At 37.7% G+C, this 144,179-nt stretch overlaps 2 protein-coding genes across 10 annotated transcripts; one reads left to right on the plus strand and one right to left on the minus strand.

The window, feature by feature from the left end:
* Positions 1-283: 283 nt before the first annotated feature.
* On the plus strand, positions 284-102,670 carry TEX9 (testis expressed 9). 9 transcript variants are annotated; one of them, XR_012091496.1, is made up of 15 exons: positions 284-385; positions 487-578; positions 8,371-8,434; positions 17,846-17,925; positions 22,873-22,921; positions 23,714-23,796; positions 25,672-25,847; positions 28,594-28,676; positions 29,086-29,259; positions 53,407-53,541; positions 72,710-72,844; positions 73,500-73,602; positions 73,909-73,984; positions 99,376-99,484; positions 101,744-102,670. XR_012091496.1 is itself a non-coding variant. In XM_008016503.3 (13 exons), exons 1-12 carry the CDS (start codon positions 359-361, stop codon positions 73,575-73,577), a joined length of 1,176 nt encoding a protein of 391 aa, XP_008014694.3. In that variant the 5' UTR covers positions 284-358; the 3' UTR covers positions 73,578-73,602; positions 73,909-74,150. The 9 variants fall into 9 exon arrangements, 6 of the variants coding, with proteins under 6 accessions (XP_008014694.3, XP_037865940.2, XP_037865941.2 ...); XR_012091495.1 differs by lacking the exon at positions 99,376-99,484 and having other exon boundaries at positions 101,744-102,100; XR_005244331.2 differs by lacking the exons at positions 99,376-99,484; positions 101,744-102,670 and adding an exon at positions 74,991-75,359.
* Positions 74,148-107,226, minus strand: MNS1 (meiosis specific nuclear structural 1). Its single transcript, XM_008016508.3, has 10 exons — positions 107,062-107,226; positions 106,120-106,341; positions 98,495-98,622; positions 89,274-89,376; positions 86,881-87,110; positions 86,083-86,299; positions 85,876-85,983; positions 79,355-79,612; positions 76,512-76,637; positions 74,148-74,415 (listed from the first exon to the last, which is right to left on the minus strand). Exons 1-10 carry the CDS (start codon positions 107,062-107,064, stop codon positions 74,323-74,325), a joined length of 1,488 nt encoding a protein of 495 aa, XP_008014699.2. The 5' UTR covers positions 107,065-107,226; the 3' UTR covers positions 74,148-74,322.
* Between the last annotated feature and the right edge of the window lie 36,953 nt (positions 107,227-144,179).

A 144,179-nucleotide genomic window follows, 5' to 3' on the forward strand; every position in this document is an offset into this window, starting at 1 on the left:
GGATTAGCCACTAACGGTTTGAAGAGCACAACAGGGAGGGACTTGCCTCACCAGCTTGCTTTCTACAGAGTAGCAGCAACTGACCTGCCTCTTTGGGCTGAAACTCCTCCAACCCCCAAGTTGAGAATTTACACGGGCTGTAAGTCGAATTTCCAGTTAGGAAGCCTTCCTGGGTTACTGGGGCAGTGCCGAGTGGTGCGAGCAAAGGCCGGGCCCGCTGCCAGAATCTCGCCTGGCTCTTCGCACAGAATTTGGAAGTGGGAACGCGTAGGCGACCGGGCGGGAGGCTGCCCGGGATGTGGAAACTCTCGCGGGAAGATGCGTCGTTGCCTCGGTAACCGCGTCGCAGTCGCCAAAGATGGCGGGGCGAAGTGTGGGTCTTACGGTCAGTTCAACTCCAGGCTACTGGGGAGCGTCTAGGCTCCGGCGACTAGGACGCCTAACCTCCTTTAACTTTGGCTCTGAAAGTCTCTGGCTCTTTTACAGAGAAGCAGCGTTCCTGGGACTCCGCTTCCGCTACCCGTTCAGCAACCCTCTACACCTGGACCCGACCTCCTCGCCTTGGAGGAAGAATATAAGTAAGAAATTCAGCGGTTGAGCTTTTCCTTCTTTCTTTCATCTAAATTAGGCTTTTTTTTCCTGGAGACTGGCTGGATCTTCGGGACCACTCACTCTGCAGCATTCCCTTCTTGTCATCTCGTTCACCTGCCGTTGATCCTTTTATCTCTGATCTGAGTAGTTCGCCTGCGTATTCGAAGATATTTGAAGTGGGCGAAAATTTAGCCCAAGTAAACATGTTGTTTAATTTGAAATGTAGCTCAAGTAAACAGCAAGATACTGTTGAAAGTTATTCGGGTAGCAGGAATTGCCGCAAATAGTTCATATGATAGTTTAGGTTATTTCGCTTAATTTCAAGTTCATAGTGTTTACCTTGGGTAAATTTCCTTTAGGTTGGTTTCTAAATTGAAAGGATGCTTCCCACTGCAATCAGAATTACCGTTCTCGTTCAAATGTTCCTTTTCTTATCTGTTCTTGGTGTAATTACAACTATCTTGACAACGGTGCTTTCATTTTTGGCCCATTACACTCCTCATCCCCAAGTTTTCACACAGCAGTCAGTGTAATCTTTTAATTTGATCATATCATATTCCTTTTCTTAAAATTGTACAATAGTTTACTGTTGCGTTTCAAAAGCTCTGATCACTGTGGCTCCTTCTGCCTCCCGTATTTGATCTTATTCCCTCTTCCCCTTTTCATCCTAAAACTCTCCAGCTTCACTGGCCTTTTAGTTCCGAAAACTCCCAGGTTTTCTTTCTGTCTCTGGAAAGAGGCAGTCCCACACGCCTTCAACCTGTAATGTGAGTGGCCTTCCTTGACCATGCTAAGTATGCTCCCTTGTTGGTCTTTTTCATTGTCTTACTGGTTTTTCTTTCTAATTAGCATAATTTGTTACAATAAATTCATTTGTGAATTTCCTTTTTGTCTGTCTCCTCCATTGGACTGTAAGTTCTAAGGGCAGAGACCGTGCCTGTTTTATTTGCCATCGTACATACCCTTATAAAAAAGTTCCTTTTAATGACTCCCTTTCTTTTTAATTTAATATAAAATAACTAGATTAAAATTTGGAAATAGTTGGCAGTTTGTATCAGAGAGTTAGAGTTACCATATGATCTACATATGATCTATATTTAAAATTAAAGCATATTTGAAATTAAAACTGAAGGGTACTGTGTTTAGATGAACTATACACCGACCAATTTACCACAGCAAGTAGGAAGATAATCATATCTTCTTTCTTATGAAATGGGCAGATTATCCCAGTTCAAAAGTGTACTTAAGCAACTTAATCTATTTTCTATATATAGTTCTTTATCAGCTGTGTCTGAATCAAAACGGTTATTTTCATTATCATTCACCATATAGTATTAAATACCTGGATTAGGTTTATTTGTTCAGTTATTTGAGAGTGTATTTTGTATTTTGCACCTGGTTCTGGTGCATCGTTAGGGATGTAGTCCTGCTTAAAATGAGAAATATACAGGGACCATTATTCTATTCTAGCACGAGTTGTTTTATAAAACGAGATAGCTAAACAGTATTATATGGTGGCCAGCTGTTACTTGTTCTGTCATCTGTACTCTGAGTTGTGCACATCTGAAGCATATGAACAGAGTAACTCCCTACACTACCTGAATCTTCTAGAGTACTTCTGTGTCATGCAGAAGAGTAAAATGTCTGGCCATCCCTGTAAGCAAGAATATGAAATAACAGTATGGTATCTGTTTTGCCACCTGTTGTCTTGGCATTGATCATTAGAATGCTACTTCCCAGGGACCTCAATCCAAAACCTTTGCAATTCTGCTCCTGTTGGAGGAAATAATCACTATCTAAGAGGATAGACTAAGGAAGATGGTAATCGCTCAAGTGGATAAATTTTTCAAGCTTCATTCCTGTATTATAATACAGATAGCTAACAATAAGATAACATGATAACTGGTAGGGCAAGCCCCCTCATAAATCCGAGTTACATTGGATTTACAGATTAATTTGCAGATAACTGAGTTATTTATGCTATTAAATCTTCCATGAATATGATACTTCTCCATTTATGGGTTTTATTTGACCTTTAATAGTGTTTTACCATTTTACTACATACAATTCTTGCATATATAATTTGCTTCAAGGTACTGATTAGTTGCTATATAATAAGTGGAATTTTTTCTATTACATTTTCTAATTGGTTATAAATGTAGAATTTTTAGATGTTGATGCTACATCTGTATTTATATACACACAGATCTTCAGTACTGCTGGGCTCTCTTATTCATTCTGTGAAGTCCCTTGGATTTTTGATGAAGACAATTATATGCGAATGTTGATCATTTTGTCCCTTGATAATTCTCCTGCATTCTCTCTTTTTTTTTCTCTGTTTAGGACTTCCCATGTGATATGGAACAGAAAAAGTGATGGTGAGCTTCCTTGTTTGTGATTTTGAGAAGCCCACTTTTAATAATCACTACATTTGAGATTTTCCCTAGGGTTTTGGTAGATTCTTTTTATTATGTTTAAAATTCTTCCCCTTATTTCCTAATTTGAATGAGTGTTAAATGTATCAAAACTTATTTTTTCTCCAATTAATTCGGGTATTGGTATGTTCTTTTCCCCTCCTTTAATGTTTTAACATACTGAACTACAAAGGCAGGTTTCTTGTTTTGCTTTAAAGACTGCTAGATATGATTGCTATAATTTTATGTAAGTTTTTTGCATCTATGAACAAAAGTGAAATGGGTGTTAAACTTTTTTTTCTAGTTCTTTTCCTTTCTGTTTTTGATATCAATATTATTCTGGCTACATGAAAGAAGCCAAATAGTTTTCCTTTTTTGTTTCTTTTCTTGGAAGCTTTTTATAATTACAGATTTTCTGCCCTTTGATTAAAATTGTGAAACTGTCTGAGTCTAGTGTTCTTTTTTCAAGGGGATTCTTTTTGTCTATGGATTTAGCTTCTTTAATGATTGTTTAGATATACTATTTCTAGAATAGTTTTTGGTTATTTCTAAAATAATTTTTGGTTCTAGAAAAGTGTTCATATCATGTATGTTTTAAAATATATTAGCATAAACTGACTCTATGGTGGTATGTTTGAAATCTTGACTGTATCCGTAACCATGTACACCCCTTCTTTTGGTAGCTTTCCAATATTGTTTAGTTTTGTCTTTTTCTTTTCCTATCAAGCTTCCTGGGAGATTTATCTGTTCATTGGTCTTTCCAGAGAACCAGCTTTGGTTTTCTTGCTAATCTGTGCGATTTTAAAATTTCATTAATCTTTATAGAAATAAAGACAAATGATCTCTTCTAACTGGGGTGGATTGATTTTTTGTTTTTTAATTTCTTTACCTTATTTATTGTTTTTCTTATTTCTAAATAAATATATTTGTGTCTTTAAATTTATCTTCAACTATAGGTTAACTATATTCCAGGACTTGTTTTGATGTATATTTCTTTTATGGTTATTTAGTTCTAAATATTATATGATTTTCATAGTAATTTTTAGAAGTGTTTTTTAGTTTGCAAGCACATAGGGTTGTTTGTTTACTGTTGTCTAGTTTTTATTTTTCTAAGTATGTATGTGACAAGGTCTTGCTCTGATGTCCAGGCTGGAGTGCAGTGGTGTGATTATGGCTCACTGCAGCTTTGACCTCCTGGTCTTAAGAATTCTCCCACCCCAGCCTCCTGAGGAGCTGGGACTACAGGCACATGCCACCATGCCATGGTAATTTTTTTTTTTTTTTTTTTGAGACAGAGTCTCACTCCGTGCCCAGTCTGGAGTGCAATGGTGTGATCTCAGCCCACTGCAACCTTCACCTCCCAGGCTCCTGAGCAGCTGGGACTACAGGCATGTGCTAGCATGCCCAGCTTATTTTTGTATTATATTTTTTGTAGCGACTGGGCTTCACCATGTTGCCCAGGCTGGTCTTTAACTCCTGGACGCAAATGATCCACCTGCCTCGGCCTCCCAAAGTGCTGGGATTACAGGTCCAGCCTAGTTTATTTTAAATTTCATTATGATTAGAGAATTGACATATTAACTTTTTAAATGTATTGAGACTTATTTGTGGCCAAGTGCATGTTCACTTTCTGTAAAAGTTCTACGTGTTCTTTGATAGAAAATGTATTTATTATTTGTTGTCTAATCTGTTCTGTATTTGTTCTTCATGACATCGGTATCCTCGCCTTTTTTTGTTGCAACTTTATTGGTTTCTGTTAGAAGTGTATTAAAAATCATCAATTATAATTATAGTTTTAAAAAATCCTTATGATTGTGGCCATTTTTCTTTGGGAGTATCTTATTTGACTTATTGAAATCTTCTTGATTCCTTTCATTATTATGCAGTGTCTGTTATATCTTTCTTCATCCCTCTATTTTCAAACTTTGTATGTCATTTATCAGTAAGAGCATTCTTTTTATAACCAGTCTGATAATTTCTGCCTGTTAATAAGTGAATTTAATTTATTTACATTATTACATAACCTGAAATTGTCTTAGCCACCTTATTTTTTATGTTTTCTATTATGTCTTGTCTTTGGTTCTTGTCCGTCTTCTGCTGGATTGAATGGGTTTTCATTATGTCTTTATTTTTACTGGTTTGGAAAGATGTTAGAATTCTTTAACTTGGTTTCCTCTGTTAAGTTAGATAATATTTTACTTTGTTGTTTTGAATACACCCACACCCAGTTAATCATCAATGTATTTTTATAGTCTGTACTAATTTAGATTTATCATGTTTTCTGATATCTTCATGATTCTTTTTTTCCAGATTCAGTTTCCTCCTTCCTGAAGTGTAGACCCTTTGTTATTTTCTGTGAAAACCTGAGTCTTAAACTCTCCAGTCTTTTTGAAAATTGTTACTTTGCACTTATTCTTCAATGACAGTTTATCTGAATATAGTTCTAGATGGCCAACTTTTCCTTCTCAGCCCATTAAAGATATCCTTATATTGTCAACAGACAATATAAATGTTACAATGTTGGAAGTGTTAATGAGCCATCTGCTGTCAGCTTTTTAGATAATTATGCTGGTAGACTATTTTTCTCTGTTCTTTTAAAATAATGATTTGGTAGTTTAGGGAGTACTGTCTTTATCTTTAAAATTCTGTACTTTCACTGTGATGTATACACAGGTGGATTTGTTTTCTTTATTCTTCATGAGATCCATGTCTTCAGTTTGGGAAATTCTCAGCATTAGCTCTTGAAATACTGTCATTCACTCCTCTTGGGATTTCTTTTTTTCTTTTTTGGAGACAGAGTCTCACTCTGTTGCCCAGGCTGGAGTGCAGTGGCATGATCTTGGCTCACTGCAGCCTCCGCCTCCCAGGTTCAAGCGATTCTTGTGCCTCAGCCTCCCGAGTAGCTGAGATTACAGGCATGCAGCACCACACCTGGCTAATTTTTGTGTTTTTAGTAGAGTCGGGGTTTCACCACGTTGGCCAGGCTGGTCTCCTGGCCTCAAGTGATCCTCCCTCCTCCACCTCCCAAAGTGCTGGGATTACAGATGTGAGCCACTGCGCCCGGGCCTCTCTGGGATTTCTTTCTAAAACTTCTGTTATAGTAGGTACAGAACATCTGTCTTCAATGGATGTTAACCTGTCTCTTGTGTTTTTGTCCCCTTGTTTTCTGTATCTCCTCGTAGGTGATTTCTTTATATCTGCCTTCTAATTCACTCATTCCTTCTATGTCCATTATATTGTTCAACATATCCGTCAAATTGCCTTGAGTTCTTCTTAATTTCAGTGACTGTGTTTTTCATTTGTGTAATTTATTATTTCTATCTTTTTCAAATTCAACGTTTTTTTTGTGATAAAATTGGCTCTTGCCTAATGTTTTTTTCTGTACGCATTTTTTTACAAATTAATGCTAATTTAAAAATCTTTTTTGAATTGTTATTTTATCTCTTCTTCTTATAGTACAAATTTTCTCTTTCCTCACGTCTGCTGATTCTTTCTTTCCACAGGTTGTTTCTTTATGCAATTTGTTACCTTTTTGAAGTCATCATTAGCAGTTTGCTTTTTGAGAGAGTCCTATATATTCTAGATGAGTAAATGTCCCTATAGGGTGGTTTTCAATTTACCTTTGCTAGTTTCAAGTTTTCATTGATTCCACATCAGCTTTCTTCTATTTTAAAGTTTTGGCATGTATCATCTAGGTAAGATGAATTTGGACTTCCCTCTTGTTTGTTTTAATTACTTGCAAGAGAATCTTTTTCTACCCATGATTCTAGTTTCATTTCTGCTCACCTAAGGTTGTGGGTAGAATTTTTGCAGTCTGTGTTTCACAGGTGTATCCCTTCATGACTCACATGCATCAGCTTCTAGCTTTTAAGCTATTTTGGCTTCTGTTCCTGTTTGTTGCTCTCACTTTGAATTGCTGCTTTATTCTTAGTGCCAGGGCATTTCCCTTGCCTGAGTTTGAGCTTAGCAATATTTCCTCCATTACATTTTATCTGGCATGTCCATGGATTTAGAGTAGAATAGTCTTCTCAGTCATCTTGGTCCACTATATTAATTGGAAACTTCCATTTAAGTCCTTGTGATCTAGTCCTTGTTAGGGAAATTTGAAAAATCAGGTAATGGCACTTTAAAGGCACCTTTAAGTCTTTCTTAGGTATTTTTCTTTTGACCACGTAATCCTAAGATATAAAAATATTTCTTAAAGCTTCAGACTGTTAAAGGATATGGTACTGATCTCCCTCTTTTTTTTTTTCCCTTGGGCTGGAGGTTGTGTTTTGTGTTACTTGTGAATCACATGTCTAAGAAAAACAAGATAACTAATTTTTCAAATCCTTATCATGTCTCCTTCACATAACCTCAGAAGATCCTAGGTGGTCTAGAAATGTGACATTTCAACAGGAGAAAAAAGTTATATGCCTTTGAGTATGTTTATTATGGTGTTAACCTTTAAAAGTGAAAAAGGGGACTTAACAATAGGGACAGAGTTCAGTATATTATGTTCATTGCAATTTATTGAATTGTATAGCCGTTTAACATGCTTATAAAGATTACGTGGAGATAGATATTCCTTTTATATTGCTGTGGGCAAACAGTACAAAATTGTGTATATGCTATAGTTGAAAATTGGAAGGGAATATTAAAAATAAAAATGGATGGTGGTGGTAGGATTATGGGCAGTTTTTCCTTTAAAAACAATTTCTTTCAATAATAATGTCATTCTTGCAGTCTTAATATAGGACCAAGTAAATAGTATTCCTTTTCTTGCTAGATTCCAGGTAGAATGAAAAATCATAATTAAAAAAGGAGTGACAGGTCGAGGTCAAGATAGTCACCTTTATTTCCAAGAAAGCTCGATGTTAAAGTGTGTAGCTGAGGTGTGAGCCACCTCACACCTCAGCTGGTGTGCTGCTCACTAAACCTCACATTTAGCTCCCCAGTTAAAGCAACACCCCAAACCAGAGCAGGTCTCCCCCATACCCTGCCCACTTCTGCCCACAATTAGAACAGGGCCTGTCTCTGGAGAAGCAAGATTAGAACTTGTATTCTTTGCAGGTAGGCTAATAACAACTCTATTGAACTCACCCAGCTTATTCTTCCCAAATACATTAGGTAAGTTGCTTCACTTGAAATTAATAGAGGGCCACAGAAAGGCTAACACTTAGTGTTTGAGGTCGTACCACAAGGAAGGAGGAATCATGGGGAGTTGAGGATAAGTTCTTAATGGCTGTGTTCATTTTAGAGTAAGAATGCCATATGTATATTTTGGCATTTGTTGATTAGGTCACTTGATAACGTGTAACTGCTGAAGTGTAATTTTTATTTTTGTTAGGATCTTCAGTATATCCCAATTATTTTCTGCTTTTAGGCGTTTAAATGCAGAATTACAGGCAAAAACAGCTGATGTGGTTCGACAAGCTAAGGAAATAATAGTAAGTAAATGTACAATTATTAATAATTCCAAATAAATGCTAGTTTTTTATCTTTTTCATTTGGTATATGACGTATATACAAAAAACTAGCCAAAGCGTGTGTGTTCAGTTCAATGAATTATTACAAACTGAATGTGAATGTATATGCACAGGTATAGGAAAGTGTATATGTGTATGTTTTTAGTAAGCACACATTTTCTAAAAGCCACTGAAAAAGTACTTTCCATTTAGATGCTCCAGTCATCTAAATTTTCATTATAAATTCTCATTATTAATTGATAGGATAGAGTGACTCTGCTTAGAGGAGTAGAGTTTACTTTAAAATTTTTACCCGTTCTTACCTAATTTTGATTCTTACTTTCTATCCTCCCTGTCCCCCACAATGGAGTTGATGGAAGCAGGGAAGGAAACCTAGGCAATATTTTATCTTAATGCCTTATGCAAATCTACAATTATTTGTTAGTTTAGGAATAAGAAATGTATGATATATAACATTTCAAGTAATGTGTTTCGATAATGGTTACAGATTTGTATTTTATAATTTATAAGTAGATGTTTCACTAAAAATATTTATAATTAAATTTATAATTACGTTTTACTAATTTATAATTAAATGTTTTACTAAAAATATTTTTATTTCATCTTTTAGTTTTTGCCAGTGTCTGAAGAGCAGGAAAATACTTGTACAAAAGGACCCCATGTTATAGTAGATGACGGATTCCTTACGTTTTCTGCTCAGAGAGCCCCATAAAAAGAATCTCCCCCTGGCTGGGCACAGTGGCTCACGCCTGTAATCCCAGCACTTTGGGAGGCCAAGACGGGCAGATCACGAGGTCAGGAGATCGAGACCATCCTGGCTAACACGGTGAAACCCTGTCTCTACTAAAAAATACAAAAAACTAACCGGGCGTGGTAGCGGGCGCCTGTAGTCCCAGCTACTCGGGAGGCTGAGGCAGGAGAATGGCATAAACCCCGGAGGCGGAGCTTGCAGTGAGGTGAGATCCAGCCACTGCACTCCAGCCTGGGCGACAGAGCAAGACTCTGTCTCAAAAAAAAAAAAAAAAATCTCCCCCTGCAAATAAAAAACAGAATAGAATACGGACAAGCTAGGAAAGGGGTTGGGGAGTGGATTCCTACCCCTGCAGAAGCGAACAATATCAGGTTTCTCATATTTAATTTTTTTAATGTTTGTGATTACATAGTAAGTGTTTATGGGGTAAATGAGATATTTTGATACAGGCATGCATTGTATAATAATCACATCATGGAAAATGGGGTATCCATCCCCTCAACTCTTTATCCTTTGTGTTACAAAAAATCCAATTATACTCTTTTAGTTAATTTAAAATGTACAATTAAATTATTTTGACTATAATAAACATGTTGTGCTATCAAATACTAGGTACTATTCATTCTTTCTAACTATATTTTTTGTACCTATTAGCCATCCTTATCTCCCACCCCTGCATCCCCCACTACCCTTCCCAGTCTCTGATAACCATTCTTCAACTCTCTATCTCCATATGTTAAGTTGTTTGGATTTTCAGATCCCACAAATAAGTGAGAACATGTGAAGTTTGTCTTTCTGTGCCTGGCTTATTTCACTCAGTGACCTCCAGTTACATCCATGTTGTTGCAAGTGACAAGGACTCATTGTTTTTTGTGGCTGAATAGTACTCCATTGTGTATATGTACCACATTTTATTTATCCATTCATCTGTTCATGGACACTTTGGTTGCTTCCAGATCTTGGCTATTGTGAACAGTGCTGCAACAAACATGGAAGTGCAGATATCTCTTTGATATATTGATTTCCCCTCTTTTGGACCTATATGCAGCAGTGGGATTGTTGGATCATATGGTAACTTTAGTTTTTTGAGGAACCTCCAAACTATTTCCTTTGTGGTTGTACTACAAAGTGTACCAGTACTACAGTGTACCAGGGTTCCCTTTCTCTGCATCCTCACCAGCACTTGTTATTGCCTGTCTTTTGGATATAAGCCATTTTATCAGAGTTGAGATGATATTGTAGTTTTGATTTGCATTTCTCTGATGATCAGTGATGTTGAACACCTTTTTAATGCCTGTTTGCCATTTGTATGTTTTTCTTGAGAAATGTCTATTCACATCTTTTGCTCATTTTTAAATTGGATTATTAGTTTTTTTTTCCTATAGTGTTGTTTGATCTCCTTATATTTTCTGCCTTGTATTCCCTTGTCGATGGGTAGTTTGCAAATATTTTCTCCCATTCTGTGGGCTGTCTCTTTATTGTTTCCTTCACTGTGCAGAAGCTTTTTAACTTTATTTGATCCCATTTGTCCATTTTTGCTTTGGTGATCTTTGCTTGTGGGGTATAACTCAAGAAATCTTTGTCTCCAATGTCCTGGAGAGTTTCCTCAGTGTTTTCTTATAGTAATTTCATTGTTTTGAGATCTTAGATTTAAGTATTTAATCCATTTCGATTTGATATTTGTATATGGCAAGAGGTAGGGGTCTAGTCTCATTCTTCTGCATGTGGATATTCCGTTTTCCCTTTGTGTATGTTCTTGGAAACCTTGTCAAAAATGAGTTCACTGTAGGTGTATGGATTTGTTTCTGGATTTTCTCTATTCTGTTCCATTGGTGTGTGTGTCTGTTTTTATGCCAGTACTCTGATGTTTTGGTTACTATAGCACCATAGTATAATTTGAAGCCAGGTAATGTGATTTCTCCAGTTTTGTTCTTTTTGCTTAGGGTAGCATTGGCTATTCAGAGTCTGTTGTGGTTCCACATAAATTTTAGGATTGTTTTTTCTATTTCTGTGAAAATGTGATTGGTATTTTGCAAGGGGTTGCATTGAATCTGTAGATTGCTTTGGGTAGTATGAACATTTTAACAATATTTATTTTTCTAATCCATGAACATGGAGTATCTCTCCATTTTTTTGTGTCCTCTTCAAATTCTTTCATTGATGTTTTATAGTTTTTGTTGTAGAGATCTTTTACTGCTTTGGTTATATTAACTCTTAGGTATTTTATTTGTGGCTGTTGTATATGGGATTACTTTTTAATTTCTTTTTCAGATTGTTGACATACAGAAACACTACTGATTTTTGTATTTTGATCTTGTATCCTGCAACTTTACTTAGTTTATCATTTCTAATAGTTTTTGGTGGAGTCTTTCGGTTTTTCCAAATATAAGAGCATATCATCTGCAAATGAGGATAATTTGACTTCTTCCTTCTGATTTGGATGCCCTTTATTTCTTTATCTTGTCTGATTGCTCTAGTTAGTACTTTCAGTACTATGTTGAATAACAGTGGTGAAAGTAGGCCAGATCTTAAAGGAAAGTCAGTCAGTTTTTCCCATTCGGTATTACACTAGCTGTGGGTCTGTCATATATGGGTTTTATTATATTGAGGTCTGTTCCTTTTATACCCAGTTTTTGAAGTGTGTTTACCATGAAGGGATGTTGAATTTTATCAAATGCTTTTCCAGGATCAGTTGAAATGATCATATGGTTTTTGTCCTTCATTCTATTGATATGATGTATCACATTGATTGATTTGTGTATGCTGAACCGTCCTTACATCCCTGGGGTAAATCCCACATGGTCATGACAAATGATCTTTTTAATATATTACTGAATTCTGTTTGTTAGTATTTTTTGAGGATTTTTGCATCAATATTCATTAGAGGTATTGGCACGTAGTTTTCTTTTTTTGATGTGTCTTTGGTTTTGGTATCAGGGTAATACTAGCCTCGTAAAATGAGTTTGGAAGTAGTCCTTCCTCCTCCAATTTTTGGAATAGTTTGAGTTGGTTTGGTATTAGTTCTTCTTTAAATGTTCGGTAGAATTCACAGTGCAGCCATCAGGTCCTGGGCTTTTCTTTACTGGGAAAATTTTTTTTATTGTGGTTTCAATCTTATTATTGTTCTGTTTAGGTTTTGGATTTCTTCATGGTTCAATCTTGGTAGGTTGTATGTATGTGTCTAGGAATTTATCTGTTTCCTCTAGATTTTCTAATTTATTGACATATAGTTGCTCATAATAGCCACTAATGAGCCTTTGAATTTCTTCATTGTCAGTTGTAATGCCTCCTTTTTAATCTCTAATTTTATTTATTTGGGTCGTGTCCTTTATTTTCTTTGTTAGTCTATTAATTTTGCTTATCTTAAAAAAAATAAACTTTTTGTTTCATCAATCTTTTCTTCATTTCAAATTCTCTATGCTCTAATCTCAAATGCTCTAATCTTCATTTCTTCTACTAATTTTGGGTTTGGTTTGCTTTTGCTTTTCTGGTTCTTTAAGATGCATTGCTGGCTGGATGTGGTGGCTGATGCCTATAATCCCAGCACTTTGGGAGGCCAAGGCATGCAACTCGAACCCGGAAGTTTGAGACCAGCCTGGGCAACATGGTGAAAGTCCATCTCTAGAAAAAAATACAAATTAGTCAGATGTGGTGGTGCACGCATGTAGTTCCAACTACTTGGGGGGCTGAGGAGGGAGGATGGTTGAGCCTAGGAAGGTCCAGTCTGTAGTGAGCCATGATCATGCCACTGCACTACAGCCTGGGCATCAGAGTTTCTCTCTGCCTCAAACTAACAAACAAACCAAAAAAAAAAAAAAAAAAAAAAAAAAAGAAAAGATGCATTGCTAAGTCATTTATTTGAAGTTTTTGTTCTTTTTTGTTGTAGGCACTTACAGCTGCATAAATTTCCCTCTTAGTACTGCTTTCACTATATCCCATAGATCTTGGCATGTTGTGTTTTCATTATCATTTGTTTCAATAAATTTCTCAATTTCCTTCTTATTTTCTTCATTTACCCACTGGTAATTTAGGTGCATGTCATCTAATTTCTGTGTCTTTGTATAGTTTCCAAAGTTCTGGTTATTAATGTCTAGTTTTATTCCATGTGGTCAGAGAAGATGCTTGATATTATTTCAGTTTTTAACATATTTTACAGCTTGTTTTGTGACCTAACATATGGTCTGTCCTTGAGAATGATATTCATGCTGAGGAGAATAATGTGTATCTGTAGCCTTTGGATGAAATGTTCTGTAAATGTCTATTGGGCCCACTTGTTCTGTAGTGCAGATTAAATCTGATGTTTGTTGAGTTTCTTTCTGGGAAATCTGTCCAGTGCCAAAAGTGGGTGCTGAAGTCTCCAGCTATTATTGTATTGCGGTCTAGCTCTCTCTTTAACTCAAATAATATTTGCTTTATGTACCTGGGTGCTCCAGTGTTGTGTGCATATATATACAATCATTATATCCTGTTGCTGGATTGACCTGTTTAGCATTATATAATGACCTTCTTTGTCTCTTCTTACAGTTTTTGTTTTGAAATCTATTTTATCTAAGTATAGGTTCTCCTGCTTTTTTTTTCTTTTTGGTGTAGAATATCTTTTTCTACCCTTTTTATTTTCAGTCTATATATATCTTTATAAGTGAAGTATGTTTCTTGTAAGCAACAGATCATGGGGTCTTGTTTTATCATCCATTAAACCAGTCCGTCTTTTGATTGAAGAGTTTAGTCCGTTTACATTCAATGTTATTACTGATAAGGGCCTTAATCCTGCCATTTCATTATTTGTTTTCCAGTTGTTTTCCAGTTGATTTTCTCTTGTGGTATAATTTAATTTCCTGATTTTTATTTTTTGTGTGGTCATTGTATGTTTTTTGACTTAAGGTTACTGTGAGGCTTGCAAATACTATCTTATAACCCATTGTTTAAAGCTGATGACAACTTGACACTGATTGCATAAACAAACATGCAAAAAGAAAACTAACACAAGCTCTACACTTTTATCTCCCTAGTTTTTAACTTGTTACTGTTTCTGTGTTATTGTACTGTCTGTGTCTTAAAAAGTTGTTGTAGTTATTATTTTTAATTGGTTCATCATTTAGTCTTTCTACTTAAGAGTAGGTCACACTCAATTACAGTGTTATAATATTCTGTGTTTTTCTTTATGTTTACTATTACCAGTGAGTTTTGTACCTTCAGATGATTTCTTCTTGCTCATTAACATCCTTTTCTTTTAGATTAAAGAACTACCTTTAGCATTTCTTGTGGGACAGGTCTAGTGTTGATGGAATGCCTCAGCTTTTGTTTTTCTGGGAAGATGTGTTATTCTCTTTAATGTTTGAAGGATATTTTTGCTGGATATACTATTCTAAGGTAAAAGATTTTTTTTTCTTCGGCCCTTTAAATATGTCATGCCGCTCTTTCCTGGTCTGTATGGTTTCCACTGAGAAGTCTGCTGCTAGATGTATTGGAGCTTCTTTGTATGTTGTTTGTTTCTTTTCTCTTGCTGTTTTTAGGATCCTTTCTTTATCCTTGACCTTTGGGAGTTTGATTATTAAATGCCTTGAGGTAGTCTTTTTTGTGTTAAATCTGCTTGGTGTTCTATAATCTTCTTTTATTTGAACATTGATAACTTTCTCTAGGTTTGGGAAGTTCTCTGATATTATCCCTTCAAATAAACTTTCTACCTCTCTCTCTCTTTCTGCCTCTTCTTTAAGACCAATGACTCTTATATTTGTCCCTTTGAGCCTATTTTCTAGATGTTGTAGGCATGCTTCATTCTTTTTTCTTTTGTCTCCTCTGTATTTTCAAATAGCATGTCTTCAGGATTACTAATTCTTCTGCTTGATTGGTTCTGCTATTAAGAGACTCTGATGCAGTCTTCAGTATGTCAGTTGCATTTTTAACTCCAGAATTTCTGCTTGGTTCTTTTTAATTATTTCAATCTCTTTGTTAAATTTGTCTGATAGAATTTTGAACTCCTTTTCCATTATTTGAGATTCTTTGAGCTTTCTCAAAACAGCTATTTTGAATTCACTGTCTGAAAGGTCACATGTCTCTGTTTTTCCAGGATTGGTCACTGGTATCTTATTTAGTTCATTTGGCAAAGCCATGTTTTCCTGGGTGATCTTGATGCTTGTAGATGTTTGTCAGTGTGTAGGCATTGAAGAGTTAAGTATTGTACTCTTCACAGTCTGAGCTTATTTGTGCCAGTTTTTCTTGAGAAAGCTTTCCAGTTATTTAAAGGGACTTGGGTCCCCTGCCCAATATCACTAGGGTTCTTGCCAACTCGTAGAGGCCTTGGTGGTCTTGGATAAGATCCGGAAGAATTCTCTGGGTTATCAGACAGAGACTCTTTCTCTTCCTTTATTTTCTCCCAGACAAATGGAGTCTCTTTCTCTCTGTGCTGAGCTGTCTGAAACTAGGGGTGTGGTGATGCAAGCACCCCTGTACCCAGCACCACTGGGATTGTGCTGGGTCAAACCTGAAGCCAGAACAGCACTGGATCTTGCCCACAACCTGCTATAAACACTACCTGGCTACCACCTATATTCACTCAAGGCCCTAGAGCTCTACAGTCAGCAGGTGATGAGGCCAGCCAGGTTTGTGTCCTTTTCTTCAGGATGGCAGGTTCCCCCAGGCCCTGGGTGGGTCTAGAGATGCTGTCTAGTAGTCAGAGATTGAAGTTAGAAATCTTAGGAATTTATCTGGTGCTCTAGTGTTCTGTGGCTAAGCTGGCACTCAGACTACAACATAAAGTCCTTCACTCTCTCCCCTCCCCTTTCCACAGGCAGAGGTGCCTCTCCTTGTGGTCACCACCACCACCAGTCCATAGCGGGGTTTTGCCAGGCCACTGCTAGTGTTCACTTAAAGCCCAAGGGCTTTTCAGTCAGGTTGTGGTGAGTATTACCAGGCCTGGGACTCACCCTTCAAGGGAATGGGCTCCCCTCTGGCCCTGGGCAAGTCTAGAAATGCTGTCTAAGAGTCAAATCCTGGAATCAGGGACCCCAAGAGTCCACTTGGTGCTCTGCCCTGCTGTGGCTGTGCTGGTACTTAAGGTGCAAGACAAAGGTCCCTTTACTTTTTCCTCTGTTTCACAAGCAGAAGGAGTCTTTCACTGTAGCCACTATAACTGGGAATGTGCTGGGCCACCCCTGAAGTCAGTGTGTCTCAGAGCCCAAGGGCCATGGCCTACTATTAATACCTTGGTATTGCTGCTGGTTATTTGAGGCCCAAGGTCCCTTTAGTCAGCAGGTGATGAACGCTGTCAGAACTAGGTCCTTCCCTTCAAGGCAGCAGGTTCCCTCTTGGCCCAGGGTGTGTCTAGAAATGTCATTCAGGAGCTAGGGCTTGTAATGGTGGCTGTGTGACTCTGCCTGGCACCCCACTGGATGCCTTCCATGGCCAAGGTGGTATCCAAGATGCAAGATAACGTCCTCTTTACTCTTTCCTCTCCTCTCCTTAAACAGAAGGAAGGAGACACTTTTGTTGTTGCGAATTGCACTGCCTGGTATTGGGGAAGGCATGGCAGAAGCAATCCTTTAGTGCCACGGTTGGTGTTTCCCTAGGTCACAGTTGGTGTCTCCCTATGTGCCACCCTAGTCCTCTGGCTCTGAGCCGAGCCCAGCACTAGGATTTGCCTAGAAATTGGAGTCCTTGTATCCTAGACTGCCTTCAAGTTTACCTAGGACCCCAGAGCACTTTGGTCAGTGGTGGTGACTTGCTGACAAACTGGAGTTCTGACCCATGGGATGGGCGATTTTCCTCTGGATATAGCTAGTCCAAATGCTTCCTCCATGCATGGGTACTGTCTCAGCCCCACACGACTTTGCTCTCCACTCTGACAGGGCAGCACTGAGTTCAGTGTACAGTCCCCCATTCACTGTGCTGTCCCTCCCCCAAGTACACAGACTTCTTCAGGCTGCACAGCCACTGCAGGAGTGAGTCAGGGAGGGGTGGTATCAGCAATTTAAATCTCTCCAGCCTTCCTCAATGACTCTTTCAATGATATGAAGTTAAAACCAGGTACTGTGATTGCTCACCTGATTTTTAGCTCTCATGATGATGTTTTTATGTGCAGGTAGTTGTTAAAATTTGGTGTTCCTGCAGAGGATATGAATAGTGTAGGCTTCTATTCCACCATCTTGCCTCACTTTAATTTCTTGATGTGTCTTTGTCAAAAGCTTTTACTCCTGATACTTCACTTTTAGCATCTTCACAGTCTTCTCAACATTGAAGTTTTTCCTGATTTGAGACAAATTTTTCTACCCATTAAGTGAATTTTTAAAAAAATGTCTTGTGCCTACTTCTAATTTCTCTTGTATGCTGTGTAAGTTGAAAGACTCTAAAGGGATGGGGAAGCCGGAATTAGAAATATTATGTAAAGGCCTTGATATTCTTACATTTTCCCCTTAGGATGGAATTTTGTAACCCATAACAAATGAAAGGTGCAACTAGTGTTATAGACCTTATCTTCATACTATAGCATTTAGAATTCTGTGCCTTTATGTTATGGAAACCCAGGATAGTTCTGAAATGATGAATGTTCAGAGAGGCACTTGAATATATCTTAGTGGTTTGGTTTTTTTTCTGTATGATATATGACCTTTCTTTACTCATTTAAGAGAGATCGGCAAGAAGTACGATCTAGGCCTGTTTCAAAACAAATGAAATCATGTGATGATGAAGATGATTACAGTTTAAGGTAAGTAACTTAAATTCTCAATCACCTTCTTTTAAAATGATGTACATGGATCTTTAACTATATAAGATCTTTTTGCATGCAAACATTGAAAATTCTATAATTTTAAGAATAATGTATATATAGGGGGCTTATACCAATCCGACACAGTGGAAGCCCTTTATCTCATGTAATTTTCAAAATATTATTTTGAAATGTATATTCTTGTCCTCATTTTAAAAACTTTAGAGAGGAAACAGGAAAAAGTATATAACTGATGTGAATAAAACTATGAAATCATATTGTAGCAGACACAATGATGATCACCAAACATTCCAGGTCTCTTACAGTTGTCAGTGGGCTATGAAGGGAAGTTTAGTTAATCTTTTCCAAGCCAAAACAGACAAGAATTGTGTGTGAACCTCCAGCTGACTTTCCAGCCATGAAGATGAGTAAAATTCCAATTGGTAAAATCTCCTAGCCTGGTCTCTGGGTGACCATGTGTGGAACATGTAGAAAAAAGGGTCCTTCTTCCTCACTATGGCTGCATTGAATGGGTTAAGCCGCTGGAATTTTTAGGTTACTAGCCTGCTTATCTTTGCTAAGGTTGAAATTGGTATTGGGAATGGAATGCTGCGTAACAAAAACTCAGAAGTGTGGCATTACCTTAGCAGTTAGGTGGGAACCAGCAAGGAAACTGATATTGGAGGCTGAAAAGATAAAGGATTAATGTTATGTAGTGGCAATGAATTAAGTCAAACTGTCATCTGTGGTAAATTGGGAGGCACAACAGGTGTCTAATGAACTTGTTCTCTGGGGAAAGAGGCTGAAACACAATATTAGCAGTATGTGCTCTTTTTTTTTTTTTTTGAGATGGAGCCTTGCTCTGTCGCCTAGGCTGGAGTGCAGTGGCCCGATCTTGGCTCACTGCAAGCTCCGCCTCCTGGGTTCACGCCATTCTCCTGCCTCAACCTCCCGAGTAGCTGGGACTACAGGCACCCGCCATCACGTCCGGCTAATTTTTTTTGAATTTTTAATAGAGACGGAGTTTCACCGTGTTCGCCAGGATGGTCTCGATCTCCTCACCTCGTGATCCGCCCGCCTCGGCCTCCCAAAGTGTTGGGATTACAGGCGTGAGCCACTGCACCCGGCCTCAGTATGTGCTCTGAAGAGACAAGTTTGGGATAGATTTGGCTGATTTGCAAGCAGAAATAAAAGGGAATACCTGATTATCTAATTCAGATTCACAAAGATTTACAACCATGATTTCTTTGAAGAGCTTTATGGTTTTAATTCTTAGATTCAGGTTCTTTGATCCATTTTGAGTTAATTTTTGTATGTGGTATAAGAGTCAACCTCCATTCTTTTGCACATGGATAGTCATTTGTCTCAGCATTATTTGTTGAGAAGACTATTCTTTCCCCATTGAATGTTCTTAGCACTCCTGTCAAAAATCAGTTGACTGTAGACATATGGTTTTATTTTTGGACTTTCATATCTGTTCCATTGATCTATATAGCTGTCATTATGCCAGTAGCACATAATGTGCTTGATTACCCTTGTTGTAATTGTCAAGTTGTGGAGTAAACTGGTTTTAGACCTCAAGAATTACAAGGTAAAATCGAGAAAATCTGTAAGGAACAAAAGCCTATCAAAATTCAACCTTGAGGCAAATATCAGTCTAAACATGTGGACTTTATGACTATTGATAAAATTTTCCAATGGATTAAGGCTTCTCAGGGCAAGAATCAGATTAAATGGCACATAGTGAAACTTTTCATTTGGGCAAAATGACCCACGGCAAAGACCTAACTAAAGTTATAGTCTCTCCTTAGAAGCTTGACACTGTTTAACCCATTTTTAAATTGAGAAAGAGAGGTCAGGTGAAGAAATAAAGAAAAGAATTAGTCTTGGAAAGAATTGTAGGTGATGTAATGGCATGTAGAACTGACTGAAATTAAATAGGGAAGAAACCTACTAGTTTGGGGGAAAGTTTTATCAGCAAAGAAACTCTAAGAATGGACTAAAATTATTTGTGGCTTTTAAAATATTAAAACAGCTATGGGTACCCCACCTCCCAGTATTCTAAGATCAAGAAGCAGGCTGTAAGAGGTGCACAGCCCTACAGGGTTTAGAGACAAAAGAGAAGTTTATTCCTACATGGCAGTATATTTGGCTCATGTGAAATATTGGGATATTATTCATGTATTCAAAAATAATTATTGCATACAATCCAGTATTTCCTTCCCTAGATATTTACCCAAGAGAAATATAAACATATATCCATGAAAAAACCTGCATGAAATTATGGTATATCCATGCAGTGGAATACTACTTGGCAATAAAAAGCCATGAACTACTAGTAGAATAACAACATATTTGCTAAGTGAAAGAAGCCAGGCTAAAAAACATATATAATCTATGTTTCCACTTATTTGATGCTCTGGAAAAGGCAGAGCTTTAGGGACAGAAATCAAAATGGTTGTCTGGGGCTTGAGTAGGGGTTAGGGGACTACCAAGCAACACAAGGGAACTTTTTGAGATGATGGAAATATTCTCTGTCTTGTGGTTGTGGTGGTTATGTGACAATATACGTTTGCTAAAACATATTGAACTGTATATGTAAAAAGAGTATATTGTATGATATATCAATTATATCTCAAACCTGAAAAAAATAATTTTTGAACACTGTTAGTGCCAGGTCTAGCTACTGGTATTACAGTGGTGAGTAAACAGACCTGATCTTGTTTCCAAGAAGTTAATATGTGTTGCTTTTGAGTATTTTTTAAGTACCTCAAGTACATATTTTTATATTTTGATATACATATGTATGCATACATATAACATGAAACCACTTTATTAGATGTAATACTCTGATATTCTATGAAGATATTTAAATTATCAAAATTCCAAAATTTGGATTATACATAAGATTTAACATGGTGTTTATCCAGTAAACTGAAGAACTGAAATGATACTAACAACAGATGATGTTGTGATGATAACGCTCTGTTTATCTATCAGTTTTTTTAATGCTACTGTTTGAACAGATGGCTTTTACCATGTAAAACATGGCATTTGGTGATCAGTTGGGAATTGCTGAATATGGGAGATAATTCTGTAAAGAAACCATTCATTTCAGGTTGGAACAATGATATTCCACCTAAATAAGGAAGAATATATTTAAATAGGTCTTCAACACCCAGGATGACTCTGTCAAAAACTGTGATGGGAAACCAGAGTTTAATTTCCTAATAATGTAGTATACATATCCTCCAGTCTGCTTGAAGCATGGTTTACCATACAGTCATCTCCATCATATTACAAACATTTCATGGAGTTAAACAAAAGTAAAAATACCATATTATAGCTTATTTTTCATGGAAATATACTAGCAAAGTAATATTGCAAAATCTGATGGAGACAGATAACCCTTAAATGTCTTTTGACTGATATGTATACATGTGTGTTGGGGAATGGAATGAGAGGTACAGAAAATGTACTAAAGAAATGACAAACATTAATTTAAAATGAGGAAGATTAAAGAGGACACTTAAAATTTGTATAATATTTGGAAACATTTTCATGTCATTTGTGAGAGTGATTCTTTAGTTTCTGTAATTTTTAACATATTTTGAAAGCCTTTTTTTTCTTCCCAGAGGTATTTCTAATAGTTAAGAGGTTTATTTATCTAAGTGTATCTTTGTATTTAATACTGAAAAAACTTATGCATGGCTAGCTCAGTGGGAGGCATCTGATGGAAAATAATTTTAGTTGTATGTCCTCTCCAATGGTTAGGACTTCTCAGGGGATATGACGGAGTTTTTTCATAGCAATAATGGATGCTAACATGGTATGTTTTCAGAGATGTAAATACAATGCCAAAGACAATGTGTTAGGCAAACTTTTTCTGTAAAGGGGCAGATAGCAAATATTTTTAGATTTGTGGGCTAGTCTGTGTTGTACCTACTTAACTTTAAGGTTGTAGTGTGAAAACAGCCACAGATAATACATAAATGAATAAGTGGGTGGATTCAGCCTGTGGGCCATAGTTTACAGACTTCCATAAACACTCCTTGTTTTTTTGTTGCTGTCGTTTGAGACGGAGTTTCGCTCTGGAGTGCACTGGTGCAATCTCGGCTCACTGAAAGCTCCACCTCCTGGGTTCATGCCATTCTCCTTCCTCAGCCTCCCAAGTAGCTGGGACTACAGGTGCCCGCCACCACGCCTGGCTAATTTTTTGTGTTTTTAGTAGAGATGGGGTTTCACTGTGTTAGCCAGGATGGTCTCGATCTCCTGACCTTGTGATCCGCCCGCCTTTGCCTCCCAAAGTGGTGGGATTACAGGTGTGAGCCACCGCGCCTTGCCAACACTCCTTGTTTTAAACTACAAATATATTTTGAAAACCTTGTATATAAAAATAAATTGCATTTTAGATGTGTTTATTCATGCACTCAACAAATACTTAAGCCAGTAGTACCTGGCATATAAGCTTTTAAATTGACTAGGCATAGAATATTGAACAAGGCAGACATGATTTCTGCCCTCATAGAGTTCACAGTATAATGAGGAAAACAGGCACTGACCAAGTGTTTTAAGTGGATTAAAAGAACGGTAACATTGAGTGGGCTCATAATAAAAAGCCTTGTGGTGAATCATTTGTAAAATGGGTAATTGCTGTGGATAGCCCACAATTATTCTTGATGATTTGCATTCATTAAAATTTTTGCTAGTTTCCTACTAGGAATATTGGCATTATAGTGTATCTTCTTAAAGGTGAATTATTTAACCAAAGCATTTTTCTTGTTTATGGTACTCATTCAGAATAAATTAACATGTGGATAACTACAGTTATAGCAAAGATTATTTGATAGTTGAATTAGTTTCCCTTTCAAATACAATTGTTGAATATCATTGTCTCAGCTCAGTGTCATCTATTATTAATGTATAATGTTTATTTTTGGTCTGCAGAGGTGTATTACCATCTGAAGGGATAGTTCATCTTCATTCAGAAACTAAGGTATGAAATGAAACTTTCTCTGAATACAATTATATTCTGTAGAACTTAGGTTTTTTTAGACTTTTCTTAGACAAAGCAGAGAAGGGGTATGACTCAACAGAAACAATATAAACCTTGATACTCAGAGGGATGCATTTATGAAATGTCACTCATATAATAAATGGAACCCTTTGTTGTCTCATAATTTCACTGAATAATTTGGAGGTACAGTGGAAAAAATTCTAGGTGAAATGACTTTGTAAACTGAGGCTTATTTTTTTTTTCTGAAGCTTACATCTAGTAGAGCGAAGACCTGAAAAAGAATGATACTCATATGCAAAGAAGGTGATTTGAAAAGTTTGTTCATTCATTTAAATATTTACAGTGTAGAGATCACTCTTCTAGGTGTAGAACATACTGGGATCTATGTTTCCCATCCATGGAGACCTAAGCCAAGGGAACTGTATACCTGAAGGCCACGGAAGGCCTGCCTGGGGAATAATTGGTTCGTGAGGAGAACTAAATTCTGTGAGTCAGAATGTCCAGATTTATTCACGACAGTCCACTGGCTAGCTGAATACCATTGAATCTTTAGGACTCATTTTCCTTATCCTTGAATTTCTTGGTTTTGATATTATCTAGGTCTTTTCCAGCTATACAGTTGTGATATTCTTGAAAACACATTTTTGGTAATTCCATCAAAATAGCAGTTTTTCTGTGTAGCAAAATAGCAATTCTATGTGTTACAGAATTGCTTTCTTTGGCAAATGATTAGACTCTAATTAATCAATACTTTCAATTCTTTTAATGTAGCCAAAGACCAAAAACATTGATCCTGTAAACAAGGTTCAAAACAAATTACACTCTGCAAATAAAGGAAGGAAAACAAATTCAAGGTATAGTATAGTTTTCAAAGTATTTTTTTTTTTAGTTTTATAATTCACAATACCATCATTCTTAATTATTAAGCTCTGTTTGTTTTTCCAGATCTTTTTATACCCTAAACATTAAGTTACCCCGCATATATCTTATCCACATTCAGTAATTTAGAACATTTTCTACTCAGAAATGTTTTGCAGCAGTTAACAAATATTTTATATTGTTCTCAAGAAAAATTCTAAATCTAAAATTTTTATAAATGTTATTTCTAGTGATTTATTCTCTTAGAACTGTGACTGTAACTGAGGTTTGTTTTGTTTTGTTTTGTTTTTTGATCGCTGCCTAGTTCTCTCAAATAGGCTCAATAGTCTAGTTTTTGAGTATTTGACAAAGTGCATACATTATTTTGTCTATTGAGCTACAGAATTATTTGCCATGCTCTAAATAGGACTATAATATAATTATAATTTACATTTTATTGTTTTTGGTGAGAAAGAATTCAAGACAGTTCTTAGTATTATAGGCATAAAAAGGGACCCAAGATGCTCCCTAGGATAGGATGCTTTCTAGAAAAGGTGGAGGATTGAGTTGCACCAACCATCTTCAGTCAGTTATTACATTTAGATGTCTATTACTTACCCAAACTGATCACTGCATTGTAATTTTGGAAAAATCTTTGTTCATTTTTGTGTCTTTTAATTGTTTAAATAACTTTTTTGTTTTTGTTTTTTTTTTAAATAAAAGGGATGGAAAAAATAGAGTAAAGTGATAAGGAACAGAAAATAACTATACAATAGATTGAAGAAAAGAACTTACAGGCCACATACATGCATACATAACTGGAAAGGGTTACCTTTTCAGACTTCACATTTTTTTTTTAAAAAGTTGATTTTTCAAATAGAATTCCGAAGACCAAGACCTACTATTTGATAGCACAATAGGGTGACCATAGCCAATAATAACTTAATTGTATTTTTAAAATAACTTAAAGAGTATATTTAGATTGTTTGTAATTCAAACAATAAATGCTTGAGGGGATGGATACCCCCTTCTTCATAATGTGCTCATTTCACATTGCATTCCTGTATCAAAACATCTCATAAATATGTACACCTACTGTGTACCCACAAAAAATTAAAATGAAAAGAAAAGAATTCTGAAGCATTTGCTTATGTTTTAAAAGTGAATTTGGCTTTCAGAACCATAAATTTGTTGATGTGTCAATGAATTAGGCCTCGCCCATTCCTCAGTGCCTTTAGAAATGAGTTTTATTTTGTCGGTCTTCTCCATTTCATTAAAAAAAAAAAATCAAATCCAACTTTTTGGTTAATATTGATCGTGGTAAGAATGTGTTTCTTTGGGTGGAAAAAAATGTTATTTGATTGAGCTATTAGCTCTTCACTCTGTAATTTTTTTTCAAGAGGTATTTTTCTTTGCTGTTCGCAGAATTATGGCCAGGGTGATGTCAGTTTGTACAGTTTTTCTCCAGAGGCATGTAAATTTCAAAGCCACAGGCTGGATTTGACCTAGGAGGCCAAGTGCAGTACTCTTAGTTTTCGTATTCCCTTATATGGAGGCAAAGTCTAGACCATCTGGCCTCATAAAGCCTTCTCTAGCTCTGTGGTCATGCGATTCATAAAGACCAAAAATCTGCTAAGTCTCTTGTAATATAGTCCTTGAAAGTATCATATGTAGATTTCATCATAAATTTCAAATGTGTAATAGTAGCCTCTTGTAATATAAGCCTTAATATCAATTACAGATTTCATCATAAATTTAAATTTATAATTTTGATCTGCTTATTTGAGTAAAAGGCATATATCCTTTCTACCTTTCTATTTTGTTCACATGTGTGTATATACATACATATGTATTTAATTTTTATTTTTTAGTGTTAAATTGAAATACTCTGATGTCCAAACTGCCGACGATGTTGCCATTCCAGAGGATTTCTCAGACTTTTCCCTTGCAAAAACAATTAGCAAAATTGAAGGGCAACTGGAGGAAGAAGGCTTACCTGAATATACAGATGATATTTTTTCTGGTGTTAGTAATGACATTGGAACAGGTAGATTTTCTTTTGTTTCTTATTTTTATCTTTATAGCACAGTTACTTAGAAGAGGAAGTCTTGGGGAACTATTTCTTACATTAAAAAAAAATGTATTGTGATGTCTTGGTTTGTTTCAGTATAATCTAGTAGGATGTGGTGGAGGGAGGAATGAATGGGATTATAGATGAAATAAAACTGGCCATGAGTCAGTCATTGTTAAAGATAGGCAGTGGGTAAATGGGGTTCATTGAACTTGCCTACTTTTATGTTTCATATTTTCCATTATAAAAAGTAAAAATAAAAAAGACTGTATTTACTGGTTTGATTGAATACATTTCAACTTAAGTTAAAATACCCATCGCTTATTGTTACAATATTTAAAAAGTTTTTCTGAATTTTTTCGTTTACTGTTACTATATTTTATTTATTGCATGTTAAATCAACACATGCAAAAGGACAAATGAATTGACATTGCATCAGGTAAAATAAATGAATTTTCTAATGTATATAATTTTTCTTATTAACTCATTCTTTGCGTATCACTAGAATAATACTAAATTTCAATCAACTAAAAACATTACTAAATTTATGAGGAGCCTCCTATGCTATTGAAGCAAAAAAGTAAGACAATTGAGTATATATGAACTAGTTACTGCCGAACTATAATACAATTAATTGTGACTACAGGCAAGCCACTTAGCACCTCTGTAATAGCAGTTTATTCATTTGAAAATTTAGCAGTTTGTATTAGATGATCATAAAGTTTATGTATTAGTCTGTTCCTGCACTGCTATAAAGAAATACCTAAGACTGTGTAATTTATAAAGAAAAGGTTTAATTGGCTCATGGTACTGCAGGCTGTACAGGAAGCATAGCAGTTTCTGCTTCTGGGGAGGCCACAGGAAACTTCCAATCATGGCGGAAGGCAAACAGGGAGTGAGACACCTCACATGGTAGGATCACGAACAAGAGATAGAGGGGGGAGGTGCCACATGTTTTTAAACAATCAGATTTCATGAGAAGTCACTATCATGAGGATAGTACCAAAAGGGATGATACTAAACCATTTATGAGAAATCGCCCCCATGATCCATTCACCTCCTACCAGGCCCCACCTCCAACACTTGGGGATTACAATTCAACATGAGATTTGGGTGGGGACACAGATCCAAACCATATCAGTTTATCTTTAAAATTATCTGATTCTGTGAGAAATCATAATTTATATGTGTAATAATTATTGTGTTATATACTAGTCATAAGTAGGGAGCAATTTTCTTCTGCACTTACTATATTTACTGACCGAATCAAGCTTTCTAGGGCTAGTTATGGTAAGGAAATGTAAGTGGAGCAGTAAGTTGCCTTTAGGTCTCTCTAAGATGCTTTTGAGGATGTGATACCCAGGCGTTGATTGTTCCTCGGTAGAGGAACATGGTCCCAGGTCCCATGGCCCTGTTAGAACTGCCTCCCTGTGTTCCCTTTTTAGTATCACTGGTCTAGGTGTCTTCTTCTTTGGGACAATTTTCTCTTATTTCAGGTGATTGCTTGGAATGGTTTGGTTATGTGTGGGAGAAAAAAGATCAAGAAGTAGTTTGGGAGCACAGATTACTTTGTAAGATTAAAGCTAGGGTCGAGTGGGGAGCAGAGTTTAGTACTGTGGGCCTCCAGACATGGGAGCACTCTGCTCCTTGAGTTAGAGTTGAGGTAGAGTTACTAAGGTTAGAGTTAGGGAGAAAAAGAAATGGGAAAAGTCATGCTTTTCTATTTTTTCTTCCTTCTTTCCCTCAGAGGCCAACTACTGTCAACTTCACACTTTTTAATTTGTCATTTCCCTCTATTCCATGCTCACCTGGAGTTACATGGTAGGAGAGTTGAGGCCAAAGAGACCTAGGTAGAGTTAGAGCCAACCCATAATTCATCAGCTCGATGATAACACTGAGGGCACTTAAAAAAGCTGGAAGTGTGTATGGAGATGTTTTATGCTGTGCACATCACATGTGTATGGCTTAGTGGATTTGTCCTAATGACTTCTCAGAGCAGTTCCAAGTGTTTCCTCAAGATAAATTTCATGATTGTTTTATAATATTCCTACTATGCCATTTTGAACAAATGACCGAATGACTTATGAGTGAGTTCTTAATTCAGTTTTCACTTTATTTACTTTACGGGCCTATAAACTTCAAAGATTTACTGCTGATATTATTGAATAATGGACTTTTGCTTGCAGTAAAATACCAAAGATAGATCTTGAAGGTTTGTGAGAGAAAGCTTAGACAGTAAGGTATTAGTGTATTTCTTTGCTTCAAAGACACATATACTACATTTTAACTGCTCAGAAATTGGCATCTGCATTACAGTCAGTGGCATTTTGTAATCACAATGACTAGATTGAAGCTGACAGTGGCATTTTGTAATCACAATGACTAGAGAAGATTTATGTTTGTTTCTACCAAACACTCAGGGACATTACTGACCTGAGAACACTTTAAATTCTCTGATGTAGTTTGGACCACCCTGGCGAGTGTGAATTTAGTCTGCAAACTTATGTGAATACTACCTGTGATTTCTTTCTGTTGACTGGATTTATTCGTCATTGACCCTTTCATTAGGACTGTTTAGTACCTATAGTGCCCCCTAACAGATGTCTCCTATTTGACTCCCCATCTTGAGTATTTTCTTCTTTATAAAGTAATGGCCTGTCTTACAATTGATGTCATCTTAGATTCAGCAAAAGACAGTAAATATAATTATTTAAATTCACAGAAGCACAGATCAGATTTCTAAAGGCCAAACTCCGTGTTATGCAGGAGGAATTGGATAATGTTGTATGTGAATGCAATAAAAAGGTAAGCTTTAAAAACCTCTTAAAAGGCTGTAATATTCAAAGACATTTTAGGAGCAATTTCAATTACATTTTGAATAACTTTATTTAGATATAAATCATAGTTAAATTTTGAATTCAAAAATTGTATATAAGTACTGAACTTTATTCTGATATGTTGAATTTTCACAGAGCTGAAATATCTTACATTTTTGTTATAATTAGTATTCTCTATATTAGTCTTACAAGTGTAGTGTAAGCTATTAAATGCAAATGAAACATTTGACTTCCATTTTTGAAGATAAAAATAGACTAATTTGTTTTTCATGAAATTTGTATAAATGTCAAAGAACATATGAAACTTCTTTTTTCTGCTTTGTTTTGATAACAAATCTTACATTTTTTTCACATAATCTATAATTTCATAACTATAGGAGGATGAAATTCAGAATTTAAAGTCTCAAGTAAAAAAATTTGAAGAAGATTTTATGAGACAGCAGCGAACAATTAATATGCAGCAGTCTCAAGTAGAAAAATATAAGACTCTTTTCGAAGAAGCAAACAAAAAGTGTGATGGATTACAGCAGCAGTTGTCTTCAGTAGAAAGGGTAATTATTTTAGTATTTTTCCTAACTTAATGCCAAAAATACAATAAAATTATTAAGGTTACACATTTGTATAGATGCCATTTTGACAGTTCAGTTATTTTATTAGTATTTACTGAAAACTCTTTCCCCTGCCATAGAATATTTTTTAACAACTGTATTGAGATGTAAAGTATAAAGTATACTTTTAAAGTATACAATTCAGTGGCTTTTGGTGTATTCATAGAATTGTGCAACTATCACTACAACCATTTTCATAATCCCTAAAGAACACTTCATACCCTTTAGCTACCACACCCTGACCCTGCTCCCCTCAATCCCTTACAGCCCTAGGCAACCACTAATCTATTTTGTGTCTCAATAAATTTGTCTATTCTGGATATTTCATATACATGGAATCATATAACATGTGGTCTTTGTGACTTTTACTTAAGATGTTTTCAAGGTTCATCCATGTTGCAGCACCTATCAGTACTTTATTTCTTTTTATTGGCAAGTAATATTCTGTTATATATAACACATTTAATTTACCTGTTTATCAGTTGGTAGCTTTGGGTTATTTGGGTTGTTTCTACTGTCTGGCAATTTTAAATACTTTCAATATGCATGTATAAGTTTTTGTGTGCACATATGTTTTCCTTTCTCTTGGTTATATAGCCAGGAATGGAATTGCTGGGTCATATGGAAATCTTGTGTTGACCTTTTGAGGAATTGCTGTTTTCCAAACTGCCTGTACCATTTTACATTCCTACCAGTAGTGCATGAAGGTCCTAATTTCTACACATCCTCACCAACATCTACTAGATTATCTTTTTGATTATAGCCATACTGCAAGTGTAAAAGAGTTACCTCATTGTGGTTTTGATTTGCATTTCCCTAATAACTAATGATGCTGAACATCTTTTCATGTGCTTAATGGCATTTGTCTATTTTATTTGGAGAAATGTCCTTAAGATCTTTGCCCATTTTTTAAATTGGATTTTTAAAAATTAATAATAAGAACTTTTAAGTTATATGTTTAGATACAAGTCCCTTATCAGATATATGATTTGCAAATAGTTTTCCCATACAGTGGGTTGTCTTTCACTTTATGGCACTCTTTGAGGCACAAAAGTTTTAAATTTTTTTTTTTTTTTTTTTTTTTTTTTTTCTTTTTTTTTTTTTGAGACGGAGTCTTGCTCTGTCGCCCAGGCTGGAGTGCAGCGGCCGGATCTCAGCTCACTGCAAGCTCCGCCTCCCGGGTTTACGCCATTCTCCTGCCTCAGCCTCCCAAGTAGCTGGGACTACAGGCGCCCGCCATCTCGCCCGGCTAGTTTTTTTTTGTATTTTTTAGTAGAGACGGGGTTTCACCGTGTTAGCCAGGATGGTCTCGATCTCCTGACCTCGTGATCCGCCCGTCTCGGCCTCCCAAAGTGAAAAGTTTTAAATTTTGATGAAGTCCAGTTTATCTAACATTGATTTGGTTGCCTATGCTTTTGGTGTCATATTTAAGGGGAGAATGTATTTTAAATAAACTATCCTAGCTTAAAACATTTTATATTAGTGTACCATTGTGAAAATAAAAATATACTGTTTGCGATTGCTTTGTAAAATGTGATAAGAATTATGTAATATAGCACATCGTGAGATTTAGTAAGAAAATGTGCCCCCTTTATTAATACCCTTACATTTTTCTTTTGTATGGTCATATTTAAAAACCCTGCTTTTTAAACATTTTGGGCTTGTATAATTAGCATTATCTTGTAATAAATTTTAATATCAGATTCACTTAGATATAATTTGTATGCAGTAAATTCACACTTTTTAGTGTACAATTCTATGAGTTTTGACAAACGTATGCAGTAATGTAACTATCACTATAATTGAGCATAGAACAGTTCCATCAGACCCCCAAAATTCCCTGTGAATTTAGTCAACGCCTTCCCTAATCCCAGCCCCAGGCAACCACTGATGTGTTTGCTTTTTAAATTTTGGCCTTTTCCCAAATGTCACATAAATAGAATCACATAGGATATAGCCTTTTGAATCTGATTTTTTTTTTTCAGTTAGCATAAAAGATTTGATATGGTTTGACTGTGTCCCCACCCAAATTTCATCTTGAATTCCCACGTGTTGTGGGAGGAAGCCGGTGGGAGGTAATTGAATCATGGGGGCAAGTCTTCCCTGTGCTGTTCTTGTGATGATGAAAAAGGCTCAGGAGATCTGATGGTTTTAAAAGGGGGAGTTTCCCAGCACAAATTCTCTTCTCTTGTCTGCTGCCATGTGAGACATGCCTTTCACCTTCCAACATGATTGTGAGACCTCCTCAGCCATGTGGAACTGTGAGTCCAATAAACCTCTTTCTTTTGTAGATTGCCCAGTCTTAGGTATGTCTTTATCAGCAGCATGAAAATGAACTAATACAGTATATTGGTACCAGTAGAGTCGGGTGCTGATGCAAATGTTGAAGTGACCTTGCAACTGGGTAAGAGGCAGAGGTTGGAAAAGTTTGGAGGGCTCAGAAGAATACAGGAAAATGTGGGAAAGTTTGGAACTCCCTAGGGACTTGTTGAGTGGCTTTGACCAATATACTGATAATGATATGGACAATGAAATCCAGTCTGTGGTGGTCTCAGATGGAGATGAGGAACTTGTTGGGAACTAGAGCAAAGGTGACTCTTGTTATGTTTTAGTAGAGAGACTGGTAGCATTTTGCCCCTTTCCTAGAGATCTGTGGGACTTTGAAATTGAGAGATGATTTAGGGTGTCTGGTGGAAGAAATTTCTAAGCAGCAAAGCACTCAAGAGGTGACTTGGTGTTGTTAAAGGCATTCAGTTTTAAAAGGGAAACAGCACAAAAGTTTGGAAAATTGCAGCCTAACAATGCAGTGGAAAAGAAAATCCCATTTTCTGAGGAGAAATTCAAGCCAGCTGCAGAAATTTGCATAAGTCATGAGGAGACGAATGTTAATCCCCAAGATGATGGGGAAAATGTCCCCCAAGGCATGTCAGAGGTCTTCACAGCAGCCCCTCCCATCACAGGCCTGGAGGCCTAGGAGGCATGATTGGTTTTGAAATGTGAGGACATGAGATTTGGGAGGGTCCTGGGGTAGAATATGGTTTGGCTGTGTCCCCACCCAAATTTAATCTTGAATTCCCATGTGTTGCAGGAGGGACCTAGTGGGAGGTAATTGAATCGTGGGGGCAGGTCTTTCCTGTGCTGTCCTCATGATAGTGAATAAGTCTCAGGAGATCTGATGGTTTTAAAAATGGGAGTTTCCCTGCACAAGCTCTCTCTTGTCTGCCACCATGTGAGACGTGCCTTTACCTTCCGCCATCATTGTGAGGTCTCCCCAGACACGTGAAACTGTGAGTGCAATAAATCTCTTTCTTTTGTAAATTGTACAGTCTTGGGTATGTCTTTATCAGCAGCATGAAAACGGACTAATACAACATGCAGTATTTATCCCTATTATAGTCCATTTCTTTTTATTGCTGAGTAGTGTAAACACTGAATGAATATACTTCAGTTTCTTTCCCCAGTCATCCAGTAATAAAACTTAATTATAGTATTTAATAGTCTAAACTTGTGTTTCCAATATGGTAGCCACTTACATTTGTGGCTAAATTGTGATGTGCTGTAAGTGTAAAGTAAAAATCAGATTTTGAAAAATTCATGTAAAACAGAATGAAGAATGTAAAATATATCAAAATCTCTTAATATTTTTTGTATTGGTTATATGTCGAAATAATATTTGAATATATGAGGTTAAGTGAAATACATTACTAAAATTAAGTTTACCAGTTTCTGTTTCACCTTTTAAAGTGGCTACTAGAAATTTTGTAATTACATAAGTATGCTGTATTCTATTTCTGTTGGTTTAAGAAATATATATAATGGGTGTAAAGGGAAAAAGCTGTAGTGTCTAGGGGAACATCCATGTTTTAATTTGTCATGACTTTACCATTTACCATTATGCACCCAAGCTCTGGTCACATCACTGTTCTAGTCTCACATAATCTTGAAACATTGGTTATATCTTTGATTCTTTTCATGTTCTTGGCCATCATCTCCAATCCTGTGCAATTTTTCTTCCAAATGTTTTTCATTCATTGCTTCTTTTCAATTCCCATTTTGTGTCCATTTTCCATTTCTTATCCATTGTATCCTGTACTTTGTCAGTAGGTTAATGTTCCCAGAGGGTGACATTGATTATACTTTTCCCTTTGTAGAGGGATAATTTTTTTCCCTTTGTATGGGGATGATTTTTTGAGTGCCATATGCCAGATAAAATGCATTTTATAGAAAGGGAAACTGAGTGGCCAGGCGTGGTGGCTCATGCCTGTTATCCCAGCACTTTGGGAGGCCAAGGCAGGCAGATCAGGAGGTCAGGAGATTTAGACCATCCTGGCTAACACGGTGAAACCGTGTGTCTACTAAAAATACAAAAAAAATGCCATTCCAAGATGGCCAAATAGGAATAGCTCTGGTCTGCAGCTCCCAGCATGATTAATGCAGAAGACAGGTGATTTCTGCATTTCCAACTGAGGTACCTGGTTCATCTCGTTGGGACTGGTTGGACAGTGGGTGCAGGCATGGAGGGCGAGCCAAAGCAGAGCGGGTGTTGCTTCACCCAGGAAGTGCAAGGGGTTGGGGGATTTCCCTTCCCTAGCCAAGGGAAGTTGTGACACACTGTACGTGGAAAAACAGGACATTTCTGCCCAAATACTGCACTTTTCCCAAGGTCTTAGCAACCGGCAGACAAGGAGATTCTCTCCTGTGCCTGGCTTGGTGGGTCACATGCCCACAGAGCCTTGCTCACTGCTAGTATAGCAGTCTGAGATCGAACTGTGAGGCGGCAGCCTGGCTGGTGGTGGGGCGTCCATCATTGCTGAGGCTTGAGTAGGTAAACAAAGTGGCCAGGAAGCTTGAACTGGGCGGAGACAACCGCAACTCAGCAAGGCATACTGTCTCTATAGACTGCACCTCTGTGGGCAGGGCATAGCTGAACAAAAGGCAGGAGACAACTTCTGCAGACTTAAATGTCCCTGTCTGACAGCTCTGAAGAGAGCAGTTGTTGTCCCAGCACGGCATTTGAGCTCTGAGAATGGACAGACTGCCTCCTCAAGTGGGTCCCTGACCCCAAAGTAGCCTGTGAGACACCTCCCAGTAGGGGCCGATGGACACCTCATGTAGGCGGGTGCCCTTCTGGGATGAAGCTTCCGGAGGAAGCATCAGCCAGAAATAACTGCTGTTCTGCAATATTTGCTGTTCTGTAGCCTCCACTGGTGATACCCAGGCAAACAGGGTCTGGAGTGGACCTCCAGCAAACTCCAACAGACCTGTAGCTGAGGGACCTGTTAGAAGGAAAACTAACAAACAGAAAGGAATAGGATCAACATCAACAAAAAGGACGTCTACACCAAAACCCCATCTGTAGGTCACCAACATCAAACACCAAAGGTAGATAAAACCACAAAGATGGGGAGAAACCAGAGCAGAAAAGCTGAAAATTCTAAAAACCAGAGCGCCTCTTCTCCGAAGAATTGCAGCTCCTTGCCAGCAACAGAACAAAGCTGCATGGAGAATGACTTTGACGAGTTAACAGAAGTAGGCTTCAGAAGGTTGGTAATAACAAACTCCGAGCTAAAGGAGCATTTTCAAACCCATCGCAAGGAAAATAAAAACCTTGAAAAAAGGTTAGACAAATGGCTAACTAGAATAAAAAATGTAGAGAAGACCTTAAATGACCTGATGGAGCTGAAAACCATGGCATGAGAACTTTGTGATGCATGCAGAAACTTCAATAGCCGATTCGATCAAGTGAAAGAAAGGGTATCAGGGATTGAAGATCAAATTAATGAAATAAAGTGAGAAGACAAGTTTAGAGACAAAAGAGTAAAAAGAAATGAACAAAGCCTTCAAGAAATATGGGACTATGTGAAAAGACCAAATCTGCATTTGATTGGTATACCTGAAAGTGATGGGGAGAATGGAACCAAGTTGGAAAACACTTTTCAGGATATTTCCCAGGAGAACTTCCCCAAGCTAGCAAGACAGGACAACATTCAAATTCAGGAAATACACAGAACACCACAAAGATCTTCCTCAAGAAGTGCAACAGCAAGATACATACCTGTCAGGTTCACCAAGTTTGAAATGAAGGAAAAAATGTTAAGGGCAGCTAGAGAGAAAGGTCGGGTTACCCATAAAGGGAAGCCCATCAGACTAACAGTGGATCTCACGGCAAAAACCCTACAAACCAGAAGAGAGTGGAGACCAATATTCAACATTCTTAAAAGAATTTTCAACCCAGAATTTCATACCCAGCCAAACGAAGCTTCATAAGTGAAGGAGAAATAAAATCATTTACAGACAAGCAAATGCTGAGAGATTTTGTCACCACCAGGCCTGCCTTACAAGTGATCCTGAAGGAAGCACTAAACATGGAAAGAAACAACCAATACCAGCCACTGCAAAACAGGCCAAATGGTAAAGATCATCAATGCAATGAAGAAACTGCATCAATTAAAATAACCAGCTAACCTCATGACAGGATCAAATTCACACATAACAATATTAACCTTAGATGTAAATGGGTGAATGCCCCAATTAAAAGACACAGACTGGCAAATTGGATAAAGAGTCAAGATCCTTCAGTGTGGTTTATTCAGGAGACCCAACTCATGTGCAGAGACACACACAGGCTCAAAAGAAAGGGATGGAGGAAGACCTACCAAGCAAACTGAAAGCCAAAAACAGCAGGGGTTGCAATCCTAGTCTCTGATATACAGATTTTAAACCAACAAAGATCAAAAGAGACAAAGAAGGCCATTACATAATGGTAAAGGGATCAATTCAACAAGAAGAGCTAACTATCCTAAATATACATGCACCCAATACAGGAGCAACCAGATTCATAAAGCAAGTCCTTAGAGACCTACAAAGAGACTTAGACTGCCACACAATAATAATGGGAGACTTTTACACCCCACTGTCAATATTAGAAAGATCAACAAGACAGGTTAACAAGGATATCCAGGACTTGAACTGAGCTCTGCACCAAGCAGACCTAATAGACATCTACAGAACTCTCCACCCCAAATCAACAGAATATACATTCTTCTCAGCACCACATCGCACTTATTCTAAAACTGACCACATAATTGTAAATAAAGCACTCCTTAGCAAATGTAAAAGAACAGAAATCACACCAAACTGTCTCTCAGACCACAGTGCAATCAAATTAGAACTCAGGTTTAAGAAACTAACTTAAAACCACACAACTACATGGAAACTGAACAACCTGCCTCTGAATGACTACTGGGTAAATAATGAAATGAAGGCAGAAATAAAGTTGTTCTTTGAAACCAATGAGAACAAAGATACAACATACCAGACTCTCTGGGGCACATGTAAAGCAGTGTGTATAGGGAAATTTATAGCACTAAATGCCCACAAGAGAAAGCAGGAAAGATCTAAAATTGACACCCTAACATCACAATTGAAAGAACTAGAGAAGCAAGAGGAGACAAATTCAAAAGCTAGCAGAAAGCAAGAAATAACCTAAGATCAGAGCAGAATTGAAGGAGATAGAGACACGAAAAACCCTTCAAAAAAATCAATGAATCCAGGAGCTGACTTTTTGGATTTTGTCTATAAACAAAATTGATAGAACACTAGCAAGACTAATAAAGAAGAAAAGAGAGAAGAATCAAATAGACAAAATAAAAAGTGATAAAAGGGATATCACCACGGATCTCACAGAAATATAAACTACCATCAGAGAATACTATAAACACCTCTATGCAAATAAACTAGGAAATCTAGAAGAAATGGATAAATTCCTGGACACATACTCCCACCCAAGACTAAACGAGGAGGAAGTTGAATCTCTGATTAGACCAATAACAGGCTCTGAAATTGAGGAAATAATTAATAGCCTACCAACCAAAAAAAATTCAGGACCAGATGAATTCACAACCAAATTCTACCAGAGGTACAAAGGGAGCTGATACCATTTCTTCTGAAACTATTTCAATCAACAGAAAAAGAGGGAATCCTCCCTAACTCGTTTTATGAGGTCAGCATCATCCTGATATCAAAGCCTGTCAGAGACACAACATGAAAGAATTTTAGACCAATATCCCTGATGAACATCTATGTGAAAATCCTCAATAAAATACTGGCAAACTGAATGCAGCAGCACATCAAAAAGCTTATCCATCACGATCAAGTCAGCTTCATCCCTGGGAGGCAAAGCTGGTACAACATATGCAAATCAATACACGTAATCCATCACATAAACAGAATCAAAGACAAAAACTACATGATTATCTCAGTAGATGTACAAAAGACCTTCGACAAAATTCAACAGCCTTACATGCTAAAAACTCTCAATAAACCAGGTATTGATGGAACGCATCTCAAAATAATAAGAGTTATTCATGACAAATGCACAGCCAATATCATACAGAATGGGCAAAAACTGGAAGCATTCCTTTTGAAAACTGGCGCAAGACAAGGATGCCCTCTCTTAGCACTCCTATTCAACATGGTGTGGTGTTGGAAGTTCGGGCCAGGGCAGTCAGGCAAGAGAAAGCAATAAAGGGTATTCAACTAGGAAAAGAGGAAGTCAAATTGTCCCTATCTGCAGATGACACGATTTTATATGTAGAAAACCCCATCGTCTCAGCCCAAAATCTCCTTAAGCTGATAAGCAGCTTCAGCAAACTCAATGTGCAAAAATCACAAGCATTCCTATACACCAATACCAGACACACAGCCAAATCGTGGGTGAACTCCCATTCACAATTGCTACAAAGAGAATCAAATACCTAGTAATCCAACTTAACAACGGATGTGAAGGACCTCTTCAAGCAGAATTACAAACCACTGCTAAACAAAATAAAAGAGGACACAAACAAAGGAAGAACATTCTGTGCTCATGGATAGGAAGAATCAATATCGTGAAAATGGCCCTACTGCCCAAGGTAATTTATAGATTCAATGCCGTCCCCATCAAGCTGCCAGTGACTTTCTTCACAGAATTGGAAGAAACTACTTTAAAGTTCATATGGAACCAAAAAAAGAGCCCGCATTGCCAGGACAATCCTAAGCAAAAAGAACAAAGCTGGAGGCATCTTGCTACCTGACTTCAAACTATACTACAAGGCTCCAGTAACCAAAACAGCATGGTACTGGTACCACAACAGAGATATAAACCAATGGAACAGAACAGAGGCCTCAGAAATAGCACCACACATCTACAACCATTTGATCTTTGACAGACCTGACAAAAACAAGAAATGGAGAAAGGATTCCCTATTTAATAAATGGTGCTGGGAAAACTGACTAGCCATATGTAGAAAGCTGAAACTGGATCCCTTCCTTATACCTTATATGAAAATTAATTCAAGATGAATTAAAGACTTAAATGTTAGACCTAAAACCGTAAACACCCTAGAAGAAAACCTAGGCAATACCATTGAGGCCATAGGCATGGGCAAGGACTTCATGACTAAAACACCAAAAGCAATGGCCACAAAAGCCAAAATAGACAACTGGGATCTCATTAAACTAAAGAGCTTCTGCACAGCAAAAGAAACTACCATCAGAGTGAACAGGCAACCTACAGAATGGGAGAAAATTTTTGCAATCTACCCATCTGACAAAGGGCTGATAATCAGAATCTACAAAGAGCTCAAACAAATTTACAAGAAAAAAACAACCCCATCAAAAAGTGGGCAAAGGATATGAACAGACATGACTCAAGACATTTATGCAGCCAACAGACACATGAAAAAATGCTCATTGTCACTCGTCATCAGAGAAATGCAAATCAAAACCACAGTGAGATACCATCTCATGCCAGTTAGAATGACCATCATTAAAATGTCAGGAAACAACGGATGCCTGGAGAGGATGTGGAGAAATAGGAGCGCTTTTACACTGTTGGCAGAGTGCTAATTAGTTCAACCATTGTGGAAGACAGCGTGGCGATTCCTCAAGGATCTAGAACTAGAAATGCCATTTGACCCACCAATCCCATTACTGGGTGTATACCCAAAGGATTATAAATCATGCTCCTATAAACACACATGCACACGTATGTTTATTGCAGCACTATTCACAATAGCAGAGACTTGGAACCAATCCAAATCTCCATCAATGATAAATTGGATTAAGAAAATGTGGCACATATACACCATGGAATACTCTGCAGCCATAAAAAAGGATGAGTTCATGTCCTTTGCAGGAACATGGATGAAGCTGGAAACCATCATTCTCAGAAAACTCTCACGAAGACAGAAAACCAAACACCGCATGTTCTCACTCATAGGTGGGAATTGAACAATGACACCACTTGGACACAGGGTAGGAACATCACACATCGGGGCCTACTGGGGGCTGGGGAGCTGGGGGAAGGATAGCATTAGGAGAAATACCTAATGTAAATGACGAGTTGATGGGTGCAGCAAACAACATGACACATGTATACCCATGTATCACACCTGCACATTGTGCACATGTACCCTAGAACTTAAACTATAATAATAAAAAAAATTAAAATACAAAAAAATTAGCCCGGCACGTTGGCGGGTGCCTGTAGTCTCACTACTCGGGAGGCTGAGGCAGGAGAATGGCATGGCGTGAACCTGGGAGTTGGAGCTTGCAGTGAGCCTACATGGCGCCACTGCACTCCAGCCTGGGCAAGAGAGCGAGACTCCATCTCAACAACAACAACAACAACAACAAAAAAAAAAACAAAGGGAAACTGAGTTTGATGGTGAAGCAAATTACCCAAGTTTATATATAGGTAGTGGCAGAATAGTATTCAAACTGTGTCTGACACCACAGTCTGTGTTTTTTCCACAAATCATATCATTCCCGAATCCCCCAAAATTAAATGAACGTAAGTACCAGCTATTTCAAAATCTTATCACTGTTTAAGAGTTTAATACTTTAAACTTTTATTTCACAATGAATGTACTAAGCGGTTATGATATACTGGCTATCTGAAGGCTTTTATAAAAACTTCCATTGGCTCTGAACTTTCCAGCTTGTATCCCTATCTACCCTGCCAGGTAGGCATAATAATTCTCATGGGTTATGTAACCATGAGAACTCAAGATTGAATCATTCTTTGCTAAGTCTCATTTTATATCTTTATACAAACAAACTTCAGTGTACAGTTCACAGAAATGCCAGAGCTTGAGTTTGATGGACTTGCTTTTATAAATCTGCAAAAGCCAACCATTTTAAAAATTATTATATATAACTTAAGCTTCTAATGCTAACAGACGGAGTTTTCTAAAATACAAAAACAGAAACCAATTTGTTTCAGCATTGGATTTTGTTTTTCTGTTAGTGATTTCTTTAAAATCAACTTTATTGAAGAATAACTTAAATACAATAAAATATACTTGTTTTTAGCTTATAATTCAATACGTTTTCACAAATTAATATTCCCTCATAACTACCACCGTAATTCAGATAATGAAAATTTATATTACCCTCCCAGAATATCCTTTGTATTCCTGCCCCATAAATCTCCGACGTCTAACCATGGCCCCAGGCAGCCACTGAGCTATATTTTTTCACTATAAATTAGATTTTCCTTTTCTAAAATTTCATACCAGTGGAATCATGAATATGGACTTTTGTATATCTGGTTATTTTTCTTCATCATAATTTTTGTTTGTTTGTTTGTTTTGAGACGGAGTCTCACTCTGTCGCCTAGGCTGGAATGCAGTGGCGTGATCTTGGCTCACTGCAAGCTCTGCCTCCCGGGTTCACACCATTCTCCTGCCTCAGAGTCCTGAGTAGCTGGGACTACAGGCGCCCGCCACCAAGGCTGGCTAATTTTTCTGTATTTTTAGTAGAGACGGGGTTTCGCTGTGTTAGCCTGGATGGTCTTGATCTCCTGACCTCATGATCCACCCACCTCAGCCTCCCAAAGTGCTGGGATTACAGGCATGAGCCACCGCGCCCGGCCTTCATAATATTTTTAAGGTTCATCAATGTTGTTACATGTTTTGTGGTTAATTTCCTTGTATTGCTCCATATTGTTTATTTATGGAGTGTGGCTATCAAAAATCCACAGTGAATTTCCATGTACAAGTATTCTGTGTGAACACACGTTTTTGTGTATACCGAATACTTAGGAGTGGAATTTGTGAATTTTATGGAAAGTGTATGCTTAACTTTTTAAGCAACTGCTAAACTGTGTTCCATAGTAATTGTACCATTTTACATTCCCACTAGCAATATATGAGAATTAGAGTTACTCTGTATCATCACCAACACTTGGGATTATTATCTTTTTAATTTTAGCCATTCTAGAGGGGAAGAAATAGTATCTTATTGTGGTTTAATTTGTGTTTCCTTTAGTTATCCATAGTTATAATGGATATTGAACGTCTTTTCATGTGTTTATTGGCCATTCATATATACTTTTTGTGATGTATTTGTTCAATTTTTTTGCCCATTCAAAAATACTAAGTTGCAAATTCTTTGTTTCCCTATGTAATTCCTTTATTAGAAGAATATATATTTTGAATATTTTCTCCCAATCTGACTTGGCTTTATTTTCTCAACAGTGTGTTTCAAAAGTTTTAAATTTTGATGAATTAAAAAATATTATTTTCTTTTGGCTTGTGCTTTTTTCCCCAAAATATTATTTTCTTGGGGTTTGTGCTTTTTTTCCCCATTCTATCCAAGAAATCTTTATCCACTCCAAAGTCATGAGAGTTTTCTCCTGATTTCTTCTAGAAGTGTTATTGTGTGTGTGTGTGTGTGTGTGTGTGTACCTCAAAATCATATATGAATTGACTTGTACTCTATTTCAAGTTCATTTTGTGTGCGATAAGGGTCAGGTTCACTTTTTTCCATATGGATAATAATACAGTTCTTTCCCCATTTGCTTACCATGGCACCAGTGAAGGAAATGAATTGGCTGTATTTATGTATGGGTCTTCTTTGAACTATTCTGTTATATTGATATATACATTTGATATAATTCATTAGGAAAGCCACGTGCACTGGAGTTTTCTTTTGGAAGGATTTCAATTACCAATTCAGTTTATTTAATGTATACAAGTCTATTCTGATTTTCTGCTGCTTTTTGAGTCAGCTTTGCTAATTTGTTTTTCATGGTATTTGTCCACTTCATCTAAGTCAGAGTTACTGGCATAAATTTGTCCATAATATTCCTTTATTATATTTATTATATTTATAATACCTGTATGATGTGTAATAATGGCCCCTCTTTCATTTCTGATACTGATAATGTGTCTCTTCTGTCATTTTTTCTTAATTAGTCCTACTTGGAATTTATTTACAAATCTCAAGAATAATGCATTTTCTACCCTCACTTTCTGAAAAGTCGATTCCCTCTCCCATTTTTGGAGATGATTATTAAACAGTTGGTCTTTTTTCCTCAACTTTCTTCTTTTTTATTATTATTATTATACTTTAAGTTCTAGGGTACATGTGCATAACGTGCAGGTTTGTTACATATGTATACTTGTGCCATGTTGGTGTGTTGCACCCATCAACTCGTCATTTACATCAGGTATAACTCCCAGTGCAATCCCTCCCCCCTGCCCCCTCCCCATGATAGGCCCTGGTGTGTGATGTTCCCCTTCCCAAGTCCAAGTGATCTCATTGTTCAGTTCCCACCTATGAGTGAGAACATGCGGTGTTTGGTTTTCTGTTCTTGTGATAGTTTGCTAAGAATGATGGTTTCCAGCTGCATTCATGTCCCTACAAAGGACACAAACTCATCCTTTTTTATGGCTGCATAGTATTCCATGGTGTATATGTGCCACATTTTCTTAATCCAGTCTGTCACTGATGGACATATGGGTTGATTCCAAGTCTTTGCTATTGTGAATAGTGCCACAATAAACATACGTGTGCATGTGTCTTTATAGCAGCATGATTTATAATCCTTTCGGTATATACCCAGTAATGGGATGGCTGGGTCATATGGTACATCTAGTTCTAGATCCTTGAGGAATCGCCATACTGTTTTCCATAATGGTTGAACTAGTTTACAGTCCCACCAACAGTGTAAAAGTGTTCCTATTTCTCCACATCCTCTCCAGCACCTGTTGTTTCCTGGCTTTTTAATGATTGCCATTCTAACTGGTGTGAGATGGTATCTCATTGTGGTTTTGATTTGCATTTCTCTGATGGCCAGTGATGATGAGCATTTTTTCATGTGTCTGTTGGCTGCATAAATGTCTACTTTTGAGAAATGTCTGTTCGTATCCTTTGCCCACTTTTGGATGGGGTTGTTTGTTTTTTTCTTGTAAATTTTGTTTGAGTTCTTTGTAGGTTCTGGATATTAGCCCTTTGTCAGATGGGTAGATTGCAAAAATTTTCTCCCATTCTGTAGGTTGCCTGTTCACTCTGATGGTAGTTTCTTTTGCTGTGCAGAAGCTCTTTAGTTTAATGAGATCCCATTTGTCAATTTTGGCTTTTGCTGCCGTTGCTTTTGGTGTTTTAGACATGAAGTCTTTGCCCATGCCTATGTCCTGAATGGTACTACCTAGGTTTTCTTCTAGGGTTTTTATGGTATTAGGTCTAACATTTAAGTCTCTAATTCATCGTGAATTAATTTTCGTATAAGGAGTAAGGAAAGGATCCAGTTTCAGCTTTCTACTTATGGCTAGCCAATTTTCCCAGCACCATTTATTAAATAGGGAATCCTTTCCCCATTTCTTGTTTCTCTCAGGTTTGTCAAAGATCAGATGGCTGTAGATGTGTGGTATTATTTCTGAGGACTCTGTTCTGTTCCATTGGTCTATATCTCTGTTTTGGTACCAGTACCATGCTGTTTTGGTTACTGTAGCCTTGTAGTATAGTTTGAAGTCAGGTAGCGTGATGCCTCCAGCTTTGTTCTTTTGGCTTAGGATTGTCTTGGCAATGTGCGGTCTTTTTTGGTTCCATATGAACTTTAAAGCAGTTTTTTCCAATTCTGTGAAGAAAGACATTGGTAGCTTGATGGGGATGGCATTGAATCTATAAATAACCTTGGGCAGTATGGCCATTTTCACAATATTGATTCTTCCTATCCATGAGCATGGTATGTTCTTCCATTTGTTTGTGTCCTCTTTTATTTCACTGAGCAGTGGTTTGTAGTTCTCCTTGAAGTGGTCCTTTACATCCCTTGTAAGTTGGATTCCTAGGTATTTTATTCTCTTTGAAGCAATTGTGAATGGAAGTTCATTCATGATTTGGCTCTCTGTTTGTCTGTTACTGGTGTATAAGAATGCTTGTGATTTTTGCACATTAATTTTGTATCCTGAGACTTTGCTGAAGTTGCTTATCAGCTTAAGGAGATTTTGGGCTGAGACAATGGGGTTTTCTAAATATACAATCATGTCATCTGCAAACAGGGACAATTTGACTACTTCTTTTCCTAACTGAATACCCTTGATTTCTTTCTCTTGCCTGATTGCCCTAGCCAGAACTTCCAACACTGTGTTGAATAGGAGTGGTGAGAGAGGGCATCCCTGTCTTGTGCCAGTTTTCAAAGGGAATTTTTCCAGTTTTTGCCCATTCAGTATGATATTGGCTGTGGGTTTGTCATAAATAGCTGTTATTATTTTGAGGTACATTCCATCAATACTGAATTTATTGAGCGTTTTTAGCATGAAGGGCTGTTGAATTTTGTCAAAAGCCTTTTCTGCATCTATTGAGATAATGATGTGGTTCTTGTCTTTGGTTCTGTTTATATGCTGGATTACGTTTACTGATTTGCGAATGTTGAACCAGCCTTGTGTCCCAGGGATGAAGCCCACTTGATCATGGTGGATAAGCTTTTTGATGTGCTGCTGAATCCGGTTTGCCAGTATTTTGCTGAGGATTTTTGCATCGATGTTCATCAGGGATATTGGTCTAAAATTCTCTTTTTTTGTTGTGTCTCTGCCAGGCTTTGGTATCAGGATGATATTGGCCTCATAAAATGAGTTAGGGAGGATTCCCTCTTTTTCTATTGATTGGAATAGTTTCAGAAGGAATGGTACCGGCTCCTCCTTGTACCTCTGGTAGAATTCAGCTGTGAATCCATCTGGTCCTGGACTTTTTTTGGTTGGTAGGCTATTAATTATTGCCTCAATTTCAGAGCCTGCTATTGGTCTATTCAGGGAATCAACTTCTTCCTGGTTTAGTCTTGGAAGAGTGTAAGTGTCCAGGAAATTATCCATTTCTTCTAGATTTTCTAGTTTATTTGTGTAGAGGTGTTTATAGTATTCTCTGATGGTAGTTTGTATTTCTGTGGGGTCGGTGGTGATATCCCCTTTATCATTTTTTATTGCATCTATTTGATTCTTTTCTCTTTTTTTCTTTATTAGTCTTGCTAGCGGTCTGTCAATTTTGTTGATCTTTTCAAAAAACCAACTCCTGGATTCATTGATTTTTTTGTAGGGTTTTTTGTGTCTCTATCTCCTTCAGTTCTGCTCTGATCTTAGTTATTTCTTGCCTTCTGCTAGCTTTTGAATGTGTTTGCTCTTGCTTCTCTAGTTCTTTTAATTGTGATGTTAGAGTGTCAATTTTAGATCTTTCCAGCTTTCTCTTGTGGGCATTTAGTGCTATATATTTCCCTCTACAGACTGCTTTAAATGTGTCCCAGAGATTCTGGTATGTTGTATCTTTGTTCTCATTGGTTTCAAAGAACATCTTTATTTCTGCCTTCATTTCGTTATGTACCCAGTAGTCATTCAGGAGCAGGTTGTTCAGTTTCCATGTAGTTGAGTGGTTTTGATTGAGTTTCTTAGTCCTGAGTTCTAGTTTGATTGCACTGTGGTCTGAGAGACAGTTTGTTATAATTTCTGTTCTTGCACATTTGCTGAGGAGTGCTTTACTTGCAATTATGTGGTCAATTTTAGAATAAGTGCGATGTGGTGCTGAGAAGAATGTATATTCTGTTGATTTGGGGTGGAGAGTTCTGTAGATATCTATTAGGTCTGCTTGCTGCAGAGATGAGTTCAATTCCTGGATATCCTTGTTAACTTTCTGTCTCGTTGATCTGTGTAATGTTGACAGTGGAGTGTTGAAGTCTCCGATTATTATTGTATAGGAGTCTAAGTCTCTTTGTAAGTCTCTAAGGACTTGCTTTATGAATCTGGGTGCTCCTGTATTGGGTGCATATATATTTAGGATAGTTAGCTCTTCCTGTTGAATTGATCCCTTCACCATTATGTAATGGCCTTCTTTGTCTCTTTTGATCTTTGATGGTTTAAGGTCTGTTTTATCAGAGACTAGTATTGCAACCCCTGCTTTTTTTTGTTCTCCATTTGCTTGGTAGATCTTCCTCCATCCCTTTATTTTGAGCCTATGTATGTCTCTGCATGTGAGATGGGTCTCCTGAATACAGCAGACTGATTGGTCTTGACTCTTTATCCAGTTTGCCAGTCTGTGTCTTTTAATTGGAGCATTCAGTCCATTTACATTTAAGGTTAATATTGTTATGTGTGAACTTGATCCTGCCATTATGATATTAACTGGTTATTTTGCTCGTTAGTTGATGCAGTTTCTTCCTAGCATCAATGGTCTTTACATTTTGGCATGTTTTTGCAATGGCTGGTACCGGTTGTTCCTTTCCATGTTTAGTGCGTCCTTCAGGGTCTCTTGTAAGGCAGGCCTGGTGGTGACAAAATCTCTAAGCATTTGCTTATCTGTAAAGGATTTTATTTCTCCTTCACTTATGAAACTTAGTTTGGCTGGATATGAAATTCTGGGTTGAAAATTCTTTTCTTTAAGAATGTTGAATATTGGCCCCCACTCTCTTCTGGCTTGTAGAGTTTCTGCCAAGAGATATGCTGTTAGTCTGATGGGCTTCCCTTTGTGGGTAACCCGACCTTTCTCTCTGGCTGCCCTTAAGATTTTTTCCTTCATTTCAACTTTGGTGAATCTGGCAATTATGTGTCTTGGAGTTGCTCTTCTCGAGGAGTATCTTTGTGGCATTCTCTGTATTTCCTGGATTTGAATGTTGGCCTGCCCTACTAGGTTGGGGAAGTTCTCCTGGATGATATCCTGAAGAGTGTTTTCCAACTTGGTTCCATTTTCCCCCTCACTTTCAGGCACCCCAATCAGACGTAGATTTGGTCTTTTTACATAATCCCATACTTCTTGCAGGCTTTGTTCATTTCTTTTTCTTCTTTTTTCTTTTGGTTTCTCTTCTCACTTCATTGCATTCATTTGATCCTCAATCGCTGATACTCTTTCTTCCAGTTGATCGAGTCGGTTACTGAGGCTTCTGCATTTGTCACGTATTTCTCGTGTCATGGTTTTCATCTCTGTCATTTCGTTTATGACCTTCTCTGCATTAATTACTCTAGCTATCAATTCTTCCACTCTTTTTTCAAGATTTTTTGTTTCTTTGTGCTGGGTACGTAATTCCTCCTTTAGCTCTGAGAAGTTTGATGGACTGAAGCCTTCTTCTCTCATCTCATCAAAGTCATTCTCCGTCCAGCTTTGATCCATTGCTGGCGATGAGCTACGCTCCTTTGCAGGGGGAGATGCGCTCTTATTTTTTGAATTTGCAGCTTTTCTGCCCTGCTTTTTCCCCATCTTGGTGGTTTTATCTGCCTCCGGTCTTTGATGATGGTGACGTACTGATGGGGTTTTGGTGTAGGTGTCCTTCCTGTTTGATAATTTTCCTTCTAACAGTCAGAACCCTTAGCTGTAGGTCTGTTGGAGATTGCTTGAGGTCCACTCCAGACCCTGTTTGCCTGGGTATCAGCAGCAGAGGCTGCAGAAGATAGAATATTGCTGAACAGCGAGTGTACCTGTCTGATTCTTACTTTGGAAGCTTCCTCTCAGGGGTGTACTCCACCCTGTGAGGTGTAGGGTGTCAGACTGCCCCTAGTGGGGGATGTCTGCCAGTTAGGCTACTCAGGGGTCAGGGACCCACTTGAGCAGGCAGTCTGTCCCTTCTCAGATCTCAACCTCCGTATTGGGAGATCCACTGCTCTCTTCAAAGCTGTCAGACAGAGTCATTTTCGTCTGCAGAGGTTTCTGCTGCTTTTGTTGTTGTTGTTGTTGTTGAGCTGCGCCCTGTCCCCAGAGGTGGAGTCTACAGAGACAGGCAGGTTTCCTTGAGCTGCTGTGAGCTCCACCCAGTTCGAGCTTCCCAGTGGCTTTGTTTACCTACTTAAGCCTCAGCAATGGCGGGCGCCCCTCCCCCAGCCTCGCTGCTGCCTTGCGGTTAGATCACAGACTGCTGTGCTAGCAATGAGGGAGGCTCCGTGGGTGTGGTACCCTCCCAGCCAGGTTTGGGATATAATCTCCTGGTGTGCCCGTTTGCTTAAAGCGCAGTATTGGGGTCGGAGTTACCCGATTTTCCAGGTGTTGTGTGTCTCAGTTCCCCTGGCTAGGAAAAGGGATTCCCTTCCCCCTTGCGCTTCCCAGGTGAGGCAATGCCTCTCCCTGCTTCAGCTCTGGCTGGTCGGGCTGCAGCAGCTGACCAGCATCGATTGTCTGGCATTTCCTAGTGAGATAAACCCATTACCTCGGTTGAAAATGCAGAAATCACCCGTCTTCTGTGTCGTTCGCGCTGGGAGTTGGAGACTGGAGCTGTTCCTATTCTGCCATCTTGCTCCGCCCCCTCCTCCTCAACTTTCTAACACCCCTTCCAACCTCCTTATTCTTGACTCATGACTCAGATTCCTTTTTCATTAAGGAAACAGTATCAAAAGATCATCCTTTCACTAAATTTACAACCTCGCTGCCTCTATACCACTCCCCACTCCAGTTACAGTGAATTAGTACCTCTTCTGTCACTTGTGCACTGGATACCATATACTCTCTTCTCCTCAAGGACTTCGCACTGGCAATTGTCCTTTCTCTTGCAAAATCAAATTTACTCTTATCAGATTATACTCATTAGTATACAAACATTTCTTAGAATTATTCATATATTTATTTTAAAACTTCTTTAGAGCTTACATCTACCTCCAGTCCTATATCATTGCTCCCCTTTATAGTGAAGCTTCCCAAAATCATTGTTTATACTCAATGTCTCTATACCTCATGTGCTATTTTCTCCTGAAAATACTTTGCTTAGGCTTCCATCTCTACCCTGCCATTGAAACTACTCTTAAAAAGGTCACCAATAATCCACATTGCAGTTGTGGTCCATTGTACTTGGTCAGTTATTCCTGACATGAATTTATATCTCAGCAATATTTGAAACAGTTGATTACTTCTTCCTTGAAACACTATTCATTTGGCTTCTAGAACACCACAGTCATGATTCTCCCTCATTTTCCTGGCCTTACATAGTAGAGTGCTCAAGTCTCTTTATATCTAATCCTTAATGATCTCATTCAGTTCCATGACTTTATATACCATCTATATATATATGTTATTCATACTCACATTTCTGTTTCTTGCCCTTACCTCTTCCTTTCTGCCTACTTGGTATCTCTATTGTGTGTTAAACTTCACGTCCTAAAGGAAGCTCTTGCTTCCCTGCCCTTAGCAAACCTGCTTCTCTTCCTTCTCCCTCTCTTAGTAAAAGGCATCACCCAGTTGTTCAGTCTAAAATTGAAGAGTCATCTTGATCTATCTCTTTTCCTATATCCAGATCCAGCTCACCAACAAGTCCTGTCAATTCTGTCTTCAGAATCCATAGAATAAACCACTTCTCAAAACATTAATTACTTCTACCCAAGCCCAAGCCACTGTCTTTTATTTAAACTATTATAATAACCTCCTAGATTGGCAATACCACAGTGGCCAGAGCAATCCCTATAAAATTTAAGTCAGAGCCGGGTGCGGTGGCTCACGCCTGTAATCTCAGCACTTAGGGAGGCCGAGGTGGGCAGATCACAAGGCCACGAGATTGAGACCATCCTGGCTAAAATGGTGAAACCCCGTCTCTACTAAAAGTACAAAAAATTAGCTGGCATGGTGGCGGGTGCCTGTAGTCTCAGCTGCTTGGGAGGCTGAGGCAGGAGAATGGCGTGAACCCAGGAAGCGGGGCTTGCAGAGAGCCGAGATTGTACCACTGCACTCCAGCCTGAGTGACAGAGTGAGACTCCATCTCGAAAAAAAAATAAACTCAGATCATCACACACATACACATATGCATACACACTTAAAATCCTCCAAAGGCTTCCCGTGTCACTCAGAATAAAATCCAAATTTATAAGTAAAGCTTACAAGGTTCACCTAGGCTTGCCCTGCACACTTCTCTTACCTCAAAACCTAACGCTGTGCCTATATCACTCAGCTGAAACCACACTGACCTTCTAGGTGATTTTTTACTGTATCAAGTGGATTCCTACTACAGGATCTTTGTCTTTATTGTTCTTATTATCTGGAATTCTTTCCCCGAGATCTTTATTTGATTATTGTATTGTTTTTTTAGAGAGAGGATCTCACTCTGTTGCTCAGGCTGGAGTGGTGCAATCATGGCTTACTACAGCCTTCACCTCCCCGGCTCAAGCAATCCTTCCGCCTCAGTCTTCTAAGCAGCTAGGACCACATACATACGCCACAATGCCCAGCTAATTTTTAAATTTTTTTGTAGAGACAAGGTCTCCCTATGTTGCCTAGGCTGGTCTCGAACTCCTGGGTTCATCCTCCCACATTGGCCTCCCAAAGTACTAGGACTACAGGCATGAGTCACCATGCCTGGCCTCCCCAAGATTTTAACTTAAATCATTACCTCACTTCATTTGGAAGAGTTCCCTGACCGCTTTATTTTAAATAGTTATACCCTTCCTTCATTGTTCTGTCCCTTTACCCTTTTTTTTCTTGATAGCCCTTATCACTACCAGATATTGCATATATGTATGTGTAAATATGTGTTCATTTTCTGTCTCTTCCTCTGGAATGTAAACGTCATGAGAGGAGGAAATCTGGTTAATTTGTGTGCCCATGATAAAGAATAGTATCCTGCATGTAGTAAGTGCTTAATAAATGTGTTGAATAAATGAATGAAACCTATTAGGTATAGATAATATTACTCACTATTTCAGATATGGAAAAAGTCTACCACAGCTGGCAGGTTTTCTGACTCCAAGTCCATTCTTTTCTACCTTAGCCCCTTGTTTCTGAAACCTTATCTGATGATTTATCCTCATCTGATTATTTCTTATCTGAATTTCTGTGGTGCTTCGTGTTATTCCCAGAGCATTTGTTACATTTTGTCTTCTGCTGTGGCTGATGCATGCCCCTCTCTTTTCTTATTCTCCCCCAGTGCCTTTTATGAATGCTTTAATAATCATGAGAGAGTGGTACATCATTTCCTCCTGAAGCTCACAGTATTTGAATTTTAATGTTAAATTTGATTTTCTTAGTTTTGTTTTTTTTTTTTAACTAATGTGCAACTCAGGATTTCAGATTTGTCATGAAATTTTTGTCTAGCGACATGTAACTGCTTAAATTTTTATAATGGTAGAAATTTGTTTAGTGGATTACTTATATAGAAAAAATTTATTTCCTACTTTACTATTCTTCTGGGTATCATTTTTTCCCCACACCTCCCAAGAAGAGGGCAGTATTGGTTCAGGGATAGGGGACATCATATGGTACAGGATGGGTTTCATTTTTCTGTGAAATAGGTTACAGAGTCATCAGCAGGCAAGAGGAAAGATTGAGTTCTATATTCTTAAGAAGGAAGACTGAAATGAGGCAGCAAGAAATGTGGACTTTGTAGCTAATGAGAATCTTTGCCTTTTCTATGTGAACAGTGAGATAAATCAAGCTAGCTCTTCCTGTTGCTACCACCCACAAAGCTGTGAAGAAGGCTGTGATAGCAGATGGTATCCATACACAGTTTGATTTGTTTAGAAACCTACATAAAGAGCAGCATGTGTTTTGTTTTGTTTTTCCCCTTAATTACTCAGAGCCAGGGAGACTAGTTTTTAAATAAAATATAGTGATATAGCCAGGAAAAAATTATAAAAATATAGACAACTATATTTTTAACTGCATCATTTCAACTCTATAATATATTGAGTATCTGCTCAATTTATTGAGTAAGGCTCTGGACTAGGCCTTACTTTGTAGGGGATATAAAGAAGAGTGGGTTTAGTATTACAAAATAAGTTCAGTTTAATTAACATGTGTGTTAGTGTCTTTTATATCCCACTGAAGTGCTGAGTATACAGAAATTAAGACAGGTCTTTTCTTCAAGGAGCTTAAACTATAGTGGGGGAAATAAAGTTAAGGGTTAGTTTCAGTACCACATAGCAGATACGATGATAAATGTGTCTTAAGGTGCTATACAAGCTTTGAAGAGGGCACTTAATATAATCTGGGTGGATAGTGAGGATTAGAAAGGAAATATGTCTTGGGGGAGCTAATGCCCTAGAGTACAAACCTAGCTGAGTCAGTAGGTGCTAGTTACGTGAAAATGAGTGGGCAGAGATCAGGGCAGGAGGAAGAGCACAAGCAAAAGACTGAGGCAGGAAACACCATGGCTGTTTGGGAGAGATCCAATTACTGCTGGTATTACTAAAAGTAACATCTTTGGCAGGAGATGAAGCTGGTTGACAGGGGAAAGATTATGGTGGAGTTCAGAGTTTATCCTCTACGTTCATGTTTCTTCAGGTGTTGGCCTGTTGACTCTCTGCAACAGAATATCCTAGGATGTTTGCAGAAATATAAGACTAAACTCACCCCAGGATGTGGAAAATAATCTATAAGATCTGTTGTTTCTACTCAGAATTGGGATTTTCCTATAGGGCTATACAGGATGTTGTGATGAATATATTCTTAAATGATTTACTTTGTCAGGTATACAGAAAAACAGTGGAGAGTTTCTCTTAACATTGGTCTTTTTGGGAGGTTCCCAGAAGAAGAAATACAGTTATAAAGAGTTGTTTATAAAATAGAGGACAGGTATACTGTGTCTTGAGTCAATAAAGAGAGACAAAATTCCAAACAAAAAGTAATTTGAAAGCCCAGTTCACAACTACATTTTTTAGGATATATTTCTCTAATACTAATTTGGGGCAAGAATTCCTTGAGACCTCCAACACTTAGTGTTCAGCCTCTAGCCCCGCGTGTGCGTGCATGCGTGTGTGTGTGTGTGTGTGTAAAGTTTGAGAGAAAGCAAGGAATATGGATATGGAAGATACTGCAAAATGATCAAGGGGGAACCTATGATACATTTATAAATGTTCCATAATCTTTTTTACTATACAGGAATTAGAAAATAAAAGAAGACTGCAAAAACAGGCTGCAAGTAGTCAAAGTGCCACAGAGGTTCGCTTGAATAGAGCTCTAGAAGAAGCAGAAAAGTATAAACTGGAGTTAAGTAAATTTAGGCAAAATAACAAGGTATGGAAAAATTGAATAGCTTTTGTAGTGATCCCTTTTGGTAACTACTTCTTTTATGAACATGTCAAAAATAATACTTAAATTATAATTCTTGATGTCATGCTGAACATTTGTCTTTTCAGAAGAAATATATTCATTAGCAGTATACGCATTTCTAACATATTAGGATGATATGCTTGTCTTATCGCCATAATTGGGTGATGGCACAACTCTTTGGAACATTAATTTCTTCAACCAGTTTTATCAGGTGCCTATATTGTATGTCAGACACTTTTCTGAGCTCTTAGAAAAAGCTGTTTTAAAAAAGTATCTTTCGTATCTCAAGTCTTTTATTCTCTGAACCTCGGTTTTCTAATATATAAAGTAAGGCTCTATTTTACAGGGCAGTGGTTCTCAAACTTGAGCATGTATCAGAATCTCTGGGAGGGCTTGTTAAATCAGATTGCTGGGGCCCATCCCCAGAATTTCTGATTTAATAGGTCTGGAGGGAGGCCTGACAATTCGCAGTTTTAACAAAAATTTACCTGGGAACTTGTAAGGGTCACCGTAACTCCAGTGTCTAGCCAATGCTTGGCATAGAATTAGCATGCGGTGCCTTAAATATCTGTTGAATAAGTGAAAGTTCAAATACCAGTGTTCATGAAAGCCCTTTGTACATTCTATAAATATTGGTTACTTTTTGGTTCTGTATTGACCTAAAAGGGTAATAAGTGATAGTCCATTGGACTCTGCTTAATAATTAGAACAACATTTAGTAATTTAACCATGACTTGGATAATGAAATTAGGAACCACTTTCATTATATACACAGATAATACATTTTGGATTAAGTTAGTAACACTTAACAGGAATAGACTGAAAGTGACCTTGATATGTCCTCTAACATGTTTGAGAGGCAAATATGTGGCATAGTGATTACAGAGTTTTAAGATGTCATCTGTGAGGTAGTTTGTTATATGGTCAGATCATTTTCATATTCAAGGGCCATCGGTGATGGCATAACTGGGATTTATTAATGGAAGTTATTAAATTAACAAGTTAGGAAGTCACCTTTATAGACTTACCAGTAATTAGCCTGTTATTAGAGTGTTATTTCCAATTTGGTGCATTTTAAAGGGATTTTGAAGAAAATAAAAGGAAGAATAACCACCTAGGTACCAGGATTTCCTAATTGTTGTAGATTTGATCTCTATATTGTATTAGTTCACATATTAAGAAAATAGAAGGAAAATGGTTTCATGAAACAGATGACTCTCCATATTCTAGCCAGCCATTTTGTTTTGTTTTGTTGTATTTTTTTTAGGTTTGAGGGTACATGTGAAGGTTGCGTAGGTAAACAGATGTCATGAGGGTTTGTTGACATATATTTAATCACCTAGGTATTAGGCCCAGTACTCAATAGTTATCTCTTCTGCTCCTCTCCCTTTTTCTGCCTTCCCCTCTTCAAGTAGACCCCAGTGTCTTTTGTTTCCTTCTTTGTGTTCTGTAAGTTCTTACCATTTAGCTCCCACTTATAAGTGAAAACGAGCAGTATTCCGTTTTGTGTTCCTACATTAGTTTGCTAAGGATAACTGCCTCCAGCTCCATCCATGTTCCCACAAAAGACATGATTTCATTCTTTTTTATGACTACATAGTATTCCATGGTGTATATGTACCAAATTTTCTTTATCCAATCTGTCATTGATGGGCATTACTTGATTCCATGTCCTTGCTATTGTGACTAGTGCTGCAGTGAACATTTGTGTGCATGTGTCTTCATGGTAGAATGATTTATATTCCTCTGGGTATAATTCCAGTAATGAGATTGCTGGGTCCAATGGTAGTTCTGCTTTTACCTCTTTGAGAATCACCATACTGCTCTGCACAATGGTTGAACTAATTTACACTCCCACCAGCAGTGTGTAAGTGTTCCGTTTTCTCTGAAACCTCACTTTTTGAGTTTTTAGTAATAGCCATTCTGACTGGTGTGAGGTGGTATTTAATTGTGGTTTTGATGTGCATTTATCTGTTGATCAGTGATATTGAGCTTTTTTTCATACTTGTTGGCCACATGTATGACTTCTTTTGAGAAGTGTCTGTTCTTGTCCTTTGCCCACCTTTTAATGGGGTTTTCTCTTGTAAATTTGTTTAAGTTCCTTATAGAAGCTGGATATTGACCTTTATCAGATGCATAGTTTGCAAAAATGTTCTCCCATTCTGTAGGTTGTCTGTTTACTCTGCTAATCATTTATTTTGCTGTGCAGAAGCTCTTTAGTTTAAGTAGATCCCACTTGTCAGTTTTTGCTTTTGTTGCAGTTGCTATTTCTCTCTTTGTCATGAAATCTTTGCCCATTCCTATGTCCAAGATGGTATTGCCTAGGTTGTCTTCCAGGGTTTTTATAGTTTTGGGTTTTCCAGTTAGGTCTTTAATTCATCTTGAGTTGGTTTTTATATAAGGTGGAAGGAAAGGGTCCAGCTTCAATCTTCTGCAAATGGCTAGCCAGTTATCCCAGCACCATTTATTGAAGAGGGAGCCTTTTCCCGTTGCTTTTGTCAGGTGTTGAAGATCAGTTAGTTATAGATGTGCAGCCTTATTTATGGGCCCTCTATTCTGTTCCATTGGTCTATGTGCCTGTTTTTGTAACAGCACTTGTTTTTGTATCATGCTCTTTTGGTTATTGTAGACTTGTAGTATAGTTTGAAGTCAGGCAGTGTGCCTCCAGCTTTGTTCTTTTTGCTTAGTATTGCCTTGGCTATTCAGGCTCTTTTGTGGTTCCATGTGAATTTTTAAATAGTTTTTTCTAATTCTGTGAAGAATGTCATTGGTAGTTTGATAGGAATAGCATTGAATCTGTAAATTGCTTTGGGCAGTATAGGCATTTTAATAAATCTTCCTATCAATGAGCATGGGATGTTTTTTTCCTTTGTGTTTTTTCTGATTTCTTTGAGCAGTGTTTTGTAATTCTCATTGTAGAGATCTTGCATCTCTCTGGTTAGCTGTATTCCTAGGTATTCTTTTTGTGGCAAGTGGGAATGGGATTGCTTTTCTGATTTGGCTCTCGGTTTGGCTGTTGTTGGTGTGTAGGAATGCTAGTAATTTTTGTACATTGATATTGTACCCTGCAACTTTGCTGAAGTTGTTTATCTGCCAAAGGAGCTTTTGGGACAAGACTATGGGGTCTTCTAGATACAGAATTATGCCATCTGCAAACAGAGATAGGATGCCCTTTATTTCTTTCTCTTGCCTGATTGCTCTGGCAGGACTTCCAATACTATGTTGAAGAGAAGTGTTGAGAGAGGGCATCCTTGTCATGTGACAGTTTTCAAGGGGAATGCTTCCAGCTTTTGTCCATTTAGTATAATGTTTACTGTGGGTTTGCCGTAGATGGCTCTTATTATTTTGAGGTCTGTTCCTCCAATATCTATGTTATTTAGAGTTTTTAACATGAAGGGTGTTGAATTTTACTGAAAGCCTGTTCTGCATCTATTGAAGTAATCGTGTGGTTTTTGTCTTTAGTTCTGTTTATGTGATAAATTGCATTTATTGATTTGTGTATGTTGAACCAACCCTGCATCCCAGGAATGAATGCTACTTGATCATGGTAGATAAACTTTTGATGTGCTCCTAGATTTGGTTTGCAAATATTTTGTTGAGGATTTTTGCATCAATGTTCATCAAGGATATTGGCCTGAAGTTTTCTTTTTTGGTTGTCTCTCTGCCAGGTTTTGGTATCAAGATGATGCTGGCTCCATAGAATGAGTGGGGAGGAGTCCCTCCTTAGTTTTTTGTAATAGTTTCTGTAAGAATGGTACCAGCTTTTCTTTGTATATCTGGTAGAATTTGGCTGTGAATACACTGGGTCCCAGGCTTTTTTTGGTTGGTAGACTTTTTATTACTGATTCAATTTGGGAGCTCATTATCGGTCTGTGTAGGGATTCAGTTTCCTCCTCGTTCAGTCCTGGGAGGGTGTACATGTCCAGGAATTTGTCCATCTCTTCTAGGTTTTCTAGTCTGTGTGCATAGAGGTGTTCATAGTAGTTTCTGATGGTTGTTTTTATATCTGTGGGGTCAGTAGTAACACTCCCTTTGTCATTTCTAATTGTGTTTATTTGGATCTTCACTCTTCTTTTCTAGTCTAGTGGTCTATTTTATTAATTTTTTCAAAAAAACAACTCCTGGATTCATTTATCTTTTGACTGGTTTTTCATGTCTTGATTTCCTTCACTTCAGCTCTGATTTTTGTTATTTCTCATCTTCTGCTAGCCTTGGGGTTGATATCTTCTTGCTTCTTGAGTTCTTTCAGTTCTGAAGTTACATTGTTAATTTGAGATCTTTCTAACTTTTTGATGTGGGCATTTAGTGCTGCTATGAATTTCCCTCTTAACTCTCCCTTAGCCGTGTTCCAGAGATTCTGGTATGTTGTATCTTTGTTGTTATTTTCAACTTTTTGATTTCTGACTTAATTTCATTATTTACCCCAACAGTCATTGAGGAGTGTGCTGTTTAATTTCCATGTAGTTGCATGGTTTTGAACAATTTTCATAGTCTTGACTCCAATTTATTGTGCTGTGGTCCAAGAGTGTGTTTGGTATGATTTTGGTTCTTTTACATTTGTTGAGGATTGTTTTATGTCCAATTATGTGGTCAGTTTTAGAGTATGTGCCATATGGCACTAAGAAGAATGTATATTCTGTTGTTTTTGGGTGGAGAGTTCTGTAAAGGTCTATAATATCCATTTGGTCCAGCATTGAGTTTAGGTTCCAGATATCTTTGTTAATTTTCTGCCTCAATGATCTAATACTATGGAGTGTTGAAATCTCCCACTATTATTATGTGAGAGTCTATGTCTCTTTGTAGGTTTCTAAGAACTTGCCTTATGAATCTGGGTGCTCCTGTGTTGTGTGCATGTATATTTAGGCTAATTAGGTCTTCTTATTGAATTCAGTACTTTATCATTATGTAATGCCTTTCTTTGTCTTTTTTGATCTTTGTTGGTTTGAATCTTTGTTGGTTTTGATCTTTGTCTTTTTTGATCTTTGTTTTGTCTGAAATTAGAATTGCAACCCCTGCTTTTTTCTGTTTTCTATTTTCCTGGTAGATTTTCCTCTATCTGTTTGAGCCTATGAGAGTCATTAAATGTCAGATGGGTCTCTTGAAGACAGCATACCATTTGGGTCTTGCCTTTTTTCTTTTTTTTTTGAGACGGAGTTTCGCTCTGTCACCCAGGCTGGAGTACAGTGGCCGGATCTCAGCTCACTGCAAGCTCTGCCTCCCGTGTTTACGCCATTCTCCTGCCTCAGCCTCCCGAGTAGCTGGGACTACAGGCACCCGCCACCTCACCCAGCTAGTTTTTTTTTTTTTTTTGTATTTTTTTTTTTTTTTTTTTTAGTAGAGACGGGGTTTCACCGTGCTAGCCAGGATGGTCTTCATCTTGTGACCTTGTGATCCGCCTGTCTCGGCCTCCCAAAGTGCTGGGATTACAGGCTTGAGCCACCGTGCCTGGCCGGGTCTTGTTTTTTATACAGCTTGTCACTCCATGCCTTTTAAGTGGGGGCATTTAGGCTGTTTATATTCAAGGTTAGTATTGATGTGTGTGGATTTGATCTGCTGTTTTGCTGTTAGCTGGTTATCAGGTTGACTTGTTTGTGTGATTGCTTTACAGTGACATTGGTCTGTGTGGTTAAATGTGTTTTTGTCTTAGCTGGTAGTGGTCTTTGTTTTCTATGTTTAATGCTTCTTTCAAGAGCTCTTGTAAGGCACATCTGGTGGTAACAAGTTCCCTCAATATTTGCTTATCTGAAGAGGATCTTATTTCTCCTTCACTTAGGTAGCTTAGTTTGGCTTAATATGAAATTCTTGAGGACTTTTTTTTTCTTTAAGAATATTGAATATAGGTCCTAAATCTCTTCTGGCTTTTTGGGTTTCCACTGAGAGGTCTGCTGTTAGCCTTATAGGGTTCCCTTTGTAGGAGGACCTGCCCTTTCTCTCTAGCTGTTTTTAACATTCTTTCATTTCAACTTTGGAAAATCTGACAATTATGTGTCTTGGGGATGATCTTCTTGTGTAGAATCCTGCAGGAATTCTCTGTATTTCTTGAATTTGACTGTTGGCCTCTCCAGCAAGGTTGGGTAAGTTTTCATGGACAATATCCTGAAATACATTTTCCAAGTTGTTTGTTTTCTCCCCTCTCTTTCAGTGATGCCAGTGATTCATAGATTTGGTCTCTTTATATAATCTCATACCTCTTGGAGGTTTTGTTCATTCCTTTTTATTTTTTTTTCTTTTTGTCTGACTTCAGAGAACCAATCTTCAAGTTCTGAGATTCTTTCCTCAGCTTGGTTTTTCTGCTGTTAATACTTGTGATTGCATTGGGAAATTCTTTAATTGTGTTATTCAGCTCTGCTCTGTCAGACCCATTAGGTTCATTTTTATACTGGCTCTTTCATCCTTCAGCTCTTGTACCACTTTATTGTGATTCTTATTTTCCTTGGATTGGGTTTTGCATCCTCCTGAATCTCGATGATCTTTGTTCCCATCCGTATTCTGAATTCTATTTCTGTCATTCCAGCCAGTTCAGCCTGGTTAAGAACTCTTGTTGAAGAACTGGTATGGTTGTTTGGAAGGCATATGACACTCTGGCCATTTGAGTTACTGGAGTTTCTGCATTAGTTCTTTGTCATCTGTGTGTGTGGGTGTTCCTTTAATTGCAGTGTAGATTGAATATAGTCAGTACATTTCTTTTCTGGATGCTTTCACTGGGCTGATGCTTTGTTCAGGGTCTTTATTTGAAGCTGACCTCTTGTATCTGGTTTCACAGAAGGGTATGTTTCAGGTATTTTTGGTGTTAAAGCTTTGGGGAATGTGATCCTGTAGTTGGCACTTAGGCTTATTGGTTGGTAGACTCTTGCTTGGTTGTGTGGCTCCCCTATGTTTCCTCACAGTTGTAGCCATGTTTCTTCTTAATGCTGTGAAAGTGTGGGTTCCTCTTTGCTTGAGTGCTGGCTGTAGATCACAACTTGGCACTCCTGGGGTGCCCACTGCAGTTCTGGGGCTATCTCAGTGTTTATGTTTCTTCCCCAACTTGGAGGAAGCAGAAGAAGGGATCTTAGTAGTGGTTGTGACCAGAAGTTGTTTGCTTGTCTACTGAAAGCTCCACCCCAGAGAGATGCGGGTCAGCAATTGCTTAGTACAATCAGCCCAGGATGGTGGGTCTGTGCGGTAGGCCCAAGCCAGGGGTTCCCTGTCTGGTGATGAGCAGTGGGGGTTGGGGTGTTGTCAGACCCACGGAGAGGGACTGGCCTCCTCTCCTTGGGTTGACTGCAGCTTGTTGGAGGTATGGATAAAGGACTTAGGGTCTTTGCTCCTTCATTAGTTTGAGGGTGGCAAGGGCAGCTGCAGAGGCAGTGGCAGAGAGGCTTTCAGTTGCCCCTGGAGGCTCTGTCCAGGGAGTTGCCAAGTTGCCACTGGCTTGATAGCTCTAGTAGGGGGTGGCTAGAGGCTCAGGCCTAGAGTACCCTCCTGGTGAGGCGATATGGGAATGGGCACCCACATAACAGTCTGACCACTTTTATATAGGGCTCCTATGGTATGCTGGGGGCCTGCTCCAGTCCCTAGTGACCTCGGATTTTCCAGAACCTGGAGGTATCACCAGTGAAGGCTGTGAAGCAGCAGATTATGGCCTGTCCCTCCGTCTGGGAGCTTCATCCCAGGGATGTATGGGCTTGTTGCCAGACCTGTAGGAGGTCGCTGGAGACCCCAGTTGGGAGGTCCCACCCAGTGAAGAGGAAGGGGATTTGGGGACCTGTTGAAAAAAGCAGCCTGGCCATATGTTGGTAGAGTAGCTATGCTGTGTTCCACTTCAGTACCTGGTCACCTCAGACACTCTGAGGCCCAAAGGTTGGATCAGCTAAGTCGCCCAAATAGCAAAGATGGTGTCCTGCCCCTCTGCCTCTGAGAGCGCCATCCCAGGGGGAATTCGCCTGGTGAGGAGGAGTGGGATCAGGGACCTGCTTAAAGAAGCAGTCTGGCCACATTTTGGGAGAGGGGCTGTGCTGTACTGGGGGAGCCCTTCTGCCCGTGGTTGGCTCGGACTCTGCAGAGCCGGAGGGCTGGAATGGCTAAGTTGCCCAGACAGCAAAGATGGCAGCCCACCCCATGCCTCCTTTAAAAAAGAGCTCCCTCTCCACCGCTGGAGCTCCTTCTTAGGGAGGTGCAATGCCGCTAACCAGTGGCTGGCTGGAGTTCCAAACCAGTGGGTCTTATCTTGTGAGGTGTCGTGGAAGTGGGGCCTGCAGGCTATCGCTCAGCCCTGTAGATTGAGCCTCTCTTTCTTAAGGGTATATATGTGGGTCTAACCTCCTACTTTGCAGGAGCTGCAGCTACTTTTGCCAGAAAGCCCCAGTATCTAAGCTCCAGGGTCTCCACACATACCTGAGTGGCTGCTCTGCCAAGACTCCAAGTAGCTCTGTCAGTCAGACTGAAGGCCCTGGCGGAGTGGGTTCACAAAGAGATCTCCTGACCCGCGGTTACAAACAGCCCTGGGAGAAGTGTGGTTTCCCGGCATCACACATTCACTCACTGCTTCCCTGGGCGGGGGAGCATCCTCTGGCTCTGTGTTACTCCTGGATGGACTGTTGTACTGTCTTTTCTTCATTCTCCATGGATCAAGCTGTTTCCCTGGTTAGTCCCCCATTTTGAAAATTCAAGTAATGAGGACTTGGTATGTGAACAACTCGGAATAGAACCATCAGTACTAAAAATAATCTAGAGGTGTTCAAGATACAAACTTCTGACCTCAGCTCTGTACTATGGGTAATTGATTTAAACACAGTGGGATAATATTTTGTGTATATATTGCATTACTATTTATCATATTTTAAATTTTATTTTTAAATTTATTTTATTTTTTGTAGAGACGGGGGTCTCACTTTGTTGCTCAGGCTGGTTTTGAACTCCTGAGCTCAAGTAAGCTTCCCACCTTGGCCTCAGAAAGTGCTGGGATTACAGGTGTGAGCGACTGTGCCCAGCCCACTATTTACTAAAAAGTAGACTTTTGATGTCAGAATTCTTTGTGTGTGTGTCAGAGTCTTGCTCTTTCGCCCAGGCTGGAGTACAGTGGCGTGATCTCTGCTCACTGCAACCTCCATCTCCCAGGTTCAAGCGATTTTCCTGCCTCAGCCTCCCAAGTACTAGGGACTACAGGCACCCGCCACCAAGCCCAGCTAATTTTTACATTTTTGGAAGAGGCGGGGTTTCACCATGTTGGCCAGGCTTGTCTTGAACTCCTGACCTCAAATGATCTACCCACCTCGGCCTCCCAAAGTGCTAGGATTACAAGCATGAGCCATGTGTCCAGTCTGATGTCAGAATTCTTAAATGTAACTTATTTTACATTTCTGAAAAACTATGCATCTCAAAAACTTTTGATTTTCAATTATTTTGCGTATTTCTAGGCTTTATCTTTGAGGGAGATTTTTGGGATATGCAATAACTTTTTCCGGAGAGTCTAATCTGTATATAAATTTTCTTTTGTGAGCAGGTGTATTTTTTCCATTTTAATTATTTGTACTTTGCTTCCCATTCTGAATAGACATATAATAGTTAACAGGCAATTAAAATTATTCAAGTCTATAAATTTAAGAAAATATGACAGGGAAATAGTAAGGTTTCCAAAAATTAGAACAAGATTATCTCATAATCATCAGAAAGTTAAAGATCTACTTTAAAATAATGATAAACTTTTTCTCCACAAAGGTTAGGAAATAAGTAATTATGCTTTAAAGTAACAGTAGCTTTTGAAATTAAAAGTCAGTAAACTTAAACCAGATGCTGTAGGAGTGCTCTGAAACACACTGAAGGAAGGAATGATGGAAGTGTAGTTTAACTGGAATTCTACCTAAAAACAGGGCATTGGGTTAGATGGTGTCTTGAAATCCATTTAAAATATGACACCAGAGTTCATGTTACTTCATTTAGGAATAGGTAATTTCTAATTCTTTATTAATTCATTTAGAAATATTTATGAGGGCCTGCTAGGTACCTGCCAGACCTTTAGTGGAGGGTAAAGATATAAAAATTAAAAAAAAAAACCAAAAAACAGATGTAATCCTTGTAGCTGTGCACCTATCTTATAATGAAATTGAATGTTTAGATAATCCATGAAGCAAAACCTAGATAATTATTGAATTTAGATAATCTATCAAAGCTAAGATGCAACTGTAATAAATGCTGTGGAAAGTATATGGTGCTTTGAGCAAGTAACCAAGCCAATAAATGGCCAATAAATGCCTTTTGTTTTTTTAAAGATCCAATGAGCATTTATTACAACTGGCTATTCTAGTTCTTTTGCATTTCCATGTAAGTTTTAGAATCACATGTTGGAGTTTTGATTGGCATTGTATTGAATCTATAGATCAATTTTGGGAAAATTGACATCTTAATAGTGTCTTTAAAATCATGAATAGAGAATATCTGTTTATTTAAGCCTTCTTCAATTTCTCCAAACTATATATATATACACACACACACACACACACACACACATATATATATATATAGTTTCCAGAATACAGATTTTACACATTTTTTTCAAACTTACCTCTTGGTATTTCCTATTTTTGATATTATAAATGTTCTTTAAATTCCAGTTTCCCATTGTTTGTTGCTATAATGGAGAAATACAATTTATGTTTGCAGATTGAGTCTATATCTTCAACTTTGCTGAACTCACTTACTCTAGAAGCCTTAGGATTTTCTACAGACTTTTTCTGTGAAAGACCAACTAGTAAATGCTTTGGCTTTGTGGGCTACATATGGTCCCTTGTGTATTCTTCACTGGTTTTCTTTTTTAAAATTTATTTAACACCTTCAAAATAAATCATTTTTAGTTCACAAGTTTTAGAAAAACTGACTGCAATTTCCTGAGAGATCTTACCAGGAATGAATGTTGAATTTTGTCAAATGCTTTTTTCTGGATCTATTGAAATTATATTTTTCTTTTTTAGTCTTTCAAATGTTAAAACAACCTTGTATTCCTGGAATATACTCCACTTGGTGATGGTGTATCATTATCTCTTTTATATATTATTCGTTACATTTTTGTGAATGTCTGTATACATGGGAACATAGTTCTAGTCTGTTTAGTCTGTAGTCTTGTTTTAGTTTTCTTACACATTGTTTTCATCTTTAGGTTTTTTGCTTTGTGTTTGTTTTGGTTTTGGTTTCAGGGTAATGCTGCCTTTATTAAATGAACTTCCAAATCATTCTTCTGAAGAAGCTCAACTTTCAGAGAAGTTTTTGTAGGGTTGGTATTATTTTCTCTTTGAATGTCTGGTAGAGTTCACAGGTGAAGCCGTCTGGGCTTGAGGTTTTCTTGTGGAAAGATTTTATACTTCAAATTCTATTTCTTTAATAGATACAGAAGTATTCTTTATAGAGGCTATATTTTATTGTGTTTTGGGTGTTTGTATCTGTCAAGGAATCTGTCCATTTTATTTATGTTGTCAAATTTACTGGCATATGGTTTTTTACACTAGTTCCTTATTTTCCTTTGAATATTCCTCCTACATTCCTGTGGGTCATTCCCCCCTCACATTCTTGTATTGATAATTTGTGTATTTTTTACTTTTTCTGATCAGTCTCACTAGAGGTTTACTAATTCTGGTTTTATTGATTTTCCTCTACTGTTTTTTTATTTTTTTATTGATTTCTGCTCTTCTTTCCCTCTCCTTACTTTTGGGTTCAATTTGTTCTTTTTCTAATTTCTCCTTTTTTTTCCCTCTAGACAGAGTCTTGCTGTGTCACCCAGGGTGGAGTGCAGTGGCGCAAACTTGGCTCACTGCAACCTCCGCCTCCCGGGTTCAGGCAGTTCTGCCTCAGCCTCCTGAGTAGCTGGGATTACAGGCCCCCGCCACCGTGCCTGGCTACTTTTTTATTTTTAGTAGAGAGGGGGTTTCACCATGTTGGCCAGGCTCGTCTCGAACTCCTGACCTCGTGATCTGCCCGCCTCGACCTCCCAAAGTGCTGGGATTAAACAGATGTGAGCCACTGCGCCTAGCCTCTTTTTCTAATTTTTTAAAATGGAAGTGGAGACTATTGATTTGTATCCTTTCCTCTTTTCTAATATAAGCATTTTAAATACTGTAAATGTTTGTCTATGAATTTCCTTAGCTACTTCCCACCAATTTTGATTTTTTGTATTTTCATTTTTATTCTATTCAGAATACTTTCTAATTTTCTTTTTTATTTCCTCTGAGCCATGACAAACTTTAAAAGTTTGTCATTTCATTTTTCAAATATTTGGGGATTTTCCCCAAATACCATTCTTACTGATTTTTAATTCCATTGTGGACAGAGAATGCATTTGGTTTTACTTGAATCATTCTAAATGCATGGATACTTTTTTGGCCCAGAATATGGTTTAAATTGGTAAATATTTCATGTGCCCTTGATAGGAATGTGCATTCTGTATTTGTTAGGTGGAGTATTTTATAACTGTCAATTATGTCAAATTGCTTGATAGTGTTGTTCAACACTTCTGTATCTTATGTATTCTATGTGTCCTTGTTCTATCAGTGATAAAGAGAGGGGTACTAAACTCTGAATAGAACTGTGAGTTTGTCTATTTTCCCTTTCAGTCTTATCAATTTTTGCATCATGTATTTTGAGACTTGGTTATTAGGTGTATTAATACCCAATATCTAAGAAGATTGTTAAATCCTCTTGAATGAATTGACCTCTTATTATTTATTTATATTTATTTTTGTTCCTGCATTCTGATACAGGTTGAGCATCCCTTATCTGAAATGCTTGGTACCAGAAGTGTTTTAGAAATGCTACAGTGGACATTTCATCTTTGAGCATCATGTCAGCACTCAAAAAGTTTTAGATTTTAGAGCATTTTGGATTTCAGACTTCAACCTGTATTAACTTTATTTGATATTCATGCAACTGAAGCTTTATTTTAGTTCGTGTTAGCATTGTCTTATCTTTTTCCGTTCTTTTACTTGTAACTCCTTTGTGTCTTCCCGTTAGCAGCATCTAGTTGACTTTGCTTCAATATCTGTCAAAATCCTGTCAAAACAAAAGACTGTCAAAATCCAATCTGACAGTCTCTTAACTTTTTACCTGAGGTGCTTACACCATTACATTTAAAGTGATTACTAATATGGTTGGGATTAAGTCTGTTAGCTAGCTATTGTTTTTATTTGGCCCATATGTTTTCTTTCCTTTCTTTGTGAATTGCTTTTTTAAAGATTCCATTTTATCGCCTTTATTAGCTCATTATCTGTACTTCTTTGTATGCATTTCAGCATTTGTTATATATATATGTTTATCACTGTCTACTTCAAGTAATATAGCATTTTATGAATAATTTAAGAGCCTTTTAGCAGTATACTTCCATTACCCCCCACCTTTCTGCTATTGTCATATGTTTTATCTATAAACTACATTGTTAATTTTAAAAAGTTTATTATTATTATACTTTAAATTCTAGGGTACATGTGCACATTGTGCAGGTTTGTTACATATGTATACATTTGCCATGTTGGTGTGCTGCACCCATTAACTCGTCATTTACATTAGGTGTATATCCTAATGCTATCCCTCCTCCCCCCTCCCCCTTCCCCACAGTAGGCCCCATTGTGTGATGTTCCCCTTCCTGTGTCCAAGTGTTCTCATTGTTCAATTCTCACCTATGAGTGAGAACATGTGGTGTTTAGTGTTCTGTTCTTGCAATAGTTTGCTGAGAATGATGGTTTCCAGCTGCATCTATGTCCCTACAAAGGATACAAACTCATCCTTTTTTATGGCTGCATAGTATTCCATGGTGTATATGTGCCACATTTTCTTAATCCAGTCTGTCACTGATGGACATATGGGTTGATTCCAAGTCTTTGCTATTGTGAATAGTGCCGCAATAAACATACGTGTGCATGTGTCTTTATAGGTATGATTTATAATCCTTTGGGTATATACCCAGTAATGGGATGGCTGGGTCAAATGGTATTTCTAGTTCTAGATCCTCGAGGAATCGCCACAAGGTTTTCTACAATGGTTGAACTAGTTTACGGTCCCACCAACAGTGTAAAAGCATTCCTCTTTCTCCACATCTTCTCCAGCACCTGTTGTTTCCTGGCTTTTTAATGATTGCCATTCTAACTGGTGTGAGATGGTATCTCATTGTGGTTTTGATTTGCATTTCTCTGATGGCTAGTGATGATGAGCATTTTTTCATGTGTCTGTTGGCTGTATGAATATCTTCTTTTGAGAAATGCCTGTTCATACCCTTTGCCCACTTTTTGATGGGGTTGTTTGTTTTTTTCTTGTAAATTTGTTTGAGTTCTTTGTAGGTTCTGGATATTAGCCCTTTGTCAGATGAGTAGATTGCAAAAATTTTCTCCCATTCTGTAGGTTGCCTGTTCACTCTGATGGTAGTTTCGTTTGCTGTGCAGAAGCTCTTTAGTTTAATCGGATCCCATTTGTCAATTTTGGCTTTTGTTGCCGTTGCTTTTGGTGTTTTAGCCATGAAGTCCTTGCCTATGCCTAAGTCCTGAATAGTATTACCTAGGTTTTCTTCTAGGGTTTTATGGTTTTAGGTCTAACATTTAAGTCTCTAATTCATCGTGAATTAATTTTTGTATAAGGAGTAAGGAAAGGATCCAGTTTCAGCTTTCTACTTATGGCTAGCCAATTTTCCCAGCACCATTTATTAAATAGGGAATCCTTTCTCCATTTCTTGTTTTTGTCAGGTTTGTCAAAGATCAGATGGCTGTAGATGTGTGGTATTATTTCTGAGGGCTCTGTTCTGTTCCATTTCCTAATGTAAACATTTACAACTACAGATTTCCCTCTTAGCAGTGTTCATACTCTGTCCTGTAGTTTTGGCATATTGTAGCTTTGTTTTAATTTGTCTCATGATTATTTTCCAATTTCCATTGTGATTTCTTATTTGAGCCCTTGGTAGTTTGAGTATTTTGTTCAATCCCCACATAATTGTGGATTTTCCAGTTTTCCAGCTATTGATTTCTAGTTTGAATCAACTGTGACTGGAAAATATAATTTGTATGATTTCAGTCTTATAAAATGTGGGGAATGTTCCATGTGCACTTGAGAAAACTGTATTCTCCTCATTTATTTTCATTAACATCTTTGTTGAGATATAATTCATATACCATACAGCCCACTTAAAATATATAAATAAGTTGTTTTTTGTAGTCACAAAGTTGTGCAACCATCACCACAATGAATTTTGCAATTTTATCACCCCAAAAAGAACCTCTGTACCCATTCACAGCCATTCTATATTCCCCCAACACCCTGCACCACATTCTAGCCCTAGGCAACCACTAATCTACTTCCTGTCTCTCCATATTTGTCTGTTGTGGCATATGATTCTATTTTTTCTTTATTATTTCAGTCTTTTTGGGGGATCAGGTGGTGTTGCTTACACAGATAAGTTCTTTAGTGGTGATTTCTGAGATTTTGGTACACCCATCACCCGAGCATTGTATTCTGAACTCAGTTAATCTTTTATCCCTCTCACCCTTCACCCATAAGTCCCTAGAGTCCATTATATCCTTCTTCTGCCTTTGTGTTAGAGAATTGTTTTTTATGTCTCTTAAATCTAATTGGTCTATAATGTTGTTCAAGTCCCTTATTTCTTTATTGGTCTTCTATCCAGTGGTTCTATCGATTATGGGAAGTGGGGTATTGAAGTCTACTTTTATTGTAGAGTGGTCTTTTCTCCAAGTCTGTCAATGCTTCATATATTTGGGCACTTTAATGTTTGGTACATATATAATTGTATCTTCTTGCTGAACTGGCCCTTTTGTTTGGCTCATATGTTCTTATATAATGTCCTTCTTGGTATGTTTTAACAGTTTTGACTTAAAGTCTATTTTGTCAGATATTACTGTAGTCACTCCTGTTTTCTTTTGGTTACACAATTTCAGATTATCTTTTTCTATCCTTTTACCTTCAATCTGTGCATTATCTCTGGATCTAAAGTTAGTTGCATGTAGACAGCATAAAGTTGGAATTTAGTTTTTAAAAATCCATTCTTCTATTCAATTTATTTTGGTTAGGGAGTTTTGTCCATTTACATGTAAAGTTATTGGGAGGCCTGTTGCTATTTGTTTACAGTTTTCTGTATGTCTTGAGGACTTTTAGCCTCTCATTTCCTCCCTTATTGCCTTCCTTAGTGTTCATTTTGTGTAATGATGCAACTTCAATCGTATATAAAGACTCTACTGCTTTTCAGCCCCTGTCCTACCTTGTTTTACTGGGTGTCACAAATTAGATCTTTAGGTTATGTACCCATTAACAAAGATTTATAGTATTTTTTATGCTTTTGTCTTTTAAATTCTATGAAAGAATGAAAAGTGAGTTGTCAACCAAAATTAAAATAATACAGGCCTTTATATTTGTCCAAATATTTACATTTACTGGAGAATTTCATATTTGCATGTAGCTTTGCGTTATTGTCTAGTATCCTTCTGTTTCAACTTGAAGGATTTTCTTTAGGATTTTGTAGGGAAGATATAGTGGTAATGAATTTCCTCAGCTTTTATCTAGGAATGTCTTTATTTCTTTTTCATTTTTGAAGGATACTTTGCTGGATATAGTATTCTTCTAGGTGTTTTTTCTTTCAGCACTTTAAGTATATCATCCTACTGACTTCTGGCCTGCAACGTTTCTGCTGAAAAATCTGTTGATAATCTTACAGATGCTCCCTTGCATGTGATGAGCCATTTTGTCTTGTTGCTATCAAGATTTTCTCTTTGACACTAAACTAATTAAAATGTGTCTTGCTGTGGGTCTCTTTGGGTTTATCCTACTTGGAGTTCATGGAGCTTTTTATATTTGTATATCCATTTTTCCTTAAATTTGGCAATTTTTCAGCTATTACTTCTTCCAATAAGTTATTTGTCTCCTTTTCTCTCTCTCCTAAGATTACACTAATATACATGTTGGTCCACTTGAAGGTGTCCCTTAGCTGCTGTTCACTTTTCTTCTTCATTCTTTTACTTTTGGCTTCTCTGACCTGCTCATTTCAAATGACCTGTCTGAAAGCTTGCTCATTCTTTCTTATACCTGTTCAGCAGGTATAAGACCTGTTCTGCTGGAAACCTTCAAGTGAATTTTTCAATTCAGTTACTGCATTTTGCAGCTTTAGAATTTGTTTTGTTCTTTTTTGTAATTTTTGTTAATAGTCTCATTTTATTAATATATAGGTATCCTGATTTCATTTAGTTGTTAATATTCTCCTTCAGCTCATGGAGCATATTTATGGCAGTTATTTTAAACTCCTTGTCTAGTAAGTGAGAAGCCTTTGTTTCTTTAGGATAAATTTCTGGATATTAATTTTTTTCCTTTAATATGGTCCATGTTTCCCTGTTTCTTTGGATGTCTTGTGATCTTAACGTGGAAAAATGGATGTTTGAAAAAACAGTTCTCTCAGTCTTGCAGACTGGCTGCATGCAAGCAAAGACCTTCACTAATCAGCGTGGTGTAAAGTCTTGAGGTTCTCTCAAACCTTTTCTGGGGATGTGTCTTTCCTGGGCCTGTGTGTTTTAATTCCAATTTTCCATACACATGGCTTCTTTTAAATGTCCTAATTACCTAAAAGTCTCACTACTTCTCACAGATTTAGATGCTGTATTATTGTATTCCTCTGCCCATAATTTTTTGCCATCAGGTTCCTGCAGTTCTGTGGACTCACTGCACCTCCCACATTCAGTGGTACCAACCACCTGTTTCTGCAGCTTCCAACCTGATATCCAAATGACGCAGCTGTTCCCATCAGTACTGAGTCAGGCAAGACAGATACCAGTCCCTCAGGCAGGCCCCAGAAAAACCAGAATGTTGCAAGCAAGTCTACTCTTTTCCTTCCATTCCAAGGGAGGGAACTGGGAATTGGGTGGCTTCTTCCTGACTGTGCTGTGCGAGGGAGTATGTGGGGAAAGGGTAAGAAAAACACCATGACACTTCCTACTATTTTGAGTATGGCCTTTTCTTAGTTAGGCATTCTCTTGGTTGCTTCTGCTGACTGACTGGTTTCTAGAGCTCTCCCAAAGCTACTTTGGTCTGTGTATCATATATTCAGTCTTTTAATGGGGGGAGCAAAGGCCTGGAGCTTCCTAATCCACCATTTTGCTAACACTGTATCTTTTAAAGAGGCATTTTTTTTTTTTTTTTTCTTTTTTGAAAAGAAAAGGTATATATACACACACACACACACACACACACATCTATAGATAGATTTCACATTACTATTTCTATTTTTTTCTCCATCTTTTTTATGTGTGTGTACAGAGATTCAGATTTCCTTCTAGTATCATTTTCCTTTTGTATTAATTACTTCCTCTAACATTTCAAGTATAGATCTTCCTATACTTAATGATTTCTACTGACCCTTTTTCTGCTTTGCTCAAATTGCTAAAGACCTTATCCAGTCTATTTTTACCAAGATTACAAACTTGGTCTCCCCCTTGTCATGGGAAGTGGGTAAATTCTCTGCTTAGCTAAAGACTACAGCCGTTTCCTTTCATAGGTACCTAGGTGTCTTACCCTGTAAATGGTATTTAGATGTCTGCCAAGCATTTGAGGGAAATACGTATGCATGTTTTGAGGGCTCTCTTTTTTCTAGAATTTCCTACTTAAAAATTTGTACCACCTTGGAAGCCCTGCTCTCTGACTCCTCAGTCCAATAAGACTAGACTACTACTTTTTGCTTGACTTCTTATCTCTGTGAACCCACGAACTGGAAAGCGCTTTCAGGAGAAGCTAGTTGAATGTGGATCTCAACCAGTATTTCTGCTCTTTCAAAGATCATACCACTTCCAGTTTCTACTTATTATTGATTATTCATCTGTGCCTTCAGATATATTTTTTAAAATTCACAAATCCAGAGTTTATGTTGGTTCAATACAAGCTACTTTGCTGTTACTGGAATTAGAACTGAGTTATTTTTAAAACTTTTTTAAAAATGGGAAGTACCTGAGCACGACTAAAAGCTATCAAATTCCAGTAATTTGGTAATGGAAAGCAATTTTTATCTACAAAAAAATTTATATTTCAGTTTTAAAAAGTACTTTTTTATTACTGTTGTGATGATAGTCTATAATTCTGTCCATTGAAAGGCTGTATATTAAAAAATATATGGCACTTTTTTTTCCTTTTGTAGGACATAGCAAATGAAGAACATAAAAAAATTGAAGTGTTAAAATCAGAAAACAAGAAGCTAGAAAAACAAAAAGGAGAATTAATGATAGGGTTCAAGAAACAGTTAAAATTAATTGATGTTTTAAAAAGGCAAAAGGTGAGTCTGTCGTTAAAGTTAAATCATAGTATTTGTACCTTTCTTACTAAACAATTCAGCATTTTTCACTTTAGGTATGTTTAATTTTTGACATCTTTAGGCACTGAATTTCATATAAAATGCATTATTCATATGAAATCTAACATATATAGTGAGATTTATGTATGTGTCATCTAAGCAAGTGGATATTTTCACAAAAGTAAATTAGTGTAGAAAATGGGACTGGAAAATACAGTACAGGTATGTCTCAACTACAGAAAGTACCACATTAAAGAATGACTATTAGGGGACTGTTTGCCTCTTCAAACCTTAGAGTGAACATTGCTTCCAAACCACTATTGCTGCTTTATCTAAAAATTCATAGTTCTGACACTTTGCTTCTTTGCAAAGGTCAGTTATTACAATATTATAGAATTATTATCTTAAAAATAAGTTGGTTCAATACTACTGTTAGACAAAAAGTATTCTATAGGTTGGTCCTTGAATGTAATTACTACCATTTCAAATATCTTGCTTATTGGAATTAACAGTATACATTCCTACAACAGAACTTACATTCTGACAATATATTATCCACACATTTTTATAAACTTCCTGTTGTTTGGTGGCCTGCTCTTAATACTAAATCAGACAATACTGATTTTCTTTTTAACAGATGCATATTGAAGCTGCCAAGATGCTGTCTTTCACTGAGGAGGAATTTATGAAAGCACTTGAATGGGGAAATTCATAAGTGATCTACTTCAGTTAGTCTCTATGTATGTGGTGGATACCCATTTTACTTAGTGTAATGGTTTGAATTATTTTTACTCTTCATAAGTAATATATTTGATTATGAAATCAAAATAATTTCAAAGAATTCCCTTTTTAGATTTGGGAGATATAAAACTGATGCATTATTCTGATATGTAGTTATTAGAAAAAAATATTTTGTAAAATAAAGCAACAATTTAACTTTTGATTCTGCTATCTTATGACTTATTAGCTATTTTTGAGTTTGTTCTTACTGAACGTGACAATTAAGCACATTAGATAATAAAATTCTTGACTCTTTTCATTTACAGTTCTCCTCCCTTAAAGTAGACCGAAAAAGATGCTTTAAAAGAAAATTCCAAATATTTATTTCCCTGGCTAAATCGAGTAAGTACAGTTCCTAAACACAGAGAGAAGGCAGTTAGTTCACTTTGGGGTAGAGTTCTGTATTAGTCAAGGTACATATACTGTCTTGAGGATGGGGATGCAAACAATGCTCTGTAGTGTGGTAGAAATCGGATTTTCAAATTATCAGTACAAAAAATAACAGTTTGATTAAAATTAATTTTTATCTGATAATTGTTTACAAGTTATAAATTCAGTGATGACTTACAAAATCCAAATAGACAATGGATTCCTACTGCCACTGAACTGTAAAACAAAAGTTATGCTGACATCTAGTGGTAATATACGAAAAATCTAGGGTTTACCCAATTTTGATGATATCATTTCTCTTCACAAATTTCACTCCTTTGCTGATACACTTTCCTAAACTCTTCACCAAGCAGATCAATATCATCCTCTTTTTTAAATACTCCCTACAAGAAAAATATTTTGTGGGTTACTTTTGAATATCAGAATATTTCACTAAATGCTTTTAAGACTGACAAAGACATGAGGTTAGTAAAGTTATCGCCAAGGTAATGAAATCTATTCAATAGATTAATGAAACTTTAAAAAAAAATCAACACTTTTCAAAAAAATAAGACTTTACATATATATTGACTATTCCTAGACTGACCCAATTTTCTGATTTATCAGCTCTAGTGTAGGAGCTTGTCATATGAATCTGAGCTCTTCTACAAGTTCTACTGCTTGGATTACCTAGATAGGAAGGCACTTCATCTATAGTGTACCCTACCCTTTTCTTTAAATAGCTCTATAATATGATATAAGGGTGAGCTTCGATAGATTCATGCATGGGATTAGTTCTTCATGTGTCAGTTCTATGGCTAATCAGCAATCAATCAGTCTTGCAGAAAAGAATCCAGGTTTGGAGCTAAGCCATTTAAGCAAACCCTCTGGAATTCTTCACTGTTCTATTTTTCTTTTCCCCTACAGTATACTGCAAAGGGCTCTTTAAAACAAAATTAAATATTTACTTATCTTGCAGTTCTAAAGAATTTTAAGGATAACTGAGGTCATTTGGCGCCATTAGGATCTAAAGGATAAAGATCATTTTTGGATATCAAGTTTATTAATCCCTCCTGCTGCCTCCACAATTATTTCCTCTACAAAAATATCACATCCCAAAGACATTCCTATAGTTTATATTTTATGAAATTTATTAATTACATATGGATTTTATCATTAATACATCATTTTGCATTCCTTAATCCTATGTAACCAATTAGACTATCAAAAGTCCTGTGGCCAGGCAATAATTACCTATATATTTTATATATTTTTCCTTCCTTAGCACCAGACTGAATGTAAAATATGCACTTGATTCTGCTGAATAAAATATGAAACGGCATTTCTATAGCTGAAAGATGGTGATCTTATTTACATGAGTCTAGATGTTTATGTGTCCTATGAAACTGTTACTACTTTTTTAAGACAGGGTCTCACTCTGTTGCCCAGGCTGGAGTGCAGTGGCAAGATCATGGGTCACTGCAGCTTCAACTTTCCAGGCTCAAGCAATCCTCCAACCTCAGCCTCCAGAGTAGCTAGGACTACAGGCGTGCATCACCACATCCAGTTAACTTTTTATTTTGTGTAGTAATGGGATCTCCCTATGTTGCCCAGACTGGTCTTGAACTCCTGGGCTCAAGTGATCTTCCTGCCTCAGCCTCCCAAAGTGCTGGGATTATAGGCATGCGTCACCATGCCCAGCCAGTTATTATTTTATTTGAAGTCACAGTGTGTCTCAGGTATACGTTTAAAATTCACTATCTTCTGGAATTTTAAAAATCAAGTTTAACTAGTTACAACTTCCTACTATAGAGCAGATCTGTCTCAAACTCGGTTCAAGCATGTTCCTATTACTGGTGTTACCAATGACAATGTTTTCATACACATTCTCAGCTTTGGCGTATAAGTACCACAGTTGTTGTAGGGTAGCTTTAGATTTCATACACTAAAAGGGGAGAAAAGAACCTCTAAAATACAAACTCATGCCACGTGTGGTGGCTCATGCGATGTGTGGTGGCCCACACCTGTAATCCCAGCACTTTGGGAGGCCGAGGCAGATGGATCACCTGAGGCCAACAGTTCAAGACCAGCCTGGCCAACATGGCGAAACACTGTCTTTACTAAAAATACAAAAATTAGCTGGGTGTGGTGGCAAACCCCTGTAATCCCAGCTACTCAGGAGGCTGAAGCAGGAGAATCACTTGAACCTGGGAGGTGGAGATTGCAGTAAGCTGACATTCTGCCACTGCACTCCAGCCTGGGTGATAAATAAAGTACAAATTCAGTAAATCAAGCTCATACCTCTAATAATGTGCCAAGACCAATCATTGTAGATATACTGAAATGGGCCCAGAGAGGTTCAGTGCCTGGACAGGATCCCATCACTGCTTCATAACCGAGCAAGAAGTGAGCAAAATCTAGGCACTCTAAAATCCAAATACCATGTTTTTTTCATTAGTAAAGGTCATGAAGATTACTACTTGAGATAAATCTCACTTACTTTAGGGAGATAGCCTACTAAGTTTGTAGCATGCTCTTTGAGAAGTTTTAGCCTTTCTTCTTCAATAATTGCATTAATAAATCCTTGCCGCCTTTGCTGCAACTGCCACTCTTCTAGTTCATGTTGCTGGAAATGCAGATCAAATTTTGTTATCACAAAGTACATTAATCTTATACGAAGTTTTCAAATAAAACTACTCATGCAATGAATTAGATAAAATTGATGAACTATTTATGACACTAAGTTCAAAAGATTCTAGATAATATATATTTTATGTCTGCACATATATCTATAGTCTGTACACATTTTTTACTATCATTATTCCTTTAAAATTACAAGGAGGCAAACAAATATTTTTAGGAAAGTGTCTTCATTACCAAGGGAAAAAATATTCAAAGGAGTGACTGCCTGATACAGTAAATATTTACTGAATGCTTACTATATGCCAGATGCTGAAGAGTTTTCAGTGTAAAACAAAAAGTGAATAAAGAAGATCAGAAATATCTAAAAGATATGAAATATATATTTAAAATATATATATTTTAAAAATATATATATTTAAAATATATATATTATATATATATATATACACACATTTTAAAAGATATGAAGCATGAGAATTCCACTAGTATTTCTTAGGAAAGAGCTCTTGAATACTCGTAATCACATCAAAATTCTGGGCCATATAGAAAAGATGACTTGAACTACGTGAAAGAACAGTAATCTACTAAGCCACTGTTAATTTGAGACTGTACTTGCATTCAAACCTAATTCTATCTTAATTCATCCATTCCTTATAAAGAGGAGATACAGGAAAGTTCTGTAATGTTACAGGGGAAAGCAAACTTGATAGATTTTTGTCCAATGGTAGAGTCTAATTTGGGCTAATGCAGGATTTCCTAAGAAGGATCTGGTAGGCCACATTCAATGTTTATCCTAAAAAGAAAAATTTACAGTAAATTAAATAGTTTAGGTAGTTATGAAATCAACGTATCCATTTAGGACAAATTCTGAATAGCTTTGGTGGTAGGAAACTACCTCCTGGGAAGTTTCGGATTTTGTCTGACCATATGATTTTTGTAGAGGTAGACAGAATTATAGATACCTATTTAGGAATATCTCTGAAATCCAGAAAACATAGTTAGACCTTATAGGATTGTATAATGGTGTTAATGAGTTTCATCATGAAGATCTGTCCTTGCCTTGGGGGCAGAACAAAAATGCTGCCCAATCAAACTGACAAAACTAAGCCGACAGCTTCATATTGGGAACATTTATAAGTCTTTAAAAATTAAGACATAAATTATTTGTATAAGTGTCTATGCATTAGGTGACTTTATCTGATTTCCATTTAGTTTTTAGTCTGATTTCTAGTTAGTTGTCTTGCTAATTTTTCCAGGAGCTTTCTCCTATCCAAATTACTAACCACGCCTGATTCTGCTTAGCTTCTGAGAACAGATGAGCTCCAATCTGAAATATAACAGCACTTGTATTCCCATAAATTTCTCATATTTGAAACATTTGCATTATTTTGACTCCTACTTTGTATAGTTTTAAAAGAAGTCATGTAAGTCTCACTGAGTCTTCTTTTTAAAAGTAAATTCTTCTCTTCCTACCAGTTTTCAAAACACCTACATATTATCCATTTGGTTCTTAAACCACAAAAATCCAGTGAGAGAATATAAGTATTTAGTTTTACGGATGAGACATAAATCAATGTGTCCAAAGCCAAAAACTTAATTCCCTCTCCAACACTTAAATCTGCATTTCCAACAAGTAATCTTCCCCTGGGCCACCCAAATCATTTGGGGTGGACAAAATAGAATTATTTGCCCCCTCAAAATCTATTTCTTTTCCTCTATACTCTTTCCTTAGGATATCACCCAGTCACCCATTAAAGACGGTAGTAATACATGGACACAGGGAGAGGAACATCACACTGTGGGCCTGTCGGGGGGTAGGGGAGGATAAGGGGAAGGGAGAGCATTAGGACAAATACTTAATGCATGCAAGGCTTAAAACCTAGATGACAGGTTGACAGGTGCAGCAAACCACCATGGCACGTATACACCTGTGTAACAAACCCGCATGTTCTGCACATGCATCCTGGAACTTAAAATAAAAATAATCAAAAATAATTAAAAAGATGGAATGACAGTATTATTTATTAGTAGTATCCTTAAGTCTTCTCTCACCTCTCTAGATCTCACTGGTCACCAAGCCCCATCAATTCCATATCCTTAATATCTCTTGGGTGGATCCCCTCTCCATTTGCATGGGTTTCACCAGTTGTCACTGGGATTATTATAATAACTTACTTACTGATCTTCCTATCTCCAAGCTTACTCATCTCTTATCTACCTTCAATGCTCTCACTTGAATTGTCTTTCAAAGTGCAGATCTTAACATACAGCTTTCCAATCTTCAGTGGCTTCCCTTAGAAAAGCCCACCTTCTTAAAATAGCATGCAGGGTGTTCATGATCTGTTTCTCTCTCTGCCATACCAAAACATCCATAGCTCTGTAACCTATTATCACATGTACGTGACATATTTATAATTACTTTTTATATATTTTTCTTAACCAAGACCATAAATTCATGGGTGACATGGACTTAGTTTTATTTACCTTTCATGTTCTCAATACCAACCAGTGTTTAGCACATAGAAAGCATCAATAAATATTTTCTAGAAGCAAAAATGGTCAGAAAATTTATATATATATTAGTAAACATACTAACATTGTCTGGCATATAAAGCTTCTCAGTAAATGTTTAGTGGATGATACATGAGCTAATTGCTGTTTAATGATAACGACCAAAAAAACCCCGCAACTTTTTCTTACTTTGTCTGCAAGGAATTGTTGGCGACGCTCTTCAATAAGTTTTTCCACAGCTCTCCTGTGTTCCAGCTGCTTCATTCTTTGTTTCTGAGCATTCATTAATTCTATCCGATCATCCTCAGCAAATTTAGCTAGCATAGTTTTTCTAAAGTTCTCCTCTTCCTCTTTTGCAGCCTGTAGTACTAATTCCTTCAAGGCCATTTGTTCTTCAAAATCTTGCTTCATCTCTTTTTGCTTTCTCAGTTTCTTTTCTGCTTCTTCCTAAAAAACAATACAGCTAAAAGTTAATTTAGTAACTATTTGCTTACACCAGATTTATAAGGGAAGAGTGATAGAGTTTGGTTAAATTAGTATTGGTTAAATTTAGTATTACAAACTGAGAAAGTTATAAGGCTTTTCATGATAACACATTGTCCATCCCTTTAAAACTAGCTGGATAAAGAATATGTTTACCTTTGGATTGTTTTCTGCTACTCATGAATAAATTTTATATTTACCATCTTGTTTCTCTACTCAGTTTTAACACATAACTGCTTTGAAAAGAGCTGTTACAGAAGCTTTTTTTGCACACCTGAGTTTATTCATCTGAAGTCTATGGTAACTATGAATCATTCTAGATTCTTGATTACAAAAGCTGTCCAAACCACCCATAAGTATTTTTCAGTTTCCAACGTCCTCCTCAAAATCAAAACTGCACTTACCCATCTCTAGTTTTCTAATATTTCCTTCATTCTCCAAAATTCTCTAAAATTTAAAAACAATTACCTATCAATGACAATCAGTACTTCTTTAGGGAAATTCAAATATAGTTGGAGCAGTTAAGTCCTTTCCTATAAGCTTTTATTTTCTGAACATTTTATTATGAAAAATTTGGTCACTCACTTCTAAATAATTCATGGGCCAGAGGGAATGCCAAGGAAAATAAATACATTGTAGTTAATAAAAATGAGATAGCAAAATTTGTGAGATGCTGCTAAAGCAGTTCTGAGAGACATTTATAGCACTAAATGCATACATTTAGGAAAAGGTATATGTAGCACTAAATGCATGTATGTAGGAAAAGTCTCAAATCAATAATCTAAGCCCCCACTTCAAGAACCTATAAAAAGAACTGTAAAGTAAACCGAAAATAAGCAGAAGGAAGAAAATAATAAAGAAAACTGTAGAAATCAATGGAATTAAAAATAGAAAATAGACAATTATCAGTGAAACAAAAGGCTGGTTCTTAAAAAAATCAGTGAAATGGGCAGACCTTTAACAAGGCTGACCAAGAAAAAAAAATTAATGAATAAACAAATTACCAATATCAGGAATAAAACATGGGATATCACTAGAGACCCTACAGACAACAAAAGGATAATACAGGAATACTACAAATTATTATACATACATAAATTTGACAACTTAGACAAAATGGATCACTTCCTTGAGAAACACAAGCTACCAAAACTCACCAAATATGAAATAAGGTAATTTGAATAGTCTTATCACTATTAAGGAGATTGAATTAATAACTTGAAATTCCCCCAAAATAAAACCCCAAGTCAGGATGGTTTCACTGGAAAATTCTATCAAATGTTTAACACCAATTCTACACAGTCTCTTCCAGAAAACTGAAGAGGAGGAAACATTTCCCCATTCATTTTAGGAAGATAGTATTACCCTGCTACCAATATAAAAAATTACAGACCAATATTCCTCATGAATATGGATGCACAAATCCTTAACCCAATATTAGAAAATAGATCATCCATTAAAAGAATTATTCACCATGACCAAGCAGTGTTTATTACAGGGATGCCAGGCTGGTTCAATACTCAAAAATCAATCAATGTAACATACTAGGTTAAAGAAGAAAAAGTACATAATTGTATCAGTAGAAAAAAGCATTTAACAAAATTTAACACTCCTTCATGATAAGAAGCCCTCAGAGAAACAGGTATAGAAGAGAACTTCCTCAACTTGATAAAGAACACCTACAAAAAACCTATAATTAACATAATACTTAATGGTTAAAAACTTAATGCTTCCCCCTAAGATCAGCAACAAGGAAAGGTGATGTCTACTCTCATCACTCTTCTTCAACATAGCTCTAGCCAGTGGTGCTGGAAATTTTAGCCAGCATGTAAGGTAAGGAAAGGAAATAAAAATATACAGATCAGAAAGGAAGAAACAGCCTGTACCTCTGGGCAGAAGACATGCCTGACTATGTAGGGAAAAAATTCCTACAGCTAACAAGTGAATTCAGCAAGGTTGTAAGATACAAGATAAACACAAAAATATCAATTCACTAGCAATGAGTACACGGACACCAAAATAAAAGCTAACATTCCATTTATAATCGCTCAAAAAATGAAATACTCAGATGTGACCAAACACATACAGGATTTGTATGCTGAAACTAGAGAATCCTGATGAAAAAAATTCAAAGATCTAAATAAAGGGAGAGCCAAATTGTGTTCATGAATTTAATATAGTGAATTTATCAATTCTCCCCAAACTGATATTCATATTTAATTCAATTCCTATCAAAATCCCAGCAAAAATTATTTATAGAGATTCTTCAAAAATTCATATGGAAAGGCAAAGGAACTAGAATAGCGAAAAAAAAATTTTAAGACTTGCCGTATAGCTGCAGTATTCACAACTGTGTAGTATTGGTGGAGGGATGGATACATAGGACCAACAGAACAAAATAGAGACCACAGGAATAGACCCATACAAACATGCCAGCTGTGTTTTAAGAAAGGTGCAAAAGCAATTCAACGTTGGAGAAACAACCACTTCCACAAATAGTGTGGAACAATTGGACTAAATCCAATGGCAAAAACCGTATTTGACTTAAGTCTCATAGTTTGTACCAAAAATCAAAACACATCACAGACTGAAATGTAAAATGGAAAAGCAAACACACACACACACATACACACACAACAAAACACAAAAACAAAAACAAAAAACTTTTAGGAAAAAGAAGGAGAAATTCTTCAAGAACTAGGCAAAGAGTTTCTAGAGTTGACACCAAAGGCATGATCCATAAAGAAAAACTGATAAAGTGAACATCATAGAAATGGAAAACATTTGCTCTAAGAAAAACCATGCTCTAAGATCACGTTAAAAGGATGAGAAGACAAAGCTACAGAGTAGGAGAAAATATTTGCAAACCACCCACCTGACAAAGGACTAGTATCTAGAATATATGAAGAACTCTCAAAACCCAACAATAAATGGACAAACGACCCAATTAGAGAATCAGCAAAAGACACGAAGAACTATTTCACCAAAGGGGATCTCACACCGAAGAGGATGGCAGATAAGCACATGAAAAGATGTTCAGCATCATTAGCCATCAGGGAAATGCAAAATAAAACTACAAGATATTACTACATGGATATTTAAAAGTGGCTATAATAAAAAATTGTTGAGCTTCTGAGGACAGAGGAGAAAAAAAATTAAAAAATAAACGGTGGCAACACCAAATGCTGGTGAGAATGCAGACAGACTGCGTAACTCACACATTTCTGATGGGAATGTTAAATGCTACAGCTGTTCTGGAAATCACTTTGGTAGTCTGTTACACAGCTGACATGCAATTACCACAAAACCCAGCTAATACATTCTTGAGCATTTATTGCAGAGAAATGAAAGTTGATGTTTATACAAAAAGCTTTACCTCAATGTTCACAGCAGTTTACTCATCAGAGCTAAATACTGGAAGCATTCCAAATGCCCTTTAATGGGCAAACGGTCAAATAAAATGGTACATACATACCAATGGAATGTTACTCAGCAATAAAAAGTAACAAATGATCAATATAAGCAACTTGGATGAATTTCCAGGAAATTATGCTGAATAAAAATGCCAACTCGAAAAAGTTACATACTGTTTGATATCATTTATATAACATTCTTGAGGCACATACTTTTTAATTTATAATTAAAGGCTTATCCATGTTTTAGCATGATCAGTCTGTCATTCTTTTAATAGCTGAATAACATTTTATTACATGGATATACTGTATTTTGTTTATCCATTCATCAGACATTTGGGTTATTTCTACTTTTGGGTTATTTCTACTTTTAGACTATTATGAATAATGCTGCATAAACATTTCTGTGTAAGTGGGTAGACATAGGCTCATTAATTTTTAACCATTCTTTTTTCTAATACATGCATTTAAAGATAGAAACTTTCCTCTCAGCACTGCATTAACTGCACGTCACATATTTTGATATGCTGTTTTTTAAATAATTTAGTTTGAAATATTTTTCTAATTTCCAATATGATTTATTCCCCTTTTTTTATTGCTTATTTAGAAATATATTGTTTAATTATAATATATTTAAGGATTCTGCAGGTATATTTTCATTACTGATTTTTAATTTCATTCCACTGTTGTCAGAAAACATATCTGGTATTATGTAAAACCTTGAAAATTTATTGAGACTTCCTTTATGTCCTAGAATATGATCTATCTTGGTGAATGTTCCATGTTTGAATGGAATTTGTATTCTGCTGTTGTTGGGTGGAGTATTCTCTAAATGTCAGGTCAAATTTATTGATACTGCTTTCAACACTATATCCTGCGGTTCTGACTACTTAGTCTATAGATTAATGAGAACTATGCATTGAAATACCATTCTGGACATAGGACCTGGCAAAGATTTCATGATGAAGACTCGAAAAGCAATTGTAACAAAAACAAAAACTGACAAGTGGGACCTGGTTAAACTAAAGAGTTTCTTCACAGGAAATAAAGTTATCAACAGACTAAACATACAACCTACAGAATGGGAGAAAGTATTTGTAAACTATGCATCTGACAAAGGTCTAATATTCATAATCTCTAAGGAATGTAAACAAATTAACGACCCTATTTAAAAAATAGGCTGGCCAGGTGTGGTGGCTCCCACCTGTAATCCTAGCACTTTGGGAGCCCAAGGCAGGTGGATCATGAGGTCAGGAGATTGAGACCATCCTGGCTAACATGGTGAAATGCCATCTCTACTGAAAATACAAAAGAAAAAATTAGCTGGGCATGGTGGTGGGTGCCCGTAGTCCCAGGAATGGCATGAACCCGAGAGGCGGAGCTTGCAATGAGCCAAGATCACGCCACTGCACTCCAATCTGGGCGACAGAGTGAGACTCTGTCTAAAAAATAATAATAAATAAAAAAATAAAGAATAGGCTAAGGACATAAACAGATACCTCTCAAAAGATGATATATATGTAGCCAACAAGCATATGAAAAAGTGCTTAATATCACTAATCATTAGAGAAATGCAAATGAAAACCACAATGAGACACTATCTCACATCAGTCAGAATGGCTATTAAAAAGTCACAAAATAATGGATGCTGGCAAGGTTGTGGAGAAAAAGGAATGCTTATATACTGTTGGTGGGAATGTAAACTAATTCAACCACTGTAAAAAGCAGTGTGGTGACTCCTCAAAGAATGGAAACAATTAACATTTGACCCAGCAATGCCATTGCTGGGTATATACCCAAAGGAATATAAATCATTCTACCATAATGACACATGCATGTGTGTATTTATAGCAGCACTATTCATAATAGGAAAGATATGGAATCCACCTAGATACCCATCAGTGGTGGACTGGATAAAGAAAATGTACATATACACCACAGAATACTACACAGCCATAAAAAAGAACAAAATCACATCCTTTGCATCAACATGGATGGAGCTGGAGACCATTAGCCAATGCTTATTAATGCAGGGATAGAAAACCAAATACTACATGTCTTCACATGTAAGTAGGAGCTAAATATTGAGTACACATGAACACAAAGAAGGAAAACAGACACTGGGGCCTACTTGAGGGTGGAGATGGGAAGAGGGTGAGGATTAATAAACTACCTATCAAGTACTATGCTCATTACTTGGGTGACAAAATAATGTTACACCAAACCCCCATGACACACAACTTTATCCCTGTAACAAACCAGCACATGTACCTCCTGAACCTAAAGTATAAGTTGGAAAGAAAAAAAGAAAAAAAAAATCTTGGAACTCTGATTGTGGATTTGCCTATTTCTCCTTTCAGTTTTTCTTCATGTATTGTGAAGCTTTATTATTTAGGTTCACACGCCTTTAGGACTATTACATCTTCTAGATGAATTTACTGTATTATCATGAATTGCTTGTCCTCAAGTTGACTTTGTCTCATATTAACATAGCAACTCCAACCTGCTTTTGACTAGTGTCTGTATGTTATATATCTTTCACCATCCTTTTGCTTTTAAACTATGTGTCTTGATATTTAAGTTATGATTACAGACAACATAGTTGCATCATGCTTTTTATAATAGTTTATAAATTGATGCCTGAGTCTATCTTTTTAGCCAGCTTGAAAATTTCTGTCTTTTAACTGTAGTATACCATTTACATATAATGTAATTACCAGTATGGTTGGATTTAAATGTACTATTTCTCTTCTGCTTCATCTCAAAATTATATTCTTCTTTATGTTAATCATTCTTTCCATTTCTGAAACTTACTTTTAGCTTCCTCTTATATATTTCAGCTTGTTCTTCCTGGTATAATTCTTGTCGCACTTGTTCCAAATCTTCACGTTGCCGCAGCATTTCTTCTAATTTCTGTGTCAGCTATTAAATTTTTTAAAAAACATAAATATTTATAGGACCCAAATTCTGTAACTAATATTTCAGAATTTAGTAGTGTTAAAGAAGTGGTTATTTTAATACCGCATTCTGAAGCTGTAGCCTTTTTTCCTCATTTTCTTGAACTTTTGCCATCCGATCTTCTTCTCTTTGCTGCTGCATGTTAGCAAACTCTATGATTTTTCTGTTTTCTTCTTCCATCTCCTCACGTTTCTTTTTTCTCCAGAGAGCCTGCTCTTTCTGAAACTCTTCTATATACCTTCGCATTGCATTCATTTTTTCTAACTTTTGTTGTTTTTCCCTGAAAAGCAGTTACAAGTACGGATTTAACATAAACAATAAATTATAAAAAAGTAATTTCATTTTGTTCATAATAATGTACAGAAAAACACTATAGTTTTTTTCATTCGTGCATGCAACAAACATTTTGAATGCTTACTATGTGCTAAATATAATGCCAGGTATGAATTTTTCTTTGGGTAAAATACTGTGATAGTCTCCTCTAACCTATTAATGAAGTTTTATACATCTTATTTCATAAATGCTACAAACATTAGCTTTGCAGCACTCTATATTTAAGCTGTCTACCAAAAAAATTCATCAGAATACATGTCCTCTGACATATGATATGGGCATATATAAGAAAAACAAAGGTTTAGGTCATTCAATCACAAGCATTTATTAATCATCAGATAATTCATTTATTAATTATGCTAACAGAGATGACAACGAGTTGGTCCCAATTTATGTGTTCATAACTAATATTTATTGAGCACTTACTATGTATTAGGCACTGTTCTAGGTGTTTCAGTTCCTCACAACAAACCTACGATCAATCTAAAGTGAACATTTAGGCATGTAAGAAAGTTAGGATAAACTTACAACCGATCTTCTTCATAGATCTTCCTAACAATTTCATCAATCATGAGTTTCTCTTTTAGCAACTGCTCATAAGCTTCCTGCTTTTTTTTTTCTTGTTCTTCAAGTTGTTTCTCTAAGTCAAGATAGTATTGTGCTTTCACTTTGTTTCGTTTGTCTTCTGCAGCATTCTCTTCCTTTATTATTCTCTTGTGTTCTTCCATCATGGTTTTGGCTATTTCAGCATCACGTTTCTGTTATTCAAACAAAATTGATCTTTCCATTTTCAAATTTGAACATAGTATGATAGTATAATTTACACCAATGTTACTGAATATTATAAAGTCTTTTACATAAATTTTTTCATCTGTCTAGGTTAAAAAGCAAAAGTAAGTTATTATTACCTGAAGAGTGTGAATAATGAGTCAGACCCTAAAGAAGCTTTCCTCTCCTTTCAAGTAGCTCTCTCAGGACAATACCTGATAAGGATTATTAATAACTCCACATTCAAAAAACAATGAATAAAATTATAAGTACTTTCTTAATAACTGTTTAGCTGCTAAAGCAGTCATTATCTTATTATTCTATTTATAAACTGAGCTAGGCAATTTTCATCATTTTTAGCTTCATTGTTTATCAGCTGCTATTTAAAGATGGTACTACCTCTTTCTTACAGGTCTGCTATTAAATGGCTTCGAGCAGTTCTTAAGTTTCTCCTAGCCTAAACTTTCTTTCCTGCCATTGGCCCTTGACGTTTCCCCTTTCTGATTTATTAAAGGCCCTTTATCTGAAAAGAATCACAGATGCTATTATGCCTATTTTCTGCAGCTTTTGATTCACTCAAGACCATTGCCATTGTCAAGAGACAGTCTTTCTTCTTGGATGGGTTAAACCCCTTATTTCTTTTGAGCATTTTTCAAATCATTTAATAAAATAAGTTTTAAATGAAATATATTGAGGCAATTTTTTAAACTACGCTTTACTTTTATGATCACATCCCAAATGATGGAATGGTCAGCAGCATCAAACATAAAGAGTAAACAGATTAAAATATGAATACTGAATGTCATTCCTGACATGACTGAAGCCTTTAACATACACTCTGATAGTATGACTTGACCAAAAATTTTTCTGATTATCTTCTTTGTACATGCTCTAGTAAATTCTGAAAAAACGAGATGACAATAACATTTATGTGTAGATTACCACACACTTACAGAAAACAATGTTCTCATTTTACAAATAAGAAAACTGAGGCTCAGAGAAAAAGCCAAAACTAGTACTTACATGACACCTCATCAAGTCCTAGCAGTATTAGACTTTGATTTTGTGGATCAATTTTTATTTGGAAAATAGCAACAATTCTCTTAGGAGTCAGATTAAAACGTCTACAACTACCTTGAATAACCTCAACTATCAGGATAATTAAAACTGCAAACCACCGGACAAACAGGATATTGTTTGTGCTACTTTCTTTTTCAAAGGACAGAACTATATGTCTTAGCAAATGAAGTCTCTCCACCTTCTCTTATCACCTGCCACACCTAAAGGTATTGCTGTTAACAGCATGCTGTGTACCCGCTAGACATTTTCTATACTAACACAATTGTACACACACACCACACACTATATGTGTCATTTATGGCATTTATTCTTAATTGATACCCATATTGCTCTGCACTGGTTAAGTATTTTGATATCACCCCTATAAGAGTGTCTGTGTATATGTACATATATTTATGTGGACATACACAATAGATATGTATGTGTATATATACATTCATATATAATTGTCCGGCCCTTCTGTTTGATAATGAGAGCTCATGGGATGATGTGGACCCTTTTAATTAACTGTTAATTCAGTAAACCCTATTTTATATTCATACAGCGTAACACTCCTAGTGAGTATGCCTGAGATTCGTTTGTCCAAGAGTAACTCTTATCTTCAACTTGGTACCCTATCAGGAGTTAGAAAAGGGGATAAAAGCAAAGAGAAACACAAGAAAAAGAGACAGCTTTTATAAAACAGGAAAGTTTCCTACATAAAATTATCAAGTAGTTTACTCTTAAAAAACACATTTAAAAAATTAAAAATTTCTGAACATTCTAAAATATACTTATCGTGCTAACAATCTGTACTGTACTAGTTTGTCAATGAATAATCAGAGACTGTAAAGAATGCTGGGAGTTACTGAATATAGCTGGTCATTCTAAGCAGCAACCTGTGTTTCCGAAAGGCTCTAATACTAAAAATGAAATCACCCAGGATTTTCTACATCTTAAGGATCTGAAAATTTACAAATATTTAAGAAATCTAGCAATGTAAATTCTTTACACAATATGACAATTTTTTAAGGAACAAGTCTAATGTTTATTTTCTAAATGAAGCTAAAAACAATGACCAGAAACCTGATTACCATTTGTTCATATTTAATGGCATCCTTTTCAGCAATCTGAGCTGCCCTTTCTTTATTCATGTAAGCTGCTTTTAATTTCTTCTCCAATTCTCTGAGCTCAATGCTGTTTAAAAAAACAAAAACAAATTTAAATGTTAGGACCATAAGAGAATGAAAACCTCACAGAAAACTGAGTGACTGTATTTTTAATTTACTCAGAGGGAATACAGCGGGTTATTATTTTAGATCCATAGGAGAGATAATTCATTATATTTAATGGAAGTCGTTAGGGCATTAGGGCTTACATTTTCTGGTTGAAAAGGACTGCTGTGTTCTACTACATTTATCTGTTTGCTTATCCTGTGTCAATACCACACTATCTCAACTACCATAAATTATAATACATCTTCATATCCTGGATAAGTCTCCAATTTTTGTCATTTTCTTAAAGACTGTCTTAGCCATTCTTGATACTTTCATTTCCATATACATTTTAGAATCAGCTTGTCAGACTTCACAATAAACAAAACTGGCTGTGATTGTACTGAATTTATAAATTGATTTGGAAAGTACTATCTTTACATTACTGAGTCTTCAGTAAACATAGTGTATCCTTCTAATTATTTGGTTTTTTAAAAGTCTATCAATGTTTTATATCTGTGTTTTATTTTGGTAGTTTTATACTTTTCGTTAGGTATTTTCCATATTCTTATACAGATTTTTCAAATCTCATTTTCCAATTGTTGATAATTTACAGAAATACAATGTTTATATACTAACTTTATACCCAACATCACTGAATTTATTTTTTAGTTTTCAGTTTTACTGATGTACAGTATTCAATAAACTGAACATGTTTAAAGGATACAGTTTGTTAAGTTTTGACATATGTATGCACCTGTGAAACCATCACCACAGTCAAGATCATGAACACATCCCAATCATTTCCTTATAAACCTGTGGTACCTCTCTTCTACCCCTTTATGTTTGTACTTATCCTGAGGCAAGCTAATTTGCTGTCACTTTAGGCATTATGAATTTTCTAGAATTCATATAAATGGAATCATACTGCAGGTACCATTTTTTCTCTGGCTTCTTTCACTCAGTATTTTCAAATACATCCATTTATTGCATATAGTAATTGCTTACTCCTTTTTATTGCAGGATATTATTTTAGATTATCAATAATCCACTCACATGCTTATCTATTCACATGCTGACAGACATTTGAGTTCTTTCAAGTATGTGGATATTGCAAATAAAGCTGCTATGGAAATATGAGTACCAGTTATTTGTGGTCATAGGCTTTCATTTCTCTTGGAATGATCAGGTCATACAGTAGATGCATGTTCAGCTTTTTAAGAAGCTGCCAAACTGTCTACTAAAGTGGTTTTTAAGTTTTTATTTCAACTTTTAGATACTGGGGGTACCTGTGCAGATTTGTTACATGGGAATATTGTGTGATACTGAGGTTTGGAGTACAGCTCCTGTCACCCAGGTAGTGAGCACAGAATCAAATGGGTTGTTTTTTAACCCACTCCTCCTCCACCCTCTCGTAGTCCAGTGTCTGTTGTTCCCATATATGTCTATGTGTAATCAATGTTTAGCTCCCACCTCTAAGTGAGAATATGCAGTATTTGGTTTTCTGTTACTTCATTAATTTGCTTAGGATAACGGCCTCCAGCTCCATCCATGTTTCTGCAAGGGACATAATTTCATTCTTTTTATGGTTGTAGAGTATTCCATGGTATATATGTACCACATTTTCTTCATCCAATTTCCCACTGATGGGCAACTGGATTGATTCCATGTCTTTGCTATTATGAATAGCACAGCAGTAAACATATAAGTGCATATGCTTTTTTGGTAGAATGATTTATTAATTCTTACTTATTTTTAGATTCTTTCTTTTTTTGTGTGTGTGGAGACAGTGTCTTGCTCTGTCACTCAGGCTGGAGTGCAGTGGTGTGATCTCAGCTCACTGCAAGCTCCACCACCCAGGTTCACGCGATTCTCCTGTCTCAGCTCGGGACTACAGTTGTGTGCCACCACGCCCAGTTAATTTTTTGTGTTTTGAGTACAGATGGAGTTACACCTTGTTGGCTAGGCTGGTTTCAAACTCCTGACCTCAGGTGATCCACCCGCCTTGGCCTTGCAAAGTGCTGGGACTACAGGCATGAGCCATCCGGCTATTTGTAGATGCTTTGGGATTTTCTACACATATAATCATATCATCTGTGAATAATTAAAGTTTTATTCCTTTAATGCCAATCCTGGCACCTGTCTTTCCTTTTTTTGCCCTACTGCACTGATTAGTATGTATAATACAAAGATGACTAGAAGTTGTCAGAGCAGGCATCCCTGTCTTCTTTTCAATGTCAGAAGAAAAGTGTTTAACATTTTGCTATTAAGGGTAATATTGCTGTAAATTCCCTTTATCCCTAGTTTGTTACACTCTTTTTTTTTTTAAATCATAGAGTGATGATTCATATCAATGGGCTTTTTCTAATCATATAATTTTTAATAAAATGAATTACATTTACTGATTTTTAAAAATGTTAAACCACCTTTGCATTCCTGGAATAAATTAAATTTGGTCAGGATGATTTATCTTTCTTATATAGCACTGGATTTCATATTGACTAATACTTCAGATTACAGGAGTTAAATTCATGAGAGAGATTAGTCTACAGGTTTCTCATAATATCCTCTTCAGGTACTGATCTGATTAAAACAAATTGGGAAGTGCTTCCTCTTTCTCTGTTCTACAGAACTATGTAACACTGGTGTTACTATGTCCTGAATGTTTGGTAAAATTCACATAGCCCGGTAGGTTTATTTGTGGACAAGGTTAAATTACAGATGCAATATCTTTAAAAGTTATAGGAACATTTAGCTATTTCTTCTTGTGCCAATCAGTTTGGTAAAATGTGCTAAGAATTTATCTATTTCATCTACGTTTTCAAATTTATTTTCATAAAATTGTTTGCAATATCCTGCTTTGGTCCATTAAGTGTTTGTATGATCTATAGTGATATCCCATTATCCATTCCAAAAACTGGTTATTTGTGCATTCTCTTTTACTGTTATCATTCCTACCAAGGGGTCATCAATTTTATTCACCTTTTTATGGCACAATTCTTGGCTTTATTTATTCTACTCTATGTTTATATTCTAACTCACTCGTTTCTGCTCTTATCTTTATTATTGCCTTCCTCCTACATTCTTCTTGTAATCATTCCAGAAGAGAATTTGCAGTTTGTTTTCTAATAATTCCAGATGGAGTCTTCCTTTCTAATATAGTTATTTCAGATTAAGACCTACCCTTGAGGAACAGCCTTAACTATATGCCAGAAGTTGGTTTGTTTTTTTTTTTTTCATTTCTATACCATTTTTTACCGTGTGAAAATATATGTAACAAAAATTTGCCATCCTAGCCATTTTTAAATGTACAGCTCAGTGGTGTTAATTACATTCACAGTGATCTGCAATCATCAACACTATTTCCAAAACTTTTTCATTCCCCTCAAAGCGAAATGCTGTGCCTCTTAAACAATAACTCCCCATTCTTCCCTTTCCCTAACCCCTGGTAATTCCTAATATACATTTTGTCTATTTGCCTATTCTAGATATTTCACAAAGTGGAATTATACAATACTTGTCCTTTTATATCTGGCTTACTTAGCATAATGTTTTCAAGGTTCACTCATGTTTTAGCATGTATCAGTGCTGCATTATTTTTTTATAACTGAAGGATATTGTATAGTGTATATATGCTGCACTTTGTTTATCTACCTATCTGATAGACATTCAGGTTGTTTCAACATTTTGGTGATTGTAAATAATGCTGCACCAAATGCTTGTATACAAGTATCCATTTAAGTCTCACTATTGAATGTTTTGTATATTTATACCTAGGAGTGGAATTGCTGGCTCATATGGTAATCCTGTGTTTAACTTTTTCCCATAGCACCTCCATCATTTTACATTTCTACCAGCAATTTCTGAGGGTTCCAATTTTTCCACTTTCTTGGCAATACCTATTATTTTCCACTACTTTTATTAAAATTGCCTATTAGATGTGAAACAGTTTCTTCTTGTGGTTTTGATTTGCATTTCCCTAATGACAAATAATGTTGAGTATATTTTCATGTACTTATCATTCACTGAACATCTTCTTTAGAGAAACGTCTAAGTTCTTTGTCCATTTTTGAACTGGGTTTTTTAAATTATTGAATTGTATGAGTTCTTTATATATTTCAGATATTAAATCCTTGTCAGAGATGCAATTTGTCCTTCTGGCCTAAATGAGTTCTGCGTGAGGTAAAACAGGTGCCTTGTGTTAGGTTTTCAGGTAGCCCCAAGGTAGGTTAGAACAGATATGCCCAACAATTTGTGAATAAGATCCGCTCTGCTCCTCCTGAACCAGGGACCAGGGTCCTACACTGGGAACAAGGGCTACCTGCCTCTGAGCTAGGAGGGAATGAGGAAAGGGCAAGTGAAGATATCACAAAACTTTCCTACCATTTTTAGGCTTTTTCTTGTTTCAGCATTCGCTTGATTGCAGTAAACCTTTGAATGCTGTCCAAAGTTCTTATAAAATTGGTTCAGAGTTTCTGCTTGTTTTCTGATGTTTCTAGTGGAGGGATGGGCTGGGAGCTGGGAGCTGCCTACTCTGCTATTTTGCTAATGTCAATCCAATCCTGCCACTTTCACTATGTGGTATTTTCATTATTATTCTGTTAAAAATACTTTCTAATTTCAATTTGGATTATAGACAGTCTCTGACTAATGATGGTTTGACTTTACAATGGTGAGAAAACCATATGCATTCACAGTAGGTTCCTCAATTTACGATGGGGATGCATCCCAATAAACCTGTCATAAATTGGAAATGTAGTTTATTGGGACATGAACCCATTGTACATCAAGGAGCAGCTGTACTTTTTGACCAAAGGGTAATGTAGAAGCACATTTTTAAATACCTAAGCATATAAAGATTGCCTAGTTTTTTTTTTTTTTTAATTGCTTACATCTAGTTTAATTCCACTATGGACAGAGAAAATACTGTGTATAAATGGATTCCTCTGAAAATCTGTTGCTCTTTTTATTCTGATACAACATTTCATCAATTTTGGTAAATGGTTCAAATATGTTTACTATAACTACTAATATAATTGGGTTTCCATTTACAAGCTTGTATCTTCTTTCTACTTGTCCTCCCTGTCCTGTGTTCTCTCTTCTCTCCCTTTTGCTTCTGTGTTGGGGGTTCCCAAGACCACCATCAGGTTAGATGATTCACTAGAAGGATATAGGACTCAGCATATAGTTATACTCAACGACTATGATTTACTTTAAAGAAAGGATACACAGCAAAATTGGCAAAGGAAAAAGGCACGTGGGGTGAAATCCAGAGAAAACTAGGTGGAAAAGGCCTCTACCTGTGGAAACACACAGGACATGCTTAATTCCCCAGCAATGAGTTGTGAGGTATGAAATGTCTGCCAGACAACATTAGAGCTCATCAGAGACTCAGTGCCCAGGGTTCTAATTGGGGGTGGTAACTTAGGTACCCTCTACTTAAAATGTACCAATATCTCAGACTCCCAGAAAGAAAATGGGTATTCAGTATAATCCATATTGTTTTCACAGTTTAGGCACAGTGAGTCACTCTTAGCAGTTAAGGTGGTAAGAAACTTCTCAAAAGGCCAGTTTCCAGACACCAGCCAAGGACCAAACTTACAAGCAGGACTTTCTAAGATAGCAGCTTCAAGCCTGCTATGTTAACTCTTTTTTATATGACTTTTTTGGAATCATCAATTCCCATTATCACATTTTATTCTCTATTAGTCAGTTATATTTTCTTTTCCAAATTTTTATTACAGATATTATAGCATGTTTGTTTCCAGGAGAATAAATTTATCCATTATTATTTGACAATGCAAGATTCTTGACTTTAACTTCATTTACTTCCTATCTCATTTTTGTCATATTTTTAACTCTTTACATGTTTTAATTCCCAAAAGACATAATGTTTTATACATTCAAATTTCACCTAAATTTACTACACATGTACCTCTTGCAGTTCCAAAATTAAGCTTGGGGTCATTTTTCTTCTTCTATCAATACCTAATGAAGAACTGCTAGTATTCCCTTTAATGCAGGACTATTGGTGATCAATCTTTTGTTATTTCTGAGAATAACATTATCAGAAAATGTTATTTTGTGCTCTTTTAATTCATCTCATCTATTTTATGAATTAACAGCTTGATTATCAGTCCAGAACATAATTGTACTGGTATTAGCAAGGTAATGGTAATAGTATTAAGAAGGAAAAACTGTGTCTGTCTTTTCTTTGAAATGGTTCTTGCTGAACTTAAATATAAATGAGATATGAGGTACTTGCTTTTGCTTTCATAACAGTATGTGTTAACTGTGTAATAAATACATTTAATTAATTGGGCAATTAGTTATAACTACTAATTGTTTAGTGCCATTTTTTAAAATAGGATTCCTAAAAATAAACAGTAAGTTTCCCAACTCCAGTTAAAACAGCAGCAAAGTTAAATTATCTTTTAAGTACTTTCTTGGAGTACAAAACCATGTGTTCCAAAATCAATTAACAGGAGTCTTATCATTTCTGAGCTCAAAGAAATATTTTCAAAATAAACTTCAAAGATTTTTTAAATGTGCCATGCATTTAAAAAATTAATTTCTTTTACATTAAAAAAAACTTAATCTTAATATAGGTGGTTTTAAATAAATTAGGATACATTTTAAGCACCAGAGCATTTCCCTGAATTTAGACCTGCCAATTTGCACATGAACATACCAATTTGAAATATGGTCCATTTCTGCATGACAGTTAAAATTTTAGTATGGCTTTTGCACAAAATAAAAAAACTCTTAGCAATTCTGACACTGCTGAGAGGAAGCATACTCTATGTGAAAGAGTACTCAACTGAATGAGTTGGTTTGAAAACATTTTTCACAAGGTATACAATTCTGGGTGATTTGTAAATTTTTTTGTATATACTCAAGCACTTTTTTCCTTTTAGTTTTTGTGGGTACACAGTATATATTTGTATATATTTATGGGGTACATGAGATGTTTTGATGTAGGCATGCAATGCATAATAATCACATCATGGAAAATGAGGTATTAATCCCCTCAAGCATTTATCCTTTGTGTTACAAATAATCCAATTATACTCTTTCAGTTATTTTTAAATGTCCAGTGAAATTATTATTGACTCTAGTCACCCTGTTGTGCTATCAAATACTAGGTCTTACTCGTCCATCTATTTTTTTCATACCCAGGTAAATCTGCTCTCTCTTAATTTCAACTGTTTCTATTCAGGATTAAGTCATACTTCTTACTGTTGTCTCTTTGGAGGTAATAATCTTTTTTGTTCTGGCTGCTTTTTTTATGATTTTCTATTACTTTTGGATTTTAAAAGTTTTATTAGGATAATCGAAAGTATAGTTTTCATTACTTACAATTTTCTGAAAATTCCTGGCCAGCATCTCTTCAAATAATGCTTCTGTATTATCCTCTTTCACCTCTCTACCAGGACTAAAATTATATTAATACGTCTGCTAGAATTTTGTACCATAGCCCATACCTCTTTTAAATTCTCATCTGTATTTTTCTGTCCTTTTGTCTCTCCATGCTTTATTCTGAATATTTTCCAGAACCTTTTCACAGATTATCCCTTAATCTATGTCTATCTAATAAAATCTAATTCTGCATTATTGAAGTAAAACACACACTAAAGTGCACAAATCTTAAGTGTACAGCTTGTAGAATGCTGTTGAACATACTGCCATATGCTTATTGGCCAAGCTCTGCTTCACTTAACTCTCAGCCATTTTTTGGAATCAGCAGAAACCTCTAGAGGAAATGCCACTACAAATGCCAAGCTCACATTCTGGTTTCCTTCCTTTCACAGATCTTAATTTTATGCTTTTCCTAGATGTTTTCTCAGGAGGAACACTTATCTGAATAACCTAATCTGCAATCGCTATAAGTGAAAAGCTCTTCTATTTAATTCTTGTTTTCAGTGAAATAGAAATAAGAAATATTTCATCTTTAGGTGATTAAAAAAACCACGAGTAACAGCTAATGATGACTGGAGAATTAGGGTACAAAAAGATAGTTTGAGACTAGAACAATATGCGGATTTTAGCAGTAATTCTAAATTTCTTTTCTAAGGATCAGTAATCTCTTAGAGAATCTGATTAGAGTTGTGGAGCCAGAAAAATACACATGGATACATTTGCCAAACATATTAATATAATTTAACAAGGTTCAAAAATCCCTGAAGCTCATCCATGGTTCCTGTAATATTCTGTAGACATCCTGCTCAATTAAGATAAAATGTAATAACTATCAAAGTAAATTTCCAATATATTCAATTACATAAGTATATGATTAGCATTTACTTGGCCCTGAGTTTTGATTAACACTGTGACAAGGCTGTTCCTAAAAAGTAATTTGACCTTAGGCAGGATCAAGAAACATTCTAGAATAATGTCCTGTCATCTGGAGTAGCTGGCAGTCTTTCCTGGAGTATTATACAGAAGGGTGGGGGCCACTAAGGAACACTAATAATTTAAACTGTAATCAGAGAAGAAACCAGGATGATGAATAAACTTAAAGCCAGGTTATATAAGAAACAACTGAAGGAGCAAGGGATAGTTAACTTATAGAAGAAAACATTTAGTGTGTTCAAATGTATGAAAGGACATCCTAAAGAAAATAGATGCATGAATTTCAGAGAAATTAATTTTAAAACAATAGGGGGGGAAGATTATTTAACATTAAACTTTTAAAAAGTTCCTACTGCAGTTACTAGAGGTACTGAAACATAGGCTCAAGAGTCATTCCTAAAATACTGTAGGAAATGTACGTAGAGGTATAAAATTAAACTAGTTATTACCTAAGATTTATCTTAAGATTAGGAATTCATTTTTTATAAGAGGTCATTTTAAAATTTATGCGTAAAGGAAAGAGCAGGGGGACTGATATTTATTTTTCACTGTAAATATTCGCACTTCCATGAATACAACTTATTTTCTCAAATAAATATTTATAGAACTTAAAGCAATAAGTATTTCCAGGCAAAATATTAACTAAGTGAAAAGATATAAACAAAGAAATTTCACTTTCAGGTGCTAAGAATTACATAAGAGTTTAAAGATAAAGACTAAATAAATGAAATTTAGAGAAACCAAGATACCTGTTTTCTCTTACTTGTTGCCTCATCTTTTCGTCCTTTAGACTTTCATGTTTTAGTTTTGCCAATTCCATAGCCAGTTTTTCTTCTTGTTTGAGCTGGAGTTCTTTCAATCTCTTGTTTTCTTCTGCCTGAATGAAAAATGTAACTTTGTTGTTTGTGCTCTAGAATCAGATTTTTTTCATCAAGGTTGAATTTGTTTTATAACAGAAAACTAAATTCCTTAAGGCCAACAATTGATGTTTTATTTTAAAATACAAAATGTTGTTTTAATAAATACTTTTTCAAAACATTTTATCATGGAAAATTTCAAGTATTGCCAATAGCAAGAAGAATATTAAAGTACACTCTCAGGTACCCACCACCCATGTTTTCAAAAACTGTCAACATTCTGCTAATCTTTTTTCTCTACCTTCCATTTCACTCTTTTTTCCCTTATTCTTTTTCTGCTAGGGTGTTTTAAAACAATCCTAGACATCATTTCATTTACCATGTAAATAATTCAGTACAAATATCTACCTGATCAGAATTTTTTAAAACAATCATGTCATCAACATGTCTAATTAACAATAATTCCTTAATGTCTAATACCATGTCCATATTCAAGCTTCCCCAGTTGTTTCAAGATACTTTTCTAGTTGGTTTGCTCAAATCAAAATCCAAACAAGATCCACATATTGCATCTAATTATTATTTTTCTTAAGTCTCTTATATATTCTGTAACAATCACCTCTCTACATACATTTCCCCCCCAAGCCACTGATTTATTATAGAAATTAGGACATACATCCCGTAGAATGTTCCACATTTTGCATTTGACTGATTGCTTCCCCAGGATATATCACTGAACTTATTTCTCTTTTATATTTCCTGTAAAATGGCAGAAAGATCTTGAGGCTTGATTAAATTCAGTATCTAATGAACAACACATGAAAAGATGTTCAACATCATTAGCCATCAAGAAATGCAAATTAAAGTTACAGTGAGATATTGGTACGTACCTATTGGAATGGCCAAAACAAAAAACAGTGCCAACCCCAGATGCTGGCATGAAACTATTACTCATATATTGCTGCGTGGGAATGTAAAATGGTACAGGCATTCTGAAAATCAGCTTGATAGTTTGATATAAAACTAACATGCAGCTGAGTGCTGTGGCTTACACCTGTAATCCCAGTACTTTGGGAGGCTAAGGCAGGAGGATCCTTAAGGCCAGGAGTTTGAGACCAGCCTGGGCAACATAGAGAGATGCCGTCTTTACAGAAAATTAGCCAGGTGTGGTGGCACAAATCTGTAGTGCTAGCTACATCAGGAGGTTGAGGTGGGAGGACCACCTCAGACCAGGAGTTCAAGGCTGCAGTAAGCCACGATCGCCACTGCACTCCAGCTGGGCAACAGAGCAAACCCTGTCTCTTAAAAAAAAAAAGCCTCCATGCAATTACCATACAACTCAACAATTGTACCTCTTAACCATTTACCCCGGGGAAATGAAAACTTTTTATTTAAAAACCTGTATACAAATGTTTACAGCAGATTTATTCATAATAGCCAATACTGAAAATACTCAAGACATCCTTCATCCTGTGAATGGTCAAATAAACTGTGGTACATCCATACAATGGGATAGTACTCAGCAATAAAAAGAAATGAAGCAATAAAAAAGAAGGCAAGCAAAACTTGGATGAATCTCCAGGAATTACGCTAAGTGAAAAACGCTAATTCCAAAAGATTACATACAGTTTGATGCTATTTATGTAATATTCTTAGTACGTTATTTTTTAATATTGAAATATAATTCATATAGCATAAAATTCACCTTTTACAATTCACAATTCAGTGATTTTGTATATTCACAATATTGTGTGTCTATAACCACTATTTCGTTCCAGATCCTTAAAAAAAAATAGACTTTGAAGTTTTGGGTTCACAACAAAATTGAGCAGAAAGTACACAGAGTTCCCATATACTCCCTGTCCCCACACATGCTCAGCCTCCCCTACTATCAACCTCCTCCATTAGACTGGTACATTTGTTACACTCAGTAAACCTTTATTTACGTTACTTAAACCTAGGCATCATTATCACCCAAAGTCCATAGTTTACATTAAGGTTCATTCTTGGTGGTACACGTTCTATGGGTTTCGGCAATGCATAATCATATGTACCTACCATAATAGTATTGTACACAATCATTTCACTACCCTAAAAATCCTCTGTGGTCTGTCTATTCAAACCTTCCTCACCTAAAATCCTAAAAAAACAACTTACATTTTTACTGTTTCCGTAGTTTTGCCTTTTCCAGAATGTCACATAGTTGGAATTATACAGAATGGAGCCTTTTTGGACTGGCTTCTTTCACTTAGTAATGTGCATTTAAAATTCCTCCACATCTTTTCATGGCTTCATAGCTCATTTCATTTTGGCACTGAATAATATTCCATTATCTGGATGTATCACAGTTTATCCATTATCTATTGAAGGACATCTTGGTTGCTTCTAAATTTTGACATTTATGAATAATTCTGCTATATATTATAAACATCTGTGCTAATGGCAGCTATAAAGCTGCCATGTTATAAATATACTTTTATAAATGCCATAGATCTATATAGATGATTGTGTGTACACACTATATATAGCACATCCGTGTCTACATTTGTGTGTGGCATAAAATGTCAACACTCCAGAATGTTTACATCACCCCAAAAGAAACCTGTAACCTACTAGCAGTCACTCACTATTCCTCTCACCTTTTCCCCCAATCCCTGCCACTCACTAATCTATTTTTTGTCTCTATGGATTTGCATATTCTGGATATTTCATATAAATGAATTCACACAATATGTGGCCTTTTGTATCTGGTTTATTTCAATTAGCATAATGTTTTTAACATGTTGTAGCATGTATCAGTAATTGTTTCCTTTTTATGGCTGTGTAATATTCCGTTGTACAGATGTAACACATTTTATGTATCCATTTATCAGCTGATTGGCATCTGGGTTGTTTCTACTTTTTGGGTGTTATGAATAAAGCTGCTATATACACTCATATATGAGTTTTATGTAGATATATGCCTTCAATTATCTTTCGGGAATATATTTAGAACCCAGCTACACCACACCTGGATTTCTGACTTGCAGAAACTGAGATAATAAATGGGTGTTGTTTTAAGCTGCTAAGTTTGTGGTAATTTGTTACTTAGCAATTGAAAATTACTACAGCAACTAACGTGTACTCTTCAAAATTGTCAAGGTCATGAAAGACAGGAAAAAGTGAAGAATTCTTACAAACTAGAGGAGACAAAGAATGGAGGAGAAACAATGACTGGCCGGGCACAGTGGCTCATGCCTGTAATCGCAGCACTTTGAGAGGCGGAGGAGGACAGATCATCTCAGGTTGGGAGTTGGAGACCAGCCTGACCAACATGGAGAAACCCCGTCTCTACTAAAAATACAGAATTAGCCGGGCGTGGTGGTGCATGCCTATAATCCCAGCTACTTGGAAGGCTGAGGCAGGAGAATCACTTGAACCCAGGAGGCAGAGGCTGCAGTGAGCCAAGATTGCGCCATTGCACTCCAGCCCGGGCAACAAGAGCGAAACTCTGCCTCAAAAAAAAAAAAAAAAAAATTATATATATATATGTGTGTGTGTGTGTGTGTACATATATATGACTATAGTTTATTCAAGTGCAAAGCTTGAGGATAGCCACTCAGGAAACACAAACTGCAAAATAATGGGTCATTGTTCCAACGTGGGGAAGTTAAGGTTTCACTTATATAGGTAGAGAAGCTTAACAGGGTTGCAACATTTTCCATATAAGGTCAGTGTATATATTATAGCAATTTAATTAGTTGCATTCCAAGGAACATTCCATGAGAAAGGGTAATGATCTTGAGGGGTCTTATCTCTGGTGTCTTTCCTAATCATTTACAGAACAAGAATAAGGAGGATTTAATCTGTAATTGGAAAAGCAGAAGTTGTAGCAGCATGCTGTGTGACTCAGGACATAGTCATATTCCTCTCAAGGCTAAAAACTAAGGAGACATGACAACTAAATGCAATCTGTGGTCCTCAACTTGCAAAAAAAGACATTAGTGGACAAACTGATGAAATCTGAATAAATCTCATAGTTAACAGTATTCTATCAAAGGTAAATTCTCTATTTTGATAACTTTTTTATGATTTTCATCTATGTAAGATGTTAAGAAGTAGTCAGGTGAAGGGTATATGCAAATTCTCTACACTATTTTTGCAACTCTCCTATAAATCTAAACTTATCTCAAAATAAAAAGTTAAAAATATGCATATTTCCAAGATTGTTCACTGAAAAGACCTGGAAGCAATTATAACCCAAGAATTATGAGTAAACCTAGCACCCAAGTTTTCTTGAAATATTATTTCCACTAAATGATAACAGGGCTTCCTAGCACAATGGCTGATTCCAGGTGTAGGACAAGAAATATAAGAGATAAGCTTTGTATTTGTCAGAGTTCTCTAGAGTGAGTGATTATGAAGGCAGGCAGTTTCTAAGATCTGCAAGGTGAGCTGGCAAGCTGAAGAACTAATGGTTTTGTTCTCATTTGAGTCCTAAAGCCTGAGAACCAGCAGGCTCAAGACCCAGAAAGAGCCAATGTTTTAGTTTCAATTCAATGACAAGAAAAAAAAAAGCAAATGTCCCAGCTGAAAGGCAATCAGGCATGAAGAATTCTGTCTTATTCAAAGGAAGGTCAATCTTTTTGTTCTATTCAGGCCTTCAACTGATCGGATGAGGCCCACCTATATTAGGGAGAGCAATGTGCTTTATACTCAGTTTACAGATTTAAATGCTAATCTCATCCAAAACAACCTACAGAAACACCCAGAATGATGTTTTATCAAATACCTAGAAACCCCAAGGCCCGGTCAAGTTGACACATAAAATTATCACAAGCCTAGAACATTTTGTTTTGACAGAAAGCAAGGAAGGTATGAAAGATTAAGGAAATATTGTCAAAAGGGCACAGAGGGCTGGGCACAGTGCCGGACACATGTAATCACAGCACTTTGGGAGGCCGAGGCAGGCGGATCACTTGAAGTCAGGAGTGCAAGACCAGCCTGGCCAATATGGTGAAATCCCATCTCTACTAAAAATACAAAAATTAGCCTAGCATGGTAGTGCAGGCCTGTAATCCCAGCTACTTGGGAGGCTGAGGGAGGAGAATCTCTTGAACCCAGAAGGCAGAGGTTGCAGTGAGCCAAGATGGTGCGGCTGCACTCCAGCCTGGAAGACAGATGAAGACTCTGTCTCAAAAAAAAACAAAAAACAAAAAAAAAAACAAAAATCACAGAGGCAATATAAAAGGGCATCCAATGGCCAAGGATGAAATAATTTGAGCATCAAAAATAATAAATGCAATTAAGTACATAAATATCTATTAGTCCATAAAGGCATTTTTAAAAAGAGACAAAATCAAAAACTAAAAACAAAATTTTATAAAACAACCACAAGATAGGTAGACACCAATGGAAGAAAATAGGACACCAACTCTTTACTCTGAAAATTAAGTTTCCTTTTTCAGTAAGAATAAATAACCCTAGTCAATAATACAAGTTCTTTTTCTTTTTCTTTTTTCTTTTTTTTTTTGCGGGGCAGGGGCAGGGGAACAGGGCCTCTGTCATCCTGGCTGGAGTGCAGTGGCAAGATCATAGCTCACTGCAGCCTTGAACTCCTGGGCTCAAGCGATCCTTCCATCTTGGCCTCCCAAAGTGCTAGAATTATAGGAGTGAGCAGTTGCGCTGGCCCGAGGTAACGTTCTTTACAAAGGAATTTCAGCTAATTAAATGTGAAAGGAGTAAAAGAATCAGAAAACCAGTTTTTGTAACCACTAATGAAAGAAAAAATTATTTTGTGAAACCACAGATGAAAGTTTATGGGAACCTTTACAGTGGAAAAACCAGACTGTCTCCCTAAACCCACTGATCAATACTGGTATCACTAAAAGTGGAACAACCAGACCTCATGTGCTCCCTGTTGTGACACAATGACAAGGACAGCGTCACCTATGGAGTATTCTCACCAAAAAAGGTGGACTGCAATCTAACTGTGTCTTTATGGCTAGGTTCTATTTAGAGGAAATATAACAGATAGGGAAATAAATTAAAAGACCATGAGGAAGCAAACATGTATATTCAGAATGTGGGCTACTGGATAAAACAACTGGCTTAGTTTAACAAGCTAAAAACATGAAGTCAAAAAAAAAAAAAGGTGAAGGAGGGGCTGTTTTCAATTAAGAGGGACTTAAACAGACATAACCACCAAATACAGCGTATGAACCTTGCTTGGATCTTGGTTAAAACAAACCAACTGTAAAAGCAGATTTTTGACACAATCACAGAAATGTGTTTATGGAATGGGCGAGATAATAGTATGGTACTCCATATAGAAAACATCTATATTTTGTTAGATGTATTCTTATGTAGGAAAGAGTTGGTGTTGATACATGGGATTTTCTTTCAAATTAAAAAAAAATATAATAAAAAGAATAGGAAAAATATCCAACCCCTAAGATCTGCTTTCGCAGAGTTAAAAAAAAAAAAATCGTATCTAAGCTTTTGAATTTGGAACACAGAAGGGTGGATACCATTTTTTAAATTCGCTTTTGTTATTCTCCACAAAATCCTCCAAAATGTTTAACATACAGCAGGTACTCAAAAACTACTGACATATCAGAATACCTTTCATGTATTTATAAGAATTCACTTGTCATGTCTCGATTCTTATTAGTTTCCCTTTTCTACCACCTTAATCCCTTAAAATGTTGAGATATACCAAAGCGTTCATTTTCTACCACTTAATAATGTACACGTTAATTTCAGTAAATTTTTTAAAGGCACCCTTAAACTTTTGTTTTTAGAAATTTATGAAAGGCAACACAATTGTACTTACATGAACAAAACTTGTAGTAATGACTGAGTTCATATTTATGTTAAAAAAATCTGAGTGCTTATTCTATATCAGGCATTATTCCAAGGGCCTTGCATGTATTAACTCATTATTAAAACAATCCTAAGTAGGAGGTACTATTATTATTCCCCATTTTATAGAAAAAGCATAAAAAAGCAGGCCGGGCGTGGTGGCTCACCCCTATAATCCCAGCACTTTGGGAGGCCGAGGCAGGCGGATCACGAAGTCAGGAGTTCCAGACCAGCCTGGTCAATTATGGTGAAACCCCATCTCTACTAAAAATTAAAAAATTAGCCAGGCGAGGTGGCAGGCGCTTGTAGTCCCAGCTACTCGGGAGGCTGAGGCAGAAGAATCCCTTAAACCCCGGAGGCGGAGGTTGCAGTGAGCCAAGATCGTGCCACTGCACTGCAACCTGGGTGACAGAGCAACACTCCATTTCAAAAAAAAAAAGTAAAAGCAACTTACTCAAGGGTCTGTAGCTAAGGTATAGTAGTAGTAGAATTCAAAGACAGGCCGGCTCCAGAAACCCAGCTCTTTCAGATTACACTGAGCTGAGGCACAATCCGGCATCCCTTACCTGCTGCTGCTGTTTATCTACTCATTTCCAGCATTAGCAGCTCACTTTCATCATTTCCAAAGTGCAAAATGGAGAAAACAAAATGTAACAATGAATAGTAAAACTTACCTTTTGAATGGCCTCTTCCATATCCAACTCAAATTGTTCATTTTGTAATAATCTGAGAAACTGCTTGCGCTCAACACGGTTATCATTTTCATTCTGCACCATTCGATTCCTGATTTGACTGTTGATGTTTTTTAGCGCTTGGACATGTAATTTCTTGCAGTAGTTTTCATCTACTAATTTCTGATGCCTTTCACTACAGCTCATATTTCTCCTTTTGGAAGCCTACGATGGAAGAAAAAAAGATGCATATTTTGATATTCCAAAATCTAAAAAAATATATTGATATAAACCTTAGTAACAAAGGACACAAAGAGCCTGACTTCCTTCCTAAATTCAAAGGAGTATACCGAATAAAAAGTAAACGTGGTAGATAAATATGTTCACATATCGATCAAACAGGTACTGCTATTATTTCCTATTTTATGGATGAGACATGAAAAATAACTTTACCCAAGTTTCTGCAGCTAAAAAATAGCTGTGCTAGGATTTATCGCACCCTACAGACCCATATCTTTACTACCACCCGGGAATTTCTCCTCCCCTCATTCCACCCACCACCACCACCACGACTACCAACACGGGGCCATAAACTGCTGTTCAGAAGCTGCCCAGGTTTTCCTAATATAAGTGTAACAGGTCAACTCGCTGCTGCTATTTATCCATTCGCTTTCTCCTACACCTTTATTTCTACTTATTTCTTCAGAGGTTCTATTTGGCAGATTTAAAGATGTATTTAATACACTATCCGAAAAGAGCCAAAAAGGCTGGAAACCACCGCAAGCGTCCCTTCTAATAGCACCTGAGGCCTCCGAAAGTAAATACAAGTTCCCCAATTAATGCCCAGATTAAGCACTTAAAATCCTTTTTTAGGAGCAAATGAGCGCCAAACTAGACTTAAATCAACAAATAAACAAGTAGTTTCGAGTCCCCCAACTGGCTCACCATCTTGGCTGACGAAAAATACCCCCTCTCGTGGGACCGCGGCCACCACCTCCCGCCGCAAACGCAGCAGCCAGCAGCCCCAAGGAGCGCACCTGGCTGCGCGCGCTCGGGTGTTTACGCGGCGTCCTGGCAACGGCGGAGCTGCGCGCCCTCCGCTCGACCAAGACTGACCCACGCAGGGCGTGGCCTCCCATTGGGCGCGGCAAGATCCAATCGGCATTGAGCTTCTTAGGAACTGGGCAGGAGGGCTACTTCTATAGGTCTAAACTAGAAAAGCGGGACGTTCAGATTGTGGCCTGACCCCAAGGACTTTCCAGTGGGCTAGGGAAGCTCGGTTTCCCTCCAGCGGCCGAACTGTGGTTTGAGTGGGTTTGGGAGCGAAGATCAGGCCTGTGGAAACTGTGCACAGAGAAATACGCAAACTACTGCCTAATACCTGGAGCCGAAGGCAATTTCCACGCATGGAGCATCCTGCACACTAAGTGCCTAGTCAGCCAGGCTCTGCTAGGGACGATGACTGGTTTAATCCTCAGCTGTGGGAGTCCAGGTCGCTGTCGCCTTTGCTGGGTTGTGAGGCACTGAGGTAGCATGAGCTTCCAGCAGCCTTCACTTCACACCCTGCAGAAGCTGCTGGTAATTTGTGGGACTAAAATGTATGAGCCACATGAATCTTACTCTGCTATGTGGTCCAGGTACTAAGAGAGCACGTTACATGATGGCAGGATGTTGATCTGGTTCATTTCATAGGCAGGTTAGACACTAAAGTCCATTTTAAATGGGAGAGTTTAAGAACGATAATGGATCGGAGAAATTAGATACTGATTTTAGAAATGATACATTCAGAGAAATCTTGTCAACACTAAAATATTTTTAAAAGGCGATTAGTGGTATAACTTTGTGTTATTCTAATTTGAAGTCCATCTTCTGTAGCAATATGTCTGCTTAAAGATTAATAACAAATAGGACTTCCAGTTTCAGTGCTGACGTGTAAAAGCTTGGAAGTTGTCACCCCATCCTTACAACCAGAAAAAAACAACTACAAATCAGCGACTTCTCTTGGCTCCATCATACAACTGAGGTCGCTCCTCTCTCTGTCCTTTGGTCATTTATCACGTGGTTGCATATCTATGTTGTCACTACTACTCCACTCATCGCCATCACTGTTTGAGAGGAATGGAGAGAAGGCGTAAACCTGCCCCCTGGGTGTTCTGTGTAAATTGATCTGGAATGGAGCAAAGCAGGCAGCCTGTTATAAATTTCTCTTCTTAGCATATCCATCTCCGCAAGGGGTTGGGCCCTCTGTAGAAGGGATAGGAGTCAGGCATGGGTTCAGGGTTGAACAGGGTATAACACATTCAATAGCGTGTCAATAGAGTGTGGGTTTTAATTTGTTAATTCCTAATAGTGAAATAGTGACATTGCAAAGTATTTCAGCAAACATGTATGTTTTTTATTGTTTGCTTCTCGAATTGAGGACTTTTGTTTCTAAAGGGAACTTCAGTTATAATTCCTCTCTTCCAGTATACCCTTGGATATGGTAGAAGGATTCATATAATTTAATAGGTAATCTGTGAAAAAGATTTTTGGCCAGAATATTGACCTAAATCCAAGACAAATTTAATCAATTGTGACAATTAGCTGATTTTAACCTGTAAAAACATTAGCCTAACAATTATTACATTTTTAATAGACTTTGCTCTTTTTTCGAAGCAGTTTTAGATTTACAGAAAAATTTACAGAATACAGAGAATTCCTCATCTCACCTCTCCTCCCCACCACACCCATACAATTTCCCCTACTTTTAGCATTACACATTAGTGTAGTACATTTGTTAAACTTGACGAACCAATATTAATATGATTAAGTTCATAATCTACATTAGGGTTCACTTTTTGTTTTGTATAGGTCTATGAGGATTTGCTTTGTTTTCTGATTGGAGTCTGACTCTGTCACCCAGTCTGGAGTGCAGTGGCATGATCTCGGCTCACTGAAACCTCCGCCCTCCAGGTTCAAGTGATTCTCCTGCCTCTGCCTCCCAAGTAGCTGAGACTACAGACGAATTTTTGTATTTTTAGTACAGACGGAGTTTCACCAATTTGGCCAGGCTGGTCTTGAACTCCTGATCTCAAGTGATACGCCCACCTTGGCCTCCCAAAGTGCTGGGAATATAGGCATGAGCCACTGCTCCCAGGCGGGTTTTGAGAAATACATCATGTCATGTATCTGGCCAGGAGTGGTGACTTGCACCTGTAATCCTAGTTACTTGGGAGACTGAGGCAAGAAGATTGCTTGAGGTCAGAAAATTGAGACATATTGTCATATATCTATCATTACAGTATCATACAGAATAGTCTTATTGCCTAAAAGGTCGCTGTGTTTTACCTATTCATTTCTCCCTCACTCCTTCCTCACAAACCCCTGGAAACCACTAATCTTTCTATTGTTTCTATAGATTTGCCTTTTCCAGAATGCCATATCATTGGAATCATACAGTACGTAGCCTTTTCAGACGGGCATCTTTCCCTTAGCAACACTCATTTAAAGGTTCCTGCAAATCTTTATGTGACTTAATAGCTCATTTATTTTTATCACTACATAACATTCCATTGCATGTCATTATTAAAAAACAATTATTACATTTAAATATTGTTTCTAGTACTAAATTATTACTATCATAAATGATACTTCATTGTTAAGGGAGGATTTATGCCTTCCCAACATTACAAGGAAGTCTTCTTGTTCATTTCCCTCTAGAAAATAGCTTTTTACCTACAGGTCTAGACTGAAAGGTCTAGAGCACTGAGGGGAAGGAGCTTTTCCTTATAATAAATGATGAATTATACTGATTAATATCCCCCAATAGTTACAACATAACAGGGTTGAACTTAACAGAGTTACTGATCTGAAATAAAGCATGTTAATAGATGTGCACTGTTACATGTAACTATACAGTAAAAATTATTTACAAAATGGTATTGCTTTATAAAATAAAGCAATTAGAACAAAACAATTTTTCTTTCGTTCAGAAAAATGCCCAAATCTAATCTAATTTGCTGCAACTGCTGCAGCTGGACACCACCTGCAGATGACTGTTGAAGTACTCTGAACATCACACACTTATCTTTTAAATATTGATAATGCCATTCTTCATTTCCTCGACATGAAATCCCAGAGGGAACAATTATGCTAATAAACCTTAATGATTCTTGCAAATAAATGATCAAACCAAATTGCTGCTGTTGATTTATATTAATGGATGCCTTTAGGATGAGATTTGCCAGTATGGTGCTGCCTCTTGAATCTCAATTCATCTTATTTAGCTGAAGAGGGTACATAGTTTGTTAAATGGATGAAGTGTTTAAAATATAATGTGGTCGTGCAGTTTTTGCACTTCATAATGTTCAAGTGTTACCATCTTGCCTTGTGGCAAATCTGCATTTAATGGTTTCATTGTATATAACTTCCTTTAGTACTTTTTCTGTCTGTCATGTAGTTAGAAAGTGAATACTTTCTAGTCGATGCAGAATAGGCTAACTTCCATATGTTGAATTTGATTGTTTCATTAAGACAATAAAATCTGTTTCTGGATATTTTAGCCATCATAATCTGTGAATCATATGGACTGTATGATGATGTGATCAAGTGCTAAATAATTGTTAGGGGTAAAGAGACACGATGACATGGTTGGTGACCTCATTGAAACCAGGCTTAGTGGATGTCTTTTGTTCCTGTTCTCTCACTTTCACTTTTGCTCTTGCATCTGTCTTCGCCATGTCTACAGGAATAGGAGATTGCTGACTTCATGAATTCTAGAATAACACTGAGAAAGAACTACAGAATTGTTATATCTTGATTTCCAGGGTTGAGAACACTACACAGAAAGAATGCTTATTCATTGCAGATATGAATAAAAATTTACCTGGGTAATTTTATTTAAAAGCCACTTTTTGTAAATGAGTAGTAAAATAGAAGACTGGCATCTACATATTTTATATATAGGAACAGAATATAGAACTTGTGATGTCAAATAACTTGTGATGTCATTAGGAATTTGTTATATGATGCATAGAGACTGTAATTTGGCTAGTGGTGAAGTAAAGATGACCACATTAAATTCGTCGTGAAGAGTGGAAGAATCCCCTTCTGAATTATATAAGCTCTTATTGGTAAAAAGAAAAGTATATGTATATACCTATATTTACATAGAGATATATACATGTGTAAACTATGTGTATATGGATTTTTTTCATTTCTTAACTTTAAAAAGGTACCAAATTTGATGAAATTTGATATATTTATGGCAATTTTTCTAATGAAAACCAGACCAAAAATTTAAAACAACTAAATGCATGATTTTTTATTTTCTGCAAAATTTTCTAATTTAGCAACAAACAAACAAACAAAAAAAAACCACACACACAAATGGGTGATCTAAACATACAGTGTTAAGGGACTGGCTAATTAAATTGTGGCATATCAGCTATGTACCTAGAGAATTGTATCTGAAGGGCCAGAGGGGCCAGCCCAAAAGACGCAAACTGTGGAAAGCCTGAACAGCAGCATCTTGGGAAAGGAGAATAACTGGGCACTCAGAAGCTGGGCACTGACTCTAAGGTCCTAGGGAAAAAGAGGAACACAGCTGCCCTCCACGGGGAACAGCAGATAAAGAATGTGGTCCCCAAGGAGGGAGAGCCAAAGAGGCTAAGCTTGCTGTGAGCACAGGAAGTAAGGCAGAGGCCCAGGGCTGTCTACATTGTCTTTGGACCCACCCTGCTTGGACTGTTGGACTACTGATAGATGTCTGGGATGGAGGGAGAGAGGGAGAGAGACAGAGAAAGAGAAAGAGACACTGAATCAATTAACTGAAAGATGAAACAGGTAAGAACAGTCCAGCAGTTCTGTAACAACCTTGCCTTGATAATAGATGACAAAGCGCATAAGGAAGTGTAGTGGAAAACACTTGATTAATATTAGAAAACATTATCTGCTACCTTATCATTTATTGATTTATTGAGTGCCTCCTACATGCCAATCACTTCACATATAATTGTCTTTACTTAGTAGAACAACCCCATTCACTTTATATATGAAGAAAACAAGATTCAAAGGAAAGAATTAACTAGGCAAGCTTGTAGAAAGGTGTAATAGTGGGACAGAGATTTGTACGAAGTCTGTCTCTCTAGCTCTTTTCATGAATCTAGCATTTTTCAAACTATGGATCACAAACAGTATTTAAAAAGAAATTGAATAGAATAGTCCAGAAAATATACAGTGTATCAAATCTAGTTAACTAGGTATTGTTTTGTGACAATTTTTAGTTCTAGATAGATGATAGATTGACCTATCGATAGACAGAATGTATACATTGGATCACGATGTAAAATATGTATCTTACTAAGGGTGAAGGTCAAAAAGGTTTGAAAATGAGTTAGACCATATTGCCTCTCTTTCTCAATCTTAGGAAGATGCTTCTTTGAATTACAGCAAATTTCACATTTTAAGAATTTTTCCCACAATGTCGAGGGCATCACTCCGCTCCAAATAATTTTTTCAAAGAATCACTGAATCCGACATATTTGAAGTATTTTCAACAAGTTGTACCAATCCTTCCAATGATTATAGAGTAGTAACCCAAAGTGATTCCTCGTTTACTCTTTCTTAGGCAAACCCAATTTTGTTTTATTAAAATTTGTATTATAATTAATTACTCTGACTATAATAAAAGACATCATGTTAACAATATCATAGATGATATAACAATTTATACATAATGAAATGTGATGTGCTCATAGAATATTATACAATATATGTTCTACATAGTATTTATAGAACAATAATGACAATTACTAAATTTTATTGGGTATCCAGTACTTGCTGATTTGTGTCCAGATCAATAATAACAATGGTATTTTTTTAGAAGCAGAGACTTTCTAATTTGAAAGTATGGGGAATGCTAGGGAAAACCGATGCAGGCATAAAGGTAGCATCTGGAGAGAATGGAAACAATGGTTTCAATATTAATTTTATAAGCAGGTAGTACCAAGGGATCCAATTAGATCAACAGGTACATGTGACAGGAATCAAGGAAACAGATCCTTCCATCTGACCCGTCCCACTGGAGATGGTGGGTAAACTTAATTAGTTTGCTTGGTCCTCTACTTGGTGATTTCTGTCCACATATCAATGAAGAGTTCAATATATAGAGTGAAAACCTACCCTATCATAGGTCTCTTGTTTTATAAGATATTGCTGTGAGGATTACAGAATAATCAGAACAAGGTAATAGTGGCCTCTAAGGCAGCATCAGTCATAAAAGTAGCAAAAAAAGAAAGAAAATGGGAAGAGTAAAAGAGTGAATAGCACCCTAAGTGATGAGAGATGTTCTTGCTTCCTATTATTTTTTTATGCTTCTTTGGCTATTTCTATACTAATGTATTCAGAGCAACAATTGCCAACTGTACCTCTCCACCATATAATTCTGTTCCTTAGGGTTTTTCTTTCTTTCCTGGTGGATATACCTAAGAAATAGTCAAATAATAATTCACAAAACCTAATCCAGCCCCTTAGTTGTTTAGAATCTATTATAGTACCTGGCATCTGGTGACCTGAACTGAGCTGATAAATTTGATCAAATCTATGACATCATCAATGATATGTACCATTATTTTATTCATCAGTAAAGAAGAAAACAATCCTACTAATTAAATTGTAGCAAATCATCTATTTTAAGATATCCTAATTTCAGAAAGGTTAAAATGCAAAGAAAAAAAGTCTTAGAATCTGTGAAAACATGGATTTTTTTTTTCTCTCTGGAAGTAAATTTTACTATAATGCATTTATCCTAATGCCATGCCATCATAAGAGAGCGTAAATGAGGAACTGCAATAATGGTAGCTACAACAACCAAAGAGAAACCATTGCTATTCAGTCCCCACCAGCAGAATAAGATCTTAATTCCTACTCAAGTTATATATATTTTTATCCCTCCTTGGCATCAACTAGGGCAATCACTACACTCTGCATCAGTTAGAGTTCTCTGAGATGCAAATGCCGAGATGGAATTGGATGGTGAAGAGGTTTATTTGGGGAAAGTCCTAAGAAAGATAAAGAGGGAGGGGAAAAAGAGATAGACCATAATACAGATCTAACCCATAAACGCAGAGAGAAAAAGAAAAAGGAGTCTTAAGCAGCAGCACAATTCTGAGAGAGTTTCTACCAGGCTAATGGGAAATCTCCAAGCAAAGACTTCCCAATAGATATGTCCCATGTTGCATCAAAAGCCCTGGCTCTCATATCCTGGCATTGGCCAGGAGTACTCAGGGGATAGCATGGTCTCAGCATGGACGCAGCAGCAAATCTGAGTGGTAGCATCTGGAGGTTTGTGGAAGAGCACTTTCCTTGCAGCAAGTTCCTTTAAGAACAATTTTGAGCAGGGCACTTCCACGACTGCCACACTGACATATGGCATGCCACCACGCTTCCCACATTTATAGTGGCTCTCATTTCCTCCGATCGTTTCCTACATCATATTTGTTATTACTGCTGCCTCAGTGAGCTCTTCTCTAAAATTACTCTACATGCTAGATTTTCTGCCCACATCGTGGAATCAGACACATAGAATCCCTGAGGGATGGCATGGCCTGCAAATACCACCTGGAGCAGACATCACCATGGTCCAACTGCAGTGCCTGTTTCCCAACCTCCCACTTAAGGCAAAACACCCACTGCATCTCCTTCCCAGAGTTCACCGGCTAAGTATGCAAATTAGGACATAGTTCTTCCTCACTCCTCTTTTACAACTGTTACTGCATAAAGAGTATGGAAAAGGTTTCAAAATTTTAAAACTGAGGCTTGAAAACCCTTACAAGAAAACATTTGTGAGATGAATGTCCAGGTATTTTATAAAAGGCTATAACAAAAGAACCATCTGTGTTCAAATAATATGTCATGATCAGAAACACAGAAACTCATACAAGCTTTAAGGATGCAATACTGAATCAATTTATAGGGTATGGCGGCAAGAATAGACAGTATCTTTGACCTTGAACAAGTCATTTAACCTCCCTGATGTCTATTTCCTCTTCTATAAAATGAAGAGGGTAGGGTAGAATATCCTTGAGGCCTCATCTAGCACTAACATTCTATGAAATAAAAGTCAACTTAGAGATTAATTGGGTTTCTGAGCCTCAAGCAATTAATTACACTGTCGCTGCCCTTTACCAGACCCATCACAGAAGAAAATTAGATTCAACTGACAGATTTTAATCTTCACCAACTCATGTTGGTTTTAAGTCCAACATTATTTTTTAAGATTGCAAATTAATGCTTTCACAAAAGGTTCAAAAGCTTTCAGGCCAAGAAATTTGACCTAATAGACACATTGTAATACTTAAACCATTCTTTTCTATTTACAAAAAGTTGTACTGACTTCCCCACCCCCACCCCACGCCCCCCTAGTATTCAGAACCTCAGCAGGCACTCTGCTACAGTTTTATGAAATGACAGTGGTTTTATGAAGTTCTTCACCAATTTCTGAAATTCTCAAGGATATCTGTGATCAGGGACTTTAATTCTGCCCACATCTACTTTATCTAATTCCCTTATGTTCTTTTTATTTTTCTTTGGTTTTCTGCCTGCCTTCCCGCCTGCCTTCCCTTCCCTTGCCTTTACCTGTACTTGAGTCAACATTGAATTATTAATAGAAAAACATGTTGGTTTATTTTCTAGCAAAAAAAAAAAAAATCAGTTTGGATTTCCAGTTAATAGAGAAGTATCTCATCATATCCTCCCTTTTGTGTGTGGGTGTTTTTCTTTTTTTGGGTTGGAGTTCTCGCCCAGGCTGGAGTGCAGTGGTGTGATCTAGGCTCACTGCAACCTCCACCTCCCAGGTCAAGTGATTCTCCTGCCTCAGCCTCCTGAGTTGCTGGGACTACAGGCACCTGCCACCATGCCCAGCTAATTTTTGTATTTTTTGGTAGAGATGGGGTTTCACCATGTTGGCCAGGCTGGTCATGAACTCCTTACCTCAAGTGATCTGCCTGCCTTGGCCTCCCAAAGTGCTGGGATTACAGGCGTGAGCCACCGTGCCCAGCCCATATACTCCTTTTAATGCTTATGTATTTAAGCAGTACTGATATTTTCTATTTTTCTCTTAAATATTATAGCTCATATCTACTTTAGATTTAAAAATTAAATCTCACAACTTTTAGTTTATTGAACTTTGATTTCCAATATCCAGTTTCTACTTCTGTGTCATGTTTATTTGCACCAATAATATCTCTGACATACAGAAAGGCAGGAAGAATAATATAAACACACATGTATCCATAATCTGACACATGAAAAACTGTGGAACCTAGCTCTGTGCCATCAGTGCACCTCTTCCTGTCTCATTTCTTCCACCCAGAGATATCACTGTACTGTATTTAATAGTGTTAATCATTCTTGTGCATGCCTTTATACTTTGTACTTTCAACTTGTAAGAGATATGTGATACTATTTTGCATGCTGTAATAAGATTGAGTCATATTTCTGCAAATCTCTTTAAATTAGACACCTTGTTTATGAGAATATTCCACTGTAGTATATTTACATCTACTTTATCTTTGACAAACTATGACTTATATTTCTACTTTCTCTGAAATGTCTATTAATGCACAGAAACTTTAAATTTAATATAGTCAAGTTTATCATTTTCTTTATGTTTTGTGATTTCTGCCTTCAGTAATCATTTACTAATCTGAGATCATAAAGCTTTTCACAATACACCTTTAATTCACTTGGGATTTCTTTTGGATAATGTGAGGTAGGTGTCCAATTTTATTACTCTTTTGTCCATAGGGATAACAAGTTGGCCCCGCACCACTATCTCTCCCTATTAATCTATAATGTACTGATTTCATACTGTTTTAATTTTGATCTGTTTATGATAATACTTGCTACCTTGTAGAGGAAGGTCTTAATTTGTTCTTCAGAACATTTTTGGCTATTCTTTGCCCTCTGTTCTTCTATATAAATTTTGATATTCCTTGTCAAGTTTCATGGAAAAAAACTGTTGAGAACTTTATTGGAATTTAATTGAATTTATGGATCAATTTTTAAAAAGCCAAACAATTTAAGTTCTATTCATGTACATGGTGCATCTTTATTATGTCTCTTTAAAAATGTCTTTTAAGTTTTATAATTTTCTCTATAAAGATTTCATGCTTTTTTGTTAGATTTATTCCTAGGTATTTTAAATTATTTGTTGCTGTCATAAATAATATCTATATTATTTGGGGTCGAAACAGGAAACAGTACCCTCAAATTGAGTCATTTAAAAAGATGCGGACAAGGTTTAAGGAGATAAACAGGAATTGTACAGTACTCAGGAGCCAGTAACTTTGGGGAAATATTACTACTCCTGAGCCTAAGGGAAAGGGGAGAAGGCACTTTTCTAGTGTTCTAAATGTTCTTTCTTCTTACAAGAGAAATTATCTCACTGGTAATCACATTGCCCTTGGAGTCATTGTCTCTACTGTATTATGACAATATTTTAGCATCAATCAACAAATGTGTCAAGTAGATACATGATACGATATCAGAGACCATGAAGATTTTACCAAAACACCATGGAGATGTGGTCCCAAGGCTAAGGTAGCACAGAGTTGAGTTTACGCAGATTTATAAATATAAAATGAAAAAAAAAGATTTTAAAATATATTTGACTATTAGCCTTCTTTTAAAAATCGTTTTCCTTTTGCCTCCACTTAGAACACCTATCTACTATTAACTGGCACATAGTGGGCATTCAATAAATACTTGTTGAATGAATAAATACGGAGCAAATTCTATTAGGAAAAGCAATATTATGTGTAAGAAACACTAAAATAAAAAAAAAAAAACCAGTCATTTCTAACATAGAAATCTAATATACCCAAATAAAGCACCTAGAACACGGAAAAGGAGGACTAGAAATGTATTAGGCTTCAGAAAGACCAGTTCCTCCTGCCCAGTTAATTATAGCTTAGCAGAATAGGGACTTATGGCTAGCAAATCAAAATTTAAAAGTGTGTTTCAGGGTTTAACAAATAAGTAAAATATTACTTATATAATTAATGCTCTCTTATGAGAAAAGCAGGTTATGAGTTTAGCGAGTTGACATTTTGTTCTGCTCAGCTGGGGAAGGCTTTCTGGTGTAGAAAAGCCAATTCCTTAAGTGACTCCTATGTTCTATGATTGATAAAAATAGCTATCCCTGGACTTTTTTTTTTTTTTGAGATGGAGTCTCACTGTGTTGCCCAGGCTGGAAGTGGTGCAATCTCGGTTCACTGCAACCTCCGCCTCCCGAATTCAAGTGATTCACCTGCCTCAGCCTCCCAAGTAGCCAGGACTACAGGCGTGTGCCACCACACTAGGCTAATTTTTTGTATTTTCAGTAGAGACGGGGTTTCATAGTGCTAGCCAGGATGGTATCAATCTCCTGAACTCGTGATCCACCCACCTGAGCCTCCCAAAGTGCTGAGATTACAGGCATGAGCCACTGCGTATCCCTGGAATATTATTGACAGCAATAGCTGCTCCCAATTTAACATTTAATACTGCTTTTGTTACCAGTAAGCTGTCTAATCCTGTGCCCACAGTTACATCTAACTTTAATGAGGGAATTATCTCATTGATTCCAACTCTGCATGAAAACTCTTCTTCTTTATTAGTATTTTATTTACTTAATTTTATGCATTCAAAGTATTTTTGGCTTAACCAGACCTGGATGCTCTACTCTTCGCCCCAGAAATTATCCAAGTGATCCTTATAGCTGTAAACTGAATCCTAGCAAATAATAATACCTAACATTTACTTGTTTTATTATGTACTATTAGCACTTCGCATCTGTTATCTACTTTCCCCCTTTTAACAACTCCAGGCGTAAGTACTATGAGTACTGCTATTTTAGAGAGGAAAAGAGAAAGACCCTGAACAGCTAATCTTGGTTGCCTAAGATAATTCAGCTATGGAGTGATGAGGCCAGGATTTGAGAATCCACATGCTGAACCACTGAACCATGTTACCATCCAGGCAAACACTGAGAGCCTCCTCAGCAATAAACTGAAGGTGTGAACAATCAGATAAACTCTCCTCTCACCATTCCCAGATGCTGGAGTAGTGCAGTGAGAGGGAGTCGGGTATAAGAAACACCTGGTACCAACTGCAAGCCCCAAAATTATAATTTCAGACTAGTAGAACATATCTAATAAGAATCTATGATTTGCCAAATGCTCGCTCAGACATACGCAGAATTTACTAATTATAACATCCTTGCCCTTTCATGGCTATATTTTTGCAGAAAGATGAAGGAGCTAAGGTATAATTTAGTTTTATTTCAGAGACTAAACTTGCCAGGGTGAAAAAACATACTGAAAAGAGGGTCCTTTTCCTAGTACCCACTGGGCAGGCCTGAGCAATAAAGGCCACAGTCATGTGTCCTCGTGACCTCACTTACATGACAAGAATCCACTTTTTCCTCATATGGGCTGCCTCAGTTTTATTTTCCGCCTCTGAGCCACAGAACACATTAATTCTCAATTATGCTTACTCAGTGCTGCAATCTGTAGTCCTTATGTGGACAAAACTGTAACGGGAAGCACAAATCATTAGTTCTTCCAACACCATCCAACCTGAGGAGTTAATATGGTTTGTTTATTTTAAAGAAAAGTCCTGGGAATTGGATTCAAATGAATCTGTAGAATTAATGAGAGTCGAATCTTATCTTTCTTACGAAGCAGAATGACCACTGCAGATGGTTAAGACACAATCCCAGGACCTAGTGCATAATGTAAATCCCTCATAGGATGTCAACTAACAACAATAATGTCAGTAACAACAAAACAACACTGTTATCTACATATGGCAACACCTATCAGAGATAGAAAAGTGAAAGTATTTTAGAAGTACAGGCCGGATACAGTGGCTCACGCCTGTAATCCCAGCACTTTGAGAGGCCAAGGCAGGCGGATCATGAGGTCAGGAGATCGAGACCATCCTGGCTAACACAGTAAAACCCCGTCTCTACTAAAAATACAAAAAAAAAATCAGCAGGGTGTGGTGGCACGCGCCTGTAGTCCCCCAGCTACTCGGGAGGCTGAGGCAGGAGAATGGTGTGAATCCGGGAGGCGGAGCTTGCAGTGAGCCATAGATCACACCACTGCACTCCAGCCTGGGTGACAAAGCGAGGCTCTACTCTAAAAAAAAAAAAAGAAGTACAACACTAACAAGAATAGAGTCCTCTGCAGCAAAGCCAGCTCACTAGAGACTCTTAGTACATCATTTTATCCAACTGCCTCGCAATAGATACTCAGAATAATGTTATTAATAGCAACCAAAAAATGACATCAATTTGAAAACACTAGGTTTAATGGATGCTGTCTCCAGGTCTGAGGACTTATTTTCCCAGATTCTGGGAGTGCTGCCAGTGGACAGCCCTGAGCTGTCAGCCCTCTCCAGAAATTATCCTTGGTTGTAGACCACTCTCACCCAGTATCAGCTTGCATCCATGAATGCCTAGCCTTCTCACTGTGAGGGGAGTCAACCCTGAAGGGTTATCTAGCTTTACAGCTCCTGAGGGAATAGCTGAGGCGTTTGTTGAGACTGCAGTAAGCTCAGCTTTTCCTTCACTCCAGACCTGCCTCCTTCCCTTCCACAAATGTTGATCCTTTGAACAGTCTCTGATATGGTTTGGCTATGCTCTCACCCCAATATCATCTTGAGTTGTAGTTCCCAAAATCCCCACGTGTGGTGGGAGGGACCCTGTGGGAGGTAACTGAATCATGGGAGCAGTTTCCCCCATGCTATTCTCGTGATATTAAGTTCTCACGAGATCTGACGGTTTTATAAGGGGCTTCCCCCTTCTTCTTCCTGCTGCCATGTGAAAGAGTAACTAATACAGCAAGTTGGTACTGTAGAGGGTGGTGTGCTTCTATGAAGACACCCAAAAATGTGGAAGTGACTTTGGAACTGGGTAGCAGGCAGAGGTGGGAACAGTTTGGAGGGCTCAGAAGACAAGAAAATGTGGGAAAGTTTGGAACTTCCTAGAGAGTTGTTGAATGATTTTGACCAAAATGCTGATAGTGATATGGATAATGAAGTCCAGGCTGAGGAGGTCTCAGATGGAGATGAGGAACTTCTTGCAAACTGGAATAAAGGTGACTCTTGCTATTCAAAGAGACTGGTGGCATTTTGCGCTTGCCCTAGAGATCTGTGAAACTTTGAACTTGAGAGAGTTGATTTCAGGGTAACTGGCAGAAGAAATCTCTAAGTGGCAAAGTGTTCAAGAGGAAGCAGAGCAAAAAGGTTTGGAAAATTTGCAGCCTGACAATGCGATAGCAAAGAAAACCCCATTTTCTGAGGAGAAATTCAAGCTAGCTGCAGAAATTTGCATAAGTAACGAGGAGCTGAATGTTAATCACCAAGACAATGGAGAAAATGTCTCCAAGGCATGTCAGAGACCTTCACAGCAGCCCCCTGCATCACAGGCCTGAAGGCCTAGGAGGGAAAAATGGTTTCATGGGCCGGGTTCAGGCACCCCCAGTTCTATGCAGCCTCGGGACATAGTGCTCTGCATCCCGGTGGATTCAGCTCCAGCTGGGGCTAAAACGAGCCAATGTACAGCTCAGGCCATTGCTCCAGAGGGTGCAAGCCCCAAGCCTTAGAAGCTTACATGTGGTATTGGGCCTGCAGGTGTACAGAAGTCAAGAATTAAGGTTTAGGAACCTCCACCTAGATTTCAGAGGATGTATGGAAATGCCTGGATGTCCAGAAGGTTGCTGCAGGGGCATAGCCCTCATGGAAAACCTCTGCTAAGGCAGTGTGAGAGAGAAATGTGGGGTCAGAGCCCCCACACAGAGTCCCCACTGGGGCACTGCCTAGTGGTGCTGTGAGAAGAGGGCTTTTGATTTTACAGGCTCATAGGTGGAAAGGACTTACCTTGTCTCAGATGAGACTTTGGACTTGGACTTTTTAGTTAATGCTGGAATGAGTTAAGACTTTGGGGGACTGTTAGAAGGGCATGATTGTGTTTTGAAATGTGAGGACATGAGATTCGGAAGGGGCCAGGGGTGGATTGATATGGTTTGGCTGTGTTCCTACCCAGATCTCATCTTCAATTGTAGTTCCCATAAACCTGATATGTCATGGGAGGGACCCAGTGGGAGATCATTGAATCATGGGGGCAGTTTCCCTCATGCTTTCTCATGACAGTGAGTGAGTTCTTACGAGATCTGATGGTTTTATAAGGGGATTTTCTCCCTTTTGCTAGGCACTTCTCTTTCCCACTGCCATGTAAAGAAGGATGTGTTTACTTCCCCTTCCAGTACGATTGTAAGTTTCCTGAGGCCTCCCAGCCATGTTGAACTGTGAGTCAATTAAACCTCTTTCCTTTACAAATTACCCAGTCACAGGTATTTCCTCATAGCAACGTGAGAATGGACTAATACAGTCCCTAATACGTATTCTGCATGCTAATATCCATCTCTAAGACTGTTTCTCAGGGAACCCAAGTTGCAATACCAATGTAATCAAATTTTTTGTTTCTCATGTTATTAAAATATATCACTTTACATTAAAGATATATACATTTTTAAATAATCATTTAAAAATATGATATTGTTTGGATATGTTAAAATTAAGGAATCTGCTACAGAACCACTTTCCTCTGGAAACAAGTAGGGCTGGTTGATTTGCTGTGATGGAAAAACAATCAGGAGTGTGAAGGGCATTTAAAGTAGGCTACAAAATTGTTAAGTCTCCATACTTGAGAAACTATACTGGGAACTGGGAAACAGCATTGGAGTTTACGTAGAGGGGAGAGAAATTAGGAGGTTGCTAGTCCCAGTGGGATCCACAAGAAGTTTTTGTTGTTGTTGTTAAGGCCTCTAGCTATACAGCTTCTTGAAGGCTAGGACAGATTCCCACAAAGGGCTCTGTCAAAGGCATTACAGCATAGTGAAGATGACTTCGTGTAGCCATCATCTGCCTTCTCTATGTTCTTAGTCCCCTCTGCTGTTAGTCTCTCAGAACATCTTTTCCCCCTAATATTTTATTAGCCAATAGAAGTATGCAGAGGATATTTGAATTTTAGAAGAGAATTCAAAAGAAGGTATAATCTTTCAACATATTAGCATGAATCTGAATTGCCAATGAGAGTTTCAGATACTATAACTAAGAGCAGGAATGGTAATTTAGGGGAGACAGTCTACCCAGTGTTGAGCCCGATAATCTTTCCAAACACCTTTAATAGAGCCTTTGATTAATTGTGCCTTGTGCTGTGATTACTCATCCACCCCACACTGACACCTTGGTCATACAGTTTGCCTCACTATCAGTTTGAACTTCAACTCTGAATTTGACAATTCATTCAATAAGTAATTACTGAGAACCTACCAGGTGCCAGAGATACAGTAGTAAACAATCAAGACAAGGTCCCTGCCTTCTACTGAAGTAAGACAAATAAACAAACAGATAAACAAATATCATTGTTGCAGATAGCAAGAAGGGCTAAGACAAGAATAAAGCAAGGTTAAGTTAGAGGACAACCAGGTGACCATTTTAGCTGTGATGAGTGAGGTCAATGAAGACCTTTCTGAACAGGTGACATGTGAACAGACACCTGAATGGTGAACATCAAGTCGTGAAGATTTAGGCAGAAGAGCATCTGAGGCAAAGGCTGTATTAGGAGCACAGCAAACACAGGGGAGAATGACAGATGGGTTGGAGCAGTAGGCAGGGGTCAGATCAAATAATTTGGATTTTGTTCTAAATACAGAAGTCACTGAAGGAATTTTTGTAAAGAATGAGACATACAATGTGATCTAAATTTGCAGAGATCCCTCCAACTGCTGCTTGAGGAGAGGGCTGTAAGAGAATGACAGTGAAGTCAATTGGAAAGGTAGAGTTACAGAGCGGGTGAGGTTGAGCATAGTGGTGGTAGAGGTTATGGGAAGTACTGGGTTCAGAATGGATTTTAGAAATAAAACCAACAGGACTTGGCAATAGATTAGGTGTAAAGAATGACAAAGAGATGACTCAAATATATCTCCCAGGTGTCCTTGCTGGCATAACTGAATGAATTATGGTACTATCGATTGGGATGGAGAACACTGGAGTAGACTTGGAGGCCAGGGAAAAATAAAGAGTTATGTTTGGACATGTTAAATTTGAGATGTCTACATCTCACTGAAGATCTTAAATAGGACACTTGTATATATAAATCCATAGTTCAGAAGAGAAGCTGGGGCTAGAAGTGTAGTTCTACACATCAACTGATAAGGATGCTTTTGAAACCCATGAGACTAGGCGTATCAAGGAGATCAAAGGTATAAGAGATCAAGGACTGAGCTTTGAGGAACTTCAATATTTACAGAAGTGGTTTACAACACTCCATGCACATTGAAATTACTAGAATTTTTTTAAATGTTGAAACTCCACCCATCCTTCACAGATCTGATTGGACTGGTCTGGGGTTCAGTTTGAATATCAAGAAATTTTAAAACTCAGTGATTCTAAAGCGCAGCTAACGTGGAAACCACCGATTAAAAATTGTTAATAGCAGCTGTCTGACAGGCTGAGTGGGGAGAATCACGTAAGCCCAGGAGGTCAAGGCTACAGTAAGCTATGTTCATACCTTGCACTCCAGCCTAAGTGACAGAGCAAGACCCCAACTCTTAAAAAAAAAATGGGAAGAGAAGGCTAAGCTGGAATTACTAGAATGAAAAGAGCCATAAGCGAGGTAGGAAGAAAACCAGGACAGTAGTATCCTGGAAATTAAGTGAAGAGACTGTTGCAAGTATGGAATGGTCAACTGTGATAAATGCTAATGACACATTAAGTAAAATGAGAGAGGAGAGAAGGACATGAGGGTGTGGGTGACCCAAACGTGAAGTTTTTATAGGATGTAGGGATGAAGGCCTGCCCAGCACAGGCTAAAGGGAGAGGATATTGAGAAGGTGGGGATTGCTGCTGTGTGCTGTGTCCCTTCTGCCCTGGGCCAGGGTCACCCAAATCCTAGGCTCACATCCAGCATCTCTGGCTGCTCCTTGTTCAGGGGCTTGGATGGTCAATGTCCCTCAAATAACACTATCTCAATTACTTATTCAAAAAGCCAGTCAACATTTATTCCACAGCTCACTGAATACATACTCAGCACTTACATGTGCTAGTTATTGTTAGGTAGTGGGGCTACGGTGCCAAGTAAGTTAGAGTTCTTGCTCTCATGAAATTGTCAGTTCACTGAGGAAGAGGGTCACAAATAATCACAACAAAATAGCAATATTGATTCTACTTCCCCAATGTTACTCTTCTTTCTACTCGCATTTCCACTCATCTAGTTTAGGTAATGAAAATGAATAATAATGTCCTCAGCAGCCTTCCTGTATCCAGTCTCTCCCTTCTTGCCAATCTAGTTTAAACCTTGCTGGCAAATTCCTCTTTCTAAAACACAGCCCTGTTCATGTCATCTGTTAATTGAGGAAGCATTCATTGAGCACCTACTAAGTACAAAAAGAAATGCAAGGTCTTCCCTCCTACAATCTAGGGTCAATTTATGGTTCAAAAATCTCAATCATGTAATATCGATTAGAAGTAAACTTAGCATGGGAGGCTGAGGCGGGCGGATCATGAGGTCAGGAGATTGAGACCATCCTGGTTAACACGGGGAAAGCCCGTCTCTACTAAAAATACAAAAAACTAGCCAGGCGAGGTGGTGGGCACCTGTAGTCTCAGCTACTCGGGAGGCTGAGGCAGGAGAATGGTGTGAACCCGGGAGGCGGAGCTTGCAGTGAGCTCAGATCCCGCCACTGCACTCCAGCCTGGGCGACAGAGCGAGACTCCGTCTCAAAAAAAAAAAAAAGTAAACTTAGCAGATGTCTAGTCCATACCTGAATCTCCTGTATGAATCCCTTTATAAACGATAAATGGACAGCTGGATGGAGAATCCATTTTTTTAAAGGAGCCAAATACATATTCTAGAAGCTGGAATTTTTACAAGTTCTTCCTTCAGTCCCTCTTCCTGCTCAACAGAGTACAAGCTTCTTCATTGCCATTCAAGACCTTCTGTAGGCCAGGCATAGTGGTTCACGCCCATAATCTCAGTACTTTGAGAGGCCAAGGTGGGAGGATCGCTTGAGCCCAAGAGTTTGAGACCAACCTGGACAACACAGTGAGATCTTGTCTCTACAATAAAATAAAATAAAATAAAAATTAGCGGGGCGTTGTGGCATGCTCCTGTGGTCCCAGCTACTTGGGAGGCTGTGGTTGGAGGACTGCTTGAGCCCAGGAGTCAAGACTCCAGTGACTCACGATCATGCTACTGCACTGCAGCCTGGGTGACACAGCAAGATCCTGTCTCTTAAAAAACTAAAGTAAATGAGAAGCTGAGGCAGGAGAATCACTTGAACCCAGGAGTTTGAGAACAGCCTGGGCAACATGGTGACACTTCATCTCTACAATAGATGTAAAAATCAGCCTGTCGTGGTGGTGTACACCTGTAGCTACTCAGGAGGCTGAGGTGGGAGGGTCACCTGACCCTGGGGAGTTTGAGGCTGCAGTGAGCCATGATCATGCCACTGCACTCCAGCCTGGGCAACAGAGTGAGATCCTATGTTAAATAAAAATAAAATAAAATAAAAAAAGACCTTCTGTAGTTTGACCCTAAGGCACTCATGTCCTAGTTTCTGATATTCTCCCTTTACATTACCTTTCCTGGATATGCTTTCACACCATCACACTTTCCCCTTATTCCATATAATCACATCTTACACATCCTTCAAGGCCAAGGTCAAGGTCCACCATCTCCATAACACTATGCTGAGTCCCTTAGCTGACTCATTACCTCCCTCACCTGAGATCCCTCAGGCTTTACTTTTACATTCCTTAGGGGTTTCTATATTTGATGATTGGTGCACCTGTCCTTTTTTTCATGCCTCACTGAAAGGTCCGTGAGATCTGGGCTTATCTCCTGGATGTCTCTGTCTCCTCCATGGTACCCAGCATAGTGACTTGGAAGTTTCACTTGACAGCCACTTGTGGAATGAATAGAGAAGTGATTCTCTGGATCTGTTTCTCATTTTGTGAAAGGAGCAGCTTTCTTAACATACAAAGATTTCTACTAACTCTAATAATATAATTCGTAAATTTAAAGTATTCGATAGTATTGCATGCCTGATACTGTGTTTTCCATTTCAAAGACACGATTGTGATTTTTTTGGGGGAAAGACAATACACAAGAAACAATTCACCTATAAACTGAATATTTTAAAATGCTAGTTGTTAGCAACAGAAAATAATGAAGTTACTTATAGTGGGAGGAGATACATGTAGTCAAGAGTCACCAGAGCATTACAAGGAAGAGGTGCTAGCTGAACTGGGCTTTGAAATCCCCATACAGTTAAGTCCTGAACATCATAAGCCTAGAACAAAGGCTAAGTCAGGGCCACTAGAGGGAGCCAAGGCTTGCAATCTGCAGAATGTGCTTCGGCTGAATTAGCCTTGAGTTCACATATTCTAAAACATTTGCTTAGCAGATTGAAAAGGATCATCTTTATCACACATTTGAATGCATCTAGAGGACCATTTCTAAAATGCAAGCTATGTTGAGTTTATTTTCAGTTTTTAATAGTGTTAAACCTCTTTGGAGAAGATTAATATTAAGAACTTAATGTCTGTGCATTTCATGCCATTTTTGCCAGTGACTATATCCTGAGACTTATTGGTGAGTTAATCTAAGATATTTAACAACCCCTAATGGGGTTTCTAGGGATGGAGGTAGAGAAGGATCAGGTGGGATCCTGTTCTATTCCCCTCCCACCTAATCAGACTGGCCGGGAGCTGGGCTGTTCTGGACCCACCAGTTCTCAGAGCTTGAGGCTCTCATACCATCAGGCCGGGGTCTAGAGGTTACTACCCATATTTTCAAATACCAAGCCTGTGGGACCAATTATGGCTACCCACCTCTAGTCTTTTCACTCGGTCCAAACCTACAGAAAGCCCTAAGCAAGTAGTGTTTTAAAGTACCTGGATATTCTGGGGCAGCAGTGTGAGTTCAGTCTGACCACCACCACCAGACCTGGCCCTCGTACTGGGTCTTGATGGATAGCTCAGGGTGAAGGAGTGAGGCTCCTATTCACAGTTGGGTGATAAGAGTAAGGAGTAGCTGGAAGGTGAGGGAAAGTAAATTGGCTAATATCCTGATTGACTACCCTGCCTCAAAGAGGGTGACACTAGACAAGGTGAAATTACATGAAATCACATATTTACTAAAGGATTAGCACTGGATATTTTCTTGCCATGTATAAATGTTTACTTGTACTAAAATTTGGGACACAGGAACTTAAGAAATAAAAAAAGGATATTGTGACTATAAAGCCATTGCGAATTATCCTGAGTATCCCTGAGAAGAACCCTCACGCTACGAGGAAAACACTCCAGGGGACCCCGGCATGGAGGGGTCTCCCATACCACCTACTCCAAGTGCCACCAGATAGACCAGCTGCTGCAGGGCCTACAAGGTGAGAGTGGAGTACCTGAGAGGCCCCCTTTTCATCGAAAAGCCACTTCCAGAAAGCCTCTTAATGTGCTGTCATCCAGCTTCCAGCTAAGCAGAGGGCAGGAGACTGAAGACTCACGTCTAGAAAGAAGATAGAAGAGCAAATTGTGGGGGCAGTCTTCCAAGTTGAGTTTGCAAAAAGCAGTGCATTATCCAGTACTCCTCTGTGACCCCATACTGCTGTCCTGACATCCTCATGCTTTTCCTCTCCCTCTAAATCCTAAGGGAATAAGAAAAGGAAGATAAAAGCAAGCAAGCAGAAAATAAAATTAAAAAAAGGATATTGTGTGGAGACTTGCTTTGGCCACCAGAGATGCCCAGTGAGGGTAAGCCAGATGAACAGAATCAAGAACAAGGCTGGAGCTGCTACTCCTGGAGGTGCGGCAGGACAGAAAGAGTTCCAGGCAGCATCAGGGAGAAGAAACGAGGGTGTCCTGACTTGTCTGGAACCTGCTGTGCAGGCTGGAGGGCTGTGGAAAGCCAACCCCAAGGAAGAGTGAGGGATTAAGAGGAGAGGTCTGAGCTGCAAAAGGCTAGGTAGCTTCTGTCTGTGCTGTCTGAGCTGCTCAACCACTGTGGCTTTTCTCAGAAATAGGCTCCACCTGGCTTCCCTCCAGATCAAGTGCAAACTCTGGAGGCAGAGTGTGGGCTGAGCTGAGAGAGAAGTGGCCAGCACTCCTGCCCAGACTCCGGGAGCACAGTTTGAACCCTACATAAAACAGAGCCGGGGCCAGGACTGCAGCAGGTAGAGTAAACACACGGTCTAATGTGCTGGGGCAAGAGCAGGTGGGGTCAGTGTCCTGTCTCTGCCTGACTCTGCCAAAGGAGAGTGGGACTGGAAACTTCCCTGCGCTTGTGGGGTGTGGGTAAGAGGGGACAAGTGGAATTGAGAAACAAGAAGAGAGACAACTTTTTTTCTGTGGGGGAGCTGGGGTTGGCCACATCAAGAGGAGCTCCAATTCAGGCAGATTACAGTGTTCTTCCAGTAAACCCCCTGGAGGCTCAGTGTTTTAGTCTGTTTTGTGCTGCTATAACATAACATACCCAAGAAGAGTGGCTAAAAACAGAAATTTATGTCTCATATTCCTAGAGGCTGGCAAGTCCAAGATCAAGGTGTTAGCATCTGACCAGGGCCTTCTTTCCGTGTCATAACATGGTAGAAGGACAGAGAGAGGGGGACCAAACTCATTTTTTTTTTATAAGGAACATGCTCCTGCCATAACTGCATGAGAGAAGAGCCCCCATGATCCAAACACCTCCCATTAGGCCTCATCACTCAACACCATTGCTTTGGGAATCAAGCTTTCAACACACAAACCTTGGTGGGTCGGGGAGGGACATTCAAACGACAGCACTCAGTGTGAATTGTCGCCACAATCACAGTTGTCACATATGACTCTGTGGTCTGGTTTTGAATTGGACTTAAAGCTTGGTAAAAGCCAAAAGGCATTCACACTTGGGTACTCTTCCCCAAACCCCACACATCAAATCCTTCAAGGTTGGGTTCAGGTGCCACTGTCTCCATAAAACCATCTGAGTCTCTCAGCTGACCTGCTACCTCCCTCACCTGAGATTGCACCGCCTTGTTTTCACCTTTCATATGGGTTTCCATCTTTGATAACTGGTGCACACGTACTCTTTCTCACACCTCACTGAAAGGTCTGTGAGGCTATGCTCATTTCTTGGGCTCTCTGTGCCCCCTACAGCACCCAGCACAGTGGCTTGGAAGTTTCACTAGATGCTTGTAGAACAAATACAGCAGCAATTCTCTGGATCTGTTTTCTATTGTATTAAAGGTAGAAACTATATAAATGTTTCCCCAAAGTCATTTTTCTGATTCTCTAATTTAGATTAAGTATTAAATACCTACCACATATCTGACCTTGTGTGTTTCTGATTTCAAAGAAATGAAAGACACAATTGTGATCTCATTGTGGTAACACAACATAGAAGGAACAATTAGACTATGAGACTAATATAATAAAAAAGCTTAATTGTACCACATTGTAAGAGGAGATCAGAAGCAGGAGAGCTGCGTGTGGTCCACGGAGGGAAGGGAGATCTGAAAGGGAGAGTAGTTGGTTACACTAAGCTTTGAAGATGGGTCGGATTTGCACAGGTTTGACAGCCCTACTGATGTTGCAGCCCTTGCCCTTGATTCCCTGCCTTGGGCCTGGAGCCTGGAGTGACCCATCTCCTTGAGCTGTCCTGGTTTTCTTGTCATGGGTTATGCCTCCCAAGCAGAAATTGCAGGAGTTGTTGAGAAGGGACAACCATCAGGACACTTTTTGGATTTTTGTTCCTCATAAACTGAGAAAACTGGGCTGGGCTGGCTGAGAATCCTCCTTGACTTCGCCCTCCTTCTCAGTTAAGTAGGAACAAGTCTCACTACAATGCTTTCCACTTGTCAAACACAGACCTTCCTTGCCCTGATCTACCAGGATGAAACCTTCCCACTTCTTATGAGGCCACCCACAATCTGAGGCTTTACCCTTGCCATGACACTTGGGGTATCTTGTTCAGAGTTCCCATCATCCAGCTATTGGAAAAGTAATTCCAGTACTCAGCTGGTGGCCATGGAAACTTAACTGTCCTCAGTTCAGGGATATAAGATTTCTCTAAGCCCCTCTACCTGAGAGATTAGACTTTCATTCTCCAGAGTCTGGTGGAGGTCTGGTTTAATAGGTGAGACAGAAAGCCATGGACCCTCAGGGGTAAGTTTGTGCTTACCCCTGTCAACATGAGACATAGTGAACCAGTCTGGGGCCCCAGTTTTGCCCTTTCATCCAGTTAAAACAATTGCTCTGGAATAATGTGACCTGCGAGTCCAACAAACAGGCGTACCCTACACTCAGCACACAGGCTGGCATTGTTAATATGGCTTGCTTTATGGCTTCCCAAGAGAGAAATGCTATGTTTCCTACCATGGCCACCATTTTCTCTCCCCATATAAGTCTTTACATCTTCAGTGCCTAGCCCAGAACTGGCATGCAAAGACATCCTATAAATGATGCAGAATCCTGAGGGAGACACTTGGCAGATGAATGACACTAGCTAATACAGCCTTTAAAGGCATGCTGTGACACAAAGATAAACATAAATATCCTCTATCTCATTTTACAACAGTTAACTTTGAAACCCCATCTTTTGGAAAAGCATTGTCTCCACGATGATGCCCACGTCAATGATTCCGCTTATCAAATTCTGTTGAGCCAGCGTGGAAGGAACAACTCTCTGTAATCTATTTACCTTAAGGAGCTCAGTCATGTGCCCAGCTCGCTGCCTGTTTATCAGGATGAAGGATGCTCTCTGGAGAGAGCAGACAGCAGGACAGGCCGGGCTCGGATGACAGTCTGCCCTGTGGAGATTGACTTTAATGAAGCACAGAATAAACAGGAAGATTAAGAGGGTGCAAAAATCAGTGACAAGTTCTAAGTTCACCTCTCTGTTGGAAATGAAATGTTCTCCGTACAGCTGAGAGCTGTCTCTGGCCTATAGATGAGGGTATCTGTTTTGTTGCCAATGATTCCATGCTATCCAAATCAGCCTCTATGTGAGCGCAGACAAGTTTTCTCTTAATTGACAGACGTACTTCTGTGCATTTTATTTAAATCTACCCACAAGGAAATTTTATTTAGAATGAGTAAAAATATTGGATTTATTAAAGGGTTTGAGAAAATATTTAACAGGCTAAGATGTTACCCTGACAAGCAGAGACTAAATGCTTTTAATATTGATCTTTTATACAGTCCTTCCACGTTCCTTTGTGCTGAGAAATCATGCTTTCTCAGCCATTCGTGACATGAAGGTGTAGTCAGTCCCGTAGGAGTGGCTCGCCTTATAAAAGAACTAAGTTCCTGGATTTAAATAAAAACAAAAACTAGTCTTCTTCACCACACAATGCTACTTGTCTAGGAACTTAATGGCATTCAGAAATTTCATTGTACATTGTTTCAGTTCCTTATTTCAAATATGATTTTCAATAAATATTTAAAAATCTAAGTTACAAAATAACCAGAGAGAATAATTCAGAATTCACACTCATCTTTTAGAGATGACAGTTTTGTTTAGAGGATCCAAATGGAAGTATTTTCTCACGTCATCGTTGTATCTTTTTCAAAAACATAGACATTGCTAAGGTGATAGCAAAGTATTCATTTTATATATATATAGAGCATATTCTTTATTATTTAATCAAACTGTGAGAACAATGCATGTGTATGTGTGAGCGTGAACATATTGAACGCTTAGGGAGCATCATGTAATCCTGTTGATAGTGTTGTAGCATTTGTGCCAGTAGATGGCACTCTGATTCAGATTGATACTGTAAGCTCCCTGTTGTCCAGCAGTATCGTCTGTTCGGTAGTAATGGTAAGCAAACTATACTAATCTGCCGGCATGTACCCAAGTGAAAATGTGTAGTAACACAAAAGTAAGTTAAAACAAGATTTGCAGATTATTTTAGGAAAGCCGACATGTACATGGGTCGAGTACACAGGCATAAGACAGTAATCAGAATGCCTGGATCCAGAAAGGATTCGCTGAGAACTTCTCTACTGAAGGGGCTCATTAAGTAGACCCCATGGAATGGAATGGAAGGAACATGTGGTAGCAAGAAGCAGATATTCTAGGTAGAAGTGGCCTTTAGGAAGGTAACCAGAGAAGCAGGTATGAGGAATGTGAAATAGTTTGGGTCTACCTTGAGGAAGTCATCTGAGACAGGCTTAGAGTCAATATTTAAGCTTCATATCATGAGGAGAAAGTGAAGAGAGGGCAAGAGAAACACAAGCTTGGCAAAAATACGCAAACAAGACATGGTCAGCCAAAGTTATGCCTGGCATCCAGTTTTCACTTTTGATTATTTATCATAGTAAATAAAACTCAAATCAGCCAACGGAGCCACCACTGGGGTTGTACAGAAGTGTAGTGGTTACATTTATATTTTACATTATGTAATTCTGGAGGTAATTCAACATCTCTTAGTCAAATGGAAACACTGAGTTTTCCACCTAAATGTAGAACTCTGAACCACATGTCTCCAGCACTTCCAAAAGCCATCCGCTAGTCTTTAATTTTTGGTTACCTTAATAAGTAATTTCCTAACCTTCTGGCTGTCTCGTCTGTAAATTCCGTGTATTGTTTGTTTATTTCGCTTAAACTTACAATAACCGAGAGGTCACAAGGAAAGAAATGTATTTGTGATTAGGATTTCATTTGCAATTATTTTTAGATCATTTGAGGCAATGGAGGAGTCTTAATTGGTATTATACTTTCTAACGCAAATTCAAAGTTAAAGCAGGAAGGAGGTGTTTTAAATAATTCAGCAGCAACTGTACCAAATGAACAATTAGTTAAATCTCTTTAAGGTCTCAAGTATAGTAAACCATTAATGAAAACTATGTTGCTTAATCTACAGAAAGTGTTTTCCGTTTGCCATATGTTACCAGGACTATCATTAAAATAGTAATTTATTATAAGGATGAGGCTTTAAAATGCTGTGCTGAGGCCGTGGGTTCTGGAACCACTGGCTAGGTCAGCACTTTGTGGTTTTAAGCAGCGATGTGCCTTGGGTAAGAAAAAGAGAATGAGGTTCATTAATTCTTAAAATGCCTTAAACACAGAAATTCTGTACTTTTTTTTGTTTTCTTTTTTTGAAGGGTGAAAACATTATTAAATAGGTTTAATACTGTGATTGGTTAGTTCTCCTCAAGAATAATAACATCTCCCTTTGAATTTCCATGACTGTTCCAGACCAGCTGTCACTGGAACAGGGCTTTGAAGTTGGCTGAAGGCAGGGCTTTTATGCAACCCCCGTTCTGACCAACAGAACCATTCTACCGATGACTAGGTGAAGTTAAGCGTGAAGTCTGGTAGAAAAGAACAGAAGAAATGGAGCTTCCATGGTATAGATCAAACCCGTGACCAAGTCGTGTGGGCCACTGCACTTGAGCACAGCCAGTCACGCTGAGTTTGTCAGTGCTGCTGCCGTTGTACTGCAGGTTTGCTGGCCCTGGTATTTTAAGATAGCCAGTTGGTCACATTCCTTAACTATGAAAATGCATGTCCTGCTCAGGTAAGTTCATATGACTAGAGGGAGGTTAGGGTTGAATTAAGTGGGGTGAATGGTAAAAGAATAATAGGAAAGAGGGTCACATTATGGAAAATGTTGGACACCTAGGACTTGGGTCTCATAGAAACAGCTCTGAGGCTGAAGCTTTAAACACATTCTGACTTAGTCCCAGTAGTTTATTACATATTTGCCAAAGGAGTTGTAACTTAAAATTTTATTTCCAACCATAACCCACAAAAAGAATTGTATAGCCCCTAAAATATTCATGTTATTGCTGCTGCATGTTCATGCTAGAATTTGAGGTTTGCCTTCAGCTATACCTTAGCACAAAAGAAATCATACTAAAAATAATTGGCATAAAGCCATCAACTTGCTCATTTGCTCTCTTTCACTGTAAGACAATAAACAAATTAAATGATGTCTCATTTGGCTTTATACATTTGCATATTTAAATGTTTGGAAACTTCCCTGCTAAGGAAATTGGGCCTCATCAGACAGACTAGTAGTGGGTGAATACCTAAACATTTCGAATGTATTAATTCTTTCTGATTATTATTAGAAATTTTCATTGACTGTTAGACTATATCAATGGCATATTGGGCATATTGATAAATGAAGCAGATTAACAGAGCAGTATGCTATTGTGAATAAAAGTGATATATATGTTATATATTTATTTTCCAAATACATATAATGTGGTAATGCACACACATATAAAAACCAGTATGTCAGCTTTGGGAGACCGAGGTGGGAGGGTTACTTGAGGCCAGGAGTTCAAGATCAGCCTGGACAACATAGTGAGATACTGTCTCTAAAAAAAAAAAAAAAATACAAAAATTGGCTGGGATGGTGGTGCATGCCTGTAGTCCCAGCTTACTCAGGAAGCTGAGATGGGAGGATCAATTTAGCTCAGGAGTTCAAGGCTGCAGTGAAATATTATTACCACTGTACTCCATCTTGGGCAACAGAGCAAAGGCCCGTTTCTAACAAAGCAAAAACAAGTATGTCACCATCCCATGAGTACAACCCAAGTCGTATTAACATTTAATAGCCAAACTAGAATGGCCCTAAGTCCCTCTCCTGTTTATCTGGTTTTTTAAAAAGTTCACATCCCAAAAAATTCTGAGAGCCCCGGGAATGCTCACATGCATTAAAAAAATATTAGTTACAGGCTCAACCACCCATTAATGTGTAACCTTTATTTACATTTCTGGTAAATTTTACATTAGTTCACACAAAGCATAAACTATGAAAAAAAGGTGGTTCCAATTTAAATAGCCACTTCTGCCAACCAAAGCACAGAGCTTTCTCATTTTATCTAGGCAGTAGCAGTCTGGAGATGATAACAAAGTATTCCCTCTCTTTGTGTTTCTCAATGTCTAAGATGTCCCAAAGTAAGGCAGTTTGATGTCCTAGTGTTCCAGTTCATGAAAGGTACACATGTACACACACACACTTGCACATTCACATATACATATACACATTGCCTTTCTCCAGGCTATATACCACCCACAGAACCTAAATTGAAACCGCTTTCTTTAACTCATCATCCATTGTGAAGAAGCATTCAGCCAAGCCTCACTTACTTCCTTCTCCACTTCTACTCTTCTCACAACGAAATCTATGAGAAGATGGTAAGAGAATCAGGCTTCCATATCTATAGCACCTCTTATGCTGCTCCCCGCCCCGCAGCACAAAGTGCACAAAAAAATTTCTCCCTGATTCATGGTTTGTACACTGAAAAAAAGTCAGATTGAGGTGAACAATCAGCTTCTCCACCATCTTGGGTTCTCAGGCAGGAGACCTATCCTTGCCTCAACTCACAGGAAGCACTGAGTACCTGAAGGGAGAACTATCCCTCAGGACAGCCAGAGACAAAGGGGGAAGTGGGACTACCATTCTCAGCCCTGGAAACTTCTTTGTAACTCAACCAAAGGAGATGCCAAGTCAGAGAGGCTGTTCAGCAGTACTGTGCTGTAGGAACTCCATTCCACAGGTCCTCTGTGCAAAAGTCAGCCTTCCCACACTACTAGGATGTCCCCTTTGGGACCTCCCTTATTTTAGATGGGTGGCACTCTGAATGTTTCCTAGAACCAAAGCAAACCTAGGCTTAAGGCTCGATCTAGTACTGATAAAGAAGCAGCAACCCAGCAGGAACAAAAATTTTAAAACAAAACCAACAAGTAAATTACAAAGACTCTCTAAGCAAACATATCCAATAAAAAAGAAAATAGCCAGACAAAAAAGATGGCAATAAATAATTCTTCAATTATAAGACATAGATATACATGCACAAAGAACAATGGCAAAATGGGAATCACAACCTCCTCAGATAGGCAAAGCAAGGAATGAGTGACTGACCCTAACAAGATGGCAATATGTGAACTCTGACCAAGAATTCAGAATAGCCATCTTAAGAAAATTGAGAAAAAAATAAAACTTAACCAAATAACATATAAAGGGGCTTCAATTCATCTGCCAACAGACTTCTCAATAGAAACCACACAGGCCAGTGAGAAGAGGGATGACATTTTTTAAACACTGAAAGAAAAATCTGCCATCCAAGAATATTGTATCCAGAAAAGCTATCCTTCAAATATGAAGAAGTGGTAAAGTATTGCCCAAACAAAAGCTGACAAAATTCACCAACACCAGATCTGTCTAATAAGAAATGCTAAAAGGAGTTCTTCAATCTGGAAGAAGAAGAAAAAAACACTAATGTGCAAAAAGAAACTATCTGAAGGTATAAAACCCACTGGTAAAATTAAGTACATGAATTAACCCAGAAGTCTCTAATACTGTAATTATGGTGTACAATCCACTCCTAACTCTAGTGTAAAGTCTAAAAGACAAATCTATCAAAAACAATAATACCTACAGCAACCTGATAAGAGACAGACAAAATAAAAATATGTAAATTGATAGAACGTAAAGTCAAAATGGTCAGGGGAGAATAAAGTATAGAGGACATTTTTCATTATTTCTTTATTTGTTTATATTACTTTCTTCATGATCTAAGATAAGTTAGCATCTCTTTCAAATAACTTGTGATATCTATAAGATGTTTTTTGTAAGCCTCATGGAAATCACAAGCAAGAACCTATTATCAATTTACTAAAAATAAAAAGCAACAAATTAAAACATACTATCATAGAAAATTACTTAACCACAAAGGAAAACAGAAAAAAAGAAAAATAGGAGCTACAAAATAACCAGAAACAAACAACAAAGTGGCAGTAGTATGTCCTTATTTATCAATAATAACATTGAACATAAATGGACTCAGTTCTCCAATTAAAAGCCATACAATGGTTGAATGGATAAAGAAACAAGACCCACTATATGCTGCCCACAAAAAAAAGCTCACCTATAAAGAGACACATAGACTGAAAGTAAAGGGTTAGAAAAAGATGTTCCATGCAACTGAAAACTATAAAAGAGCAGGTATGGCTATACTATCTATCAGATGAAATAAACTACAAATCATAGACTTGAAAGAGAGACAAATAAGGTCACTATAAAATGATAAAGGGGTCAATTTAGCAAGAGGATATAACAATTATAAATATCTAGGCACTCAACACCAGAGCTCCCAGGTACATAAAGCAAGCATTAATAGATCTAAAGGGAGAGATAGACTGCAATACAATAATAGTAGGGGACTTCAACACCCTCCTCTCAGTAATGAACAGCTCATCTAGAGAGAAAATGAACAAAGAAACATCAGTTAGGCCTAACTGACAGTTTTAGAACATTTCCCCCAACTTCTACAGAATGCACAATATTTTCATCAGCATATGGAACGTTTGCTAGACTAGATTATACCTTAGGGTTCAAAACAAATCTTAAATTCAAAAACATAGAAATTATAACAAGTATCTTTTCCGAACACAATGGAATAAAACTAGAAATCAATAACAAGAAGAACCTTGAAAAATACACAAACACATGGAAATTAAACAATATGGTGCTGAACAACCATTGGGTCAATGAAGAAATTAAGAAGGAAATTGAAAAATTTCTTGAAATAAATGAAAATGGACATATAATATACCAAAATCTAAATAAGATTAAGACTAAAAATACAGAGTATCAGTGAAACAAAAAGTTGGATTTTTAAAGGCCAACAAACTCAACAAACCTTTACCTAGATTACCAAAGAAAAAAAGGGAGAAGACCCAAATCAATAAAATCAGAAGTGAAGGAGATATAACTGAGATCACAGAAATACAAATAATTGGAGATTATTCTGAACAACTATACACCAACAAATTTGAAACCCTAGAGGAAATAGATAAATCCTTGGACACATACAACCACCAAGATTAAATCAGGAAGAAGTATAAACTTTCAACAAACCAATAACAAGTAACAAGATCAAAGCCATAATCAAAAGTTCTCCATTAAAGAGAAGCCCAGAATCTAATGGCTTCACTGCTGAATTCTGTCAAACATGTAAAGAAGAATTAATACTGACCTACTGAAACTCCTTAAAAATCATTGAAGAGGGGATAACACTCCCAAACTCATTCTACAAGGCCATCGTCACCTTGATACCAAAACCAGACAAACTGAGCACAGTAGCACACACCTGTGGTCTCTACTATTTAGGAGGCTAAGGTGAGAGGATCTCTTGAGCCCAGGAGTTTGAGTGCATCCTAGGCAACACAGTGAAACCTATCTCTTAAAAAAAAATCAATGAACTGGACAAAGTCACAATAGAAAAAGAAAACTACAGGCCAATTACACTGATGAACATAGATGCAAAAATTCTCAATGAAATACTAGCAAACTGAATTCAAGAACATGTTAAAAGATCATTAGCCATGATCAAGTGAGACTTCATCCCAGAGATGAAGGATGGTTCAACATATGCAAATCAATAAACATGATATATTACATTAACAGAACCAGGAAGAAAAACCACATGATCATTTCAATAGACGCTGAAAAAGCATTCAATAAAATTCAATTATGATAAAAACCCACACCAAATTGAGTATAGAAAGAACATACTTCAACATAATAAAAGTCATACATGACATACCAACAGCTAACATTGTACTGAATGGGGAAAAACTCAAAGTTTTTCCTCTAAGATAGGGAACAAGACAAGGATGCCCACTGTCAGCACTTTTGTTCAACATAATACTGGAAGTCTTGGAAAGGGCATTTAGTCTAAAGAAATAAAGGACATCCAAGTTTGAAAGGAAGAAGTTAAATTAGCCTTGTTAGCAAATGATGTAATCTTATACTTAGAAAAACCTAAAGACTCTACCAAGAAAACTGTTAGAACTGAAAAACAAATTCTATAAGTTTGCAGGTTACAAAATCAACATACAAAAATCAATAGTACAATTGGAAAAGGAAATTAAAAAAGCAATCCCATTTACAATAGCTACAAAGAACATAAAACACCTAGAAAGCAATTTAACCAAAGAATTGAAAGATTTATGCAAGGGAAACTATAAAAAACTTTGATGCGAGAAATTGAAGAGGATACACAAAATATGGAATGATATTTCATGCTCATGAGATGGTAAAATTAATATGGTTAAAATGACAATTCTACCCAAAGCAATCTATAGATTCTATGCAATCGCTATTAAATACCAATGCCATTCTTCACAGTAGAAAAAACATTGCTAAAATTTGTATGGAACCACAAAAGATACCAAATTAGCCAAAGCAATCCTAACCAAAAGAATAAACCTGAAGCATCACACTACCTGACCTCAAACTACACTACAAAGCTATGGTAACCAAATCAGGGTGGTACTGGCACAAAGACAGATACATAGACCAATATAATAAAAAAGAGAACCCAGATATAAAACCATGCATTTACAGCTAACCCAGTTTTGACAAAGGCACCAAGAACACATAGTGGGGTAGGGACAGTCTTTCAGTAAATGGTGCTGAGAAAACTAGATGACCATATGTAGAAGAATGAAACTAGACCCCTACTTCTCATCATATATAAAAATCAAATAAAGGGGGAGTGGCCAAGATGGCTGACTAGAAGCAGCTAGTGTGTGACTCTCAGGGAGAGGAATGGAAGAGGTGAGTAAATACAGCATCTTCAACGGAAACATCCAGGTATTAAAAGTAATGGCAAAAACTGCAATTACTTTTGCACCAACCTAACACACACATTGGGATTAATTAAGGAAACAAAACAAGTCGACCCATGGAGAACAGAGAAAAGCAAGGCAGGTTGACAGCCCACCTGGGAGTGACATGGAACTAAGGGAACCTCCCTCAACCAAGGAAACAGTGTGTGAATGTGCAACCCCAGGAGCCCATGCTTCTCCAACAGGTCTTTGCAATCCCCAGGTCAGGAAATATACTTGTGAACCCACTCCACCAGGGCCCTCAGTCTGACACATAGAGCCATGTGGAGTCTTGACAGAGCAGCCACTCAGGCACATGCAGAGACCTGGGAGCCTTAGCTACTCCAGCCTTTTGGGCTTCCCAGCAAAAGTAGCTGCAGCTCCACAAAAGTGGGAGGTTAGTTCCCCACACATATCCCTAGGAAAGGGACTGAATCTAGGGGCTGGGCAGTGATGGTGTCTGGGCCCCACTTTCATAGCCCCTCACAGGATAAGACCCACTGGCTTGGAATTCCAGCCAGCCACCAGTAGCAGCATTGTGCCTCCCTGGGATGGAACTCCCAGGGATCGGCGGGGAGAGGTGGGCCACCATCCTTGCTGTTTGGGCAACTTAGCTGTTTCAGCCTTCAGGCTTTGGAGCATCCAAGATGACCAGGGGCTGAAGCAGACCTCCAGCACAGCACAGCTGCTCTACAAAGATGTGGCCAGACTACTTTTTAAAGCAGGTCCCTTATCCTGTTCATCCTCACTGGGCGTCTCCAGCCACATCCTATAGATGTGTTTGGGCCAGCCATAGATCCATACCTCCCTGGAACAGAGCTCCCAGGGAGAGGGGCAGGCTTCCATTTTTTCTGTTTGCAGCCTTTACTAGTGATACCTCCAGGTACTGGAAAATCTGAGTCAACTAGGGACTGGAGTGGACCCCCCAGCATACTGCAGCAATCCTATGGAAAAGTGGTCAGTCTGTTACATGGGTGCCCATTCCCTTATCTCCTCACTGGCAAGGTCCTCCAGGCCTGGGCCTCCACCCACCCCACACCAGAGCTCTCAAGCCAGTAGCAACTCATCAACTCCCTGGACAGGGCCTCCAGGGGCAACTGAAAGCCTCTCTGTCATTGTCTCTGCAATAGAGCTGTCCTTGTCACCTTTGGACTAATGAAGGAGCAAAGATCCCAAGTACCTTATCCACACCTCCAGTGAGCTGCAGTCAACCCAGGGAGAGGAGGCAAGACTGTCTTTCACAGGTCCCACATACCTTCCACTGCTCATCACCATACAGGGAACCTGTGGCTTAGGCCCACAGCATAGATCCTCCATCCTGGGCTGATAGCATTGAGTGATTGCTGACTCACATCTCTCTGGAGTGGAGCCCCCAGGAGACAAGCAAAGTGGTGGGGCAGCAATCCAGCTAATATACAGCTCAGAGGGTTTAGTGAAGGAACATCTGTAGCAGAGCATGGCCAGGGAAGGCCATCCCTCTAGGCTCCAGTTGCTCCCAGAAGAGACTTTAGCCCTAGGGGAACTGTCAGACCTGATCTCTGCAGGGCAGTTATATTAGTCCATTTTCATGCTGCTGATAAAGACATACCTAAGACTGGATAATTTATAGGTAAAAAGAGGTTTAATGGACTAGGGAGGCCTCACAATCATGGTGGAAGGCAAAAGGTACATCTTACATGGCGGCAGGTAAGAAAGAAAGAGAGCCAAGCAAAAGGGAAAACCTCTTATAAAACTATCAGATCTCATGAGACTTATTCACTACAATGAGAACAGTATGAGGGAAACCGAGCCCATGATTCAATTGTCTCCCACAGGGTCCCTCCCACAACACATGGGAATTATGGGAGCTACAATTCAAGATGAGATTTGGGTGTGGACACAGCCAAACCATATCAGCGGTTTTGCACATCAGATAGGGCTGGCCCAACTTGAGTACTCCTTGGGTTGCTGGCCTCTCCTGGAGCCCCAAGCTGGTTACACTTACAGGGCAGTCTTTGGTGGCCTGGGGGCCCACACAATGGCTTCTGTGCAGGTGGACCATCCCTGACTGGTTGGAGAGCTCCAGTGAGGCAGCCACTATGGCTGCACACCGGCCCACATGTTCCCTCCTCGTACTGCAACTTCCCTTGAGCCCACAGAAACTCCCCACATCACATTGTTGGCACATGTCTACAAGGGCAGGTTTTGCTTTACTTGTTCCATCAGCACAGAGGAGTGCAGTACGCCCCGCCAACCCCACTGACCACCATTGCAGACAGATCCTTGGTGGGCACAGAGCCAGCAATCCCCACCCCTGCCAGTGCCTTGTCCTTGCCCTAATGCTATGCAGAGAACAGGGGATCCTCCCACACCTTGAGCAATCACTCCTGCTAGCAGGGTACAGAGAAGGCACCTAGACCTCTGCTGGCTAACACCCCACCCCAATCCAACACTACCTCCAGTACAACAGTGCACACAATATCCAGCAGAGGCCCCCTGCTGTCCACCAGCTACCTTGCCTACACCACTGTGGTGAACATCCACAGGGAGGCAGGGAGCCCTACATCTGTTAGCAGTCTGCTGCAGCTGCCACACCTTGGTCCCCCAAGTACAGTAAACTCCAAACTTTGAGGAGCCAGAGAACAAAGTTGGGGCCCAGTATAAGATCCCAGAGATAGAGCACATAGTCCAAGAGTTGGGAGCTGAGCATTGGCTGTCTAGAATCTCCCAGAAACAAAACCAGTTTGCTGAATCCATCTTATACCACAACCAAATCCTGAAAATCATCAAATAGGATAAAAGAAAAGAAAAACCCATCCAAAGGTCAGCAACCTCCAAGACTGAAGGTAGACAAATCCACAAAGATGAGAGAGCATCAGCACAGAATGCTGAAAACCCAAAATGCTAGAGTGCCTTTCCTCCAAATGACCACATGACCTCCCCAGCAAGGGTTCAGAACCAAGCTGAGGCCGAGATGGCTGAAAAGACAGAAGTAGAATTCAGAATATGGATAGGAATTAAGTTCATTGAACTACAGGAGTACATTGTAACCCAATGCAAAGAAACTAAAAAATCATAAAATATTGCAGGAGCTGACAGACAAAATAGTCAGTATAAAGAATGTAACCAACCTGACAGAGTCAGTATAAAGAATGTAACAAAACACCCTATAAGAATTTCATAATGCAAGCACAAATATTAATAACAGAATAGACCAAGCAGAGGAAAGAATCTCAGAGCATGAAGACTGCCTTTCTGAAATAAGGCAGGCAGACAAGAACAGACAAAAAAGAATGAAAAGGAATGAAGAAAACCTTGGCGAAATATGGGATTATGTAAAGAGACTGAATCTATGACAGATTAGTGTACCTGAAAGAGATGGGGA

This window comes from Chlorocebus sabaeus, chromosome 26 (assembly GCF_047675955.1).
Source record: "Chlorocebus sabaeus isolate Y175 chromosome 26, mChlSab1.0.hap1, whole genome shotgun sequence".
Taxonomy (NCBI): Eukaryota; Metazoa; Chordata; class Mammalia; order Primates; family Cercopithecidae; genus Chlorocebus; species Chlorocebus sabaeus.

Bases quoted from the DNA above. Each gene is read 5' to 3' on its own strand.
- TEX9 (XM_008016503.3), top strand. From the start codon at position 359: ATGGCGGGGCGAAGTGTGGGTCTTACG. The intron at 386-486 runs GTCAGTTCAACT...GCTCTTTTACAG, and splicing joins GGCGAAGTGTGGGTCTTACG to AGAAGCAGCGTTCCTGGGAC. The intron at 28,677-29,085 runs GTAAGCTTTAAA...TCATAACTATAG, and splicing joins TATGTGAATGCAATAAAAAG to GAGGATGAAATTCAGAATTT.
- MNS1 (XM_008016508.3), bottom strand. The intron at 98,623-106,119 runs GTAAGTTTTACT...TTTTTCATTCAG, and splicing joins TGGAAGAGGCCATTCAAAAG to GCAGAAGAAAACAAGAGATT. The intron at 86,300-86,880 runs GTAAGTTTATCC...ACTGCTTTTCAG, and splicing joins ATCTATGAAGAAGATCGGTT to GGAAAAACAACAAAAGTTAG.